Source organism: Mustelus asterias, chromosome 8 (assembly GCF_964213995.1).
Source record: "Mustelus asterias chromosome 8, sMusAst1.hap1.1, whole genome shotgun sequence".
In the NCBI taxonomy this organism is placed as follows: domain Eukaryota; kingdom Metazoa; phylum Chordata; class Chondrichthyes; order Carcharhiniformes; family Triakidae; genus Mustelus; species Mustelus asterias.
The window spans coordinates 43,909,170-44,053,348 of NC_135808.1; the positions used below are offsets into that span (position 1 = coordinate 43,909,170).

The 144,179-nt window shown below is 44.7% G+C and overlaps 1 protein-coding gene across 5 annotated transcripts; it reads left to right on the top strand.

Moving 5' to 3' along the window:
- The first annotated feature begins 3,743 nt into the window (after positions 1 to 3,743).
- LOC144497120 (protein phosphatase 1 regulatory subunit 1C-like) lies at positions 3,744 to 96,156 on the top strand. 5 transcript variants are annotated; one of them, XM_078217912.1, is made up of 6 exons: positions 3,744 to 3,928; positions 15,806 to 15,872; positions 44,385 to 44,416; positions 51,779 to 51,842; positions 60,284 to 60,416; positions 76,863 to 77,005. In XM_078217912.1, exons 1-6 carry the CDS (start codon positions 3,851 to 3,853, stop codon positions 76,864 to 76,866), a joined length of 378 nt encoding a protein of 125 aa, XP_078074038.1. In that variant the 5' UTR covers positions 3,744 to 3,850; the 3' UTR covers positions 76,867 to 77,005. The 5 variants fall into 5 exon arrangements, with proteins under 5 accessions (XP_078074038.1, XP_078074037.1, XP_078074036.1 ...); XM_078217911.1 differs by lacking the exon at positions 76,863 to 77,005 and adding an exon at positions 96,038 to 96,156 and having other exon boundaries at positions 3,787 to 3,928; XM_078217910.1 differs by having other exon boundaries at positions 3,787 to 3,928; positions 60,284 to 60,412.
- The last annotated feature ends 48,023 nt before the right edge of the window (positions 96,157 to 144,179 follow it).

The window sequence follows — 144,179 nt, forward strand, 5'->3', positions numbered from 1 at the left end:
GCTGGGTAGTTTGCTGCGGACAATGGTCTGTTTGAGGTTGTGCAGTTGTTTGAAGGCAAGAAGTGGGGGTGTGGGGATGGCCTTGGCGAGATGTTCATCTTCGTCAATGACATGTTGAAGGCTCCGGAGAAGATGTCGTAGCTTCTCCGCTCCGGGGAAGTACTGGACGACGAAGGTTGCATTCTTGGACACATGCATCTTCATCAAGGACGGTCACCTCAGCACTTCATTGTACCGCAAGCCCACGGATAACCTCACGATGCTCCACTTTTCCAGCTTCCACCCTAAACACGTTAAAGAAGCCATCCCCTATGGACAAGCCCTCCATATACACAGTATATGCTCAGATGAGGAGAATCGCAACAGACACCTCCAGACGCTGAAAGACACCTTCATAAGAACAGGATATGGTGCTCGACTCATCGATCAACAGTTCCGACGTGTCACAGCGAAAAACTGCACCGACTTCCTCAGAAGACAAACACGGGACATGGTGGACAGAGTACCCTTCGTCGTCCAGTACTTCCCCGGAGCGGAGAAGCTACGACATCTTCTCTGGAGCCTTCAACATGTATCGATGAAGATGAACATCTCGCCAAGGCCATCCCCACACCCCCACTTCTTGCCTTCAAACAACCGCACAACCTCAAACAGCCTACTGTCCACAGCAAACTACCCAGCCTTCAGGAGAACAGTGACCACAACACCACACAACCCTGCCACAGCAACCTCTGCAAGACGTGCCGGATCATCGACACGGATGCCATCATCTCACATGAGAACACCATCCACCAGGTACACGGTACACACTCTTGCGACTCGGCCAATGTTGTCTACCTGATGCGCTGCAGGAAAGGATGTCCCGATGCATGGTACATTGGGGAGACCATGCAGACGCTACGACAACAGATGAATGAACACCGCTCAACAATCACCAGGCAGGAGTGTTCTCTTCCTGTTGGGGAGCACTTCAGCGTTCACGGGCATTCAGCCTCTGATTTTTGGGTAAGCGTTCTCCAAGGCAGCCTTCACGACACATGACAACGCAGAATCGCTGAGCAGAAACTGATAGCCAAGTTCCGCACACATTCGGATGGCCTCAACCAGGTTCATGTCACACTATCTGTAACCCCCACAACTTGCCTGGGCTTGCAAAATCTCACTAACTGTCCTGGCTGGAGACAATACACACTTCTTTAACCTGTGCTTAACCCTCTCTCCACTCACATTGTCTGTACCTTTGAGACTTGATTACCTGTCAAGACTTGCATTCCAACCATTATCTTGTAAATGGTTGAGTTTGTGTCTTTATATGCCTTGTTTGTGAACACAACTCCTCACTCACCTGAAGAAGGAGTGACACTCCGAAAGCTTGTGCTACCAAATAAACCTGTTGGACTTTAACCTGGTGTTGTTAGACTTCTTACTGTGCTTACCCCAGTTCAACGCCGGCATCTCCACACCGATGCAAAGTGACAGCAGTGTTTATAGTCTACATGATGCAGTGCAACAGCTCACCAATTTTCCCTGAACAGCCTTTTAAAAGCACGCAACCGCTACCCACTAGAATGACAAATGCAGAAGATGCATAGGGAGACCTCCAGAAGCAAGTGCTACTTGATCACTGACCATCCTCAATTGCACCTACTTCGCCTGTCCTTCACTGTCGCTGGGTCAACATCCTGGAACTCTCTCCTAAAAAAAAGGGTGATCGTACAAAACATGGACTGCAGCGGTTCAAGAAGGAGGGTCACCTCCAATATCGCAGGGACAATTAGAGATCAGCAAGAAATTTTGGCCAAGCCAGGGACTTCCACACCCCATCCGCGGTGAGAATAGAAAGAAGAATCATGATTAAATCTGCGGACGTCCTGTTACCTTGTCAACTGTGTGGGCCGTTTACCAATTGAGACATGAGCTAGCGTAACAATGCCAGAAAGTGTCTTTGTGAAGAATTGGTGATGATCCTCACTTTTGGACACTCATTGTGGAGGGTCATGGAGGTATATTGAAATTGGGGAGCCGGGTTTGAATCGCGCCAGTGAAGAAGGTGAAATCTGAATTTTTTTAAAAAGCTGTCATAAGAGTCTAATGATGACCACAAAACTAATGTTGATTGTTGTAAACCTATCTGGTTCATTAATATATTTGAGACAAGGAAATCTGCCGTCCTTACCTGCTCTGGCCTACTTGTGACTCCAGTTCCACAGCTATGCCCACTGAAATGAAGGGCTATTGATGATGGGCAGTAAAATACTTGTCCAGCTAGCGATGAATACGGCCCATAAAATGAATAAAAAACAATGTGCCTCACAATCAATATCAACTTCTAACTGTCGCTCTCAACCCTGTCAGGGACAGTGGTATAACAGGAGGTGGAGAATGGCAGCACCTTCAGCTTAGGCACTGTATTCCACAGAAAGGAAAACAAAGCATGGTGATTCTGAGATGAGGTGGGATTTCGGCACATGGGGGAGGCGACGTGACAATATATAGAGAGAGATAACTGAGCAAATAATGCACCATATTAATTTCAATTGAATCTTGTGAATTCCCATTCTGTGGTTTCAGTGCTGACTTTTGGAAATTCACAATGATATAGAATTGAAATAATTGCAGATGGGAATCTGAAAGCAACTGTCACTTTCAGATCTGACAGAAATAAGTAATTGACCCGTACGTATATATCATCGGCATTTCATTTTGCAAAGGGAAATGCTTCACTTAGAACATAGAACATAGAACAGTACAGCACAGAACAGGCCCTTTGGCCCACGATGTTGTGCCGAGCTTTATCTGAAACCAAGATCAAGCTATCCCACTCCCTATCATCCTGGTGTGCTCCATGTGCCTATCCAATAACCGCTTAAATGTTCCTAAAGTGTCTGACTCCACTATCACTGCAGGCAGTCCATTCCACACCCCAACCACTCTTATGTGGCTTATTTTGTTTGACAGCCCTTCTCGATATTACGTTAAAGGTGCTATATGAAGGGGAGACGGCGATGTTGTAGTAATTTCACTGGACTAACATTCCAGAGGCTTAGGAAAATGGCCTTTGGTAATTGGATCAAAGCCCACCATGGCAGTTGGTGGAATTCAAATACAATGAATTAATCTGGCATGTATTTTTTTCTCAGTAATGATCTCCGTGAAACTATCACCAGAGGCCTTAAAAACCCATCCCCTCGCCCCCTACCTCCCTAATATCCTTTAGGGAAGAAAATCTGCCATCCTTACCAATCTCACCTACATGTGACTCCTGGCACATATCAAAGTTTTCGACTCTTAACTGGGCTCTGAAATGGACTACTCATTCAAGGGAAATTGAGGATGGACAATAAATATTGCCTTAGCAAGAGATGACCGCATCCGTGAAATAATGAAAACAATCTTCTTTGTATGTAAACCAAGTTGACCATGCCTTGGCATGTTTAATAAGAAAGGAGAGGAAGTTATACTTTATACATGCAATCTGCATTGTGCCTTCGCTGTAAATTGCTAGTGGGTCAACGCAAACTTTATGTCCATGGTGTGATAGTCTTTAGCATTGGAACATTTTCACGAGAATGTGTATAAGGCCTGTGTCCACACTCATCCCCTCCCGGTGTTTTTACCCCCTGGCAGTGTTTGGTGGTACGTGAAGAGGGATTTTATGATCTAACCTTTGCTGAAACTGTTGTTTGGAAACTGGTTTGACTGTTTTTGTGTCCAGCTGGTTATCTGAATCTCCCTGCCTTTGTATGGATGTGGAGGAGGAGGGGCCAGAGCTGTGCTCTGGAGCTGCTGAGAGCGGCGGTGCAGGTAGTGCAGCAAAGTGGTAAGCTGTGAGCAGCACTGTAGAGTTGGAATGGCAAATGATGCTCGGAAGATCCATTTCACCGAGCCTGTACTGGATTTGGGTCTGGACCCACAGATGGCGGAGCAGGTAACCAGATAATTCGTGCTACAAGGATAATGTGTAGAATGTGAACTCACAGCGAGCAAAATGATTTTAATAATGATTAAAACTTACGTTTCAATAGGATCATATGCACTATATCCACTTGGATTCCACTTTGAAATAGATCGAAAGAAATATTTTCTTGACACGTGGGTCAGTAGGAAGATTTATTGGGAGAAGAACCAGGGGTGACATGAGAAGTAGTGTTTTATCTTTTTTGCGTAGCGAGTTGGGATCGAAAATATGTTCTTTAAAGAGTGAAAGCAGATTTAGCAGTAACATCCAACCGGAAATTGAATACATTATTAAATGTTAGTTGCTCGGTCCAGAATTTACAGGATGGTATGGCATAACGTGAGGCCATCTCTGCCTGTTCCGGATCTTTGGTAGTGCCGTTAATGATACAATCATTGAATGAAATGGATGCCATTCGGCCCATCGAACCTGCACGGACAGCAATCCCATCCAGGCCCTATCCCCGTGTAATCCCACTGACACTAAGGGGAAACTTAGCGTGGTCAATCCTCCTACCCTGCACATCTTTGGACTGTGGGTAGAAACCAGAGCACTCGGAGGAAACCCCCAGACACGGGGAGACACATGCAGACTCCACACAGACAATCATCCAAGGCTGGAATTGAACCCGAGTCCTTGGCGCTGTGAGGCAGCAGTGCTAACCACTGTGCCACTGTGCCACCACAATGATTGCAAATTAATATGTAATGTTCATATCTGTGTGCAAATGTAGAAAAGATAATAGGTTCTAATTAAATTCTTCACTGCCTGTCTCGATTAGGTTTCCTAAAACTATCCAATTAGAATTATTCCTATAGCTTTCACAAAACCTGTTAAATATAGAATCCCTACAGTGCAGAAGGGGGCCATTCGTCCCATCGAATTTGCACTGACCACAATCCCACCCAGGCCCCATTCCCGTAACCCCACACGTTTACCCCGTGAATCCCACAGATACTAGGGTCAATTTATCATGGCCAATCAACCTAACCCGCACATGTTTGGACTGTGGGAGGAAACCGGAGCACCCGGAGGAAACCCATGCAGACACGAGGAGAATGTGCAAACTCCACACAGACAGTGACCCAAGGCCGGAATTGAACCTGGGTCCCTGGCGCTGTGAGGCAGCAGTGCTAACCTAATATAGATCCTAATAATTGAGTACAAAGCGGAGAATAAACAGACATGACAGAAAAATATATACATTCAAGTTCCACTTGGTGTCCGTGGATGTACTGGGAAAGTAATTTTCCAAAATCTTGTGATGAAGGCCCCTCAGAAGCATTTGTTTAAATGTAAGCCCTGTTGGTTTTCCATCAAGTACAAATGATCGATGACAATACTGACTGCTGACTGACAGCTGGGAATGAATGCGGGAGCCTGCATTCTATGTCCTATAGAATGACATTGTGACGCAGAAGCATGATTCGGCAATATTATTTTATGTTCTTTCTTATCTTTATTGCACATGCCGCAAGGCGTTTTCTCATAAATTCACTGCCCTCATGACTTTTATGAACTTCCAATATTTTGTGCAGCAGAACTTCACTAGAATTCCTGTTATTGGCAGCAAACTGCAAACTGCCTCCTGTCTAAATACAACAGACTTAATTAACCCTTAAGGTGGCTGCTGGAATGGAACAGCAAGTATTGAAGAAAGGACACGTTGAAAGCATGAAAACTGAATGTAACAGCTCTCTAACACACAGGCACACAAACACACAAAGCAGACACATATAAACACACTCACAAACACACGGACGCATACACAACTGCTCACTCAGAATTTCATCCTCATTTTAAGGTGAGAGGGGAGAGATACAAAAGTGTCTAGAGGGGCAATTTTTTCACACAGAGGGTGGTGAGTGTCTGGAACAAGCTGCCAGAGGTAGTAGTAGAGGCGGGTACAATTTTATCTTTTAAAAAGCATTTAGATAGTTACATGGGTATGGTGGATATAGAGGGATATGGGCCAAATGTGGGCAATTGGGTTTAGCTTAGGGGTTTTAAAAAAAAAGGGCAGCATGGACAAGTTGGGCCGAAGGGCCTGTTTCCATGTTGTAAACCTCTATGACTCTATTTCAGAATGTGTAGGGTGACCCCGTGATCCCCCTACCCCCTTCACAACACACACACACACACACACACACACACACACACACACACACACACAGAATTACTAATCTATCAAGTGTGGAAATGAATAATGTGATCATGTGCACACAAACAGACTAACACGAACAGAAGGACACATATTCACCCCGTGTTCACAGTCATTTTCACATCAGGCAAGAAAAGGAAACGTGTAAAAACACGAACTCATGCTCAGGCACACACATTTACACAAACACACACTTTCACACAAAGGCACACAATGAGACATCCACTGTAAAAATAGTCAGTATGCACATGCACTTACATATCCGAATTCACACATTTGCAGACCCAACATGTTTACATGAAATGTGGCATTTAGTTTGAGAAAGAATCGTGTGAGCACTCATGCACAACAGAGAAGCAAGCAGACACACAAATGGCAGTGTGTGCATACTCACTGTAACATATATGAAAATTTCATGTGCAGACATGTAAGCCTACGTCCACATATGGACACAAGTACACATAATTACACTCACTTTGCTCACTCAGACTTTGGCAACTAGCATGAGAATGTACATGTGGAGTGGAAAATCATGTCTCACAAATTTGACTGAGTTTTTTGAAGGGGTAACCAAGAAGGTAGACGAGGACAGTGCAGTTGGTGTTGTCTACATGGACTTTAGCAAGGCCTTTGGCAAGGTACCACATGGTAGGTTGTTGCATAAGGTTAAATCTCACAGGATCCAGGGTGAGGTAGCAAAATGGATACAAAATTGGCTTGATGACAGAAGCCAGAGGGTAGTTGTAGAGGGTTGCTTTTCAAACTGGAGGCTTGTGACCAGCGGTGTGCCTCAGGGATCAGTGCAGGGTCCACTGTTATTTGTCATTTATATTAATGATTTGGATGAGAATATAGGAGGCATGGTTCGTAAGTTTGCAGATGACACCAAGATTGGTGGCATAGTGGACAGTGAAGAAGGTTATCTCGGATTGCAACGGGATCTTGATCAATTGGGCAAGTGGGCTGATGAATGGCAGATGGAGTTTAATTTAGATAAATGCGAGGTGATGCATTTTGGTAGATTGAACCAGGGCAGGACTTACTCAGTTAATAGTAGGGCATTAGGGAGAGTTAGAGAACAAAGAGATCCAGGGGTACAGGTTCATAGCTGCTTGAAAGTGGAGTCACAGGTGGACAGAGTGGTGAAGAAGGCATTCAGCATGCTTGGTTTCATTGGTCAGAACATTGAATACAGGAGTTGGGACGTCTTGTTGAAGTTGTGCAAGACATTGGTAAGGCCACACTTGGAATACTGTGTACAGTTCTGGTCACCCTATCATAAAAAGAATATTGTTAAACTAGAAAGAATGCAGAAGAGATTTACTAGGATGGTACCGGAACTTGATGGTTTGAGTTATAAGGAGAGGCTGGATAGACTGGGACTTTTTTCTCTGGACCGTAGGAGGCTGAGGGGTGATCTTTTAGAGGTCTATAAAATAATGAGGGGCGAGATCAGCTAGATAGTCAATATCTTTTCCCAAAGGTCGGAGTGTCTAAAACTAGAGGGCACAGGTTTAAGGTGAGGGGGAGAAATACAAAAGGGTCCAAAGGAGCAATTTTTTCACACAGAGGATGGTGAGTGTCTGGAACAAGCTGCCAGAGGTGGTAGTCGATGCGGGTACAATTTTATCTTTTAAAAAGCATTTAGACAGTTACATTGGTACGATGGGTATAGAGGGATATGGCCCAAATGTGGGCAATTGGGACTAGCATAGGGGTTTAAAAAAAAGAGCGGCACGGACAAGTTGGGCCGAAGGGCCCGTTTCTATGCTGCAAACCTCTATGACTCCATGACTCTATTGGGAATAGACAAACACAACACATGCATACACACATCCTGCATATCCACACAAATAAAGGTGAAGTCGCCATACAGTCCCGCCTTTGAAATGTGCCAAATTACAATTACACAGATTTAAACACACAGATAATACACACAATTACACCTTGATTGGAATGTTTGATCACACAAATGCACACACACACATATACACACACACACACGGACTCTTTATATTCTTTTTGAAATACATTTTAGGAATGGGCAGCCATTTACAATTTTCCAGGGCTCACCGTGCCACCCTTGATAAGATCTAAAGCGCACTACCTCCACTGGACAATTTCAATGAGACAATGCAGCGGAATTTTGATACAATCACAGAAGTAGTTGTTCGAGAGTTCCTCTGTATATATAATACAAGTTAGGACTTCCCTGTGATTATTGTATGACACAGTAAGAAGTTTAACAACACCAGGTTAAAGTCCAACAGGTTTATTTGGTAGCAAAAGCCACACAAGCTTTCGGAGCTGCAAGCCCCTTCTTCAGGTGAGTGGGAATTCTGTTCACAAACAGAGCATATAAAGACACAAACTCAATTTACATGAATAATGGTTGGAATGCGAATACTTACAACTAATCAAGTCTTTAAGAAACAAAACAATGTGAGTGGAGAGAGCATCAAGACAGGCTAAAAAGATGTGTATTGTCTCCAGACAAGACAGCCAGTGAAACTCTGTGGGGGTTACAGATAGTGTGACATGAACCCAATATCCCGGTTGAGGCCGTCCTCGTGTGTGCGGAACTTGGCTATCAGTTTCTGCTCAGCGACTCTGCGCCGTCATGTGTCGCGAAGGCCGCCTTGGAGAACGCTTACCCGAATATCAGAGGCCGAATGCCCGTGACCGCTGAAGTGCTCCCCAACAGGAAGAGAACAGTCTTGCCTGGTGATTGTCGAGCGGTGTTCATTCATCACTCAGGATGTGTGTATGCATGTGTTGTGTTTGTCTATTCCCACTCACCTGAAGAAGGGGCTTGCAGCTCCGAAAGCTTGTGTGGCTTTTGCTACCAAATAAACCTGTTGGACTTTAACCTGGTGTTGTTAAACTTCTTACTGTGTTTACCCCAGTCCAACGCCGGCATCTCCACATCATTATTGTATGACACAGTTTAGAATGGCAAGCTTTCAGTTTGATTTTGCTGTGTGGAGAATGTGTCTGTACATGAATATCCATCATGGGAAAACGTGGAAATAAGATACTTACCATATGAAATGGATGCCAGAACAAGTCAAGGTGCCATAGATGATGATGACAGACTCAATGATCATACTTGCTAAATTTTGTCTCACAAGAATTAGAAAGTGTTTGTAATCGTTGTAATCTGACTAACACATTTATCTAATTCTGCTTGACAAAATACAAAGTTTTTATATCATCCAGTCCCTTTTAGGACAGTAATTCAATGTTCAAACAACTCGGAACATTTTAAAATTAAGTGAACCAAAAACTCTGCCTTCCTAGTCCTTGCTGAAAATTGAAATTATTTGTCTCCCATGTGCAAATTCCATTGTCACCCAATTAAGAAATACATAGGTTAAAAGAAACCCTTCTCGTCATTGTTTGCACATGGGGTTACTCAATATGCTTACCTCATCCAGAGATGCACTTTGCATCAAGAGCAGATTTCTGGCGATAAAACCTCATTGGCATTGAGGAAATCATTGGACTCAATTCGAGATTTACTCAAAATGCTTGCCTCATCCAGCTTTGCACTTTGCATCAAGATCAGATTTCTGGCGATAAAAGCTCATTCGCATTCAGGAAATTCCATGATTCTGATTCTCTCTTTCTCTGTAATCTCTTCAAACACAATAAACCTTTTATTCTCAGAAGTGAATGGGTGGAGAAAAGCAAAGAAGAGGGTGCTCAGTTTTCAGAGTTATAAGCTGCTGAATGATGGAGGAGGAAGGAGGGCAAGGGACGTGAAAGGATGGGAGGAGTTTGGAGGGGATGGAGAGGGGAAGCGAGGGGACAAAATAGCATTGGGGCGAAAGTAACTTGGTGTTGAAACGATAAGTGGAAGAGGTAGAAACGAAATGGGAAGTGCATGGGAGGCATAGGAGGGACAAAGGTGTGAAATGAGCAAGGTGGAGAGGGAACACATGCAACTGAGAAGAGCTGGGCAATAGGAAGGCTTCGGGTTGAGAAATGGAAGATGGTGAGCAGAATGGATGGGCGAGCATGATTATGGATGAGGGGAGGGGTAATTGTGAGATAAGACATAAGAGAAAGGAACGATGGAGACCTTTGACAGGATGACATGTAGTGAGGGAGTAAAAGAAGAGAAGAGAGGGTGAATAGAATAATATAAGGAAAGGAAAATGGAGGAAAGGAAAATTATCGAATTAATGGGAGCAAATGAGAGTGGTAGCGAGAGTAGAGCAGGAAAGATGGGCAAGGGAGGTGAAGGGGAAGGGTAGATAGATAGAGGACAGAGAGAAAGAAGCAGGAGAATGGGGATGAGAAAACTATCAGCCATGATTGAATGGCGGAGCAGACTCAATGGGCCAAGTGGCCTAAGTCTGCTCCTATGTCTTATGGTCTTATAGTCATTGAGAGGACAGAGGAACTGACAGCAGTAGTTAGGAAGGGAGATGAAAAGTGGAAGGGAAGGGAAAGGCAGCAGTGCAAGGTTTTGTTGATACGATTTTTAATGATGTGATCATATTTTCTTGCTAATGTTGATTTTACGGTGTGTTTGGAGAATGCCTAATTCCCGGTAAATAACAACACCACCCTTCCAATCTCCTGACGTGTTAATTAAACGTTTTTTCTCATTCTGAGTTGTTCTTACGGATGAATACTGTCAGATTAGAATCACGTTTATTATCGTGTGAAGGAAAAGTTAAGACAATTACAGTGGAGATGACAACATCATTAGTGATGTTGATAATAGATAGTTTTGCATTAGCTTTCTAGATTCATCCACATTGAATCGGCACTGGCTCTGTTTTCATTATTTCATGGGACATGTTCCTCACTGCCAGGTCTTTATGCGCAGCCCTATTTGCCATTGAACTTATGGATTGTTTACTCAATGACATTGTTGTGGATTTGGAGTGGAATGTAGACATGACAGGTTTCCTTCCAAACATGGGTTTTTAAGATCCATAAACATCATTAGAGATTTGATTCCAGAATTGTACTGAATTAAATTGAGGGCTTGTGGCACACCTACCGCTGGATTATAAACTCAGATTTCGAGGCCATCCCTAGGACTTGTTGGCCATGGAAGATGCATTCATAAGGCAATTCAACTGGCTGAAAATCTGCTCGGAAGTATTTCCCCTACTCTTCCACAAAAGAAAACAAAGTGTGTGAGAGTAGGCTTAAAGAAAAATTGAATTCAAATTTCACCATCGATTTTGACACCAAGATGGTAGACTGCAGCAAGATTTTTGACAATGTCTCACATGGGAGACTGATAACGAAGGCAAGAGAGCATGGGATCCAAATAAATTTGGCAAATTGGATTCAAAATGGGCTGAGTAGCAGGAGGGAAGGGTGACGGTAGAGGGGGGGTCAGTAGCAAATAGAATTCAATCCGGATAATTGTGAAGTACTTCACCTGGGCAGGACGAACAAGGCAGTGGAACACATCTGGGGAAGCACCAAGGATCAAACGCTCCCTTGAAGTAGCAGGGCAGGTGGATAAAGTGGTTAAGAAAGCATATGATATATTTGTTTTTATTAGACGAGGTGTAGAGTTTAAGAGCATGGAGCTATAACTATACAAAAAGTTGGTTTGGCCACAATCGGAGAGAGTATTGTGTGCAGTTCTGGAATCCACATTATAGGAGGGATTTGATAGCACGGGGAATGGTTCCGAAGACATTTACTAGGATGTTACCTGGGCAGGGGAGTTTTAGTTTTGAAGGAGATAGAAGAGTGGTTGTTTTCTTTGGTGCACAGGAGACGGGGGTGGGGTGGGGTGGGGGGGGAAGTTACTAAGATGCATAACAATACAAAACGCATAGGTACAGGAGACAAGAAGAAGCTTTTCCACTTGGTGGACGGATCAAAGTCTAGGGGACGTCAATTTATGGTAAAGGGCATCGGGGATTTATTCTTCAACCAAAGTGTGCTGGGAGTCTGGAACTCATTGCCGTAAAGGGTGGTGGAGGCAGACTCTCTTATAACACTTAACACATGTGCATTTAAGATGCTAAATGCCGGAAAATGGAATTAGATAAGTTTAGTGGTTTGCCTTTGACCAGCGCAGACATGATGGGCCGAATGGCTTTTATCAGTGCTGTGGACCTCTATGACCTTATGGGATTCGAACGCGGGTCCCCAGTATTTTGGATTGTTGTATGCCGTTGTACACTGGATTGAGTACAGTCCAGCAACAATATCACTACGGCAAGTGCAACCCACAGCTCCTCCGATATGAACTAATATAGTGAAGGTTAGCGGGGTTGTTGATGTCAACCGAATTGGTATCAGCTGTGATTCAGAATGAAGCACACTCGATTCTGAGTGAGATTTGCCTTCCTTGAGCACAAACTTCAAGCCAAAACGCCGTGATTTGTTGACAGCTCAGCAGGAGGGAGAGTTGCACTTTCAGAGTGTCTGTTCTGATTTTAACAGCATCCGAACGGAGTCAAAACTGCAATATTGAATGGTCCGCACTGAGGCGTCGCAGAACTACAGGAGGAGCAGCAGAAAGAGAACATTATAACTTCAGGGCAACATTAGTCAGAGGGTGCTGCAGTGCCGGCGGGACATAACTGAGGAAATGCTGTACTTTCAGAGCGTCAGTCATTACTAAGGAGAGCTGTACTGTCAGTGAGACAGTGCTGAGCAGACCAGCGGTATTGCGGAAATGTTGCACTGTTGGAGGGGTGGTACTGACAGACTACTGCATTGTAGGGGGTGAGGGAGCAGTACTGTGTGTACACCTTGAGTTGCTAAATTTAACAATCGCCATTAAGCTGAGGCCATGTGGAAACTTTCACCGAGATTAAAGAGATCTCACTTTGGCTGTGCCAAATTAATATATTTTTAACCGTCGCATGAAGGCTTTGAATTTTAAAAGAACATCAACATTAACTGCTGATAGGATGCTCAACCTATGGTATGTGGTATGTGGGAGGAGAAATACGACGTAAGTAAAAAGAACAGGAGATGCAGGAAAAGTTGCTCACACTCGGATCGAGTGTGAGCAACTTGATTTCAAATGGTTTTCCAGCCCACTTTCCAAATCTCTTCATTATCGGAAGCAAAAATAATCGCTGTATCTGTGCATTAAAATATATTAGACCATACGGTTAGCCACCACAGACAGCCTACCAATGTGTTTCCAATTTCGCTATCTGATCATCTAAAACAGCAAAATATCTGCGAATAGGGACAGAGAACATTAACATATTGGCACAGTTTATCCCAAAAATACGTCCTTGCATCAACAGGGGTTAAGCCCGGACAGTGATTAGCAGGAACTTATTTCCTAAACCACATGCTGGTCAAAGTCAGGCCCGCATGCTGTTGATGCATACCGTTCCACACAGAGAAAATCAAAACAATAAACAACCCACTCAATCATTCTGATGGCAGGATCATTTATTATTCATCTGCGTTAACTGTTGGTAAAATGTAATTCAAAACATTTCACGAAAAGTGTCGCATTCATTTAAAAACACAGCCGAATTTCAGATTTCTTTCTGTATCTTACTCCCATATGTCAGCCATTTAATGTACCTTACTCCCAGACATCTAAAACTCGATATCAAAACCACTCAAACTCGGCAAGTACATTCCAGCCAATTATACAGTCCAGGATTTCACTTATTTTATGTAGAAGCCACCGGATCAATCAATTTGACTCTTGACTTCCGAGGTGAACTGCATGCTGTGATGTAAGAGTTTGAGTGTTGAGGGATCCGGTGCAGAGTCAAAAATAGAATAATAGATACGCGAGAGTATATTAAAGTATTGAATGCAATTGAGGCCATAATATTCTTTATTTATCGACCGAATTTATGGGCCGAATAACCTTTCTCTCTGCAGTAAAAAAAACTCTACCGAATGGCTAGAAGTGTGTTATTAATAATCTCGGAACTTTTTAATTAGATTCGGTCTGTAATTCATTTCCTGCGCACTGTAATGTTTTATATCAGTTCCTCCATCACACTCCGGCCTGTACATCACTCCCAGGTTTCTGTAATGCCATATATAAATCATAAAAAGCTTCGATTAAATTCCATTCGATAATGCACTCTCGGGTATCTGTGGCTCCATTAATGAACTACCGAAAATCTTCGAATAGAATTCACCATTTTACTTATTCCCGATCATCCTGAATTCTAAATATAATAAATAGCAAGCTACTAAGTCTGATGAACTCGGCTTAGTTTTATCTCATGAACTAATTTGTATAAATCTTTCTATAAATAATCAGCACGGAATCCTCAATAAGAATACAATAAATTATTTTATGCACCTGTTAAGCAAACGAAAAGCAGAATATTTTAAAAATCGCCCGTGCGTTGGAACATTGGATGGTGGATAGTGAGATTTATTGTTTATCCAAACCGTGACATGCCTGACTTTGGAGAATTTAATGTTCCATTGTAGAATAATATTTGCTCATTATCTATACATTGTTCTCTCTGTCCTGGAAGTTTCAAATGGAGTAAGAAGTTTAACAACACCAGGTTAACAACACCAGTTTCAAATGGGACAGTGTAGAAGGATACCTGCTCTGCTATGTTAGCAGCTGGTATATACATTTGACACTAAAAATCATTTTTGTTTTTAATTTGCCTGAAAGCAATGTTGCTCTCAATTAAAGCAAGAATCCAACCTTGTTTAAAATTTTATTACTTAGGTTTGGCGCCGCAGCATCGATTTATTTGCTATATATGACATTCCAGAATAATAGAACAGTCCAAATTGTACTCATAAAATCATAGCACACATTCAGAATATAAATCGCCAATGGTTGATATAAATTACAAAAATCAAGTCCTCTTTAAGGAAGAATATATTTGAGAATTATTATTAGTTCCTGTTTGATTTTCCACGCATTCTCATGAGCTTGACCAATTTAACTTGCAACAGAAGATTGGCGACATTCTCCGCCACCCTGCCCGCCACAAAATCGGAACGGGCGAGACAACGGAAATCTCCATTGACCTCCATTTCCGACAACGGAAATCCCCGTTGACCTCGGGCGGTAATTACAAAATCCCGCCCGACTGCAAGAGACCCAGAATGTCAGAGACACAACTTGTAAAACTGACAGGAGGTAAGAGTGTAAAATAAACAGGAAACGTGTATTGCAGGATAGAATGGAGATATAGATATTGTAGACACAGGAAGCATTTATAGAACATAGAACAGTACAGCACAGAACAGGCCCTTCGGCCCATGATGTTGTGCCGAGCTTTATCTGAAACCAAGATCAAGCTATCCCACACCCTATCATCCTGGTGTGCTCCATGTGCCTATCCAATAACCGCTTAAATGTTCCTAAAGTGTCTGACTCCACTATCACTGCAGGCAGTCCATTCCACACCCCAAAATTTAATGAAGATAAAGCAAATAGTGTAAAATTGGGTTAATACCTGCAAGCTGTTAATCTGATAAACCGCATATCATGTATCATGATTATTTATTATTGTCTTCTATCCAATGACTGTATCTTAAGTAAGTTCAGACCAAATTCCTAAAATAATTTCACTTGTTAAGATGTGTGTATTATATTTTGTTTTAACTCCCATTAGGCACCGATGCCTTGATCGGGAGTATTCTGCGCTTCATTGTACTTCTGGTGCACAAACAACAGTGTTTCAAACAATTCAAAAATGTGTGGAAATTTGAAGCTTCTTTCTTTGCTCTTTAAGATACGAAGAAGAAGGCCGACTCCAGCAATTCTGATGATCCCCCATCAACATTTCTCTGGCAAATCAGGTAATCACGCCAAACTGACGGACAATCTCAACTAGAAAAAAGTTACAAATCAAGCCGTTTTGTGTTGGGCACAAGTCCAAGTACATTCCTATTATTTATATATATTTGAAGAATCAAATAGTTCCCGTTCAGTGCTTCAGCTTCTGATGATTCTCTGTGTCAAATGTAATCATCTTCATTTTAGAGCATTTGACAATGATTTCGTACCCTGATTGTTCACCAATAAAGTTTCCTCGATGCATTCCATGCCTGGAGCAAGACACGTAGAATGTTCAATTCATGAGCTGCAAAGTGCCTGGTAAAATCAACGCTGCATAGAGGCCACGCAATCAGTATGGGGAGAGCCTAAACAGCTGCCCTTATGTGCAATGGTATAACTATCTCTGAAGCTCCACCATCAGCATTCTGCTCTTATAATTGACCAGAAGTGTACCTGCCACAGTTACAGTTTGAATGGAAGACTGATTATTATTTAAATGAAGCTGAGCCAATATTATTGGTAAAGTAACCAGAGGGTTGATCACAAAATATGTAAATATGGAAACTGTGATATTGTACCAATTGTCTTTAGGACTATGGATGGTACTGTGAAGAATTTCAAGTGTATTATCATTGTTTCATCTGAGGAAGTAGCAGTGCTCCGAAAGCTCCTGATACCAAACAAACCTGTAGGACTTTAACCTGGTGTTGTGAGACTTCTAACTGTGTCCACCCCAGTCCAACACCAGCATCTCCACATCATTATTATTGTTTAATTAATAAGGGTAATGATGCAGGCAGCAAATTCAGGCCAGTTGTATTTAGCTCAGCTTTCCGAAAGCTTTATGAAGCGATAATCTGGGCAAATTTATCAAAATGTGAATTAAATAAGGATAGTCAGAAGGGTCAGAAGTCCAAAGATGTGCGGGTTAGGTTGATTGGCCAGGTTTAAAAAAAAATTGTCCCTGAGATGTGTAGTTAGCGGGTAAATATGTGGGGGTAGGGCCTGGGTGGGGTTGTGGTCGGTGCAGACTCGATGGGCCGAATGGCCTCCTGCACTGTAGGGTTTCTATGTTTCTATGTTTTTATAAGCAAATCATGCTTTATTCACATGATTGAGCGCTAATGTTGGAAGAGAGAATCATAGAATCATAAACTCATAGAGTCATAGAGGTTTACAGCATGGAAACAGGCCCTTCGGCCCAACTTGTCCACGCCGCCCTTTTTTTTTAAAGCCCCTAAGCTAATCCCAATTGCCCACATTTGGCCCATATCCCTCTATACCCATCGTACCCATGTAACTGTCTAAATGCTTTTTAAAAGATAAAATTGTACCCGCCTCTACTACTACCTCTGGCAGCTTGTTCCAGACACCACCCACTGTGTGAAAAAATTGCCCCTCTGGACACTTTTGTATCTCTCCCCTCTCATCTTAAACCTATGCCCTCTAGTTTTAGACTCCCCTAACTTTGGGAAAAGATATTGACTATCTACCTTGTCTCTGCCCCTCATTATTTTATAGACCTCTATAAGGTCACCCTCCTACGCTCCAGAGAAAAAGTCCCAGTCTATTCAGCCTCTCATAACTCAATCCATCAAGTCCCAGTAGCATCCTAGTAAATCTTTTCTGCACTCTTTCTAGTTTAATAATATCCTTTCTATAATAGGGTAACCAGAATTGCACACAGTATTCCAAGTGTGGCCTTACCAATATCTTGTACAACTTCAACAAGACATCCCAACCAAGATGAAACCAAGCATGCCGAATGGCTTCTTCACCACTCTGTCCACCTGTGACTCCACTTTCAAGGAGCTATGAACATGTACCCCGAGATCTCTTTGTTCTGTAACTCTCCCCAACGCTCTACCATTAACTGAGTAAGTCCTGCCCTGGTTCAATCTACCAAAATGCATTACCTCGCATTTGTCTAAATTAAACTCCATCTGCCATTCGTCAGCCCACTGGCCCAATTGATCAAGATCCCGTTGCAGTTGGAGATAATTTTCTTCACTGTCCACTATGTCACCAATCTTGGTGTCATCTGCAAACTTACTAACCATGCCCCCTATATTCTCATCCAAATCATTAATATAAATGACAATTAACAGTGGGCCCAGCACTGATCCCTGAGGCACACCACTGGTCACAGGCCTCCAGTTTGAAAAACAACTCTCTACAACCACCCGACAGAAGCCAATTTTGTATCCATTTAGATACCTCGCCCTGGATCCCGTGAGATTTAACTTTATGCAACAACCTACCATGCGGTACCTTGTCAAAGGCCTTGCTAAAGTCCATGTAGACAACATCAACTGCACTGCCCTCATCTACCTTCTTGGTTACCCCTTCAAAAAACTCAATTAAATTTGTGAGACATGATTTTCCACTCACAAAGCCATGCTGACTGTCCCTAATCAATCCTTGCATCTTTAAATGCCTGTAGATCCTGTCCCTCAAAATACCTTCCAACAATTTACCCACCACAGATGTGAGGCTCACTGGCCTGTAGTTCCCAGGCTTTTCCCTGCCACCCTTTTTAAACAAAGGCACAACATTTGCCACTCTCCAATGTTCAGGCACCTCACCCGTGACTATCGATGATTCAAATATCTCAGCTAGGGGACCCGCAATTTCCTCCCTAGCCTCCCACAACGTCCTGGGATATACTTCATCAGGTCCCGGGGATTTATCTACCTTGATGCACTTTAAGACTTCCAGCACCTCCTTCTCTGTAATAAACAAAGAACAAAGAACAATACAGCACAGGAACAGGCCCTTCGGCCCTCCAAGCCCGCGCCGCTCCCTGGTCCAAACTAGACCATTCTTTTGTATCCCTCCATTCCCACTCCGTTCATGTGGCTATCTAGATAAGTCTTAAACGTTCCCAGTGTGTCCGCCTCCACCACCTTGCCCGGCAGCGCATTCCAGGCCCTCACCACCCTCTGTGTAAAATACATCCTTCTGATATCCGTGTTAAACCTCCCCCCCCCCCCCCCCCGCCCCCTCACCTTGAACCTATGACCCCTCGTGAACGTCACCACCGACCTGGGAAAAAGCTTCCCACTGTTCACCCTATCTATGCCTTTCATAATTTTATACACCTCTATTAGGTCACCCCTCATCCTCCGTCTTTCCAATGAGAACAACCCCAGTTTACCCAATCTCTCCTCATAACTAAGCCCGTCCATACCAGGCAACATCCTGGTAAACCTCCTCTGCACTCTCTCTAAAGCCTACACGTCCTTCTGGTAGTGTGGCGACCAGAACTGGGCGCAGTATTCCAAATATGTACACTCCTCAAGACATCACTATTTATTTCCCCAAGTTCCCTAACATCCATGCTTTTCTCAACAGTGAATACTGATGAGAAATATTCATTTAGGATCTCACCCATCTCTTGTGGATCCGCACTTAGATGTCCTTGTTGGTCCTTAAGAGGCCTTACTCTCTCCCTTGTTACTCTTTTGCCCTTTATGTATTTGTAGAAGTAGAAGCTCTTTGGATTCTCCTTCGCCAAAACAATTTCATGCCCCCTTTTTGCCCTCCTGATTTCTCCCTTAACTCTACTCCTACCCCCCCTATACTCTTCAAGAGATTCACTTGATCCCAGCTGCCTATGCATGTCCTGTGCCCCTTTCTTCTTCTTGACCAGGGCCTCAATATCCCGAGTCATTCAGGGTTCCCGACTTCTGCCAGCCTTGCCCTTCACTCTAATAGGAATGTGTTTACCCCGAACCCTGGTTAACACACTTTTGAAAGCATGCCACTTACCAGACGTCCCTTTGCCTTCCCACAGACTCCCTCATTTAACTTTTGAAAGTTCCTGCCTGATACCATCAAAATTGGCCTTGCCCCAATTTAGAATTTTAACTTTTGGGACAGACCTATCATTCTCCATAGCTATCTTAAAACTAATAGAATTATGGTCACTGGTCCCAAAGTGATCCCTCACTAACACTTCTGTCGCCTGCCCTTCCTTATTTCCCAAGAGGAGGTTAAGTTTTGCCCCCTCTCTGGTCGGGCCATCCACATACTTAAAAGAGAAATTCCTCCTGAATACACTAAACAAATTTCTCTCCATCCAACCCTCTAATACTATGGCTGTCCCAGTCAATGTTGGGAAAATTAAAATCTCCGACTATTACCACCCTATTTTTCTTGGAGCTATCTGTAATCTCCTTACGTATTTGCTCCTCAATTTCCCGCTGACTATTTGGGGGCCTATAGTACAACCCTATCAAAGTATTTTCCCCCTTCTTATTTCTCAGTCCTACCCATATAGACGCAGTGACCGAACCCTCGGATATATCCCCTCTCAGTACGGCCGTGATGCTTTCTCTAATCAAAAGTGCAACTCCCCCTCCTCTCTTACCTCCTGTTCTATCTTTCCTATAGCATCTGTACCCTGGAACATTAAGCTGCCAGTCCTGTCCCTCCCTTAGCCATGTTTCAGTAATTGCTATAATATCCCAGTCCCATGTACCCATCAATGCCCTGAGTTCATCTGCCTTGCCCGCCAGGCCTCTTGCATTGAAATAAATGCAGTTTAATCTGATTTCCCTTGCTCTCTGTCTTGCTTTTTCCTGATCTGTCTGGTACTAGGATTACTGATACTGCCTTTACTAATTAATGTGCGCTCTTTAACTTCTGTGCTGTCCTCAAACTTCTCTTCTGTCGCCCTACTGCTTTGGATCCCCCCCCCTGCCAAACTAGTTTAAACCCTCCTGAGTGGCTCTAGCAAATCTCCCCGCCAGGGTGTTAGTCCCCCCCCAATTCAAATGTAACCCATCCCTCTTGAACAGATCAGCCCTTCCCCAGAAAAGATCCCAATGATCCAAAAATCTAAATCCCTGCCCCCTGCACCAGCTCTCAAACCAGGCATTCATCTGTCTAATCTTCCTATTCCTACTCTCACTGGCACCGGTAGTAGTCCTGAAATTACTACCTTAGAGGTCCTGCACGTTAGCCTTCTGCCTAACTCTCTATATTCACATTTCATGACCTCATCCCTTTTCCTACCTATGTCATTGGTACCAATATGTACAACGACCTCTGGCTGCTCACCGTCCCCCTTAAGAATGTCCTGCAATCGCTCAGAGACGTCCTTGACCCTGGCACCAGGGAGGCAACACACCATCCTGGAGTCTCGATTGCGGCCACCGAAACGCCTGTCTGTGCCTCTAACTAGCGTGTCCCCTATTACTACTGCTTGCTTGCTCTTTGCCCGACCCTGTCCCACAGCAGAACCAGCTGTGGTGTCACAGGCCTGGCTGCTGCAGGTATCTCCCCCTGAGAGAAGATTGAAGAAAATAGTAAATGCGACTTGCAGTGCAAGAACCGTTGAAAGTTCTTTGGTGAAGTGGTTAAATAGGATGGTCGCAAAGGTGGAGCAAATTGAATAAACACAGTAAGAAGTTTAACAACACCAGGTTAAAGTCCAACAGGTTTATTTGGTAGCAAAAGCCACACAAGCTTTCGGAGCTGCAAGCCCCTTCTTCAGGTGAGTGGGAATTCTGTTCACAAACAGAGCATATAAAGACACAAACTCAATTTACACGAATAATGGTTGGAATGCGAATACTTACAACTAATCAAGTCTTTAAGAAACAAAACAGCATGAGTGGAGAGAGCATCAAGACAGGCTAAAAAGATGTGTATTGTCTCCAGACAAGACAGCCAGTGAAACTCTGTGGGGGTTACAAATAGTGGGACATGAACCCAATATCCCGGTTGAGGCCGTCCTCGTGTGTGCGGAACTTGGCTATCAGTTTCTGCTCAGCGACTTTGCGCCGTCGTGTGTCGCGAAGGCCGCCTTGGAGAACGCTTACCCAAATATCAGAGGCCGAATGCTCGTGACCGCTGAAGTGCTCCCCAACAGGAAGAGAACAGTCTTGCCTGGTGATTGTCCAAGGCGGCCTTTGCAACACACGACGGCGCAGAGTCGCTGAGCAGAAACTGATAACCAAGTTCCGCACACACGAGGACGGCCTCAACCGGGATATTGGGTTCATGTCCCACTATTTGTAACCCCTACAGAGTTTCACTGGCTGTCTTGTCTGGAGACAATACACATCTTTTTAGCCTGTCTTGATGCTCTCTCCACTCATGCTGTTTTGTTTCTTAAAGACTTGATTAGTTGTAAGTATTCGCATTCCAACCATTATTCGTGTAAATTGAGTTTGTGTCTTTATATGCTCTGTTTGTGAACAGAATTCCCACTCACCTGAAGAAGGGGCTTGCAGCTCCGAAAGCTTGTGTGGCTTTTGCTACCAAATAAACCTGTTGGACTTTAACCTGGTGTTGTTAAACTTCTTACTGTGTTTACCCCAGTCCAACGCCGGCATCTCCACATCGCAAATTGAATAATGCAGAGAGGGGCACCATGAATACAATATTTGCTGAATAACATATAGTAGAAGGGGATGGTTATTTTTCTTGACAGTAGAAATGAATGCATTGGCTTTCCGCAGAAAACAGTACAAAATTGAATGGAGTTTTTGACGTTAATTATGGTTTATACCCATATGTATACGATACAATCTCAAATCGCCAATCACAACAAAAGGTAAGTTTATTTCAAGGATTGTGCGGAGAATAGTCTAGAAGAGTATTTTTATACTTAAAAAGGACAAACACAGGCTGGTGGAATGGGTCGATATGTGGCAGAAGAAATTTCATGCAGAGGAGTGCGCAGAAAAATATGGCAAGAACTATAGGAGATATAAAAGCAAACTACTGTGGATGCTGGCATCTGAAACCAAAAGAAAAAATGCTGGAAAATCTCAGCAGATCCGGCAGCATCTGTATGGAGAGAAAAGAGCTGACGTTTCGAGTCCAGATTACCCTTTGTGAAAGCTGACAAAAGGAGAGATAATGGAAATAAGGATATAATCTTTAGAGTCATACACAGTGTGGATGGACTAATGTCTTCTTTAATCGTTCAAGGTAGCAAAACAATTGAAAATGAATGAGTGGGTGCTATAAATAGGGGTGTGCAAGCAGCAGCAATTAAGTTAAGATAAGGTGCATATCTCATTTAGGAACAATGTGAAGGCATTAAAATCACAGAATCACAGAATACTATAGTGCATAAGAGCCACTTCGGCCCATTCAATCTGCACCGATGCCTGCCCACCTAATCCCACTTGCCAGCACTTGGCCCATAGTCTTGAATGTTATGGCGTGCCAAGTATTCATCCAGGTACTTTTTAAAGGCTGTGAGGCATCCCGCCTCCACCACCCTCCCAAGGAGTGTATTCCAGATCATCACCTCTAATCTCCCCTAAATCTCCCACCCCTCACTTTTAACTTGTGTTCCCTCGTAACTGACCCCTCAACTAAGGGGAACAGCTGCTCCCTATCCACCCTGTCCATGCCCCTCATAATCTTGAACACCTCAATCAGGTTGCCCCTCAGTCTTCTCTGCTCCAGAGAAAATAACTCAAGCCTATCCAACCTGTCTTAATAACTTAATTGTTCCATCCCAGGAAACATCCAGGTGAATCTTCTGCATCCCTTCCAGAGCATTCACGTCCCTCCTATAATGTGGTGACCAGAACTGCCCACAATACTCCAGCTGTGGCCTCACCAAAGTTCTATACAATTCCATCATGACCTCTCTGCTTTTGTAATCTATACCCTGATTGATAAAGGCAAGTGTGCCATATGTCTTTTTCACCACCCTATTAATCTTTCTTTCTGCCTTCAGTGATCTATGGACAAACACACCAAGGGCCCTTTGTTCTTTGGAACTTCCCAGTGTCAGACCTTTCATCGTATACTTCCTTGTCAAATTATTCCTTCCAAAGTGCATCACCTCACACTTTTTAGGGTTAAATTCCATCTACCACTTATCCGTCCATTTGACCATCTCATCTATGTCTTCCTGTAACCTAAGATACTCAACCTCACTGTTAACCACCTGGCCAATCTTTGTGTCATCGGCAAACTTACTGATCCTAGCCCCCACATAGTCATTTATATAAACGATGAACAATAGGAGGCCCAGCACAGATCCCTGTGGTATGTCACTGGTCATTGGCCTCCAGTCACTAAAGCAGCCATCTGTCATCACCCTCTGTCTCCTACCGCTAAGCCAATTATGGCTTATCAGATCACTCTGTATCCCATGTGCATTAGCCTTCCTAATAAGTCTCCCATGTGGGATTTTGTCAAAGGCTTTGATGAAATCTATATAAACTACATCAACCACACTACCCTCATCCACACACTTGGTTACATGTTCACAAAATTCAATTAAATTTGTTAGGCATGACCTCCCTCTGACAAAACCATGCTGACTATCCCTGATCAAATCTTGCCTTTCCAAATGAAGATAGATTCTCTCCTTCAGAATCGTTTCCAGTAGTTTCCCAACCACAGATGTGAGACTCATTGGTCTGTAGTTCCCTGGCTTGTCTCTACAACCTTTCTTAAATAGTGGGACCACATTAGCTGTTTTCCAGTCCTGTGGCACCTCCTGGGTGGCCAGGGGGGAATTTTAAAAATTGGGTCAGAGCCCCTGCAATTTCCTCCCTTGCCTCCCACAACAACCTGGGACACAATTCATCCAGACCTCGAAATTTGCCCACTTTTAAGCCTGCCAATACCTCCAGTACTTGTCACTCCCTATAATTTTCTCTCGAGCCTCACAGTCTCCCCGAGTTCTATAACTACCTCCTCATTCTCATGGGTGAAGACAGATGTGAAATATTTGTTTAACACCCAACCAATGTCCTCAGCCTCCATCCACAGATTTCCCCCTTGGTCCCGAATGGGCCATACTCTTTCCCTGGTTATCCTCTTCCCATTGATACACTTATAGAATACCTTAAGATTTTCCATACTTTTACCAGCCCGAGCTTTCTCATATCCCCTCTTTGCTCTCCTAATTGATTTCTTAAGCTCCATCCTGTACTTTCCATACTCCACTAATGCCTCCACAGATTTCCCTTAAACTTGTTAAAAGCCTCTTTTCCTTCTTATTGTATCCTGAATGTCTCTGGTCATCCATAGTTCTCAGGGTTTGTTACATAAGAACATAAGAAATAGGAGCAGGAGTAGGCCATCTAGCCCCTCGAGCCTGCCCCGCCATTCAATAAGATCATGGCTGATCTGATGTGGATCAGTACCACTTACCCGCCTGATCCCCATAACCCTTAATTCCCTTACCGATCAGGAATCCATCCATCCGCGCTTTAAACATATTCAGCGAGGCAGCCTCCACCACCTCAGTGGGCAGAGAATTCCAGAGATTCACCACCCTCTGGGAGAAGAAGTTCCTCCTCAACTCTGTCTTAAACCGACCCCCCTTTATTTTGAGGCTGTGTCCTCTAGTTTTAACTTCCTTACTAAGTGGAAAGAATCTCTCCGCCTCCACCCTATCCAGCCCCCGCATTATCTTATAAGTCTCCATAAGATCCCCCCTCATCCTTCTAAACTCCAACGAGTACAAACCCAATCTCCTCAGCCTCTCCTCACAATCCAAACCCCTCATCTCCGGTATCAACCTGGTGAACCTTCTCTGCACTCCCTCCAATGCCAATATATCTTTCCTCATATAAGGGGACCAATACTGCACACAGTATTCCAGTTGCGGCCTCACCAATGCCCTGTACAGGTGCATCAAGACATCCCTGCTTTTATATTCTATCCCCTTCGCAATATAGGCCAACATCCCATTTGCCTTCTTGATCACCTGTTGTACCTGCAGACTGGGCTTTTGCGTCTCATGCACAAGGACCCCCAGGTCCCTTTGCACGGTAGCATGTTTTAATTTGTTTCCATTGAGATAGTAATCCCATTTGTTATTATTTCCTCCAAAGTGTATAACCTCGCATTTCTCAACGTTATACTCCATTTGCCATATCCTCGCCCACTCACTCAGCCTGTCCAAATCTCTCTGCAGATCTTCTCCGTCCTCCACACGATTCACTTTTCCACTTATCTTTGTGTCGTCTGCAAACTTCGTTATCCTACACTCCGTCCCCTCCTCCAGATCATCTATATAAATGGTAAATAGTTGCGGCCCGAGTACCGATCCCTGCGGCACGCCACTAGTTACCTTCCTCCAACCGGAAAAACACCCATTTCTTCCGACTCTTTGCTTCCTGTCGGATAGCCAGTCCCCAATCCACTTTAACACACTACCCCCAACTCCGTGTGCCCTAATCTTCTTCAGTAGCCTTTTATGGGGCACCTTATCAAACGCCTTTTGGAAATCCAAAAACACCGCATCCACCGGTTCTCCTCCATCAACCGCCCTAGTCACATCTTCATAAAAATCCAACATGTTCGTCAAGCACGACTTTCCCCTCATGAATCCATGCTGCGTCTGATTGATCGAACCATTTCTATCCAGATGCCCTGCTATCTCCTCTTTAATAATGGATTCCAGCATTTTCCCTACTACAGACGTTAAGCTGACCGGCCTATAGTTACCCGCCTTTTGTCTCCTTCCTTTTTTAAACAGCGGCGTAACATTAGCCGTTTTCCAATCAACCGGCACTACCCCAGAATGCAACGAGTTTTGATAAATAATCACTAACGCATCCACTATTACCTCTGACATTTCTTTCAATACCCTGGGATGCATTCCATCCGGACCCGGGGACTTATCCACCTTCAGTCCCATTAGTCTACCCAGCACTGCCTCTCTGGTAACATTAATTGTATTAAGTATTTCTCCTGCTGCCAACCCTCTATCGTTAATATTTGGCAAACTATTTGTGTCCTCCACCGTGAAGACCGACACAAAAAACTTATTTAAAGACTCAGCCATATCCTCATTTCCCACTATTAACTCCCCCCTCTCGTCCTCCAAGGGTCCAACATTCACTCTAGCCACTCTATTCCTTTTTATATATTTATAAAAACTTTTACTATCATTTTTTATATTAATTGCTAGCCTAGCTTCATAGTCTATCCTTCCTTTCTTTATCGCTTTCTTAGTCTCTCTTTGTTGTTTCTTAAATTTTTCCCAATCACTTGTTTCTCCACTATTTTTGGCCACTCTGTACGCAGCTGTTTTTATTTTAATACTCTCCTTTATTTCCTTCGTTATCCACGGCTGGTTCTCCCTTTTCTTACAATCCTTGTTTTTTGCTGGAATATATTTTTGCTGAGAACTGAAAAGGATCTCCTTAAAAATCCTCCACTGTTCCTCAGCTATCCTACCTGCCAGCCTGCTCTCCCAGTCTACCTTAGCCAATTCATCCCTCATCTTACACCTTCCTATTACCCTCATATCATGTAGAAAAGCTTATGAATGTTGTTTCTCGAGATGTGGGACTTCTTTAACATGGCTGCATTGCAGAAGTGAATGACAATCTCCTTATAGCAGGGCGGTTGAGAGGAGAATGGACAAATGTGTTAATGTTCCTTGGTCTTGGCAGAAAAGATGTGCAGATGCCGGTGTTGGACTGGGGTAAACATAGTAAGAAGTTTAACAACACCAGGTAAACCTGTTGGACTTTAACCTAGTGTTGTTAAACTTCTTACTTGGCAGAAAAGAGCAGGTTTCCTTTCATAGAAGGGTGGAGAAGGAGACAAAACAAATTTGTGAAAGGGAAAGCTTTCTTAGGAAGTGAGTCATTATATTTGGGAGTGTATTGCCTATTGTGGGGATAATCTCAATGCCGGCTGTCAAGGAGAAAGTGAATTAGTACTGTTGTACAAACCTGTGTGTTTTAACCTCTGCAGCAAATAAAGACATACATTCGACTTTAAATTCTTAAACACAATTTCCTTTATTCTGTAGCTACTTAAACAACAGTAAATACTTGCAATGCACAAACCAGACACATACTATTGGTTACTTTGCTTAAGTTAAGGTTGATTTCCACTTGCAATTAAAACCTGGCAGGATTTTGTCGCATGGAATCAGTCCTTTGTTCTCTTCTTCTTCTAGATGTTGTCTCCCCTTGTGAGCTTGGTCCCTGGGTTCTTCACATTGCCTTCTAAACAAACTCTTTGTGTTCGCATAGTTAAACTCCAAAGGTTCCTTGGTAACCAGCCAATCAATTGATCAGAAACACCAATTGCATCGTTTGATTAGGCCAATCAAATAGAGCCAGAAGTATTGGCCACGCCAGACTTCAACACGTTTCGGCCTTTAAGTGAATATTGTTTACATTCCAATGTCCATATAAGGAACACTGGCTTCAAAGGTCTGTAAGGAACTCCTCCCTGCCTTGGCCAAGCTGTTACATCTGACACCTTGCGTCCCTTGATAAGTGACAGGCCCACTTGGCCACAAGAAATTGCAAACAGTAAAAAAACCAACTTTAAACAAAAATCAGGGTTGCTTAATGGAAGATTTTTCAGCATAGTAAAAGTTAAATTGCTGCATTACCTTTTCGTAATTAAGAACCATGAGTACTGGCTCAGAATCATATAATCCCTACAGTGCAGAAGGAGGGCTTTCGGTCCATCGAGCCTGCACTAACAACAATCCCACCCAAGGCCTATACCTGTAACCCCACATATTAATCCTGCTAATCCCCTTGACACGAAGGGGCAATTTATCATGGCCCATCAACTTAACCCGCACAACTTTGGATTGGGGGAGAGAACTGGAGCACCCAGAGGAAACCCAGTGCAAACTCCATACAGTCGCCCAAGGGCATAATTGAACCCTGGTCCCTTCCACTGTGAGGCAGCAGTGCTAATCATTGTGCCACCGTGCTGCCCTGGTTCAGGAACATTTAACCCCAGCAGATAGTCAGCATCTCTAATAGTCATTAGCATGTGAGGTTTGTTTGATTGAAGATCTTTCAGCATATTAAAAGTTAAATCTCTGCAGACTGGAAACCATGGATGAACAGGAATACAGTAAGAGTTTTAACAACACCAGGTTAAAGTCCAACAGGTTTATTTGGTAGCAAATGCCATTAGCTTTCGGAGCGCTGCTCCTTCATCGGATGGAGTGGATATCTGCTCTCAAACAAGGCACACAGAGACACCTTGTTTGTGCCTTGTTGCCTTGTGTGTGCCTTGTTTGTGAGCAGATATCCGCTCCTTCTGACGAAGGAGCAGCGCTCCGAAAGCTAATGGCATTTGCTACCAAATAAACCTGTTGGACTTTAACCTGGTGTTGTTAAAACTCTTACTGTGTTTACCCCAGTCCAACGCTGCTAATCCCCTTGACACGAAGGGGCAATGTATCATGGCCCATCAACTTAACCCGCACAACTTTGGATTGGGGGAGAGAACTGGAGCACCCAGAGGAAACCCAGTGCAAACTCCATACAGTCGCCCAAGGGCATAATTGAACCCTGGTCCCTTGCACTGTGAGGCAGCTGTGCTAATCATTGTGCCACCGTGCTAACACATGATGCATTACAGGTGTAGGCAGATTGCCTCCTGCACCTAGTGGGACTGAGATAGAATCCTCATAGCTGTGTCCAGAGACACAATTTTTAAAAATATCATCATAACCTGGTGTTGTTAAAACTCTTACTGTGTTTACCCCAGTCCAACGCTGGCATCTCCACATCATGAACAGGAATATCCACTGCTTGCTGAAGTCTAGGTCTAAGGCATTCAAGTCAGGCAACCCTGACCTATACAAGAAATGAGGTTACCTCATTGGGGTTACCATTGACCAGAAATGTCTGTGTGGAGTTTGCACATTCTCCTCGTGTCTGCGTGGGTTTCCTCCGGGTGCTCCGGTTTCCTCCCACAGTCCAAAGATGTGCGGGTTAGGTTGATTGGTCATGCTAAAAATTGCCCTTAGTGTCCTGAGATGCATAGGTTAGAGGGATTAGTAGGTAAATATGTAGGGATATGGGGGTAGGGCCTGGGTGGGATTGTGGTCGGTGCAGACTCGATGGGCCGAATGGCCTCTTTCTGTACTGTAGGGTTTCTATGATTTCTATGAAACTCAACTGGACTCACCACATAAACGCAGTGGCTACAAGAGCAGGTCAGAGGCCAAGAATACTGCGGCGAGTAACTCACTTCCTGACTCCCCAAAGTCTATCCAACATCTACAAGGCACAAGTCAGGAGTGTGATAGAATACTCCCCACTTGCCTGGTTGGCAGCTCCAACAACACTCAAGAAGCCTGACACTATCCTGGACAAAGCAGCCTGCTTGGCATCTACAAACATTCAATTCCTCCACCACCGACACTCAGTAGCAGCAGTGTGCACTATCTACAAGATGCACTACAGCAATTCACCAAAAATCCTTAGAAGCACCTTCCAAACCCATAACCACTTCCATCTAGAAGGACAAGGGCAGCAGATAAATGGGAACACCACCACCTGTCAGTTCCCCTCCAAGCCACTTACCAACCTGACTTGGAAATATATCGCTGTTCCTTCGCAGTCGCTGGGTCAAAATCTTGGAATTCCCTCCCTAATGGCATTGTGGGTCAACCCACAGAACATGGACTGCAGCGAATCAAGAAGGCAGCTCACCACCACCTCCTCAAGGGCAACTAGGGATGGGCAATAAATGCTGGCCAGCCAGCAACGTCCATGTCCCACGAATGAATAAAAAAATTTCAAGGAGATGCATTTTAGTAGATTGAATCGGAGCAGGACCTACTCAGTTCATGATCGGGCATTGGGGAGAGTTATAGAGCAAAGAGATCTAGGAGTAGAGGTTCACAGCTCCTTGAAAATGGAGCCAGGGGTGGACAGGGTGATGATGAAGTCATTCGGCATACTTGGTTTCATTGGTCAGGACATTGAATACAGGAGTTGGGATGTCTTGTTGAAGTTGTACAAGACATTTGTATTGCGAAGTTGGGTAGATTGGTGTTTGTAAAATTGTAAAATACTTGGGAGAAAGCATTGTACGGTCCCTTTCAAAGGAGGTGCTTTTTCTGTGCTGAGAGAGTTAAAGAAATGCAAGTACATAGAGAGCCCAAACTGAAACATTTGTATCAAAAGGCCAAGCAGCAGTTTTTACCAAGACAACAGACTTTTAAATTTAATGGTATTGACAACCTAGGATCAATCCTATTGTGGGAAATATTGATATGTCATCATGGGCTAAAAAGAAGGGCAAGAAGTCTCACAACACCAGGTTAAAGTCCAACGGGTTTATTTGGTAGCACAAGCCACAAGCTTTCAGAGCACTGCTCCTTCATCAGGTGAGTGGGAGTTCTGTTCACAAACAGCATATAAAGACACAAACTCAGTTTACAAAATAATGGTTGGAATGCGAGTTTTTACGGGTAATCAAGTCTTTAAGGTACAGACAATGTGAGTGGACTCATTATTTTGTAAATTGAGTTTGTGTCTTTATATGCCATTTGTGAACAGAACTCCCACTCACCTAATGAAGGGGCAGCGCTCCGAAAGCTAGTGGCTTGTGCTACCGAATAAACCTGTTGGACTTTAACCTGGTGTTGTGAGACTTCTTACTGTGTTTACCCAGTCCAATGCCGGCATCTCCACTTAAAAGAAGGGGGCAGTGGGACAAAACAAGAGAGCAACCACCACTTGCCAGAGATAACGAAGCTCTCCACTCTCAACTTTCAACAGAGAGAGAATCGCTGGCTCTCACAGCTTCATCTATGTTTTAGAGAAAGCACCATCTAGATAACAAAGGTACCAAAGAAGAAAGAAGTTCCAGACAGAAGAATCAACAGAGAAGACCCAGAAGACACGAAACCTGGTTGTAATTTAGAGAGCGACTAAATTCTGTTCTTGTTAATGAGTGGGAATTGTATTTATTGGAACAGTGTACCATTAGAATCTTGTTTTATTCGGGAATAGTTAATAGAAGGGATTTATTCGGTTTCTTAATAGGTTAGTTAAATTTGTTCACTGTTAGTTAGATAAATAAATTGTTACGTATTGATTTTAGAGTGACTGTCAGGGATTTATTTTGTATTTAACCACTAGAAGTTGCTGAAGAGCAGGTCACACCACTTCACACACACTTTTTACAGATTACAACATGAGGCACTCCTCTTTGGGTGTTTTGGTGTTAGTTCTCAGAGGGGGGATACACCTCCACTTTATAACATTAGTAAGACCCCACTTGGAATACTGTGTACAGTTCTGGTCACCCATAAGACCATAAGACATAGGAGCAGAATTAGGCCACGTGGCCCATCGAGTCTGCTCCACCATTCAATCATGGCTGACATGAATGCTAACATTGCATTTGTCTTCCTAACTGCCGACTGAACCTGCACGTTAACCTTAAGAGAATCTTGAACAATGACTCCCAAGTCTCTTTGTGTTGCTGATTTCCTAAGCATTTCCCATTTAGAAAATAGTCTGTGCCTCCATTCCTCCTTCCAAAGTGCATAACCTCTCACTTTTCCACATTGTATTCCATCTGCCACTTCTTTGCCCACTCTCCTAACCTGTCCAAGTCCTTCTGCAGCCCTCCTGCTTCCTCAATACTACCTGTCCCTCTACATATCTTTGTATCATCTGCAAACTTAGCAACAGTACCTTCAGTTCCTTCCTCCAAATCGTTAATGTATATTGTGAAAAGTTGTGGCCCCAGCACCAACCCCAGAGGCACACCACTAGTCACCGGCTGCCATCCTGAAAACGACCCCTTTATCCGCACTCTTCAGGCCAGACTCTGCCAGTCAGCCAATCCTCTATCCATGCCAGGATCTTACCCTTAACACCATGGGCACTTAACTTATTTAATAGTCTCCTATGCGGCACCTTGTCAAAGGCCTTCTGGAAATCTAAATAAATCACCCTATTATAGAAAGGATATTATTAAACTAGAAAGAGTGCAGCAAAGATTTACTAGGATGCTACAGGGACTTGATGGATTGAGTTATAAGGAAAGGCTGGATAGACTGGGACTTTTTACCCTGGAGCATAAGAGGCCTATAAAATAATAGAGGTCTATAAAATAATGAGGGCCATAGATAAGGTAGATAGTAAACATCTTTGCCAACGGTAGGGGAGTCTAAAAATAGAGGGCATAGGTTTAAGGTGAGAAGGGAAAAATACAAATGGACCCAGAGGGGCAATTTTTTTCACACAGAGGGTGGTGAGTGTCTGGAACAAGCTGCCAGAGGCAGTAGTAGAGGCGGGTACAATTTTGTCTTTTCAAAAGAATTTAGACATGGGTAAGATGGGTCTCGAGGGATATGCGCCAAATGTGGGCAATTGGGACTAGTTTAGTAGTAAAAGCTGGGTGGCATGGACAAGTTGGGCCAAAGGGCCTGTTTCCATGCTGTAAACCTCTATGACTAAGAGTATGCCCTCCACTTTCGAAGCCTTGGATGAACCTGTATCTGGGGTCACCATTGTAGACGTCAGAGCAGCTTTCTCGAAGGTCAACCCACAGAAAGCGACTGGCCCGGATGGGGTACCCGGACGTGCAGTCAGATCCTGCACGGATCAGCTGGCGGGGGTATTCACAGACATCTTCAACTTCTCTTTACAACAATCTGAGATCCTATCTGCTTCAAGAAGACAACCATCATCCCAATAGCAAAGACAAGCTAAGCAGCGTGCCTTAAAGACTATCGTCCAGTGGCTCTGACTTCCATCATTATGAAGTACTTCGAAAGGCTAGTTATGGCACAAATCAATTCCAGCCTGGATCCACTACAGTTTGTCTACTGCCACAACGCGTCCACAGCAGACGCCATCTCCCTGGCCCTGTACTCAACCCTGGATAACAAAAAAATCTGTGTCAACCTCCTATTTATTGACTACAGCTCAGCCTTCAACACCATTATCCCTACAAAACTCATCTCCAAACTCCATGGCCTGGGCCTCGGCACCTCCCTCTGCGACTGGATCCTGAACTTCCTAACCCACAGACCACAATCAGTCAGGATAGACAAGAAAACCTCCTCCACGATCATCCTCAACAAGGCTGTGTTCTCACTCCCCTACTATACTCCTTGTACACCTATGACTGTGTGGCCAAATTCCCCTTCAACTCGATTTTCAAGTTTGCTGACGATACCACCGTAGTGAGTCAAACAATGACGAGACAGAGTACAGGAATGAGATAGAGAATCTGGTGAACTGGTGCGGCGACAATAATCTCTCCCTCAATGTCAACAAAACAAAGGAGATTGTCATCGACTTCAGGAAACATAGACGAGAACATGCCCCTGTCTACGTCAACAGGGACAAAGTAGAAAGTGTCGAGGACTTCAAGTTTCCAGGTGTTCAGATCACCAACAGCCTGTCTTGGTCCCCCCATGCCGACACTATAGTTAAGAAAGCCCACCAATGCCTCTACTTTCTCAGAAGTCTAAAGCATGTCAGCTACGACTCTCACCAACTTTTACAGATGCACCATAGAAAGCATTCCTTTCTGGTTGAATCACAGTTTGATATGGCTCCTGCTCTGCCCCTGCCCAAGACCACAGTAAACTACAAAAGGTTGTGAATATCGTCCAATCCATCATGCAAACCAGCCTCCCATCCATTGACTCTGTCTACACTTCCCACTGCCTTGGTAAAGCCACCAGCATAATTAAGGACCCCGGACATTCTCTCTTCTGCCTTCTTCCTTCAGGAAAAAGATACAAAAGTCTGAGATCACGTGCCAACCGACTCAAGAACAGCTTCTTCCCTGCTGCCATCAGACTTTTGAATGGACCTACCTTGCATTAACTTGATCTTTCTCTCGTTATAACTGTAACACTATATTCTGCACTCTCTCATTTCCTTCTCTATGAATGGTATGCTTTGTCTGTATAGCGCGCAAGAAACAATACTTTTCACTGTATGCTAATACATGTGACAATAATAAATCAAATCAAAACCATTCAGCCACAGTACCTAAATGGAAATCATTTACAAGGGAAATGGCTGGTATTTAGGATTGGCTAAATTGCAGGACCCATTTTATTTGCAAGGGGAAACATGGTCTCTATCTGTTTATGGTTCTGTGATTCTGCTGTCCCAAATGCCAGTGAAATCAGAATCAATGTGAATGTCGTAAATGGAACTGATTAAATTATTGAGCATGAAGATATTGACTCAAACAAGGAAAGAGCAGTGCTGACTGTCATTGGGCAAGTATCCCAAAAAGCCTATTCTGTACTGTAGGGTTTCTACGATTTCTATGATTCTATGAAATTGTCACACTCTACACTGACCTATTTGATGCCTCTATGCTCTTATAAAGTCCTAAGTGACAACTAATGGTGTTGTTTGAAATTATATCGCGGAGGTAATGTTTATAAACAGTATTCAATATGTGGACTGCAACTTTTCACAAAGTGCAACTCCTCAGAACATCTGACTTTAGTTGAAACGAGAAAATTGGCCTGACGAATATTCCAGATTTCCTGAAGGATCATTGCCATTCAAATAATAAAAATAATGTGTTAACTTGATCTTTCTCTAGTTCTAACTGTAACACTATATTCTGCACTATCTCGTGTGCAGGGAAGGCCTGCTTGACTTTGCTGATACGAGCTGGGGTTGGGGTTCAGGCTCAATGCTCAGGTCATGTTGTCATGGTCGCAGGGTGGATGTGAGGTCAGTGGGGGATGGGCGGGTTTCTGGCAGGCCATACTCTTTTCAAAGCTCTGTCACATGCACTTCCAGTTAGGGAATAGCAGGATTGAAGCATTTTGCTGGTAGGTAAAGCCGGCAGAAATCAACGTGAACTGAGGTAAGTTGGTTTGTATACATCTGCATCTTGTCTATGGAGTGTTAAAGAATGTTGAACAGAATGTTGAAAACAGTTTAAAAATTATGTCCTTGGGATTTTCAGCACATTTATTAATGAAATGATTGCAATTCCATTGTTTTCTTCCACCAAATCATTTGGCAACTGATGGCGAACACCCTCAAAAGTTTATGTTGCATATTTGATGTGTTTGCATTTGAGGTGCTGATAAAAAGTTGAACTTGGGAGAATAAGGTCTCATTGAGGCCGACAGGTCCATGGCTCATTATCATTTCGCCCTTAGTATAATGTCAGTGTTTTATCATTATGACCTGAAATGCCTGCACGGCATCTCCTAATAACTGGCAATAATGGAAAAGAATGTGTAGTACATTTTTGTCAATTCTCTCGTGCAGCTTAGGTGGCACTAGCTGGGCCAGAATTTATTGCTTATCCCTAGTTGCTCCAGAGAATGTAATGGTAATGAGCCTTCTTGAACCGATGCTCTCTCTGTTGTTTAGGTACACACACAGTGCTGTTAGGGAGGGAGTTCCAAGCTTTTGGCCAAACAACAGTGAAGAAATGGCGATATATTTAAATTATTTTGTTGTGTGGTTTGAAAGAGTGCTGGCAGGTGGAAATGTTTGCATGACCCCTTACAATTCTCGATGATAGAAATAGTAGGTTTCTTTCGTGAGTTGCTGAAGAGCATTGTGCAGATGTTACGCCACCAATGGTGGCATGTAAAATTTTGATGCTCGGAGATTTTCCTGGGTCATGCTAATATAGGTCAACATGAGATTGTTGGACTCTCTCTTGTTGGATGTTGTCATTGCCTGGCAATTCTGCTACACATATGCTCCACTTAGTAGGCTAAACCTTAATATTGTCCAGGCCTTGTTGCATATGGGAAGGAAATCAAGCCATTTATCCCACGTAAATCATGGCTTGAAATGCAGAGTTTTTCCCCAGTGTTATACTCTTAATCAGTGATGATATTATCTACAGGCATTCATGCAATCTGAGCCACATGAACAACTGTAATTTCAGTCAAGAACAGGTGCTCAATTATTAAGCACTATATTATTCAAACAAGTATACATTATTTGCTTAATCATGGAATCATCAGTACAGGAGGTTCGGTTGGGGAACATGTGGCAAATAGTGACCACAATTCTGTTAGCTTTAGGATAGTGATGGAAAAGGATGAGTGGTGTCCCAAGGGTAAGGTGTTGGATTGGGGGAAGGCTAACTTTAGTGGGATTAGGCAGAAATTGGCAGCTCTTGATTGGGAGAGGCTGTTTGTGGGTAAATCCACATCTGACATGTGGGAGTCTTTTAAGGAACAGTTGTTAGGGCTGCAGGATAGGCATGTGCCTGTAAAAAAGAAGGATAGGAAGGGTAGGATTCGAGAACCGTGGATAACCAGGGAAATTGAGGGACTGGTCAAAAAGAAAAGAGAGGCGTACGTTAGGTCCAGGCAGCTAAAAACGGAGGGAGCTCTGGAGGAATACAAAGAAAGTAGGAAAGAACACAAACGGGGAATTAGAAGGGCAAAAAGGGGTCACGAAATGTCCTTAGCAGACAGGATTAAGGAGAATCCCAAGGCATTTTATTCATACGTTAGGAACAAAAGAGTTGTCAGAGAAAAAATCGGACCTCTCAGGGACAGAAGTGGGGAATTATGCTTGGAGCCCAAAGAAGTAGGGGAGATCCTAAATGGACACTTTGCGTCGGTATTCACAAAGCAGAGGGATGTGTTGACTGGGAGTGTCTCGGAGGGGAGTGTTGAACCGTTGGAGAAAATCTCCATTACAAGGGAGGAAGTGTTAGGTTTGTTAGAGAATATAAAGACTGACAAATCCCCAGGGCCTGATGGAATCTATCCAAGGCTGCTCAGGGAGACGAGAGATGAAATCGCTGGGCCTCTGACGCAAATCTTTGTCTCGTCACTGGACGCAGGTGAGGTCCCAGAGGATTGGAGGATAGCTAATGTGGTCCCGTTATTTAAGAAGGGTAGGAAGGATAACCCGGGAAATTATAGACCGGTGAACTTGACGTCCGTGGTGGAGAAGTTGTTGGAGAAGATTCTTAGAGATAGGATGTATGCGCATTTAGAAAGGAATAAACTCATTAACGATAGTCAGCATGGTTTTTGTGAGAGGGAGGTCATGCCTCACTAAGCTGGTGGAGGTTTTGAAGAAGTGACCAGAATGGTTGACGAGGGAAGAGCCGTGGATGTCGTCTATATGGACTTTAGTAAAGCGTTTGACAAAGTCCCTCATGGTAGGCTAGTGAAAAAGGTTGGATCTCATGGGATAAAGGGGGAGGTGGTTAGATGGGTGGAGAACTGGCTTGGTCACAGAAGACAGAGGGTGGTAGTGGAAGGGTCTTTTTCCGGCTGGAGGCCTGTGACTAGTGTTCCGTAGGGCTCTGTATTGGGACCTCTGCTATTTGTGATTTATATAAATGATCTGGAAGAAGGTGTAACTGGGGTGATCAGTAAGTTTGCGGACGACACAAAATTGGCAGGACTTGCAGATAGTGAGGAGCATTGTCAGAAGCTACAGAAGGATATAGATAGGCTGGAAATTTGGGCAAAGAAATGGCAGATGGAGTTCAATCCTGATAAATGTGAAGTGATGCATTTTGGTAGAAATAATGTAGGGAGGAGCTATACGACAAATGGCAGATTTAAAGGGTGTAGATACGCAGAGGGACATGGGTGTGCAAGTCCACAGATCCTTGAAGGTGACGTCACAGGTGGAGAAGGTGGTGAAGAAGGCATCTAGCATGCTTGCCTTTATAGGACGGGGCATAGAGTATAAAAGTTGGGGTCTGATGTTGCAGATGTATAGAACGTTGGTTCGGCGGCATTTGGAATACTGCATCCAGTTCTGGTTGCCACACTACCAGAAGGACGTGGAGGCTTTGGAGAGAGTACAGAGGAGGTTTACCAGGATGTTGCCTGGTATGGAGGGGCTTAGTTATGAGGAGAGATTGGGTAAACTGGGGTTGTTCTCCCTGGAAAGACGGAGGATGAGGGGAGACTTAATAGAGGTGTATAAAATTATGAAAGGCATAGATAGGGTGAACGGTGGGAAGCTTTTCCCCAGGTCGGTGGTGACGTTCACGAGGGGTCATAGGTTCAAGGTGAAGGGGGGAGGTTTAACACAGATATCAGAAGGACATATTTTACACAGAGGGTGGTGGGGGCCTGGAATGCGCTGCCAGGCAAGGTGGTGGAGGCGGACACACTGGGAACGTTTAAGACTTATCTAGATAGCCACATTAACGGAGTGGGAATGGAGGGATACAAAAGAATGGTCTAGTTTGGACCAGGGAGCGGCACGGGCTTGGAGGGCCGAAGGGCCTGTTCCTGTGCTGTATTCATAGAAATTATAGAAACCCTACAGCACAGAAAGAGGCCATTCGGCCCATCGAGTCTGCGCCGACCACAATCCCACCCAGGCCCTACCCCCATATCCCTACATATTTACCCACTAATCCCTCTAACCTACGCATCTCAGGACGCTAAGGGCAATTTTAGCATGGCCTATCAACCTAACCCGCACATCTTTGGACTGTGGGAGGAAACCGGAGCACCCGGAGGAAACCCACGCAGACACGAGGAGAATGTGCAAACTCCACACAGACAGTGACCCAAGCCGGGAATCGAACCTAGGTCCCTGGAGCTGTGAAGCAGCAGTGCTAACCACTGTGCTACCGTGCAATTGTTCTTTGTTCTTTGAGGTAATCCATTCCGTTGTGCCTGATTTATTTTTCCAAAGGCTCCCAACATGGACACCGGCCTATGAATTTTCAATGTTGGCTCTAATTTAATTTAATGCAGATAATCAGCTGGGACCTTTCTAAAGTTAGATTTTGAATTTACCTGAAACTTACTATCATTCTAGATGCTAATCACACATAACGTGTGGATACAAAACTGACTCAGTCAAAGATGACAGTGAAAGGGTGTGTTTCTGAATGGAGGGCTGTGACAAGTGGCGTTCCTCAGGGATCAGTGCTGGGACCTTTGCTGTTTGTAATATACATAAATGATTTGGAGGAAAATGTAACTGGTTTGATTAGTAAGTTTGCGGACGACACAAAGGTTAGTGGATTTGCGGATAGCGATGAGGACCATCAAAGGATACAGCAGGATATAGATCAGTTGGAGACTTGGGAGGAGGGATGGCAGATGGAGTTTAATCCGGACAAATGTGAGGTAATGCATTTTGGAAAGTCTAATACAGATAGGAAATATACAGTAAATGCCAGAACCCTTAAGAGTATTGATAGCAAAGGGATCTGGGTGTACAGGTACACAGGTCACTGAAAGTGGCAATGCAGGTGGAGAAGGTTGTCAAGAAGGCATACGGCATGCTTGCCTTCATCGGCTGGGGCATTGTGTTTAAAAATTAGCAAGTCATGTTGCAGCTTTATCGAACCTTAGTTAGGCCGCACTTGGAATATAGTGTTCAATGCTGTGGAGGCTTTAGAGAGGGTACAGAAAAGATTTACCAGGATGTTGCCTGGTATGGAGGGCATTAGCTATGAGGAGAGATTGGAGAAACTCGGTTTGTTCTCACTGGGGCGACGGAGGTTGAGGGGCGACCTGATAGAAGTTTACAAGATTATGAGAGGCATGGACAGAGTGGATATCAGAAGCTTTTTCCCAGGGTGGAAGAGTCAATTACTAGGGGGTACAGGTTTAAGGTGTGAGGGGCAAGGTTTAAAGGAGATGTACGAGGCAGATTTTTTTACACAGACAGTAGTGGGTGCCTGGAACTCGTTGCCGGGGAAGGTAGTGGAAGCGGATACGGTAGTGACTTTTAAGGGGCGTCTTGACAAATACATGAATAGGATGGGAATAGAGGGATAGGGTCCCCCGAAAGGTAGAGGGTTTTAGTTAAGTCGGGCAGATGGTCGGTGCAGGCTTGGAGGGCTGAAGGGCCTGTTCATGTGCTGTAATTTTCTTTGTGTGATAAAATGCTGATTTATTAACTTTGATTCTTCTGTCATTCGCATTAAATCCGTTCCCTCCGAGTCTCAATTGATCCACCATTGGGACGTCTCACATCGACTCTGCCATGGTATTCGACACCACTATGAAAGCTTCTTTGAAATTTCTTTTCCCGATGGAGAACAACTCCAGCCTCACCAATCCATCGTTAGCCATCTATAATAGAGATATGTCTGTGTCCGAGGTTGGAGAGACTGACACTCCAAGGACCTGATGTAATTGGTTCAATGGTGTTTATTTTTATTGATAGTATATTTTACTGTTATGAAGTTAAATATGTAACGTCTCCCTTGTACTCAGGTCACAGCACTCTGTCCTTCTTATCCTTGATATACAGAAGCATATAATCATTGCGGTGCCAAAGGAGGCCATTTGGCCCATCGTGTTTGCATCGCCTCTCCAAACAAGCATCACTGCATAGTACCATTCGCCTGCCTTTTCCCAGTGCCCTTTATACTGTCTCTATAAAAACAATCATCTAATGCCCCCTTAAATGCCACTTTGTTCTTTGTTTGTTGGACCTGCGTCAACCACAATTCCAGGCATTGTATTCCAAACCATAATCACTCGCAGTGTGAAAGAAAGATTTTGATCACATCACAATAACATCTTTTATAATTCACTTTAAATCTGTTACCCCACGTTCTTGATCATTTTGATGAGCGAGCGCAGTTTCACCCTATCTTCTCTGTCCAACCTCCTCATGATTTTGAACATCGCTAGCAACTGTCAGGAAAGTTCTCTGTTCTTTACACCTCCACATATGCCACCCGCACTCATGCTAAAGTTTATATAATCTTATACTTCCACAGGAAGTGGGCATGAGTGGTTTGATTTAAATTTTTTAGCTCATCTGTAATAGTTCTTGACAAGATGGTGGTGACCCCCTTCTTAAATAGTTGTGATACATGTAGTGCAGGTGCATGTAGAGTCATTTATCGAGGGGCAGTTCCAGGATTTTGACCCAGAGTTACTGAATGAACGCCCACATACTTGGAGAAGAACTTGCAGGTGTTGGTGTCCCCAGCCATCTGTGGCACTTGAATTCTTGTAGGTAAAGGGCGCAGGTGTGGACGATGCTATTGAATGAGCCTTGGTGATTTGCTGCAATGCATCTTTTAAGTGGTGCACACTGCTGCCACTGTTCATTTGTGGTGGAGGGACTTCAAGTTGAAGGTGGTGTATTTGGTACAATTTAGCGAGCTGCTTTGTTCTGGATGGTGTTGGTGTTCTTGAGTGCAGCTGTAGCTTCTCTGATGCAAACTGTGGGATGATTATGTAATGCATTTATCTATGCTTGCCTAAGCATAGATAAATGCATTACATAATCATCCCACAGTTTGCGCTCAGGATTTGTTGAGTTAGGGAGTGAGTTTATTGTTGCCGAATTCCCAGCTTTTGACCTGCTACAGCATTTGTATGGCTCCAGAGCTCAAATCTGATCGGTTTGCTGTGTGGTCGCTTAGCCCTGGCTATCACTTATTTATTCCACTGTTCGACAGGCAGATGATCCTATACTGTAGCTGCAGCAGGTTAACCATTATTTTTAATAAGGCACATTCATCGCATGAAGCAGAGTAGATCCCTAGTTTGATAGAGATAGAATTGGTTGGGACATAAGGTTGTGGGTATATACAATTGTTCTGCCACTTTTCAATCCTAAAACAATCCTCAACCAGAAATGTTTTTGACAACACCATTCAGCAGATACAGAAATGATCAAATCAGGAATGTCCTATCCCTGCCGCAGTTGGATGGCAGGTTGGTGTTCTCCTGCAAGTAGCTCACGTTCTGACTCCACAAAGTGTGTACACCACCTGCAAAGAATACATCACAAATATGATGGAATACTCTTCCCCTTCATATATGGCTACAGACACAAGTTACTAGTAGTCACCCAGTACTATTCACATGCCACTCTTATTGTCACTCAACAGGCAGCTACTGCCAGGCAGCATTTCCTCTGCTGTAGGAAATAGCTTCCAAGTATTTTTTTTTCCCTCCAAATTGTGGAATGTCAGATAATGTATCTGAGTGATACACACATTCCTGACTTGGGCATGTTGCTAAAATTATTTGGATGTTGCGTGAGCATTCTACTGGTGTGAAAGTGGGGAAAGTTTGTGGGAAGTTTGAGAGCAGTTTGCGGTCAATTAATTTTTCAAGAATCATGGGGTGCTTTTGCAACACGAGTTATGTCCCCACACCACAGTTTGTTGGAAATTGACAGAGTATAAGTAATTATCCAAACATCAGTATAATCCCACCTGATCCTGCACTAGAGTCCGAGCAGAAAGTTAAGCCTACAGCACCACAGTAAACGCATCAATCCCACAATAACCCAGCTGACTAATGGTAACCCGAAACCCACAATAAAATTTAACGGCACAGGGGTCACTGCAAACATATATGGAATCAAGTGCCTTATCCCACAGTCACCCCTCTGAACCCATGGTAAACTCTAAATTCAGATGAAGCACCTGACTCACGTTAAAACCCAAGTCCACAGTCAAACCTGACTGCACAGTACTGCAGACCTAACAGTCAAAAACTTACCAAGACATCCACCCACCACACAGAGTCCAGGAATACACAAACCTTCTAAAGCCACCGGAACTCCATTCATCCAGATAACACTACCACTCACATGTCTCTGAAAGAAAAAGTATCACTGTGACCCAACAGTAATCTTTTTCTTATGTTAAACCTTTAAATACACACAAATCCCCACAAAAAAGGAAATTTCTGCACACATTTAGAATCTCAATCAACAGTCCCCCCTGAGCAAAGAGTAATTCCTTACTCCATAGTAGCCAATTTACACTCCAATCCCACTGCAATCCAGTGAATGCCACAATGACCCAATGAATTAATATTAAAGCTACAAACTCCTCAATAGCCACCCAACCCCAGCTAACTCTATCGATTTTGCAGTAATCTGCAATAACTCCTTAAATTTTTAGCTGACCCAGTGTGATGACTGAAAACTTGGTTTCCCTATCACCTATTGGCATGCACTCTCTTTCACAGTGCTTAGGTAGTGAGTTAATGTGCTTGATGTCCCAGCAAAATGACCATATGTCAACAAAGTCGCAAAACACCTAATTCAGCCTCAGGCAGCTCTGGAGTGAAGGATGGAGTCTGTGGCTTTGTAATGGAATTCGGTAGGGAAACATACATAGAATCACGGAATGTTAACAATTAGGAAGGAAGGTTCCTGGCGCAGTGCATAAATATTGATGGCCTCAACCGGGATCTTGGGTTCATGTCACACTATCTGTAACCCCCACAACTTGCCTGGACTTGCAAAGTCTCACTGGCTGTCCTGTCTGGAGACAATGCACATCTCTTTAACCTGTGCCAATGCGCTCTCCACTCACATTGTCTGTACCTTAAGACTTGATTAGCTGTAAAGACTCGCATTCCAATCATTATTCATTATTCTGTAAATTGAGTTTGTGTCTTTATATGCCCTGTTTGCTGTGTATGAGCAGATCTCCCACTTACCTGACGAAGGAGCAGCGCTCCGAAAGCTAGTGACGTTTGCTACCAAATAAACCTGTTGGACTTTAACCTGGTGTTGTTAGACTCCTTGCAGTGCATAAAAGCCAGCTAACTGATACTACCATCTAATGCTACCCTATTGCCTCTTTCTAGGAACTAGTTTTTCTTTCACTGCATGCCTACTTCTGTGGGAAGGTAGAATTAGTATGGAGAAACCATTCAATATATGCTTCCCCACCCCCATTCCCCTGCCACCCATCTCTCTCTCTTCTCCTCTATCTATATTTCTGTCAGGCAATGCAAACACACACACACACTCATATACACTTCAACATCGATATCTACATGTGTAATTTAAATAAATTTCATATTAGATTACGTTAACTGCAGGAAATTCATTGACTTTCTTCTTCTCTGACAGATGAAAAGAATGTCACAGTCTGTCAAGCACAGGTAAGACAACTCCATTCTGCAGTGACCATTTACAAGGACTACAACCGAATTATGTTTTCCATCTGTGAGTGTAAAACCCTTTGGGTGGTCATCGTGAGTATGAATCTCTCATTGAGGTCAGAGTGAGTGTGATTAATCTGTAAGTTCACTGAAAGCAGTTGTTAAGCAGGATCTTTCTTTTGACCATCTTTTGAGCATCTCTTATTATGATCTCTATGCATGCAGTGCCATTCGTGTAGGGCGTTATTGATCATGCATTGGTCAATGTTTATACATTGAGAAATATTCCAATAGTTTGCAACAAACCTGCGGAGATTCATGCTAAACTAGAGCTTCCCTGCTTTAACGCATGCACGTGAGGTACTGGAAAGGTTTGCTTGTTGATAATTACCCTGTTCGGTCACGTTGTGAAACTTGACCTTCAGGTCCCGACGCAGATTTTGAACAAAGTGCTTCCTGTTCAGAAGTAATGACAATATCAGTAATGCACAAGACGTGCTACTTGAACCCTTTACTGCATTCATTGTGTGGGTGCTCGCATAATGAACAATGTAAATGCGAGTCAATCTGCGTGAGCGTTCAGTGTCGCTGTGATCTTTGTTTTAGTCTGTGGACCTCAGTGCAATTAGTTTCTGAGTCTGAATCCCTTGCTAAAATCTGCGTATGATTGTGAGTGCATATTCTGTTTGCACTTCGATTTGGATGAGAATTTACAAGGCAAGATCAGTAAGTTTGCAGGTGACACTAACGTAGGTGGTATTGTAGACAGTGAGAAAGGTTAGCAAAAATTGCAGCAGGATCTTGATCAGCTGGGGAAGTGGGCCGAGAACTGGCAAATGGAGTTCAATACAGATGAGTGTGAGGTGTTGCATTTTGGAAAGTCAAATCAAGGTAGGACTTTCATGGTGAATGGTAGGACCTTCGGGTGTATCGTGGAGCAGAGGGACCTTAGATTTCAGGTGCACGGTTCTCTAAAGATGGAGTCACAGGTAGTGAAGAAGGCTTTTGGCATGCTGGCCTTCATCAGTAAATATGGGGTTAAGTGTAAAGAGAAAAAGAAAGCTTCTGATAGTCAAAAAAGTCTCAATACTGCAGATAGCCTAGAAGAGAATAGAATGCACAGGGATCAAGTGAAATAAAAGAGAGGGCATGAAAAAAAATTAGCATGCAAGATTAAGGAAATCCAAAGATGTTTTACCAGTATATGAAGAGCAACATTACAGTTAAGGAAAGCAAGGGACCTATCAGGCCCCGATTCCAGGGGTGGGCAAGGCTCGGAGAACAGCATTCTCCATTGGCCTAAGATGGGATCACACAAATCTCGGGTGGACTTGCCGGTAAAATTCCTCCCTTTGTCTCGGTTTCACAAAGGAAAGGGATGATGTGCATATACTAATCCAAGAGGAGCAGTGTGAAGTATTGGATAAAATAATCATAAGGAGAGAGGAAGTGTTCGAGGATTTGGAATCCTTGAAATTGGATAAGTCAACAGGGCCGGATGGGTTGTTGCCTAGGATGTTGAATGAGGTCCTGGAGGAAATAACAGAGGATTATTTTCAAAACTTCAATAGACACTTGGGAGATACCAGAAGAATGTGAATGTGGTCTGTCATTTAAAAACGGTACGAAGGAAATGCCAAACAATTATATGCCAATTAGCCTTACTTTGGTGTTGGGCAAATAGTTAGAATGAATCCTGAGAGATCTGAAAGGCATGCACTAGTCAGGGATAGTCAGTATGCCTTTGTTAAGGGAATATCATGCATTAAAAGTTGTTTGAATTACTTGAGAAAGTGACAAGGATGAGTGTAGTGCAGAGGATGTTGTCCATATGGATTTTAGTAAGAGATTTGAGGAGGTCCCACATGGCAGACTTGTCAAAAAAGCAAATGTCCATGGGATACAGGGAAATGTAGCCAATTGGATCCAAAGTTGGCGTAGTAACAAGACACACAGTTTTATGTTCAATGGCTGCCCTTGCGAATGGAAAGCTGTTTCAACCGGTATTCCACAGGGCTCAGAGTCTGGATCCTGCATTTTGTTCCCTATATGAAGAATTTGGACATGATCTTGGGGTGGGAGGGGGTGGGGGTGAAGTGAGGGCACAATTGGGAAATTTGCAGATGTTAGAAAAATGACCATTAACTGAATGGTGTAGAGGATAGCTGTAAGTTCCAAAATGATATAGGTTATTTGGTGTAATAAGAACATAAGAACATAAGAACATAAGAAATAGGAGCAGGAGTAGGCCATCTAGCCCCTCGAGCCTGCCCCGCCATTCAATAAGATCATGGCTGATCTGACGTGGATCAGTACCACTTACCCGCCTGATCCCCATAACCCTTAATTCCCTTACCGATCAGGAATCCATCCATCCGCGCTTTAAACATATTCAGCGAGGTAGCCTCCACCACCTCAGTGGGCAGAGAATTCCAGAGATTCACCACCCTCTGGGAGAAGAAGTTCCTCCTCAACTCTGTCTTAAACCGACCCCCCTTTATTTTGAGGCTGTGTCCTCTAGTTTTAACTTCCTTACTAAGTGGAAAGAATCTCTCCGCCTCCACCCTATCCAGCCCCCGCATTATCTTATAAGTCTCCATAAGATCCCCCCTCATCCTTCTAAACTCCAACGAGTACAAACCCAATCTCCTCAGCCTCTCCTCATAATCCAAACCCCTCATCTCCGGTATCAACCTGGTGAACCTTCTCTGCACTCCCTCCAATGCCAATATATCCTTCCTCATATAAGGGGACCAATACTGCACACAGTATTCCAGCTGCGGCCTCACCAATGCCCTGTACAGGTGCATCAAGACATCCCTGCTTTTATATTCTATCCCCCTCGCAATATAGGCCAACATCCCATTTGCCTTCTTGATCACCTGTTGTACCTGCAGACTGGGCTTTTGCGTCTCATGCACAAGGACCCCCAGGTCCCTTTGCACGGTAGCATGTTTTAATTTGTTTCCATTGAGATAGTAATCCCATTTGTTATTATTTCCTCCAAAGTGTATAACCTCGCATTTCTCAACGTTATACTCCATTTGCCATATCCTCGCCCACTCACTCAGCCTGTCCAAATCTCTCTGCAGATCTTCTCCGTCCTCCACACGATTCACTTTTCCACTTATCTTTGTGTCGTCTGCAAACTTCGTTACCCTACACTCCGTCCCCTCCTCCAGATCATCTATATAAATGGTAAACAGTTGCGGCCCGAGTACCGATCCCTGCGGCACGCCACTAGTTACCTTCCTCCAACCGGAAAAACACCCATTTATTCCGACTCTTTGCTTCCTGTCGGATAGCCAGTCCCCAATCCACTTTAACACACTACCCCCAACTCCGTGTGCCCTAATCTTCTTCAGCAGCCTTTTATGGGGCACCTTATCAAACGCCTTTTGGAAATCCAAAAACACCGCATCCACCGGTTCTCCTCCATCAACCGCCCTAGTCACATCTTCATAAAAATCCAACATGTTCGTCAAGCACGACTTTCCCCTCATGAATCCATGCTGCGTCTGATTGATCGAACCATTTCTATCCAGATGCCCTGCTATCTCCTCCTTAATAATGGATTCCAGCATTTTCCCTACTACAGACGTTAAGCTGACCGGCCTATAGTTACCCGCCTTTTGTCTCCTTCCTTTTTTAAACAGCGGCGTAACATTAGCCGTTTTCCAATCAACCGGCACTACCCCAGAATGCAACGAGTTTTGATAAATAATCACTAACGCATCCACTATTACCTCTGACATTTCTTTCAATACCCTGGGATGCATTCCATCCGGACCCGGGGACTTGTCCACCTTCAGTCCCATTAGTCTACCCAGCACTGCCTCTCTGGTAACATTAATCGTATTAAGTATTTCTCCTGCTGCCAACCCTCTATCGTTAATATTTGGCAAACTATTTGTGTCCTCCACCGTGAAGACCGACACAAAAAACTTATTTAAAGACTCAGCCATATCCTCATTTCCCACTATTAACTCCCCCCTCTCGTCCTCCAAGGGTCCAACATTCACTCTAGCCACTCTATTCCTTTTTATATATTTATAAAAACTTTTACTATCATTTTTTATATTAATTGCTAGCCTAGCTTCATAGTCTATCCTTCCTTTCTTTATCGCTTTCTTAGTCTCTCTTTGTTGTTTCTTAAATTTTTCCCAATCACTTGTTTCTCCACTATTTTTGGCCACTCTGTACGCAGCTGTTTTTATTTTAATACTCTCCTTTATTTCCTTCGTTATCCACGGCTGGTTCTCCCTTTTCTTACAATCCTTGGCAGGTTAGTGCCAGATGGAGTTCAAAACTGATAAAGGTGAGGTACTGCACTTAGGGAGGTAAAAGGGAAAACACAATAAATGGGAAAATATTGAGGTGTAGATGAAGTGAGATGTCTTAGCGTGCAAGTGCACAGGTCCCTAAAAGTAGCTGTACAAATAGATCAGGTTGTAAAGAAGGAATATGGAATGTTCTGCTTCATTGCAAGAGGTTTAGGATACAGAAGTAGGGATATAATGATGGAACTGTATAAGAATCTGTTGACATCACAACTGGAGTGCTGTGTGCAGTTCTGGTCACCACATTAAAGAAAGAACGCAATTGCTTTGGAGAAAGTGTGGAGAAGATTTACTAGAATGTTGCCAGGGCTCGAGAATTGTAGCTACAAGGAGAAATTTGAGAGGATGGGACTGTTTTTCTTGGAACAGAGAAGGCTGAGGGGAGACATGATAGATGGTGTGGAAATAGATTAGACAAGTGGAACCTGTTTCCCAGGGTGAAAAAAGGGGTCATAGATTCAAGCTAAGTGGCAGAAGGATTAGAAGGGACAAAAGGTTACTATTATGCAGAGGGTGGTGGGTGTCTGGAATTCATTCCCTGACTTGGTGCTGGAGGGAGAGACCCTAAACTCATTTAAAAAGTACATGGATCTACCCCTTAAGTGCTGCATGCTGCAGCGCTATGGGCCGTGTTCAGGAAGATAGGTTTACAAAGGGCAGCTGGGTGTCTTTGGGTCAGCATGGGCATGATGGGCCAAATGGACCCCTTCTGTGCTGTATCATTTCTATGTTTCTATAGTATTATTTTAAATTCAGTCTCTTGGTTCTTGTCTTCTCCTCAAGAAGAAATACATTCCTGGTATCCAACCTATTAAATCCCCTTACAAACATGAATGTTTTGATAAACTTCCCTTCCTCTTAAATCATATAGGAGAAGATCCAATTCCCTATCATAATAATATGCAAATTAGGAGCAGCTGAAGGCCATTCTGCCCTTTGTGCCTGATACGTTATATTAAAATTGTTGGATGATTCCATTGTTGTCACAACTCTTCTTGCATTATTACCCACTATACTTATTGACTCCCTTGTCTATCAAGAAGCTATCTGAATTTGCCCTAAACGTATCCAATTATAATGTCTCGGCTGCTCTCCTGGAATGTGAATTTTTCACACTCTTATCTCTCTGAGGGAAAAAAAACAACAATCCCTCAACACGGTCTTCAATGATATTCCCGGTTCTACTCTTTCCTAAAAGTGGAAACGTCCTTTCAGCGGACATCATGTAAATGTGCCTTGGGATCGTGTATGTTTCAATAAGGTTACACATCATTCTCCGAAATTTCAATGGATACAGCCGCAAGCTATCCAGTTTTTCCTTATTGGACCAATCGCTCGTGCCAGGAATCTGTCCACATGAACCGTTCGGTTGAACTGCTTCAAATATAATCATCCACTTACATGAAGAAGGAAACCATAATTCTGCACAGCACTATGGATGTGGTCTCACCATTACACGATAAAAATGTAGCAAAACAGCCATACACTTATATTTTGTTTCCCTTGACAAACACAAGAGCACTCAATGTGCCTTCCTACTCACCTACTATGCCTGTAAATGAGCATTTCTGTGTTTCAGTTCCTAAATTCCTTACTACCGCAGAGTACTGCAATCTTTCACAGATTTTTTTCTTGCCAATGTGGCATTCACATTTTCCCGCAGTTTGGCAATCTCCATCCCTATCCCATTAACTTAGTCAATGGAAAGCACTTTAGAACTCCTTATGTCCTCTTTGTAACTCGCTTTCCAACGGATATTTGCATCATCAGCAAATTTATAAATCATACGTTCAGTCCCCTCATCCAGGTCATTGATATGAACATTAAAGAGTTAAGGCTCCAGCACTGACAACTGTGGAACTCGACTTGTTATATCATACCTATCCAGAAATGGCCCATGTTATGCAGTCCCTCTTCGTCGTGGTATCTAAGCAATGCTCTATCATTGCCAATATGTTACCTCGTATATCATGAGCTCTGATTTTGTGTCACAACAGTTTATGTCGCACCTTGTTAATTTATTCTGATAATCTAAGTATACCACATCCATAGGCGCAAAATTGCTCAACATTTCTTCATAAAGTATTCACCCCAGAGACGATTCAAGTGAAACTTTGCTGCTCCTAACGCATTTCATTGTTCCTAATCAGGAGACAAAAACCGCACAACTTATACACCAAGGCTCATGGAATCTGCAGTAAATATTTCCTACTTCTTTCCCACACGCCTTGCAATAACAGCAAACATTAATGTTACATTGTGTGCATGTGTGTGCGTCTGTGGGGCTGTGTGTATCTGAGTGCGTGTGTGTGAGTATGTGTGTGCATGGGCTTTTATGCGTGCGTGTTTGTCTTTGTGTACATGTGCGTACGTGGGTTCTTTTGTTTGTGTGTTTATTTGTGTGTCACCGCCAATCAGTGTGGATATATGCATCTTATTTCATATTCATCTGTTTCTAATCGTCCTTGAGACTGAACAAAATCATATTTTCTCCTCAACACTCCAGCTGCTCCAGCGATTGCGTTCGATAGCTTTGCTTACTGCCTTTCCCATTTCCAGCGTTCACTGTTTTTGTTTTACTTTTCCATTATGTCAGACTCTGCTTTGGAGGTGACTCAATATGTTGTCAGCTCGCTGAACAATGTATAGAATGTTAACGTGGGAACCAAGAACATGAAGTACTCAGAAAGCGCTGCTCCAGTTGCCGGACATCATTCATTGTGTACATCCATTCAGTGTAATCGTCCCCATTCTGCTATCAGGCTACAAATTTCACCTACCGAATTGGGCTAATCAAAAGGGAAGATAGGCCATCCCTCTGTGGTGGTGGAGAGGAACTCCAGTAGTCAGCCATATCTTCTGATAGACAATGTGATTTCGAAGGCAGCTGGCAAACTGAGATTCTGAATTTAGATCTCTTCAGAGCAATTCCAAATGATTGTTCAACCTGCGAGATTATATTCTGGCTATCGGCATTCTGATTTGAATTTCCCAAACACAATGGTTTCCTCCTTTCTTCCAGGTCTCCAAAATGCTCTCCCATAAAGAAAAACGAAGGAGCTTCCCTCTAACCGCGACTGTGACAGGTATGTGAGAACAGGACCAGGGTTCCAACAGGACACAGCACTGTCAAAAAGTTCCATTACAAACAGAATCTTAATCTTTACTTTACACACTGAAGTTTTGGAATGGAAGTTTGAAACAACTTTAGATGCTGAGAAACACTTTCTTGGGGTGCTAACAGGCTTTGTGATAATGGGAATATTGGTGCTATGTTGTGAAGACTGTGTTAATGAAACTTGGGTGATGATAACGACATTAGGAGGAGTGTGGAAATTTACATGTTATGTAGTTTGTGGGTTTGTAAAGGGCATTTAGTTGCGTGCAGTTTGAAGTGCCACTGTGATTTTGTGGCTTTAAAGGGTTTGGGGCAGGCGCAGATTGTTCGTGTATGTGCGTGTGTGTGCGCTGTGCTTTGTGTGTGTAGTTTTCTGGAACTGTTATATTGTTTCCTGCTGTGTGCAGTTGGATTGTGGGAATGTAAGGTTTTCTTTGGGTGTGGGGGAGGATTGTGGGGGCCTGAAGATGTTTTTGGGAATGTGAAAGCGGTGTCTTGGAATGAAGATGGAGAATGGATGTAACATATTTTTGGGGGTGCGTGAATATTCTTTTTCTGGGGTGAACGAGGTTTGTGGATGGAAATGAAGTTTTTGTGGGTGAACGGGCTTCATAGAACCATAGAACCCCTACAGTGCAGAAAGAGGCCATTCGGCCCATCGAGTCTGCACCGACAACAATCCCACCCAGGCCCTATCTCATATCCCTACATATTTACCTGCTAATCCCTCTAACTCTCATAGTTACCTGCTAATCCCTCGAATCTACGCATCCTGGGACACTAAGGGGCAATTTAGCTTGGCCAATCAACCTAACCCACACATCTTTGGACTGTGGGAGGAAACGGGAGCACGCGGAGGAAACCCACGCAGACACGGGGAGAATGTGCAAACTCCACACAGACAGTGCGGAGTTTAACTTGTTTTATGAGGACTGCAAACTGGTTTCCATATGTTGAGAAAATGTGCGAAGATAAATGAATGGGCGTGCTGTATGTTGGCGATTTCTGTTGACTGTGATAGGAATGAACATATATTTGTGGCTGCGAATGTTACGGTTTTGCAGTCTGAGTGTCTTCTGGGGACATGCAACTTATGTGGGTGGAGCTTAAATGATTTGGGGTATTCAGATTAATTGAGGCTACCTATTTGGAGAATGAAAAACAGTGGGCGATGAAGCGTGAAGTAGACTTTGGGAGTTTAACACTGTATGCTTTAGATGCAGCGTTTGTGAGTTTTCATTGCTTTGGATATGGCAATGTGTGAACACAAAAGAGAGTGTGAAGATACCGGAGCGATTTGAAAGGGTAAAGTGTGGTTTCCGGTATTCGTGTGATGTAAATGAATTTGGGAATTTTGAATGTTACTGCTGGTAATCATGTGTGTTAATTTGGTTAGCAATATGAGATGTGTGTTGTGGAGTTTAGATATGTAAGTGATTTGACAGGAGTATGCATATGCTTTGAGCGAGTATATTATGAGTTCTGCAGTGGATGAGTGGTGGATAAGGGAAAGTGCTATATATGTTTTGTGCGTTTGGAATATTTGACGTGTTCATGAAAACGTTGCTGTGCGTGAATCTCTTTGTGGCTTATGATTTGTGGTGGCGTTGAACAGTATAGATGGGTGCTTTGGAAAGTGTTAAGTGTTTTTCAGAGAAATTGGGATGTGTGGAGATGGGAGCTCTAACTGTGCTTGGACATTTAATCATTTTTAATGATTAGATGTTGATCACGAAGGATTGGCCCACTCAAGGACAGGGGAGGGAATCTATAGGTTGATTGGCCATGCTAAAAATTGCCCCTTAAAGTCCTGCGATGCGTAGGTTAGAGGGATTAGCAGGTAAATATGTAGGGGTATGGGGGTAGGGCCTGGGTGGGATTGTGGTTGGTGCAGACTCGATGGGCCAAATGGCCTCTTTCTGCACTGTAGGGTTTCTATGATTCTATGAAATGGGCGAGGTATTAAATGAGTACTTTGTGTCAGTATTCACCAAAGAGAAGGACTTGGTGAATGATGAGTCTGGAGAAGGGTGTGAGATAGTTTGAGTCATGTTGAGATCAAAAAGGAGATGGTATTGGGAGTCTTAAAAAACATTAAGAGATAAATCTCCAGGGCGAGATGGGATATACCCCAGAATACTGAGAGAGTCAAGGGAGGAAGTTGCTGGGGCCTTGAGAGAAATCTTTGTATCCTCACCGGCTACAGAGGAGGTTCCAGATTGGAGAATAGCCAATATTGTTCCCATGTTTAAGAAGGGTTAGCAAGGATAATCCAGGTAATTACAGGCTGATGAGCTTTACATCAGTGGTAGGGAAATTATTGGAGAGGATTCTTCGAGATGGGATTAACTCCCGCTTGGAAATAAATGGACCTATTAGCGAGAGGCAACATGGTTTTGTGAAGGGGAGGTCATGTCTCACTAACTTGATTGAGTTTTTTGAGGAAGTGATGAAGATGGTTGATGAGGGTAAGGTAGTGGATGTTGTCTACCTGGATTTCAGTACGGCCTTTGACAAGTCATGGCAGACTGGTACAGAAGGTGAAGTCACATGGGATGAAAAGTGAGCTGGCACGATAGATACAGAACTGGCTCGGTCATAGAAGACAAAGGGTAGCAATGAAAGGGTGCATTTCTGAATGGAGGGCTGTGACTAGTAGTGTTCCTCAGGGATCAGTGCTGGGACCTTTACTGTTTGTAATATAAATGATTTGGTGGAAAATGTAACTGGTTTGATTAGTAAGTTTGCGGGTGACACAAAGGTTGGTGATATTGTGGATAGCGATGAGGACTGGAGGACACAGCAGAATATAGATCGGTTGGAGACTTGGGTGGAGAGATGGCAGATGGAGTTTAATCCGGACAAATGTGAGACAATGTATTTTGGAAGGTCTAATACAGATGGGAAATATAAGTAAATGGCAGAACCCTTAAGAGTATTGATAGGCAGGGGGATCTGGGTGTACAAGTAAACAGGCCACTAAAAGTGGCGATAAAGGTGGAGAAGGTAGTCAAGAAAGCACACGGCATGCTTGCCTTCATCGGCCGGGGCATTGAGTTTAAAAATTAGCAAGTTATGTTGCAACTTCACAGAACTTTAGTTAGGTTGCACTTGGAATATAGTGTTCAATTCTGGTCGCCACACGACCAGAAGAACGTGTAGGCTTTGGAGAGGGTACAGAAAAGAGCTACCAGGATGTTGCCTGGTATGGAGGGCATTAGCTATGACAAGAGGTTGGAGAAACATGGTTTATTCTCACTGCAATGACGGAGGTTGTGAGCGACTTGATGGAAATCTACAAGAATGATGGGCATGGAGAGAGTGGATCGTCAGAAGCTTTTTCCCAGGGTGAAAGAGTCAATTATTAATGGGCATAGGTTTAAGGTGCGAGGACCAAGGTTTAAAGGAGATGTACGAGGCAAGTTTTTTACTCAGAGGGTGGTGGGTGCCTGGAACTCACTGCCCAGGGAGCTAGTGGAAGCAGATATGATAGTGACTTTCAAGGGGCGTCTTGACAAATACATGAATAGAATGGGAATAGAGGGATGTGGTCCCTGGAAGGGTCTGGGGTTTTAGTTCAGTTGGGCAGCATGGTCGGTGCAGGCCTGGAGGCTGAAGGGCCTGTTCCTGTGCTGTAATTTTCTTTGTTCTTTATTCTTTGTTAAGTATTTCAGGGAGTTTGGATCTCTGAATGCATTTGGTAGTTTTGAATTGCTTTGGTGTTGATCATTAAGGTTGTGTATTTTGGGATTTTTGCTGGCTGAATGTTTTTGTGTTGAATGTTATAGGTATTGCGTGGTGAAGATGCAATGAGGGAGCTTTCTGCAATGCAGTGATTGCTATGTTATAGCTTCCGTTCTGTCGGAACAATGTACCATAGAAGGAAACTACTGCCATCACCATCAGGATGTGTGTGAATTATTAGGCTGTACCGACTCATAAATGGAGTGTGCAAGTGTTAACTGATCTTCCAGGATTGTGAGGATGACCAGAGAATCATCGCAGCCACAGGATCAAGATTTGAACTGAAATCTTCAAGGAGATTGGGCGAGATACTAAATGAATACTTTGCCTTAGTATTCACCAAAGAAAAGGCCTTGGTGGATGAGGAGTCTAGGGTAGGGTGGGTCGATATTCTGGGTCATCTCGATATCAAAAAGGAGTTGTTGGGCATCTTAAAAAGAATTAAAGTAGATAAGTCCCCAGGGCCTAATGGGATCTACCCCAGAATACTGAGGGAGGCATGGGAGGAAATTGCTGGGGCCTTGACAGAAATCTTTGTATCCTCACTGGCTACAGGTGAAGTCATGATGTGGAGATGCCGGCGTTGGACTGGGGTAAGCACAGTAAGAAGTCTCACAACACCAGGTTAAAGTCCAACAGGTTTATTTGGTAGCAAATACCATAAGCTTTCCATAAGACCATAAGACCATAAGACATAGGAGCGGAAGTAAGGCCATTCGGCCCATCGAGTCCACTCCACCATTCAATCATGGTTGATTTCAACTCCATTTACCCGCTCTCTCCCCATAGCCCTTAATTCCTCGAGAAATCAAGAATTTATCAATTTCTGTCTTGAAGACGCTCAACGTCTCGGCCTCCACAGCCCTCTGTGGCAATGAATTCCACAGACCCACCACTCTCTGGCTGAAGAAATTTCTCCTCATCTCTGTTCTAAAGTGACTCCCTTTTATTCTAAGGCTGTGCCCCCGCGTCCTAGTCTCCCCTGTTAATGGAAACAACTTCCCTACGTCCATCCTATCTAAGCCGTTCATTATCTTGTAAGTTTCTATCAGATCTCCCCTCAACCTCCTAAACTCCAATGAATATAATCCCACGATCCTCAGACGTTCATCGTATGTCAGGCCTACCATTCCTGGGATCATCCGTGTGAATCTCCGCTGGACCCGCTCCAGTGCCAGTATGTCCTTCCTGAGGTGTGGGGCCCAAAATTGCTCACAGTACTCCAAATGGGGCCTAACCAGTGCTTTATAAAGCCTCAGAAGTACATCCCTGCTTTTGTATTCCAAGCCTCTTGAGATAAATGACAACATTACATTTGCTTTCTTAATTACGGACTCAACCTGCAAGTTTACCTTTAGAGAATCCTGGACTAGGACTCCCAAGTCCCTTTGCACTTTAGCATTATGAATTTTGTCACCGTTTAGAAAATAGTCCATGCCTCTATTCTTTTTTCCAAAGTGTACGACCTCGCACTTGCCCACGTTGAATTTCATCAGCCACTTCTTGGACCACTCTCCTAAACTGTCTAAATCTTTCTGCAGCCTCCCCACCTCCTCAATACTACCTGCCCCTCCACCTATCTTTGTATCATCGGCAAACTTGGCCAGAATGCTCCCAGTCCCGTCATCTAGATCGTTAATATATAAAGAGAACAGCTGTGGCCCCAACACTGAACCCTGCGGGACACCACTTGTCACCGGTTGCCATTCTGAGAAAGAACCTTTTATCCCAACTCTCTGCCTTCTGTCTGACAGCCAATCGTCAATCCATGTTAGTACCTTGCCTCGAATACCATGGGCCCTTATTTTACTCAGCAGTCTCCCGTGAGGCACCTTGTCAAAGGCCTTTTGGAAGTCAAGATAGATAACATCCATTGGCTCTCCTTGGTCTAACCTATTTGTTATCTCTTCAAAGAACTCTAACAGGTTTGTCAGGCACGACCTCCCCTTACTAAATCCATGCTGACTTGTCTTAATCCGACCCTGCACTTCCAAGAATTTAGAAATCTCATCCTTAACGATGGATTCTAGAATTTTGCCAACAACTGAGGTTAGGCTAATTGGCCTATAATTTTCCATCTTTTTTCTTGTTCCCTTCTTGAACAGTGGGGTTACAACAGCGATTTTCCAATCCTCTGGGACTTTCCCTGACTCCAGTGACTTTTGAAAGATCATAACTAACGCCTCCACTATTTCTTCAGCTATCTCCTTTAGAACTCTAGGATGTAGCCCATCTGGGCCCGGAGATTTATCAATTTTCAGACCTTTTAGTTTCTCTAGCACTTTCTCCTTTGTGATGAAGTGGATAAGGTCCACTCCATCTCCTTATCCACTCCATCTCCTTCGTCAGATGGAGTGGATAAGGTCCATCTGACGAAGGAGCAGTGCTCCGAAAGCTTATGGCATTTGCTACCAAATAAACCTGTTGGACTTTAACCTGGTGTTGTGAGACTTCTTACTGTACAGGTGAAGTTCCAGAGGACTGGAGAATAGCCAATGTTTTTCCACTGTTGAAGAAGGGCAGCAGGGATAATCCAGGAAATTATAGGCTGGTAAACCTTACGTCAGTGGTAAGGAAATTATTGGAACAGATTCTTCCTGAATCTATGCAGAGTTTGCACATTCTCCCTGTGTCTGCGTGGGTTTCCTCCGGGTGCTCCGGTTTCCTCCCACAGTCCAAAAATGTGTGTGGGTTAGGTTGATTGGCCATGCTAAATTGCCCCTTAGTGTCCCGGGATGCGTAGGTTAGAGGGATTAGCGGGTAAATATGTAGGGATACTGGGATAGGACCTGGGTGGGATTGTTGTCGGTGCAGACTCGATGGGTCGAATGGCCTCTTTCTGCACTGTAGGGTTTCTATGGAATTCTTAGGGACAGGATTTACTCACATTTGGAAACAATTGGACTTATTAGTGATAGACAGCATGGTTTTGTGAAGTGGGAGTCGTGCCTCACTAACTTCATCAAGTTTTTTGAGGAAGTCACTTCCTCAAAAGATGATAGATGGGGGAAAGGCAGTGAATGTTGTATACATGGACTTTGACAAGGTACCTCATGGTAGACTGGGACAAAAGCTGAAGTCACACGGGATCAGAGGAGAGCAGGGAAGATGGATACAGAACTGGCTTGGGTATAGAGTAGCAGTGGTGGGTTACTTTTCTGAATGGAAGCCTGTGACTAGCGGTATTCCATAGGGATCAGTTCTGGGACCTTTGTTGTTCGTAGTATATATTAAATGATTTGGAGGAAAATGTAGCTGGTTTGATTAGTAAATTCGCAGATGACACAAAAATTGGTGGAGTTGCGGATAGTGAAGAGGATTGTCAGAGGATACAGCAAGATATAGATCGTTTGGAGTTTTGGGCGGAGAAATGGCAGATGGAGTTTAATCCAGACAAGTGTGAGGTAATGCATTTTGAAAGGTCCAAAGCATGTAGAAATTATACAATAAATGGTGGAACCCTTCACAGTATTGACAGGCAGAGAGATCTGGGCGTACATGTCCATCGATCACTGAAAGTGGCAACGCAGGTGGATAAGGTAGTCAAAAAGGCATACGGCATACTTACCTTAATCGGTCGAGTATAAAAATTGGCAGGTCATGTTGCAGCTGTACAGAACCTTACTTGGGCCTCATTTGGAATATTGTGTATAATTCTGGTCACCACACTACCAGAAGGATGTGGATGCTTTGCAGAGGGTACAGAAGAGGTATTAGCTATGAGGAAAGTTTGGATAAACTCAGTTTGTTCTCACTAACGAAGAAGGTTGAGAGGCGACCTGATAGAGGTTTACAAGATTATGAGTGGCACGGGCAGAGTGGATAGTCAGGTGCTCTTTCCTAGAGTAGAAAAGTTAAGTACTAGGGGACATAGGTTTAAGGTGTGTGGGGAGAAGTTTAGCGGAGATGTGCGAGGCAAGTTTTTTACAGAGGGAGGAATGTCTGGAATGCTGTGCCTGGGGATGTACAATAGTGACATTTAAGGGGCATGTAGACGAATACATGAATAGGATGGAAAGGATACGAACTCCGTAAGTGCATAAGGTACGGCACGGTAGCACAGTGGTTAGCACTGCTGCTTCACAGCTCCAGGGTCCCAGGTTCGATTCCCAGCTCGGGTCACTGTCTGTGTGGAGTTTGCACATTCTCCTCGTGTCTGCGTGGGTTTCCTCCGGGTGCTCCGGTTTCCTCCCACAGTCCAAAGATATGCAGGTTAGGTTGATTGGCCAGGTTAAAAAAAAAAAATTGCCCCTTAGAGTCCTGGGATGTGTAGGTTAGAGGGATTAGCGGGTAAAATATGTGGGGGTAGGGCCTGGGTGGGATTGTGGTCTGTGCAGACTCGATGGGCCGAATGGCCTCCTTCTGCACTGTAGGGTTTCTATGATGATTCTATGATGATTTCTAGGTTTTAGTTTAGGCAGGCATCATGATCGTTACAGGCTTGGAGGGCAAAGGGCCTGTCCCTGTACTGTACTGTTCTCTGTTCTTTGAGATAGGAAAAGGGGGATCAGTTAGCTGTGCAGTTCAGTCCCCCCCATCTCATCGATTTTAGTTTCCCTTTACTTTTCGTAGACATGACCACCGATGCTGTTGTATGGGATACTATCGGTAATTGTCCTATTGACAGGTTCACTGTGCATTCAGGTCCCTTCTGTATCATTGCAGAAATCCAAGAGACAGAATTTGGAGATGATAGTCCGGACGCTGCATGCTGCAGTGGGTCAGAGGGGATAGATCGTCCCGCGACTGAGCATTCTTTACTGGGTATAGAGAACGAGACTCTGCATGAAGGAAGTAGGTGAGGAGATTTCACAATACCAGTTTCCATGTTCACTATCGAATGATCATTCCACATTATGTTAGCTGGCCTGCTTAACATGGAAAGAGTGTATAAGTATGAAGTATTGTCTCTGCCGCACCTGCACAATTTCGTGCCGAGAGAAGCACACCAGCAACATTCAACTGTGCTTCTTTGCTGCATATAGTAATGATCCTCCCAAAATGTCCAGGCACCTTAAGAAGATGACCAACACATCGGTAATAATGTAGCAGTCATTGTACACTCATTATCTTGACACACACATTCTTCTAACTGCCCAGCGATGTTTTGCCTTGTTATCCTGAGGACAGTCAGGCACTGGTTTTCTGACCCATCATCACATCCTTTCTAAAGTCTGTGCCCAGAAGTGGATGCAATATTACATTTGAGACCATAAGAAAGAAGGACCATAAGAAACCCTGGCAGAATGTGGGGGTAGGGCCTGGGTGGGATTGTGGTCGGTGCAGACTCGATGGGCCGAATGGCCTCCTTCTGCACTGTAAGGTTTCTATGACTTTCTATGATTTAATCCTTAAGAGTATTGATAGGCAGAGGGATCTGGGTGTACAGGTACACAGGTCACTGAAAGTGGCAACACAGGTGGAGAAGGCAGTCAAGAAGGCATACGGCATCCTTGCCTTCATCGGCAGGGGCATTAATTACGAGGGGGCATAGGTTTAAAGTGCCGGGGCAAGGTTTAAAGGAGATGTACGAGGTACGTTTTTTACCCAGAGGGTGGTGGGTGCCTGGAACTCGCTGTCGGGGAAGGGAGTGGAAGCAGATACGATAGTGACTTTTAAGGGGTATCTGGACAAATGCATGAATAGGATGGAAATAGAGGGATATGGTCCCCGGAAGGATAGGGGGTTTTAGTTCAGACAGGCAACATGTTCGGTGGAGGCTTGAAGGGCCTGTTCCTGTGCTGTAATTTTTGTTCTTTGTTGTTCTTTGAAACAGAAATAAGAATTAGGCCACTGAGCCCGACAAAATGTCTCACCATTCAATTATATCATGCTTATCTTCTCCCTCAGTGCCATTTCCCGTATGATCTCAAATCTGTTCTTCTGTGCTGTAACAATCCTAAGGTTTTATCATTCTACCAAAAATATTATCAATCACTGCCTTGACTGACCTCCATAACACTCATCGCTAGAGAATTCCAGACATTTGCCACGCTCTGTGACATGAAATTCCTTCCCATCTTTGTTCAAAGTTGTCTACCCCTTATTTTGAGACCGCTCTCATGTTTGTAGACCCGCGAGCATGGAAATTATTTCTGCATCTATCATGCCAAGCACTATAGGACATGTTTAAATATGATCAACTCTGATTATTCTGAACATGAGCAAATATTGGTCAGGTCACTCAAACACTCATCAGTGGACAATCAATCCAGCTTAGGCATCCTTATAGAGAACATTCATTGCTCGCGCAATCTGAGAAGAATGTCCTCATTGAGCTAATGAGAGCAAAGCAGTATGCAATGTTGCAAGTGCAGTCTCAGCAAAGCACTGTACAATTGCAGCAAGACATCTGTACACGGTGGCACGGCTGCCTCAAAGCGCCAGGGACCCAGGTTCGATTCACGACTTGGGTCACTCTCTGTGTATAGCTTGCACATTCTCCCCATGTCTGCGTGGGTTTCCTCTGGACGCTTCGGTTTCCTCCCACAATCCAAAGATGTGCAGGTTAGGTGGATTGGCTATGCTAAATTGCCCCTTAATGTCAGGGGGACTAGCTAAGGTAAATGCATGGGGTCATGAGGATAGGGCTTGCGTGGGATTGTGGTCAGTGCAGACTCGATGGGCCGAATGGCCTCCTGAACTGTAGGATTCTATTCTACACCTGCGCAATGTCTTGCAGCATATTGGGTAATGTCCCTACCTCTGAGTCAAAACCTTCATGTTCCACGACAAGTCCTGATTAGGTTAGATTGATTGGCCATGCTAAAAATTGCCCTTAGTGTCCTGAGATGCGTAGGTTAGAGGGATTAGCGGGTAAATATGTAGGGATATGGGGGTAGGGTCGGTGCAGACCCGATGGGCCGAATGGCCTCTTTCTGTACTGTAGGGTATCAATGATTCTATGATGGGCCAAGGAAGTTGATTTTATAAGAAAGTCATCATGTTGAGTATCAACATGCAAAAACTCCTTCCAACACGCTACTGACATTAAGAGCGGGAGAGACTCATGCGCAGCCATGCTTGATGTAGAGTGCCACCTCTGAATTTAAAATTATGTGGCAACACTCTAGCTAGCTGATCCAGGAAAATTACAGCATGGAATAAGATGAAGTATTGCCTTATGAAGAGACAACTGCAGCAACAACAGTTGTCCTTGAGTCATCCTGTAAAAAGCCAATATATCATTTGCTTTTGTAATTGTGTGCTGCAAATAGATGCTAACTTTCAGTGATCTATGAGCAAGTTCACCATTTGGACGTTACATTTTCCGATCATGCACCATGTAAAAAGATCAGGAATATTCCTTTTTTTTCATACTAGACTGGAAAATGCTGCATATTTTTGTGTTATATTCCACCTTCCATGTTATGACCGATTTTACTTGGTGCTTCTAAATTCCCTTGAATCCTTTATGCATCCTCCTCCCAATTTACGTGGGTCTTGCGCAATGACACTCATAACAGCCTGCTAATCTGTGAATTACCTGTTTATTTCCACTCGTTCTTTCTGTCCGATAACCAATTCAGCATATACCGGTATAGAGGAACATAGGAACACTGGAACATAGGAGATGGTCATTCTGCCCGCAGAGCCTGCTTCACACTTCAACGTGATCAGGGATTAGAACATAGAAAAAAATACAGCACAAACAGACCCTTCGGCTCACAAGTTGCGCTGGTCATGTCCCTACCTACCTAGGCTTATATATAGGCTTACCTATAACCCTCAATCCTATTAAGTCTCATGTACTCATCCAGAAGTCTCTTAAAAGACCCTATTGAGTTTGCCTCCCCCACCACTGACGGCAGCCGATTCCACTCACCCACCACCCTCTGAGCGAAAAACTTACCCCTGACATCTCCTCTGTACCTACTCCCCAGCACCTTAAACCTGTGTCCTCTCGTAGCAGCCATTTCAGCCCTGGGAAAAAGCCTCCGAGAATCCACCCGATCTATACCTCTCAACATCTTGTACACCTCTATCAGGTCACCTCTCATCCTTCGTCTCTCCAAGGAGAAAAGACCGAGCTCCCTCAACTTATCCTCATAAGGCATGCCAACCAATCCAGGCAACATCCTTGTAAATCTTCTCTGCACCCTTTCAATCATTTCCACATCCCTCCTGTAATGAGGCGACCAGAACTGAGCACAGTAGTCCAAGTGGGGTCCGACGAGGGTCTTATAAAGCTGCATTATTATCCCTGGACTCCGAAACTCAATCCCTCGATTGATGAAGGCCAGCACACCCTACGCCTTCTTAACCACCTCCTCTACCTGCGAGGCCGATTTAAGAGTCCTATGGTCCCGGACCCCAAGGTCCTTCTGATCCTCTACACTGCTAAGAGTCTTACCCCTGATATTATACTCTTTCATCCCATTTGACCTGCCAAAATGGACCACTACACATTTATCCGGGTTGAAGTCCATCTGCCACTTCTCCGCCCAGTCTTGCATCCTATCTATGTCACGCTGCAGCTTCTGCCATCCCTCCAACCTATCCACAACACCACCAACCTTCGTGTCGTCAGCAAACTTACCAACCCATCCCTCCACTTCCTCATCCAGGTCATTTCTGAAAATGACAAACAGCAAGGGTCCCAGAACAGATCCCTGGGGATGTGGAAATGATTGAAAGGGTGGAACTGATTCGCTTCAGATCATGTTAGGGAGCAGGCAGGTAAGTGGAACAGATCTCTATTTGCGGGCTAACCTCCTCGCTCTCAGTCACCTCATCACGATTCCCTCCCCCCAACCTTTCTAGTTTAAAGTCTCCCCAGTAGCCTTAGCCAACCTTCCTGCCAGGATATTCGCCCCCTGGGATTCAAGTGCCACCCGTCTTTTTTGTACAGGTCACACCTGCCCCGAAAGAGGTCCCAATGATTCAGGAACCTGAATCCCTGCCCCCTGCTCCAGTCCCTCAGCCACGTATTCATCCTCCACCTCACTCCATTCTTGTTCTCACTTTCCCGTGGCACAGGCAGCAATCCTGAGATTACTACCTTTGCGTTCCTCCTTCTCAATTGTCTACCTAACTCCCTATGTTCCCTTTTCATGGCCCCTTCCCTCTTCCTACCTATGTCAGCGGTACCAATATGTATCACGACCTCTGGCTCCTCTCCCTCCCACCTCAGGATATCTGGGATGCGATCAGAGACATCCCGGCTCCCGGCACCAGGGAGGCAGACCACCATCTGAGACTCCCGTCTGCCTCCGCAAAAAAGCCTGTCCGATCCCCTTACTGTTGAGTCCCCGATTAATACTGCCTTCCTCCTCCTTTCCTTAGCCCTCGGAGTTACAGGGCCAGACTCTGCTCCAGAGACACGGCCACTGCTGCTTCCCCCAGGTGGGTTGTCCCCCCCCAGCAGCACTCAGACAGGAGTACTTATTGTGAAGGGGCACATCCACCGGGGTGCTCTCTATCACCCGAGCATTCCCCTTCCTGGACGTTACCCACTTGTCTGCCTCCCGTGGCCCCGGTGTGACCACCTGCTGATAGCTCCTGTCTATCACCTCCTCATTTTCCCTAACCAGACGAAGATCCTCGAGCTGCAGTTCCAATTCTGTAACACGGTCCCTTAGGAACCGCAGCTCGACACACCCATCACAGATATGGATGTCCGGGAGGCCAGGAGCCTCCAGGACCTCCCACATCCTACATTGGGAACAACAGACTGGCCTCACACTCATAATTTCCCTTCTTATTTCAAGGAACACAGAGAAACGTACTTAAGAATTAAACTTACCCCGCCTCGCCCTTTCCGTCTAAGCCCTTAGAGCCAAAGCCCTTCAGCTCTCACTCTGCTCCCTTCTCACTCCCACTGCCCACTCTCAACGCTGCCCGCTGGATACTGCGGCCTGCTTTTTAAACCTCCCGCGCGCTTAAAAAAAAAACTAAATGCCTTCCCAGGTTGCCCCGTGGGCGGCCTACTTCTGCTTTTCAAATTTAAACTACTACAACAAGGAACCCCATGAAAAATTAGACGGGTAAATATGTGAGACTACAGGATAGGGCCTCGGTGCAATTGTTGTCAGTGCAGACTCGATGGGCTGAATGGCCTCCTTCTGCACTGTAGGGTTTCTATGATTCTGTGATTCTATCATGCCTAAGCAATGAATCCAATCTCTTTTCCTCACTAACCTTGCATCCCTATTTGATTGGCCTTTAGGTACCTATCTGTCTCTGATTTTAATTTACGAAATGACTGGACTTCCACAACCCCTTCGGGCACAGAGTTCCAAACATGCAGAAACCTCTAAGTAAAAATATTCCACATCTTTGTCATAAATGTCTTATTTTGAAATTGTGGAACTATACTCCACAACCAAGGGAAACATCTTACCTTCATCTACCTATCTATCTTTTTAAATATGTTGTAGGTTTAATTAAGATCACCTCCCATTCTTTGAAACTCTAGAGCACAGAGGCCCACTTTGCCGCATCTTTTTTCAGGGGATACTCCTGCAATCCCAGAGACAATCTGATGTATTGTCATTTATCTCCCTCTATGGCAATAACATTCTTCCTAAGGGAAGGAGAGCAAAACTCCACATGCGATCAAAGCATGATTCCATACAAACTAATGAAGATATCGCTACTTCTGTCTCAGATTCCCTTTAGATAAATGCTAAGACACCTGTAAACATCCGAATAGATTGGTACACCTGAGACTTAGCTTTATTATACCCAATCCAATGTGCTGCAATTTTATTTACTGAGGTCTTGTGTGGAACATTACAGAAAAATTTCTATTACAAGAGATTGAAATGCACCATAGCCACTGATTCTCCCTTAACTGTTCTGAGGTAACATCCTCAAAGCAAACTCCAATAGGTTTGCCAAACCTGAATTCCATTTCACAAATCCATGTTGATTTTGCTTCTTCCCACCATTATACTCTGAGCATTTAATATCTCATTATTTGGAACCTATCCTTTACTTTCCTGCTGCTGAGGCTAGTTTAAACAGGTCGATTCCTCGCCCTTTACTGGCACCTTATTTATAAAGTAGCTGAGTTACGCTTCACGCCATACAGGATACAGGCGCCATTGCAGAATGTATAGAATATTGCAAAGTGGTCAAGAATGCATCCATTATCTCTACAACTACCTCTTTCTAGACTCTTGGTAGTGGATAATCAGATGCACAGGACTTATATTTAATTCACATTAATTTCTAGTATCACTTAATATTTTTTCCAGTTCCTCATCACTGCTTGTCCCTTGCTACTCAACCATTTCTGGAAGCATTGTGTATTTCTTTCCATGAAGACAGCCAAAACCTATTTGTTTTGATTCTCTGGCATTTCCATATTCTCCATTATAAATTATCCACTCTCTGTCTGCGTTGGGCTCACATTTGTCTTTGTCAACATTCACCTACTCAGACAAGTGATTACAATCCCACTCTCTGTTTCTCACCAGTTCACTCTTAAACCCTATTATCTATGGCGGTGTCATTATTTTCGCTATCATGTGATAAATTGTAAAAACAAGTTTGTAAACCTCAAGTTTGCACTTTTAGACATTTACTTTAACCACTAATTTAATCCAATACAATCTGAACTTTTATGTTAGCGAACGTTAGATCAGTCTTCCCTGTTTTGTTTGTTTATGTTTCAAAGCAATGTACACTTGTTGTAAATCACGCATTAACTATTTGAGTGCTAACCATTTCAGGATACTGTCATATCATTTAATGCAGTTTCCAGATCTACCACCACCATCTTACCAATCATACTTCCGTAGATTTCATACTTCAGATTTAAAACCTTGCTTCCAGATTGAACTTCATTAACCTAAGACGTCATGCAATATTCGAAGAATATTGTGATCACCCAACTCTAACGGTAATTTAAAAAGAATATTTTTAGCCCTCAATCATTGCAAATCAAGATGTAAAATAGCTTGTATTATAGTTGGTTCCTCAAGGAACTGTTGCCGAAAAGCATGCAGGGGCGGAGTGGTACTGTCACTGGATTAATGAAGCAGAAACCAGGGATAATTTTCTAGGGACCTGGATTCGAATTCCACCACTGCAAATAATGAAATTTGACATCGGAAAGGAAATCCGTCGCCCTTCCCTGGTATGTGACTCCACATCCACTGCAATTTATTGCCCCTTAGAGATGGGCAATAAATGCTGGCTAAGCCAGTGATGCCCACTTCCTGTGAAAGAATGAAAATAAAATGTCGCATATATTCCAGGAATTCATGCTGCACCACATTTGATCAATTTATATTTGTCCAGTCTGTACGCTTGGCATCCCACATAGCAAGAGTGTTGTCTGTCTTGCATGCGCCTACGTCTGGAGTTCCTGATGGATAGCTTATCCTACATTACCATAAGATTTTGATGCCTAATGAACAATGGTTTATTCCTCTTGCTGCCATCTAGTTGCACCTAAACTTATTGACATCTTGATACCTCAATCAAAGAACATTTAATGGTCATTTACTGAAGTCGGCTATTAATAACAGTTCTCCTTTTTGATTTTGAGTATCCCTCTTAAATGTAAACCGTGGAACATTTAATTCCCTACAGTCTTAGCTCCATTATAAGAACTGTGGCACAGTGGTTAGCGCTGCTGCACCAGAGCTCCAAGGACTCGGATTCAATTCCATCCTTGGATGACTGTGTGGAGTTTGTAAGTCCTCCCGGTGTTTGCATGAGTTTCCTCCAGGTGCTTCAGTTTCCTCCTACACTCCAAAGATGTGCAGGTTAGGTGAATTGCCCTGCTCAATTCTCTCTTCTTGTACCGAGGTTAGGTGGATTAACCATGTTAAATGTGTGGAGTTACATGGAAAGGGCGTCGGAGAGGACCTGGGTAAGATACTCTGTCAGAGAGTCAGTGCAGACTCATGGGCTGAATGGCCTCTTCTGCACTGTAAGGATTCTATTCTATGAGATCATACCCATTTACTTGTATAAATACCACCAATTCATCTACCTTATTGTGACTGCTTCACAACTTCAGATGTAATCATTTTTTTCATTTTAACATGTATATGAAATTACTTGATGCTGTTTGTGTTCTTTCCAGTGTCATTTACTGCTATTCGTTGGATCATTGGCAACATTGTATGTCCCCCTTCAGTATTCCCTCATTGGTGACAATCCCTCTACCAACCTATTTTAAAAACTGCCAAACGATACAAACAAAATTTTCCAAACACGGTATTTGTCTGACCGTCCTAAGATGCCACGTTTACACCTTGTAGAGATGTCATCGGCCCCAAATGCTTGAAAAATCTGAAGTACTCAGTAGAGACGGCCTGCACTATTGAGCGGGTCTGCCGCTGTCTTCATTCTTATAAACACTTCATTAATCTAGCTTTTGACACCGGCAACAGCTCCTACACTTAATTTCCTTACTCAGAAAATTTCCACGCACAAACTCTTTGTAGAGCTGCACACAATGACCAGCTGCTGTCTTTGTGCATGCTTACCTCGTGCTCAGCAAGAAAGCGCACAGCAGGTAATAAGGAAGATGAATGGAATTTTGGCATTCCTTGCCAAGTATAAAAGTAGGGAATTGATGTTGCAACTTTATAAGGCATTGACAGGACTGAACCTGGAGTACTGCACACAGTTTTGCTTGTTGCAGGAAGAATGGAAATGCATTGGAGGAGTTTCAGAGAAGGTTCACTAGATTGATTCCAGGGATGATTCCAGGACTTGACTTATGAAGAGAGATTGAGTAGTTCATGCCTATAGTCGCTTCAGTTCAAAAGAATGAGAAGAGATCTAATTTAGGTATAAATATGCTAGGTATAAATATGAAATTGGAGACGTAAGGCAGACGTTTCCTCTTGTTGGACATTCTAGAATGAGATGCCATAATTTTAGGCTAACTGGTGTCAAATCTGAACCAGAAATGCGGAGGAATTACTTCACTCAAAGGGTCGTGAATCTTTGGTATTTTCTGCCCTAGAATGCAATGGACACCAAAACACTAAACAAATTTAAGGAGGCCGGCTCTTATGAAGGGAGCTTGTCTTTTCCCCCCGAATAAGATTGAAAGAAGCTCACCTTGAGCAGTGAAATATGACTAAACTCTAAATGCAAATGTCATTAGCTTTAAGAAAAACGAATGCTTAAAATAACAGTTAAAATTCTGTCCCTCAACACATTTCCAAGCTCGCACGCTCATATCTTCACTCAGAGACAAGTTGCTGTCTTTCTCCATACTTGATTTTACCACAGCAATATTTCCTAACTTCCTTCGACTGTACTCTTTTTTTTTAATACACACCATGCTCTTAATTTAATCAACGACTGAATCAAACTGTATGGCCACCATTACGGAAAGTGTGTACAATATACACATGTTCCCTTCTAGCGATCCACATTTGCCACCACCATTCTTCCGTTCCGCTCTATTAGGCTCCCCATATACAGCTGCACTTTCTCCTGGTTTTTACCACTCTGCTTCTTTTCTTCTGCTGTCCTTCCTACATTGTTGTGAACCTGTCGAACTGGTCACTCTTTGGACCTTTCTAAACCATCCCATTGTGCGAGTGTTCATATTCACTCTCAACATGTGAGTGTCAGAGGACTCTCAATGCTTTTGTATCCGTAGATCTGTCATTATGCCCATGTCCAAAGAACCTGTTGTCATATGTGAATCTAACATTGTGCTTAGGTTTATGGATCCTGAAATTGCTCTTGAGTCTGTAGTACCTATCATTGTGTGTTAGACTCTAGACTCATCATGTCTAATTCTGGAGAACCTGCCCCTTTGTGTGTTTATGTAAACTTTTAAGATCCTAACCGAGGGCAGTATATTTTTCAGAAAAAGAATAAATACAAAATCGCCATTTTTTACTGAAAGTACAAAGCCACAAGCATGAGTTATAACACAATAAGGCTTTCCAATATAAATGTCAAAGCACACAGTAAACATTACATTGAGTGACAACCTATTGAGCAAACATTAATATCAATGTACATTAAAACATGATATAACAGGTGAAGTGTGTCCATTATAACACATAAATTTCATAGAAAGTGGCAGATCCAACTCAGGCACATCTTATGAATTGGCTCAGCAATGCACACCGCATAGATATCCTAACTCTCAGTCATAAAGTGCTTCACAACACGGGCTTTTTCACAAAGAATTTCAGCTCCACTCCTTCTACCACTTGAACACATCCCCAGTCAGCAGTGTATAACCAACCACTGGCAAGATCTTAAGCAAAATGGTACAGAGCTGTAAAGAATCTACTCAGCTCTGCTTATGACTACCTGGAAATGCATAGATCCAAGAGCAATATCTTGAAGAAACAGAAGCAGGCGAAGTAACTGAGTGCACATTTGCCAATTCTGAGCATCTTTTTTTAGCCTATCTGCACTACACCATTGGTATGATTAACATCGTAAGAAGTTTAACAACACCAGGTTAAAGTCCAACAGGTTTATTTGGTAGCAAAAGCCTCACAAGCTTTCGGAGCTCCAAGCCCCTTCTTCAGGTGAGTGGGAATTCTGTTCACAAACAGGGCATATAAAGACACAAACTCAATTTACATGAATAATGGTTGGAATGCGAATACTTACAGCTAATCAAGTCTTTAAGAAACAAAACAACGTCTTTTTTAAAGACTTGATTAGCTGTAAGTATTCGCATTCCAACCATTATTCATGTAAATTGAGTCTGTGTCTTTATAAGCTCTGTTTGTGAACAGAATTCCCACTCACCTGAAGAAGGGGCTTAGAGCTCCGAAAGCTTGTGTGGCTTTTGCTACCAAATAAACCTGTTGGACTTTAACCTGGTGTTGTTAAACTTCTTACTGTGTTTACCCCAGTCCAACGCCGGCATCGCCACATCATGATTAACATCACCATCTCTGTGTTATTCATAAGGTGTTAACAAATTCTGTTTCCTCAGTCGTATTGGTTCCAAAACTTACATTCAGCAGATGTTCCTGCAAAACTGTAAAGGCCAGCTTCCTACCTCATTCTCTTTCTTTGTTTCTATTTTCAATTAGGCTCGGTCCCAAAATACCATCAGTGATACTATTGATTCCATCAGGACACTGTCACTGTATGAGTGTCAATTACGCCTTCATTGTGAGTGACTATAGTTCTGATTTTTATATGAGTGGCAGTAGAGCCGGCCACTCTGAGTGTCGCTGCATTGTCCATATCCACACCACTGTGTCAATTCCTTTAAAGCTTTCATGTTTGTATTTCCCCACACAGACACAGTGTGAGTGTGTGCAGAACTTTTCACTGTATCTAACTTTCAACAATAATTGTTTGAACATAGAACATAGAAAGCCACAGCACAAACAGGCCCTTCGGCCCACAAGTTGCGCTGATCATATCCCTACCTCTAGGCCTATCTATAGCCCTCAATCCCATTAAATCCCATGTACTCATCCAGAAGTCTCTTAAAAGACCCCAACGAGTTTACCTCCACCACCACCGACGTCAGCCGATTCCACTCACCCACCACCCTCTGAGTGAAAAACTTACCCCTGACATCTCCTCTGTACCTACCCCCCAGCACCTTAAACCTGTGTCTTCTCGTAGCAACCATTTCAGCCCTTGGAAATAGCCTCTGAGAGTCTACCCTATCCAGACCTCTCAACATCTTGTAAACCTCTATCAGGTCACCTCTCATCCTTCGTCTCTCCAGGGAGAAGAGACCAAGCTCCCTCAACCTATCCTCATAAGGCATGCCCCCCAATCCAGGCAACATCCTTGTAAATCTCCTCTGCACCCTTTCAATGGCTTCAACATCTTTCCTGTAATGAGGTGACCAGAACTGCGCGCAGTACTCCAAGTGGGGTCTAACCAGGGTCCTATAAAGCTGCAGCATTATCTCCCGACTCCTAAACTCAATCCCTCGATTAATGAAGGCTAGTACGCCGTACGCCTTCTTGACCGCATCCTCCACCTGCGAGGCCGATTTAAGAGTCCTATGGACCTGGACCCCAAGGTCCTTCTGATCCTCTACACTGCTAAGAATGGTACCCTTCATATTATACTGCTGCTTCATCCCATTGGATCTGCCAAAATGGATCACTACACACTTATCCGGGTTGAAGTCCATCTGCCACTTCTCCGCCCAGTCTTGCATTCTATCTATGTCTCGCTGCAACTTCTGACATCCCTCCAAACTATCCACAACACCACCTACCTTGGTGTCATCAGCAAACTTACCAACCCATCCCTCCACTTCCTCATCCAGGTCATTTATGAAAATGACAAACAGCTTGTCTTTGCATGAGGGTCTGCAGTGTCTGGTACTGCCTGTGGGCCCTTTCACCCATGTCTGCGTGGGTTTCTTCCGGGTGCTCTGGTTTCCTCCCACACCCCAAAGATGTGCAAGTTAAGTGGACTGGCCATGCCCTTAGTGTCCCAAGATGTGTAGGTTAGGGGATTAACGGGGTAAATACTTGGGGTTATGGGAAACAGGTCGGGATGGGATTTCCCCTTAGTGTCGGGGATTACATGGGGTGACAAGGATAGGGCCTGGGTGGGATTGTTGTCAGTGCAGAATCGATGGGCCAAATGGCCTCCTTCTGCACTGTCGGTATTCTATGATTCTATGAATCAAAAACTGTGGATCATTGTGTGAGTACATGTGCAGCATTTCGTTGTGCATTTGTGTGTCGAATTTGGCACTGTCTCAATGACATTATGCACTGCCACCTTTCTTTGAATCTGTAGATACAGTGATGTTGTGTCTTTCCTATCTTTATCTTTCTGACTGACTGTAGACACTGACCCTGTGCATGTCTACAAATCATATTATTTTATCACTCTGTGGTTATGCCGCTTCTGAGCGCCTACATACCGAATTATAATGTTAGAGGCTTGGGACCTTGTCAATAACAAAGAACAAAGAACAATACAGCACAGGAACAGGCCCTTCGGCCCTCCAAGCCCGCGCCGCTCCCCGGTCCAGGATTGAATCCTGAATCCAGGATCCCTGCCCAATTTTCCAGCCTATCTACATACCAATATCCTATCCACCGAGCTGTCCCTCACAGCTACGATGCTTTGTTCATCACAACCTATTAACTCACCCCCACCCCCCCATTCCAGACCATGTGATCTCCAGGGAGAGGCGAAAACCCAGAGTGAAAACCCCAGGGCCAATATGGGGAAAAAAAATCTGGGAAATTCCTCTCCGACCCCCTGAGGCGATCGAAACGAGTCCAGGAGATCACACTGGCCCTGATCGGAAAATGCTTCCCAACCCTAGTCATTTCCACTTCCACGAACACCATCTGAATTCCCTGCCCCCGAGACAGGTTCCCAACTATCCGCAGTCTCGCTCTGTACTGGCACCAGCAAGATGATCATAGAATGAAGCCTTGAAACGAGAAACAAGGAACAATTAGCCCGCGCCGCTCCCTGGTCCAAACTAGACCACTCTTTTGTATCCCTCCATTCCCACTCCGTTCATATAGCTGTCTAGATAAGTCTTAAACGTTCCCAGTGTGTCCGCCTCCACCACCTTGCCCGGCAACACATTCCAGGCCCCCACGACCCTCTGTGTAAAATATGTCCTTCTGATATCTGTGTTAAACCTCCCCCCCTTCACCTTGAACCTATGACCCCTCGTGAACGTCACCACCGACCCGGGGAAAAGCTTCCCACCGTTCACCCTATCTATGCCTTTCATAATTTTATACACCTCTATTAAGTCTCCCCTCATCCTCCGTCTTTCCAAGGAGAACAACCCCAGTTTCCCCAATCTCTCCTCATAACCAAGCCCCTCCATACCAGGCAACATCCTGGTAAACCTCCTCTGTACTCTCTCCAAAGCCTCCACGTCCTTCTGGTAGTGTGGCGACCAGAACTGGACGCAGTATTCCAAATGCGGCCGAACCAATGTTCTATACATCTGCAACATCAGACCCCAACTCTTATACTCTATGCCCCGTCCTATAAAGGCAAGCATGCCATATGCCTTCTTCACCACCTTCTCCACCTGTGACGTCACCTTCAAAGATCTGTGGACTTGCACACCCAGGTCCCTCTGCGTCTCTACACCCTTTATGGTTCTTCCATTTATCGTGTAGCTCCTCCCTACATTATTCCCACCAAAATGCATCACTTCGCATTTATCAGGATTGAACTCCATCTGCCATTTCCTTGCCCAAATTTCCAGCCTATCTATATCCTTCTGTAGCCTCTGACAATGTTCCTCACTATCTGCAAGTCCTGCCAGTTTTGTGTCGTCCGCAAACTTACTGATCACCCCAGTTACTCCTTCTTCCAGATCATTTATATAAATCACAAACAGTAGAGGTCCCAATAGAGAGCCCTGCGGAACACCACTAGTCACAGGCCTCCAGCCGGAAAAAGACCCTTCCACTACCACCCTCTGTCTTCTATGACCAAGCCAGTTCTCCACCCATCTAGCCACCTCCCCCTTTATCCCATGAGATCCAACCTTTTTCACTTGCCTACCATGAGGGACTTTGTCAAACGCTTTACTAAAGTCCATATAGACAACATCCACAGCCCTTCCTTCGTCAACCATTTTGGTCACTTCTTCAAAAAACACCACCAGGTTAGTGAGGCATGACCTCCCTCTCACAAAACCATGCTGACTATCGTTAATGAGTTTATTCCTTTCTAAATGCGCATACATCCTATCTCTAAGAGTCTTCTCCAACAACTTCCCCACCACGGACGTCAAGCTCACCGGCCTATAATTACCCGGGTTATCCTTCCTACCCTTCTTAAATAACGGGACCACATTGGCTATCCTCCAATCCTCTGGGACCTCACCTGTGTCCAGTGACGAGACAAAGATTTGCGTCAGAGGCCCAACGATTTCACCTCTCGTCTCCCTGAGCAGCCTTGGATAGATTCCATCAGGCCCTGGGGATTTGTCAGTCTTTATATTCTCTAACAAACCTAACACTTCCTCCTTTGTAATGGAGATTTTCTCCAACGGTTCAACACTTCCCTCAGAGACACTCCCAGTCAACACATCCCTCTCCTTTGTGAATACCGACACAAAGTATTCATTTAGGATCTCCCCTACTTCTTTGGGCTCCAAGCATAAGTCCCCACTTTTGTCCCTGAGAGGTCCGATTTTTTCCCTAACAACCCTTTTGTTCCTAATGTATGAATAAAATGCCTTGGGATTCTCCTTAATCCTGTCTGCCAAGAACATTTCGTGACCCCTTTTTGCTCTTCTAATTCCCCGTTTGAGTACTTTCCTACTTTCATTGTACTCCTCCAGAGCTCCCTCCGTTTTTAGCTGCTTGGACCTAACATACGCCTCTCTTTTCTTTTTGACCAGTCCCTCAATTTCCCTGGTTATCCACGGTTCTCTAATCCTACCCTTCCTATCCTTTTTTACAGGCACGTGCTTGTCCTGTAGCCCTAACAACCGTTCCTTAAAAGACTGCCACATACCAGATGTGGATTTACCCTCAAACAGCCTCTCCCAATCAAGAGCTGCCAATTTCTGCCTGATCCCAATAAAGTTAGCCTTCCCCCAATCCAACACCTTACCCTTGGGACACCACTCATCCTTTGTCCGAACGTCTGTCCTAAATGCAACATAATTCAAATTCTGGAGATTGTTCATGCAGACGAATCATGCCAGAAAATCTCTCAAGGTCTGGTGGTATGTGTGGGAAGAGAAACACAGTTAAAATTTTGAGTCCAAAATGACTCCTCTTCAGAACCAAAAAAAGTCCAACATTTATGATGTATTTGGTTGTGAATGGAAGGGAAATCTAGGTGATTTCAATTATTGATGATCTGCCTTGCCAGATAATGATTTCCCGGTTTGTGGCTAAAAATATTTGACAGCAGTTCGAAATGTCACATTCCATAATGTACAGATCCAAACTCAGCAGTGGAAATAATGATCTCCCACATTGAGCTGACCATAACTCAAAAGGGAAATAGAGCAAGCTCCATATTATAAAGGCCACAACATAGGAAGTTCCTCATCTCTAGGATTGCTACTCCAAGATAAGGGATCACCTGTGTGCCTGTAAAGCCAAAGTAATCCAGGAAAAACATGCGCTTTGAGAAACCTCCGATATTAACAATTTACTGATAGTTATAATTGTTCCCATACCCTCCTCTCATATTTTGCTTCGATGATGCTGGTAAGGAGTAAACATTACTTTAAGCCATATTGATTTTTAGAGCTGGAAGACAGATATCACCATATTTCCATCAGTGACTTCAAATAGTTTGATTACATTTTTCTGGGGAAGACTTAACATTTTTTGTTCTTTTCTGTTTCTAACAGTTAACTTGTCGGCGATTGCAAACTTCTTCCAACGAAAGTAAATTCGTCACTCGCTATCTGGTAGCATTGGCAGCAGCAGATCTAATGGTGGTAATTGGCCATGTTGCATTACACAGGATTAAAAACATATATTTTCCAACTTGTTGCCAGTTTCTCACTCTTGTGTACATCATAGAAATCATAGAAACCCGACAGTACAGAAAGAGGCCATTCAGCCCATCGAGTCTGCACTGACCACAATCCCACCCAGGCCCTACCCCCATATCCCTATATATTTACCCACTAATCCCTGTAACCTACACATCTCAGGACACTAAGGGCAATTTTTAGCATGGCCAATCAACCTAACCCGCACATCTTTGGACTGTGGGAGGAAACCGGAGCACCCGGAGGAAACCCACACAGGCACGAGGAGAATGTGCAAACTCCACACAGACAGTGACCCAAGCTGGGAATTGAACCCAGGTCCCTGGAGCTGTGAAGCAGCAGTGCTAACCACTGTGCTACCATGCCGCCCTTCAACCTTTGTTTCATAAATAGCAGGCTAGTTGGTCTGGTTTACTGTTGGCATTTTCTTGGATCATTTTATTGACATGCTAGAATCGAATAGTCCCAGTATTGGCACTTTCTCAGAAGCACCGTTTTAACTATTTAAATTCACTTTTGATTATAATTTACAACATTTTTTGTTATTGTATTCCCACTGCTCATTTTATAATGTCTATATTATAGACCTTGAGCCAGCATTACCCATTTATCATTAATCATTTCAATTATGCTGTTCAAAGCTCTGACAGCCAACCATATTACAATGGGAGGTAAAGTTAGCAGGTGATTCTCGGGAGCATTGAATACCAAATTGAAGCAGAAATGTTAAATCGGAGAAAATCCATGTCTTCGTTCTTCACTATCTCGGTCAAACTCATCGTATTGCCAGTGATGAGGCTGCACAGTGGTTAGCACTGCTGCCTCAGAGCGCCAGGGACCCAGGTTCAATTCTAGCCTTGGGTGACTATCTGTGTGGAGATTGCAGGTTCTTCCTGTGTCTATGTGCGTTTCCACTGTGTACTCCAGTTGCCTCCCATTGTCCAAAGATGTCCAGCTTAGATGGATTGATAGTTAAATTGCCCCTTAATGTCCTAAGATGTGTAATTTAAGGGGGTTAGCAAGGCAAAATCATGGGATAGGGCCTGGGTAAAATGCTTTGGGGGAGAGTGGGTGTAAACCCAATGGGCCGAATGGCCTCCTTCTGCATTGTCGGGATTCTGCGACCCACATATTGTCCATTCTGTAAATTGGTCAGTTAGAAATTTTAATTGTGCGCATAAATATTACACTGACCAGATATATATTGCCCAGCAAGCTGGGTTCATTCTACAATGATTAAGTGGCTGATTCAGCAAAAAATAAGGGAGTACCTCAAGAATTGTATGGAATATGTGTTCACACTTCATGAAAAAAAATGCAAACAACAAGCAATGACTTGGAAATGGAAATATTTTTGGTCAGGTGAAGGGAAATGAGAAGATGGGATATATGTAGGAAGATTTATAGAATACATAAAACCACAATATAGCGCATAAATTATAATGTTCAACAACGTACTTGCATAGCATGAGATATCCTGATGTAAATGTAATTCAGACGTTTAAAATACTGAAAGGGATGAGCAGACTGGCCGCAGGGATGTTGCTTCATCTGGCTGGACCGTCTTGAAAATGGGGTCACATTCTCAGAACATTGGATAAGCCATGAAGAACTGAGATGTGGAGAAACTTCTTTACACAGAGGGTGGGGAACCTGTGGAATTCTCTGCAACAAATGTTATGGAGCCCAAGTCACTGAATATATTTAACAAGGAAATATACAGATTTCTAGATCTAAAGGTGTTGAGGTGAATGGGGAAAGCGAGCGAGCATGCCTTTGAGATAGAGGAGGAGCTATGGCCATATTTAGTGGTGGTGCAGTCTCGAAGGGCCAAATGAATGACTGCTCCTATTTTCCATGTTTCTATGTAATATCATTGTTGCTTTTTTGGATTGACAGTAATTATACATCGACAAATAACAGCAAGCTAATTCCCTATAAAACAAATTTAGAATGTACTCTGAGAGATAGGATTTACAGGCATTTAGACAGGCAGAGACTGATTAGGGACTGTCAGCATGGCTTTGTGAGTGGAAGATCATGACTCACGAATTTGATTGAATTTTTTGAAGGGGTAACCAAGAAGGTAGATGAGGGCAGTACAGTCGACATTGTCTACATGGACTTTAGCAAGGCCTTTGGCAGTGTACCGCATGGTAGGTTAAATCTCGTGGGATGTGGGGTGAGGTAGCCAATTGGATACAAAATTGACTTGATGACAGAAGACAGAGGGTGGTTTTAGAGGGTTGTTTTTCAAACAGAGGCCTGTGACCAGTGGTGCGTCTCAGGGATCAGTGCTGGGCCCATTGTTATTTGTCATTTATATTAATGATTTGGATGGGAATTTAGGAGGCATGGTTAGTAAGTTTGCAGATGACACCAAGATTGGTGGCATAGTTGACAGTGAAGAAGGTTATCTAGGATTACAACGGGAGCTTGATAAATTGGGCCAGTGGGCTGATGAATTGCAGATGGAGTTTAATTTCGATAAATGCAAGGTGATGCATTTTGGTAGATTGAACCAGGGCAGGACTTACTCAGTTAATGATAGCGCATTGGGGTGAGTTATCGAACAAAGAGATCTAGAGGTACAGGCTCATAGCTCTTTGAAAGTGGAATCACAAGTGGACAGGTTGGTGAAGAAGACATTCAGCATACTTAGTTTCATGATCAGAACAGTTGGAACATCTTGTTGGAGTTGTGCAAGACATTGGTAAGGCTACACTTGGAATACTGTGTACAGTTCTGGTCACACTATTATAGAAAGGATATTATTAAACTAGAAAGAGTGCAGAAAAGATTTCCTAGAATGCTACCAGGACTTGATGGTTTGAGTTATAAGGATAGGCTGGATAGACTGGAACTTTTCTCCCAGGAGTGGAGGAGACTTAGGGGTGATCTTACAGTGTCTATAAAATAATGGGAGGCATAGATGACATAGATAGTCAACACCTTTTCCCAAATGTAGGAGAGTATAAAACTAGAGGGCATATGTTTGAGGGGAGAGATGCAAAAAGGGTCCAAGGGGCAATTTTTTAATAGAGGGTAGTGAGTGTCTGGAATGAGTTCCCAGAGGTAGTAGTAGAGGTTGGTGCAATTTTAAAGTAAAGTTTATTTATTAGTCACAAGTAGGCTGACATTAACACTGCAGTGAAGTAACTGTGAAATTCCCCTAGTCGCCACATTCCGGCAATTGTTCGGGTCAATGCACCTAACTAGCACGTCTTTCAGACTGTGGGAGGAAACCGGAGCACTCGGAGGAAACCCACGTAGACATGGGGAGAACGTGCAAACTCCACACACTCAGTGACCCAAGCCAGGAATCAAACCCAGGACCATGGCGCTGTGAGGCAGCAGTGCTAACCACTGCGGCACCATGCCGCCCCAAGGTCTTTTAAAAGCATTTAGACAGTTACATGGGTAAGATTGGTATAGAGGAATATGGGCCAAATGCAGGCAATTGGGACGAACAAAGAATAGTACAGCACAGTAACAGGCCCTTCGGCCCTCCAATCTTGTGCCGATCATGATGCCTGCCTAAACTAAAACCGTATGCACTTACGGAGTCTGTATCCTTCCATTCCTATCCTAATCATGTATTCGTCTAGATGGCCCCTTAACTGCCGCTATTGTACTTGCTCCCATCACCTCACCGGGCAGCAAAATGAAGGAGATAGTCATCGACTGCAGGAACATGCCCATCTACATCAATGGGACAAAGTAGAAATGGTCGAGAGCTTCAGGTTTTTAGGTGTCCAGATGACCAACAACCTGTCCTGGTTCCCCCCCATGTTGACACTATAGTTAAGAAAGCCCATCAACGCCTCTATTTTCTCAGAAGACTAAAGAAATTTTGCATGTCAGGTATGACTCTCACCAACATTTACCATAGAAAGCATTCTTTCTGGTTGTATCACAGCTTGGTATGGTTCCTGCTCTGCCCAAGACTGCAGGTAACTGCAAAGGGTCCTGAATGTAGCCCAGTCCATCACGCAAACCAGCCTCCCATCCATTGACTCTGTCTACACTTCCCGCTGCCTCGGAAAAGCAGCCGTCATAATTAAGGACCATGCACTCCGGATGTACTGTCTTCCACCTTCCTCCATCGGGAAAATAATATGCAAGTCTGAAGTCATGTACCAACCAACTCGAGAAGAGCTTCTTCCCTGCTGCCATCAGACTTTTGAATGGACCCGACCTTGCACTAAGTTGATCTTTCTCTAGCTATGACTGTAACACCACATTCTGTAGTCTCTCCTTTCCTTCTCTGTGAACAGTTAGAAATCTCTCAACACCAGGTTAAAGTCCAACAGGTTTATTTGGAATCACGAGCTTTTGGAGTGCTACTTCTTCATCAGGTGATGAACGGTATGCTTTGTATAACATGCAAGAAACAATACTTTTCACTGTATACTCATATATGTGACAATAATAAAATCAAATAGAAACAGTGTTTTCCAGACATTCACCAACCTCAAACTTTAATGGTAAAAACTGGGCAGCACGGACAAGTTGTGCCGAAGGGCCTGTTTCGGAAACATCTATGACTCTATGACAAGAAATCTTGACATTCCAGTGAATGTCAATATATTGAAAGAGGAAGTGTCGAGTATCCTAAATTACATTAGATAGAGACGTCCCTGGGGCAGGGTGGGATCTATCCCAGGCCACTGTGGGAGGCAAAGGGAGAAATAGCTGGACCTTTACAGATATCTTCATATCCCCTTTGACCACAGACAAGGTTCCAGAGGACTAGAGAAGAGCCAATGTTGTTCCCTTGTTTAAGAAAGGAAGCATGGATAATCCAGGAAATTATAGGCCGATGAGTTTGACATCAGTGGTGTGGAAGCTTTTGGAGAAGATACTTAGTGACAGGGTATATGTGCATTTGGAATAAAGTGGACTAATTAGTGTCAGGCAGCATAGTTTTGTACGGGAAGGTCATGTCTCACCAACATCATTGAATTTTTTTGAAGAGGTGATGAAGATAATTCTTGACAGAAGGGCTGTAGATCTAGTATATATGGACTTTGGTAAGGCATTTGACAAGGTCTCACATGGCAGACTGGTACAAAAAATAAAATCACATGGGATTCAGGGTGGGCTGGTTCGATCGATACTGAACTGGCTTGGTTATACAAGATGTGGAGATGCCGGCATTGGACTGGGGTAAACACAGTAAGAAGTCTCACAACACCAGGTTAAAGTCCAACAGGTTTATTTGGTAGCAAAAGCCACTAGCTTTCGGAGCGTTGCTCCTTCGTCAGGTAACTGGGAGTTCTGTTCACAAACAGGGCATATAAAGACACAAACTCAATTTACAAAATAATGGTTGGAATATGAGTCTTTACAGGTAATCAAGTCTTAAAGGTACAGACAATGTGAGTGGAGAGAGCGTTAAGCACAGGTTAAAGAGATGTGTTGTCTCCAGACAGGACAGTTAGTGAGATTTCTCAACCCAGGCAAGTTGTGGGGGTTACAGATAGTGTGACATGAACCCAAGATCCCGGTTAAGGCCGTCCTCATGTGTGTGGAACTTGGCTATCAGTCTCTCCTCAGCGACTCTGCGTTGTCGTGTGTCGTGAAGGCTGCCTTGGAGAATGCTTAACCGAATATCAGAGGCCGAATGCCCGTGACCGCTGAAGTGTTCCCCAACAGAAAGAGAACACTCTTGCCTGGTGATTGTCGAGCGGTGTTCATTCATCCATTGTCGTAGCGTCTGCATGGTCTCCCCGATGTACCATGCATCGGGACATCCTTTCCTGCAGCGTATCAGGTAGACAACGTTGGCCAAGTTGCAAGAGTATGTACCGTGTACCTGGTGGATGGTGTTCTCACGTGAGATGATGACATCCGTGTCGATGATCCGGCACGTCTTGCAGAGGTTGCTGTGGCAGGGTTGTGTGGTGTCGTGGTCACTGTTCTCCTGAAGGCTGGGTAGTTTTCTGCGGACAATGGTCTGTTTGAGGTTGTGTAGTTGTTTGAAGACAAGAAGTCGGGGTGTGGGGATGGCCTTGGCGAGATGTTCGTCTTTATCAATGACATGTTGAAGGCTCCGGAGAAGATGATGTAGCTTCTCTGCTCCGGGGAAGTACTGGACGACAAAGGGTACTCTGTCCACCGTGTCCGGTGTTTGTCTTCTGAGGAGGTCGGTGCAGTCTTTTGCTGTGGCGCATCGAAACTGCCGATCGATGAGTTGAGCGCCATATCCTGTTCTTATGAGGGCATCTTTCAGCATCTGGAGGTGTCTGTTGCGATCCTCCTCATCTGAGCAGATCCTGTGTATACGGAGGGCTTGTCCGTAGGGGATGGCTTCTTTAACGTGTTTAGGGTGGAAGCTGGAAAAGTGGAGCATCGTGAGGTTATCCGTGGGCTTGCGGTACAATGAAGTGCTGAGGTGACCGTCCTTGATGGAGATGCGTGTGTCCAAGAATGCAACCGATTCCGGAGGGTAGTCCATGGTGAGTCTGATGGTGGGATGGAACTTGTTGATGTCATCATAGAGTTGTTTCAGTGATTGTTCACCATGAGTCACAAGGAAGAAAATGTCATCGATGTATCTAGTGTATGCCATCGGTTGAAGGTCCTGTGCAGCAAAGAGGTCTTGTTCGAACCTGTGCATGAAGATGGTGGCATATTGAGGTGCGAATTTGGTCCTCATGGCTGTTCCGTGTGTCTGGATGAAGAATTGGTTGTTGAAGGTGAAGACATTGTGGTCCAGAGTGAAGCGGATGAGTTGTAAAATTGCATCTGGAAACTGGCAGTTGTCGGCGTTGAGTACTGAGGCAGTTGCAGCAATGCCATCATCGTGGGGGATGCTGGTGTAGAGTGCCGAGACATCCATTGTGACGAGGAGTGCTCCTGGTTCAACTGTTCCATGCGTGTTGAGTTTATGTAGGAAGTCTGTAGTGTCGCGACAAAAGCTGGGGGTTCTTTGTACAATGGGTTTCAAGATGCCCTTGATGTAGCCGGAGTCAGCCATGGAGACCAAATTCGCACCTCAATATTCCAACACCTTCATGCACAGCTTCGAACAAGACCTCTCCACTGCACAGGACCTTCAACCGATGCTATACACTAGATACATCGATGACATTTTCTTCCTTTGGACTCATGGTGAACAATCACTGAAACAACTATATGATGACATCAACAAGTTCCATCCCACCATCAGACTCACCATGGACTACTCTCTGGAATCAGTTGCATTCTTGGACACATGCATCTCCATCAAGGACGGTCACCTCAGCACCTCACTGTACCGCAAGCCCACGGATAACCTCACGATGCTCCACTTCTCCAGCTTCCACCCTAAACACGTTAAAGAAGCCATCCCCTACAGACAAGCCCTCCGTATACACAGGATCTGCTCGGATGAGGAGGATCGCAACAGACACCTCCAGATGCTGAAAGAAGCCCTCATAAGAACAGGATAAGGCGCTCAACTCATTGATCGACAGTTCCAACACGCCACAGCGAAAAACTGCACCGACCTCCTCAGAAGACAAACACGGGACACGGCGGACAGAGTACACTTCGTCGTCCAGTACTTCCCCAGAGCGGAGAAACTACGAAATCTTCTCCGGAGCCTTCAACATGTCATTGATGAAGACGAACATCTCGCCAAGGCTATCCCCACACCCCCACTTCTTGCCTTCAAACAACTGCATAACCTCAAACAGACCATTGTCCGCAGCAAACTACCCAGCCTTCAGGAGAACAGTGACCACGACACCACACAACCTTGCCACAGCAACCTCTGCAAGACATGCCGGATCATTGACACGGATGCCATCATCTCATGTGAGAACACCATCCACCAGGTACACGGTACCTACTCTTGCAACTTGGCCAACGTTGTCTATCTGATACGCTGCAGGAAAGGATGTCCCGAGGCATGGTACATTGGGGAAACCATGCAGACGCTACGACAACGGATGAATGAACACCGCTCGACAATCACCAGGCAATAGTGTTCTCTTTCTGTTGGGGATCACTTCAGCAGTCACCGGCATTCGGCCTCTGATCTTCGGGTAAGTGTTCTCCAAGGCAGCCTTCACGACACACGACAACGCAGCGTCCCTGAGCAGAAACTGATAGCCAAGTTCCGCAAACATGAGGACGGCCTTAACTGGGATCTTGGGTTCATGTCACACTATCTGTAACACCCACGACTTGCCTGGGTTTGAAAAATCTCACTAACTGTCCTGTCTGGAGACAATACACATCTCTTTAACCTGTTCTTAACGCTCTCTCCAGTCACATTGTCTGTACCTTTAAGATTCACATTCCAACCATTATTTTGTAAATTGAGTTTGTGTCTTTATTTGCCCTGTTTGTGAACAGAACTCCCACCTGACGAAGGAGCAGCGCTCTGCAAGCTAGTGGCTTTTGCTGCCAAATAAACCTGTTGGACTTTAACCTGGTGTTGTGAGACTTCTTTCTATGATCGAGCCAGTTCTGTAGCCACCTTGCCAGTTCACCTCTGATTCCATGCAACTTCACCTTCTGCATCAGTCTGCTATGAGAGACCTTCATCAATCATCATCACTTCCTCGAAAAACTCGATCAAGTTCGTAAGACACAACTTCCCCTTCACAAAACCATGTTGTCTCTTGCTAATACATGCACTTATTTTCAAGTGGGAGTAAATCCTGTCTTGAAGAATCCTTTTGAATAATTTCCCTACCACTGACGTAAGGCTCACTGGCCTGTAATTACCTGGATTATTCTTGCTACCCTTCTTAAACAAAGGAACAATATTGGCTATTCTCCAATCATCTGGGACCTCCCCTGTAAGAAGTTTAACAACACCAGGTTAAAGTCCAACAGGTTTATTTGGTCGCAAATGCAACTAGCTTTCGGAGCGCTGCCCCTTCGTCAGGTTTATGCTGTTTCGTTGTGCTGTTCGTGCTGTTTGTGAGCAGATATCCACTCCACCTGACGAAGGGGCAGCGCTCCGAAATCTAGTTGCATTTGCGACCAAATAAACCTGTTGGACTTTAACCTGGTGTTGTTAAACTTCTTACTGTGTTTACCCCAGTCCAACACCGCCATCTCCACATCATGACCTCCCCTGTAGCCAGTGAGGATACAAAGATTTCTCTCACGGTCCCAGCAATTTCCTCCCTTGTTTCTCTCAGTATTCTGGGGTATATCCCATCAGGCCCTGGGGACTTGTCTACCTTAATGTTTCTCAAGAACCCCAATACCTCCTTTTTTGTCTCAGCATGACTCAAACTATCTGCAATCCTTTCCCAGACTCATCATGCACCAAGGTCCTTCTCTTTGGTGAATACTGACGCAAAGTGCTCATTTAATAATGCGCCCATTTCCTCTAGCTCCACGCATGGATTCCCTCCCCTGTCCTTGAGTGGGCCAACCCTCTCCCTGGCTACCCTCTTGCTCTTTATATATGTATAAAAAAGCTTGGGATTTTCCTTAATCCTGCTGGCCAATGACTTTTCGTGACCCCTTTGAGCCCTCCTTATTCCTTGCTTAAGTTTCTTTCTACTTTCCTTGTATTCCACACTTGCTCTGTGTGTTCCCTGCCTCCTAGCCTTGGCAAATGCTTCCTTTTTCTCTTTGACTAGGCTCACAATATCTCTTGTTTTCCAAGACTTGCCATACTTATCCTTCATCCTTACGGGAATGTGCTGGTCCTGGATCCCTGTCAACTTACACTTGAAAGCCTCCCACATGCCAAATGTTGATTTGCCCTCAAACATCTGCCCCCAATCCATATTCTTCAGTTCCTGCCTAATATCGTTGTAATTAGCCTTCCCCCAATTTAGCACCTTAACTTGAGGACTACACTCATCTTTATCCATCAGTGTTATTTAATGCTCTGACTGACATTTTATACTGGCAAATAATGTCCTGAAATGGATGTGGACAAACATCATAGGTCAGAAAGACCCATAGATTAAGATTCAGAGATATTCCATCAGTTTGCTTTGCACAATATCAGTCAATTTCATACCATTGTGGTTGATAGATGTTGCGCATCCACTAAACTGGCCATGGCAAAACATGTATTATGAAGATAAATATTTCAGTTATCTTTTTTTAGCGAATGCAATGTCCCTAAGCCAAGCAGATCTTCCAGTCCTGCCAGATTGAATGCGAAGAGGCCTCAGTTCCTAAGGGTTCGGTTAAATGGATCCTCCTTTGGTTGGCAAACTCTAACTAGTGGGAGACTTCAACTATTACCAATCTATATAAATGATTTGCAAGCAAGATACAGTGTGTAACATAGCAAACACGGATGATAATAAAATAGATGGGAAAGCAGACTCTGATGAGGAGATTAACGAGTTTACAGATGAATATTGATAGGCTAGGAGAACAGGCAAAAATCTGTCAGATGAAGTTTAATGTTATTAAATGTTATACATTTAATAACATTAATGTTATACATTTTCCCAGAAAAATAAAAGGGCAAATTATTATTTAAGTGGGAAGCAGATTCAAAGTGCGCCAGTGCAGAGGAATCTGGGTGTCCTTGTGCAAGAATCACAGAAGGTGGACATGTAGGTGCTGCATATAATAAGAAAGGCAAATGGAATCTTGACAGTTATTGTAACAGGATTGGATTTTAAAAATGAAGAAGTGTTGTTACAATCATATTAGTCATTGGTGAGACTAAACCTAGAGTATTGCATCCAGTTTCGGTTTCCTCACTTGAGAAAGGATATGGTGGCTCTGGAGGCAATTCATAAGAACATAAGAAATAGGAGCAGGAGTAGGCCATCTAGCCCCTCGAGCCTGCCCCGCCATTCAATAAGATCATGGCTGATCTGAAGTGGATCAGTACCACTTACCTGCCTGATCCCCATAACCCCTAATTCCTTTACAGATCAGGAATCCATCTATCCGTGATTTAAACATATTCAACGAGGTAGCCTCCACCACTTCAGTGGGCAGAGAATTCCAGAGATTCACCACCCTCTGAGAGAAGAAGTTCCTCCTCAACTCTGTCCTAAACTGACCCCCCTTTATTTTGAGGCTGTGCCCTCTAGTTCTGGTTTCCTTTCTAAGTGGAAAGAATCTCTCCACTTCTACCCTATCCAGCCCCTTCATTATGTTATAGGTCTCTATAAGATCACCCCTCAGCCTTCTAAACTCCAACGAGTACAGACCCAATCTGTTCAATCTCTCCTCATAATCTACACCCCTCATCTCCGGTATCAACCTGGTGAACTTTCTCTGCACTCCCTCCAAGGCCAATATATCCTTTTGCAAGTAAGGGGACCAAAACTGCACACAGTATTCCAGCTGCGGCCTCACCAATGCCTCACAGATGCAGCAAGACTTCTCTGCTTTTATATTCTATCCCCCTCGCGATAAATGCCAACATCCCATTTGCCTTCTTGATCACCTGTTGTACTTGCAGACTGAGTTTTTGTGACTCATGCACAAGGACCCCCAGGTCCCTTTGCACAGTAGCATGTTGTAATTTTTTTCCATTTAATTAATAATTCAATTTACTATTATTTCTTCCAAAGTGAATAACCTCGCATTTGCCAACGTTATACTCCATCTGCCAGATCCTCGCCCACTCGCTCAGCCTATTCAAATCTCTCTGCAGACCTTCCGCTTCCTCCACGCAATTTACTTTCCCACTTATCTTCGTGTCGTCAGCAAACTTTGTTACCCTACACTCAGTCCCCTCCTCCAGATCATCTATGTAAATAGTAAACAGTTGAGGCCCCAGTACCAATCCCTGCGGCACGCCACTAGTCACCATCTGCCAACCAGAAAAGCACCCATTTATTCCAACTCTCTGCTTCCTGTTGGATAGCCAATCCCCAATCCACGCTACCCCCAACTCCGTGTGCCCCAATCCTCTGCAGCAACCTTTTGTGAGGCACCTTATCGAATGCCTTTTGGAAATCCAAAAACACCACATCTACCGGTTCCCCTCCATCAACCGCACTCGTCATATCTTCATAAAAATCCAGTAAGTTCATCAAACACGACTTTCCTCTCATGAATCCATGCTGCGTCTGCTTGATCGAACCATTCTTATCCAGATGGCCTGCTATTTCTTCTTTAATTCACAGGAGGTTCACCAGATTGATTCCAATAATGAAAGGGCTGTCGGATATGAGGAGTGGCTGAATAGCTTGGGCTTGTACTTGCTGGAGTTTATAAGAATGCAGGGGAATCTGATTGATGTATATTAAATGATAAAGGAGATTGATCAGTTAGACGTTGAACAGATGTTCCCCCCTGCGGGACACTCAGAACAAGAGGTCACAGAGTTGGGGTGCGAAGAGGTCGGTTCAAAACTGAGATGAGGATAAACTACTTCTCTCAGGTTGTGAATCTGCAGAACTCACTACCCCAGTGTGAAGTGGAGGCAGGATCGATCAACAGATTCAAGGAAGAAATAGGTATGTTTCTGATGAAAAGTGGGATAAAGGACGATGGGGATCACTCAGGAAACCTTAGTTAGGCCGCACTTGGAATATAGTGTTCAATTCTGGTCACCACACTACCAGAAGGATGTGGAGGCTTTGGAGAGGGTACAAAAAAGATTTACCAGGATGCTGCCTGGTATGGAGGGCATTAGCTATGAGGAGAGGTTGGAGAAACTTGGTTTGTCCTAACTGGAACAATGGAGGTTGAGGGGCGACCTGATAGAAGTCTACAGGATTATGAGAGGCATGGACAGAGTGGATAGTCAGAAACTATTTCCCAGGATGGAAGAGTCAATTACTAGGGGGCACAGGTTTAAGGGGCAAGGTTTAAAGGAGATATACAAGGCAGATATTTTACACAGAGAGTGGTGGGTACCTGGAACTCATTGCCGGGGGAGGTAGTGGAAGCGGATACGGCAGTGACTTTTAAGGGGCGTCTTGACAAATACATGAATAGGATGGGAATAGAGGAATATGGCCCCTGGAAGGGTAGTGGGTTTTAGTTCAGTCGGGCAGCATGGTCGGTGCAGGCTTGGAGGGCCGAAGGGCCTGTTCCTGTGCTGTAATTTTCTTTGTTCTTTGAAAATAGAGTTGAGACCAGGATGAGATCAGCCACGATCATGTTAAATGGCGGAGCAGGCTCAAAGAACAAAGAAAATTACAGCACAGGAACAGGCCCTTCGGCCCTCCAAGCCTGCATTGACCATGCTGCCCGACTGAACTAAAACCCCCTACCCTTCCGGGTATTCCCATCCTATTCATGTATTTATCCAGATACCCCTTAAAAGTCACTATCGTATCCGCTTCCATTACCTCCCCTGGCAGCGAGTCCCAGGCACCCACCACCTTCTGTGTAAAAAACTTGCTCAAAGGGCTGAATTGCCTGCTCCCACTCCTAATTCCTATGTTCCTATTGTTATAAAGTGGAGGTTGATCCCCCACTCTGAGAACTAAAACCGAAACACCCAAAGAGGAGTACCTCACCTCATAATCTGTGAAAAGTGTGCGTGAAGTGATGCGACCCGCTTTTCAGCAACTTCTAGTGGTTTCGTACAAAATAAATCCCTGACACTCACTCTAAAATCAACACATAACAATTTATTTATCGAACTAACAGTGAACAAATTTACTAAACTATTAAAGAAATGAATAAATCCATTCTGACTATTAACTATTCCTGAATAAAGCAAGATTCTAATGATATGCTGTTCCAATAAATAAAATTCCCACTCACTAATAAAAAGTAGAATTTAGTTACTCTCTAAAGTACAACCAGGTTTTGTGTCTTCTGGAATAGCCTGGGCCTCCTCTGTTCATTCTTCTGTCTGGAACTTCTTTCTTCTTATTTGGTACATTTGGAGCTTTCTCGAAGACATAAATCATCATAGAAATCATAGAAACCCTACAGTGCAGAAGGAGGCCATTCGGCCCATCGAGTCTGCACCGACCACAATCCCACCCAGGCCCTACCCCTACATATTTTTACCCACTAATCCCTCTAACCTACGCATCCCAGGACTCTAAGGGGCAATTTTTAACCTGGCCAATCAACCTAACCCGCACATCTTTGGACTGTGGGAGGAAACCGGAGCACCCGGAGGAAACCCACGCAGACACGAGGAGAACGTGCAAACTCCACACAGACAGTGACCCGAGCCGGGAATCGAAACCAGGACCCTGGAGCTGTGAAGCAGCAGTGCTAACCACTGTGCTACCGTGCCGCCCTATGAGAGGCTGTTTGAGGGTAAATCCACATCTGGCATGTGGGAGTCTTTTAAGGATCAGTTATTAGGGCTGCAGGATAGGCATGTGCCTGTAAAAAGGAAGGATAGGAATGGTAGGATTCGAGAACCGTGGATAACCAGGGAAATTGAGGGATTGGTCAAAAAGAAAAGAGAGGGGTACGTTAGGTCCAGGCAGGTAAAAACGGAGGGAGCTCTGGAGGAGTACAAAGAAAGTAGGAAAGAGCTCAAACGAGGAATTAGAAGGGCAAAGAGGGGTCACAAAATGTTCTTGGCAGACAGGATTAAGGAGAATCCCAAGGCATTTTATTCATACGTTAGGAACAAAAGGGTTGTCAGGGAAAAAATCGGAGCTCTCAGGGACAAAAGTGGGGAATTATGCTTGGAGCACAAAGAAGTAGGGGAGATCCTAAATGAATACTTTGCGTCGGTATTCACAAAAGAGAGGGATATGTTGACTGGGAGTGTCTCGGAGGGGAGTGTTGACCCGTTAGAGAAAATCTCCATTACAAAGGAGGAAATGTTAGGTTTTTTAGGGAATATAAAGACTGACAAATCCCCAGGGCCTGATGGAATCCATCCAAGGCTGCTCAGGGAGACGAGAGATGAAATCGCTGGGCCTCTGACGCAAATCTTTGTCTCGTCACTGGATGCAGGTGAGGTCCCAGAGGATTGGAGGATAGCTAATGTGGTCCCATTATTTAAGAAGGGTAGGAAGGATAACCCGGGTAATTATAGGCCGGTGAGCTTGACGTCCGTGGTGGGGAAGTTGTTGGAGAAGATTCTTAGAGATAGGATGTATGCGCATTTAGAAAGGAATAAACTCATTAGCGATAGTCAGCATGGTTTTGTGAGAGGGAGGTCATGCCTCACTAACCTGGTGGAGTTTTTTGAAGAAGTGACTAGAATGGTTGACGAGGGAAGGGCCGTGGATGTTGTCTATATGGACTTTAGTAAAGCGTTTGATGAAGTCCCTCATGGTAGGTTGGTGCAAAAGGTGGATCTCATGGGATAAAGGGGGAGGTGGCTAGATGGGTGGAGAACTGGCTTGGTCACAGAAGACAGAAGGTGATAGTGGAAGGGTATTTTTCCGGCTGGATGCCTGTGACTAGTGGTGTTCCGCAGGGCTCTGTGTTGGGACCTCTGCTGTTTGTGATTTATATAAACGATCTGGAAGAAGGTGTAACTGGGGTGATCAGTAAGTTTGCGGACGACACGAAAATGGCTGGACTTGCAGATAGTGAGGAACATTGTCAGAGGCTACAGAAGGATATAGATAGGCTGGAAATTTGGGCAAAGAAATGGCAGATGGAGTTCAATCCAGATAAATGCGAAGTGATGCATTTTGGTAGAACTAACGTACGGGGGAGCTATACGATAAATGGCAGAACCATAAGGGGTGTAGATACGCAGAGGGACCTGGGTGTGCAAGTCCACAGATCCTTGAAGGTGACGTCACAGGTGGAGAAGGTAGTGAATAAGGCATATGGCATGCTTGCCTTTATAGGACGGGGCATAGAGTATAAAAGTTGGGGTCTGATGTTGCGGTTGTATAGAACGTTGGTTTGGCCGCATTTGGAATACTGTGCCCAGTTCTGGTCGCCACACTACCGGAAGGACGTGGAGACTTTGGAGAGAGTACAGAGGAGGTTTACCAGGATGTTGCCTGGTATGGAAGGGCTTAGCTATGAGGCGAGATTGGGTAAACTGGGGTTGTTCCCACTGGAAAGACGGAGGATGAGGGGTGACCTAATAGAGGTGTATAAAATTATGAAAGGCATAGATAGAGTGAACGCTGTGAAGCTTTTTCCCAGGTCGGTGGTGACGTTCACGAGGGGTCACAGGTTCAAGGTGAAGGGGGGGAGGTTTAACACGGATATCAGAAGAACGTATTTTCTGCAGAGGGTGGTGGGGGCCTGGAATGCGCTGCCGGGCAAGGTGGTGGAGGCGGACACACTGGGAACGTTTAAGACTTATCTAGATAGCCACATGAACGGAGTGGGAATGTAGGGATACAAAGGTTTGGACCAGGGAGCGGCGCGGGCTTGGAGGGCCGAAGGGCCTGTTCCTGTGCTGTATTGTTCTTTGTTCTTTGAGAGCCAGCAATTCTCTCTCTCTGAGAGCTGTTATCTCTGGCAGGTGGCAGTTGCTCTCTCTTTTTGTCCTACTGTCCTTCTTTTACACCTGTGATAACATATCAATATTTCCCACAATAGGTCTTAGGTTGACAAAACCATCAGATTTAAATTTAATAGGTTCTTTGTATCAAAGTGCCTGATTCAAACTGATTGGCTGAATTCAAAAAAATTCAAAAGCCTATTGTGTTGGTAACACTGCTGCTTGGCCTTTCAATCCAAATATTTCAGTTTGGGCTCTCTATGTACCTGCATTTTGTAACTCTCTACGCACAGAAAAAGGACCACCTTTTAATGGGACCATAAAATGCTTTCTCCCTAGTATTTTACAATTTTACAAATACCAATCTACAATTTCACAATACTATGTTCAGTTCAGTCTGTGGATTGGACACATCTATGATGTGGTGCATGTTTGCTCTCTCCCACTGGCACATAGGGGGCTGTCACTAATGCTTCATCAGTGGAGGTTGGTCAAGCAGGGACCATGGCTGGGCCTGAACCTGTTGAGGGTTGACAGTTGTCTCCTGGGAAGTTTGAAACCAGGCAGCTGCTCGGGTGGGTTTGAGACTGGCTAATTGTTTGTCATGTCCAGTGATTGACATTCATTTATTCGGGTGAAGTTTGCATCGAATTTCTGTGTGGGAGGGTGTTTCTAGATTAGTTTTCTTGAAGGGAGTTATACCATGGATGGCCTGAAATATTAACATGAAGCGGCAGCTGGGGGGGATTTGCGAACATTTTATGTCATTTTGTGGGCTTCTGCAAGTCGGTGGATATGTGAAAGAATGATGTTTGCAACACGGGGTGCCAAGGGAATAGTGTCGAGCAGAGCTTTCCAGTAATGACATGCATGGCAGCATTCAGCTGGATGTCAACTGTGTGTGTGTGATGATCTTAACCATCATTAACCGACTGAATACGAGAGCACAGTGTTGAGGTTCGCACGATGCTGGTGGCAGCACCCCACATTGAGCCAGCTAGTTCAGCAATTACATTTTTTATACACTTGACCTTGAAAATCTCAGGAGCAAAATAACCTTTTTCATGCACATGACACCAACTGGAAGGAAACAACAGCAGAGCTAAACTTCATGCACTCCTGCAGGAAGTGCTGAAGCCTAATTCGTCACATTGGGACCTTTCAAAAGCCACACATCACAAGAAACAAAGAACATCAATGTTCAGAACAGTGTATAGGTTCTGAGGCTACTTATGGTCAAGTTACAATATATCGAGAAAAATAGCATTTTCTACCTTGTGGAGAGTGGTGTTGAATTTGCATAATACTGGTTGTTAATTTTAACGTACATATTTCAGAGATGAAATGTATAGAACGAAATACTTCAGTATAACAGCGAATATTTTCGAGAAACAAGGAAAAAAATATTCATTTTTGGATGCTGTATGCCATAGGCTGCATTGCAGGTACTGGAAAAAATGCAAAGGAATGATTTGCGAAGAATTTACAGTGAGATGCAATAAGCATATAGTAGGTATAGTGATGACTTTAATTTTCTGAACAAACACAGGGACAATGGCGGTATAAATGATGGAGAGAGACAACAGTCCTAGAAATGTGTCAAATAATTTTCTAAAGCAGTATATTTAGAAAACTGCAAGAGACCCGAATATACCTGATTGTTCGGAATAAGGTGGGCCAAATAGTTCAAGAGCTGACAGAAGGGAATTTAGTGGAAATGGAACATTGCATCATAATGTTTAGTTTGGCAGCAGAACAGGACAAATGACAATTAAGAAGAAAAAAAATTATATGATGGAAATCCAACTTTTATGTAGTAAGAATAAATATGATACTGGTAGGTTGGCATCTAAGGTTGTATTGAAAAACAGCAAATAAAAAGTGGCCTGAAGTTTGAGAAGAATTAGTTGTGGAACATTCAAGGTATATTCCCAGGAAGAAGAAAGTTAGAGCAAAGAAATACAAAGCTCAATGGATGACAACAGATATGACAATTCAGACAAAATGTGTGCTTACGGCAGATGCCTTGCGAATAATACAAATAACTCAGATGCAATTGGAAAAAAAATCAAATAATGGAAGGAAAGAAATAGCATGAAAATTTACTGGTAGCTAACAGAAATGGAATTTCAAAATTCTTCTATAAATATATACATTGTAAAAGGATGTTATTTATTGAAAGAAGATGTTCTAAAGGCATATATTGAATGAACATTTTGAATATGTGCTCACCAACCAGTGATGCTGTGCAGCTCACAGTGAAAGCTGGTAATTTGACACATGTATAGACTGTACTTAAAGTTGATCAGATTAAAGGACCGAATAAGCTGCTTCAAAGAATAGAGAAATAAGTGAGAATTCAAAATATTGTGGCACTGAGCCTAACTTCTCATTGCATCTAATACACAGAGGTGGTGCAACAGGCCTGAACAATGATAAATGTTACACATTTGTTCAAACAAGAGTCTAATATTACACCAGACTTCCACAGGCCAGTCAGTTTAACGTCAATGATGTAGCGATAATTGAGTACAATTAATTGAGTACAATTATTGACAAGTAAAAAGAAATAGAATTGACACGTAAGAATTATTGACAAGCATAAGACAAAACAGCTAAAGCAAACATGGTTTTGTTTAGTTGAATTGGTGTAATGACAACTTGCTGGAGTGTTTTTAATAAGGTGACAGAGAGGGATGATGACCGTAATGGCGTCAATGTGATGTACATGAACTTCTAACAGATATATGAAAACGTGCTGCAAAACCAACTTGTGAAGAAGGTGAGATCAAAGAGACAGCAGCAACATGAATAATAAATATTGTGGTGCAATGGGTAGCATCTCTACCTATGGATTAGAAGTTCAATCACAATCCGAAAAAAAATGACAGGAGTGCATGCTTTGTTTGTCTCTTGCTCAAATAGGAGTGAAAATAGCAGAGATAATGCCAAGCACCATGGACACCAGATTGATCTTGTAACAATTAATACACAGGAGTGCTCAATGGATATGAGGAAGTTTTGTAATTTACTTACCTAATGCTTAGAGCCATGCTTTTCCTTATTGTACATTAATGGTGTACAATAACCACGATTTTGTTGGTGGGCGTTTAAGAGACTCTTTATTTTCCTTTGTTCCTATGTTGCATAGCAATTGTAAATTCTTGGTTAGAAGAAGGGCAGATGTTCAACAGACTGAATAAGAAGCAACTGGAAGGCATTAGATATATTCATCTCACAATCATGTTTCAATTCAAGGCAGATTTGAGTTCATTTTGGGTTGAAACGCAAGAAAAATAAAATAATATGGCAGTATAGTGGCACATCCAATGAGTTTACATCAAGAACGAGAGCGATGATTGGTGAGAGGGACTAAGAGTGAGAATAGAATAAGTGTTTTGGTCCAACAAGTGCTAGATGGAATGTGTTCCAAGGATCCATTGATCAAGGCGATTTTAAATATGATAAATGTATGGACATGAATTTCAATTGGCAGAAGCGAGATTGGAACTGTGATGTGGAAGTGGATGATCTCTGTTAATAATGAGTGAGGAGAGTGGCCCAGAGATGGAATGGCGAGGTCATATGATTCATGTAAAAACTGATACATATTTACAGATATGGGCTCCAATGCCTGGCATCGGTATGATAGGAGAACTAAATTGAATATTTAGAACATTACAATGCAGTACAGACCCTTCGGCCCTCGATGTTGCGCCGACCTGTGAAACCAACCTAAAGCCCATCTAACCTACACTATTCCAATATCATCCATATCTTTATCCAATGACCATTTAAATGCCCTTAATGTTGGCGAGTCCACTACTGTCGCAGGCAGGACATTCCACGCCCTTACTACTCTCTGAGTAAAGAACCTACCTCTGACGTCTGTCCTATATCTATCACCCCTCAATTTAAAGCCATGTCCCCTCGTGCTAGCCATCACCAGGCGAGGAAAAAAGCTCTCACTGTCCACCCTATCTAATCCTCTGATCATCTTGTATGCCTCTATTAAGTTACCTCTTAACCTTCTTCTCTCTAACGAAAACAGCCTCAAGTCCCTCAGCCTTTCCTCATAAGACCTTCCCACCATACCAGGCAACATCCTGGTAAATCTCCTCTGCACCCTTTCCAATGCTTCCACATCCTTCCTATAATGCGGTGACCAGAACTGTACGCAGTACTCCAAGTGCGGCCGCACCAGAGTTATGTACAGCTGCAACATGACCTCATGGCTCCGAAACAGAATCCCTCTACCAATAAAAGCTATCACACCGTACGCCTTCTTAACAACCCTATCAAACAGGGTGCCAACTTTCGGGGATCTATGCACATGGACGCCGAGATCTCTCTGCTCATCCACACTACCAAGTATCTTACCATTAGTCCAGTACTCTGTATTCCTGTTACTCCTTCCAAAGTAAATCACCTCACACTTTTCCACATTAAACTCCATTTGCCACCTCTCAGCCCAGCTCTGCAGCTTATCTATGTCCCTCTGTAACCTGCAACATCCTTCCGCACTGTCCACGACTCCACCGACTTTAGTGTCATCAGCAAATTTACTAACCCATCCTTCTACACACTCATCCAGGTCATTTATAAAAATGACACACAGCACAAAGAACAAAGAACAATACAGCACAGGAACAGGCCCTTCGGCCCTCCAAGCCCGTGCTGCTCCCTGGTCCAAACTAGACCATTCTTTTGTATCCCTCCATTCCCACTCCGTTCATATGGCTGTCTAGATAAGTCTTAAACGTTCCCAGTGTGTCCGCCTCCACCACCTTGCCTGGCAGCGCATTCCAGGCCCCCACCACCCTCTGTGTAAAATATGTCCTTCTGATATCTGTGTTAAACCTCCCCCCCTTCACCTTGAACCTATGACCCCTCGTGAACGTCACCACCGACCTGGGGAAAAGCTTCCCACCGTTCACCCTATCTATGCCTTTCATAATTTTATACACCTCTATTAAGTCTCCCCTCATCCTCCGTCTTTCCAGGGAGAACAACTCCAGTTTACCCAATCTCTCCTCATAACTAAGCCCCTCCATACCAGGCAACATCCTGGTAAACCTCCTCTGTACTCTCTCCAAAGCCTCCACGTCCTTCTGGTAGTGTGGCGACCAGAACTGGACGCAGTATTCCAAATGCGGCCGAACCAACATTCTATACATCTGCAACATCAGACCCCAACTTTTATACTCTATGCCCCGTCCTATAAAGGCAAGCATGCCATATGCCTTCTTCACCACCTTCAAAGATCTGTGGACTTGCACACCCAGGTCCCTCTGCGTATCGACACCCTTTATGGTTCTGCCATTTATCATATAGCTCCTCCCTGCATTATTTCTACCAAAATGCATCACTTCGCATTCATCAGGATTGAACTCCATCTGCCATTTCTTTGCCCAAATTTCCAGCCTATCTATATCCTTTTGGAGCTTCTGACAATGCTCCTCACTATCTGCAAGTCCTGCCAATTTTTGTCGTCCGCAAACTTACTGATCACCCCAGTTACACCTTCTTCCAGATCATTTATATAAATCACAAACAGCAGAGGTCCCAATACAGAGCCCTGCGGAACACCACTAGTCACAGGCCTCCAGCCGGAAAAAGACCCTTCCACTACCACCCTCTGTCTTCTGTGACCAAGCCAGTTCTCCATCCATCTAGCCACCTCCCCCTTTATCCCATGAGATCCAACCTTTTTCACCAGCCTACCATGAGGGACTTTGTCAAACGCTTTACTAAAGTCCATATAGACGACATCCACGGCCCTTCCCTCGTCAACCATTTTGGTCACTTCTTCAAAAAACTCCACCAGGTTAGTGAGGCATGACCTCCCCCTCACAAAACCATGCTGACTACCGTTAATGAGTTTATTCCTTTCTAAATGCGCATACATCCTATCTCTAAGAATCTTCTCCAACAACTTCCCCACCACGGACGTCAAGCTCACCGGCCTATAATTACCCGGGTTATCCTTCCTACCCTTCTTAAATAACGGGACCACATTAGCTATCCTCCAATCCTCTGGGACCTCACCTGCGTCCAGTGACGAGACAAAGATTTGCATCAGAGGCCCAGCGATTTCATCTCTCGTCTCCCTGAGCAGCCTTGGATAGATTCCATCAGGCCCTGGGCATTTGTCAGTCTTTATATTCTCTAACAAACCTAACACTTCCTCCTTTGTAATGGAGATTTTCTCCAACGGTTCAACACTCCCCTCCGAGACACTCCCAGTCAACACATCCCTCTCCTTTGTGAATACCGACGCAAAGTATTCATTTAGGATCTCCCCTACTTCTTTGGGCTCCAAGCATAATTCCCCACTTTTGTCCCTGAGAGCTCCGATTTTTTCCCTGACAACCCTTTTGTTCCTAACGTATGAATAAAATGCCTTGGGATTCTCCTTAATCCTGTCTGCCAAGAACATTTCGTGACCCCTTTTTGCTCTTCTAATTGCCCGTTTGAGTTCTTTCCTACTTTCTTTGTACTCCTCCAGAGCTCCCTCCGTTTTTAGCTGCCTGGACCTAACATACGCCTCTCTTTTCTTTTTGACCAGTCCCTCAATTTCCCTTGCCCCAGCAGTGGCCCCAAAACAGATCCTTGCAGTACACCACTTGTAACAGAACTCCAGGATGAACATTTCCCATCAACCACCACCCTCTGTCTTCTTACAGCTAGCCAATTCCTGATCCAAACCACTAAATCACCCTCAATCCCATGCGAACGTATTTTCTACCATGGGGAACCTTATCAAATGCTTTACTGAAATCCATATACACCATATCAACTGCTTTACCCTCATCCACCTCTTTGGTCATCTTCTCAAAGAACTCAATAAGGTTTGTGAGGCACGACCTACCCTTCACAAAACCGTGTTGACTATCCCTAATCAAATTATTCCTTTCTAGATTATTATAAATCCTATCTCTTATAATCCTTTCCAAAACTTTGCCCACAACGGAAGTAAGGCTCACCAGTCTATAATTACCAGGGTTGTCTCTACTCCCCTTCTTGAACAAGGAGACAACATTTGCTATCCTCCAGTCTTCTGGCACTATTCCTGTAGACAATGACGACATAAAGATCAGAGCCAAAGGCTCTGCAATCTCCTCCCTAGCCTCCCAGAGAATCCGAGGATAAATCCCATCCGGCCCAGGAGACTTACCTATTTTCACACTTTCCAGAATTGCTAACACCTCCTCCGATGAACCTCAATCCCGTCTAGTCCAATAGCCTGTATCTCAGTATTCTCCTCGACAACATTGTCTTTTTCCTGCGTGAATAGAACATAGAACATAAAAAAAATACAGCACAAACAGGCCCTTCGGCCCACAAGTTGCGCCAGTCATGTCCCTACCTACCTAGGCTTATATATAGGCTTACCAAAAAAATATTCATTTAGCGCCTCTCCTATCTCTTTGGACTCCACGCACTACTTCCCACTACTGTCCTTGACTGGCCCTAATCTTACCCGAGTCATTCTTTTATTCCTGACATACCTATAGAAAGCTTTAGGGTTTTCCTTGATCCTACCTGCCAAAGACTTCTCATGTCCCCTCCTGGATCTTCTTAGCTCTCTCTTTAGGTCCTTCCTGGCTAACTTGTAATTCTCAAGCGATCTAGCTGACCCTTCACGTCTCATCTTTACATAAGTCTCCTTCTTCCTCTTCACAAGAGATTCAACTTCTTTAGTAAACCACGGTTCCCTTGTTCGACCACTTCCTCCCTGCCTGACAGGTACATACTTATCAGGGACACGCAGTAGCTGTTCCTTGAACAAGCTCCACATTTCAATTGTGCCCATCCCCTGCAGTTTCCTTCCCCATCCTTTGCATCCTAAATCTCGCCTAATCGCATCATAATTTCCTTTCCCCCAGCTATAACTCTTGCCCTGCGGTATATACCTATCCTTTTCCATCGCTAAAGTAAACGTAACCGAATTGTGGTCACTATCACCAAAGTGCTCACCTACCTCCAAATCTAACATTTGGCCTGGTTCATTACCCAGTACCAAATCTAATGTGGCCTTGCATCTTGTTGGCCCATCTACATACTGTGTCAGGAAACCCTCCTGCACACATTGGACAAAAACTGACCCCTCTAAAGTACTCGAACTATAGTGTTTCCAGTCAATATTTGTAAAGTTAAAGTCCCCCATAACTACTACCCTGTTACTTTTGCTCCTAATGTGGAAATGCCGTCCACATTTTGCTCCTATCCAGAATCATCTTTGCAATCCTTTCCTCTATATCTCTGGAACTTTTCGGAGGCCTATAGAAAACTCCCAACAGAGTGACCTCTCCTTTCCTGTTTCTAACCTCAGCCCATACCACTTCAGTAGACGAGTCCTCATCAAACGTCCTTTCTGCCACCGTAATACTGTCCTTGACTAACAATGATGTGGAGATGCTGGCATTGGACTGGGGTAAACACAGTAAGAGTTTTAACAACACCAGGTTAAAGTCCAACAGGTTTATTTGGTGGCAAATGCCATTAGCTTTTGGAGGAATGAGCAGCTCTCCGAAAGCTAATGGCATTTGCCACCAAATAAACCTGTTGGACTTTAACCTGGTGTTGTTTAAAATCTTACTGTGCTGACTAACAATGCCACACCTCCCCCTCTTTTACCACCTTCCCTGATATTACTGAAACATCTAAACCCCTGAACCATAGAACCATAGAAAATTACAGCTCAGAAACAGGCCTTTTGGCCCTTCTTGTCTGTGCCGAACCATTTTATGCCTAGTCCCACTGACCTGCACTTGGACCATATCCCTCCACACCCTTCTCATCCATGAACCCGTCCAAGTTTTTCTTAAATGTTAACCACTTTATCCGGCAGCTCATTCCACACTCCCACCACTCTCTGCGTGAAGAAGCCCCCCCTAATATTCCCTTTAAACTTTTCTCCTTTCACCCTTAACCCATGCCCTCTGGTTTTTTTCTCCCCTAGCCTCAGCGGAAAAAGCCTGCTTGCATTCACTCTATCTATACCCATCAAACTCTTATACACCTCTATCAAATCTCCCCTCAATCTTCTACGCTCCAGGGAATAAAGTCCCAACCTATTCAATCTGTCTCTGTAACTCAGCTTCTCAAGTCCCGGCAACATCCTTGTGAACCTTCTCTGCACTCTTTCAATCTTATTTACATCCTTCCTGTAACTAGGTGACCAAAACTGTACACAATACTCCAACTTCGGCCTCACCAATGCCTTATATAACCTTGTAAGAAGTTTAACAACACCAGGTTAAAGTCCAACAGGTTTATTTGGTAGCAAAAGCCACACAAGCTTTCAGAGCTCTTAGCCCCTTCTTCAGGTGAGTGGGAATTCTGTTCACAAACAGAGCTCACGTGAGAACACCATCCACCAGGTACACGGTACATACTCTTGCAATTCGGCCAACGTTGTCTACCTGATACGCTGCAAGAAAGGATGTCCCGAGGCATGGTACATTGGGGAAACTATGCAGACACTGCGACAACGGATGAATGAACACCGCTCGACAATCACCAGGCAAGACTGTTCTCTTCCTGTTGGGGAGCACTTCAGCGGTCACGGGCATTCGGCCTCTGATATTCGGGTAAGCGTTCTCCAAGGCGGCCTTCGCGACACACGACAGCGCAGAGTCGCTGAGCAGAAACTGATAGCCAAGTTCCGCACACACGAGGACGGCCTCAACCGGGATATTGGGTTCATGTCACACTATTTGTAACTCCCACAGTTGCGTGGACCTGCAGAGTTTCACTGGCTGTCTTGTCTGGAGACAATACACATCTTTTTAGCCTGTCTTGATGCTCTCTCCACTCACATTGTTTCGTTTCTTAAAGACTTGATTAGTTGTAAGTATTCACATTCCAACCATTATTCATGTAATTTGAGTCTGTGTCTTTATAAGCTCTGTTTGTGAACAGAATTCCCACTCACCTGACGAAGGGGCTAAGAGCTCCGAAAGCTTGTGTGGCTTTTGCTACCAAATAAACCTGTTGGACTTTAACCTGGTGTTGTTAAACTTCTTACTGTGTTTACCCCAGTCCAACGCCGGCATCTCCACATTATATAACCTTACCATAACACTCCAACTTTTATACTCGATACTCCGATTTATAAAGGCCAATGTACCAAAGGCACTCTTTACGACCCTATCCACCTGTGACGTCACTTTTAGGGAATTCTGGACCTGTATTCCCAGATCCCTCTGTTCAACTGCACTCTTCAGAGTCCTACCATTTACCCTGTACGTTCTTCTTTGGTTTGTCCCTCCAAAGTGCAATATCTCACACTTGTCCGCGTTAACCTGCAACAACCATTCCTGTCCCTGCTCTATCCATGTCTCCGAAATGACCACAACATCGAAGTCCCAGGTACCAACCCATGCTGCAAGTTCACCTTATTCCGGATGCTCCTGGCGTTGAAGTAGTCACATTTCAAACCACCTTCCTGCCTGCCGGTACACTCCTGCGACCTTGAAACCTTATTCCTGACCTCACTACTCTCAACCTCCTGTACACTGGAGCAACAATTCAGGTTCCCACCCCCCTGCTGAATTAGTTTAAACCCTCCCGAAGAGCATTAGCAAATTTCCCCCCCCACAGGATATTGGTACCCCTCTGGTTCAGGTGCAGATCATCCCGTTTGTCGAGGTCCCACCTACCCCAGAATGAGCCCTAATTATCCAGGTACCTGAATCCCTCCCTCCTGCACCATCCCTGTAGCCACGTGTTCAACTGCTCTCTCTCCCTATTCCTCTCCTCGCTAGCACGTGGCACAGGTAACAAACCAGAGATAACAACTCTGTTTGTTCTAGCTCTGAGCTTCCATCCTAACTCCCTGAATTTCTGCCTTACATCCCCATCCCTTTTACTACCTATGTCCTGAGTGCCTATGTGAACTACGACTTGGAGCTGGTCCCCTTCCCCCTTAAGGATCCCGAAAACACGATCCGAGACATCACGGACTCTGGCACCTGGGAGGCAACACACCAACCGCGAGTCCCTCTCGTTCCCACAGAATCTCCTATCTGTCCCCCTGACAATGGAGTCCCCAATAACTAATGCTCTACTCCTCTCCCCCCTTCCCTTCTGAGCAACAGGGACAGACTCTGTGCCAGAGACCTGTGCCTCATGGCTTACCCCTGTTAAGTCCCCCCCCCAACAGTATCCAAAACGGTATACTTGTTATACAGAGGAACGGCCACAGGGGATTGCTGCTCTGACTGCTTCTTACCCCTTCTAACAGTCACCCACGTCTCTTCATTTCTAGGAGTCCCTACCTCCCTGTAGCTTTTACCTATAACTGTCTCTGCCTCCCGAATGATCCTGAGTTCATCCAGTTCCAGCTCCAGATCCCTAACACGGTCTTCGAGGAGCTGGAATTGGGTATACTTCAATTCAATTCAACTTTATTGTCATTGTATAGTGCACAAATACAAAGACAATGAAAAGTGAACTTGCAGACTCCCAAGATACAAAGAAAGAAAGCAAATGCAGTTGTCGTTATAACATAGTGCCAAGAGTCATTAAGTGTATACATGCCCATCGCCTGGAAATATATTGTTATACAGCTTTAATTTAAAAACCTTCCAAGCATTCCAGTTTAATGAGACAAACAAGGACAATAATTCAATTATTTCTTTATTTTACATTTCTAGTACCAACTCAAACATAAACAGTTGCAACTCTACTTCTGAAATTTAACTCTAACTGAACTTTAACTCGTAAACTGCATATCAACTTTAACTGAACATCAACTTTAACTAAACATAAACTTTAACTGAATATATACACGATGGGCCTGATTTTACCAAAATTTCACACCCGTTTTTGGGCGCGAAATCGCGGTAAAGTTGGGCGTCGGGCCTAAAATGCGATCTGCACCCGACTCATGGCAGATCGTGTCTTTACCAAGCCCTGATCCGGGCGTGGGTCTGGCGCGTGCCCGAATTGGCCAGCGCGACGATTTAAATACATTTGCATGCATTTAAATCGACGTAATGAAGCTCGTGCCCAACTTTACCGACGAATCCGACTTTACCAGGTTGCGTCCGCGCATTAAACAACCTGCTAAATAAAAGTCCGAATGGGACTCCAATTCAGCAGGGGAACCGCCGAAGCCAATCCCCCCCCCCACCCCGCCGCGAACCATCCCGGCAGCTCCCACCCCCCACCCCCGGATCGGACCCCCCTGGGAGGCAGGCCCCGCCGGCAGACCCCTCCCACCCCGGGATCGGACCCCCCTGGGAAGCACACCCCCGACCGAGCTTGATCGCTGGTCTCCCTCCACCACCCTTCCGATCTGCAGTCCGTCGACAGCCTCCTGCACGTTCCTGGCCTTGCTCTACCTTTCCCTGGGGGGAGGGGTGCGGGGATGGAGAAGGGGAGTGACGTGTCTGCGCCTGGGGGGGGCGGAATGGAGAAGGGGAGTGGCATGTCTGCCCCTGGAGGGCGGGGGGGGGCGCTGCCGGTCTGCGGCCGATCCCTCCTCCCCACCGGCGGAGGGATCGGAGGAGGGATCCCCCCCCCGGGGCAGACACGTCACTCCCCTTCTCCATCCCCCCCCTCCCCCCAGGGCAGACACGCCACTCCCCTTCTCCATCCCCCCCCCCCCCCCCCAGGGAAAGGCAAAGCAGCACAGACAGCAGAGAGGATGAAAGGAATTCCCTTTGGAGGATAATATCCAAATCACAGGAACTAAAAACCTGACAGTCCAAAATCTGGGATAATATTTCAAAATGTATATCCCCCCATCCCTGTCCTGTAATATTATCCCAGATTTTGGACTGTCAGGTTTTTAGTTCCTGTGATTTGGACATTATCCTCCAAGGGGATTTCCTTTCATCCTCTCTGCTGTCTGAGCTGCTTTGCCTTTCGCGCCCGGGCGCGCTGCCTGCGGTCTGTTCTGAACTGCGCATGTGCAGTTGGAGCTCCGGCCGCTCCAACAGCGCTAAGCCCCGCCCAATAGACCGGCGCCGAAAAAAGGCGTATGGGCGCACTGGAGCGCGGCTGCAGGGCGCGGATCCGTTTGACGAACGGACCCGGCACTTAGTCCCGATTTGGTAAAATCGGCCCCTATATTTAGAAAAGCCTTGGCCAAGAAATATCTTCTGTAGAATCTATCTTCTCCTCTCTGAAGCATCCTTCAGGGTACAGGTCTTGTTCTTGCAATAGTTGGTCTCTTCGAGTTAACGCTGCCAAAAAAAGGACCACATGTCTTTTTATCCACAATTCTCCACTCGCTTCCAGAAGATTCTCTGTCATCCAACCTACTGTGTAACCAGAACCGATCACATGGTTCAAACATCCAATGAAATTACTTTTGAAGGACATCATGATGCTTAGCTCATTTGACATGTCCCATGCATGGCAGCCATAAAAACTGAGGCCGCATTGTCTTGGTTAATGTAAACAACTTCCTTTATCTGGGAAGCTGCAGATCACAACTCCAAGACCAGAGCCTCTTTACAACCTGCATCTGGTTTTAATCTATATGTTGACCAAAATTCCCAGCATGCTTAGCTCTCAGCAGAATAGCCATTTTAAAGCCACTATTGCCATTATTATTGTAGCCGTTCTTTCTCTGTCCACAATGTTAAAGGACAGAGTTCAGCTGGGTAACAGCTCTGGGGAAGAAGCTGTTCCTGAGTCTGGTCATATGGGCTTGAATGCATCTGTAGCACCTCCGAGATGGCAGAGGGGGCATGGCATCATCAATGGTAATGATACTGGATGGTGCTGGGAAGAAGCAATTTCTAGATTTTTCCCTGGCTCTGACCAGATAATTAATCGTGGAAAGATATATGGGAAGCCGTAACGAAAAGGGAACAGTGTAATATGGGGAAGGCGATGGCGTAGTGTTATTATCACCAGACTGTTGATCCAGAAACTAAACTAATGCTCTGGGGTACTCTGATTCGAATCCTGCCACGGCAGATGGTGGAAATCGAATTCAATAAGAAAACGTCTAAAATTAAGAATCTACTGATGACCGTGAAACCATTGTTGATTGTCAGAAAAACTCACCTGGTTCACTAATGTCCTTTAGGAAAGGAAATCTGCCGTCCTTACCCGGCGTGGCCTACATGTGACTCCAGAGCCACAGCAATGTGGTTGACTCTCAATTGCCCTCCAAGGGGAACTAGGGATGGGCAATAAATGCTGGTCAGCCAGCAATGCCCATTGTGCCACGAATGAAAAGAAAATGAATGAAGTGACAATGGATTGGAGAACATCTTGAGAGTCTGGAACTTACGGCTTTATGATTGTGAATTCCAGTTCCAATTGGGCTGTGATGGGAGCAAAGGCCACTGCTGCTGTGAGACAGAATTAGCATCATTTTTCAAAAAGGGTAGAGGCAAAATTAAAAACTAACATCAAGAGATAAAAGGCATAGCAGTTCCAATTGAAACAACATCCAGGAATTTGGATAGAATATATTCCTGAAATCTTGGAATAGTTACGACTATGTATGATTGAAAATAGGCTGTTGGGTCCATTGTGTCGGTGTTGGTACTGAAAAAAAACAATGCACCTTGCTCCACTTTTTGAACTTTACACATAGCCTCGACATATTTTTTGTTAGATACCCTACAGTGCAGAAAGAGGCCCTTCGGCCCATCGAGTCTGCACCGACCACAATCCCACCCAGGCCTTATCCCCATATCCCTACATATTTTACCCACTAATCCCTCTAACCTACACATCTCAGGACTCTAAGGGGCAATTTTAGCATGGCCAATCAACCTAACCCGCACATCTTTGGACTGTGGGAGGAAACCGGAGCACCCGGAGGAAACCCACGCAGACACGAGGAGAATGTGCAAACTCCACACAGACAGTGACCCAAGCTGGGAATCGAACCCAGGTCCCTGGAGCTGTGAAGCAGCAGTGCTAACCACTGTGCTACCGTGCCGCCCATTACTGCCTACCGTTACTTTGATAAACAGCCACTTCCACTTTGTAAGCCAAGACAAGAAGATTGCAATCGTGTTGGGACTAAAAGTGGAGCATTTTTAGTCTTTCCTGTATTCAGTTGATCATGCAGAGCAGAGAGTTGTTATCCGGTAACACAAAAGGCAGTGTTTGTGGAGTGCTAGGGCTGGAAACATTCAGCTTACGTGTGAGAATCTGACACTGTTTCGCGAGATGATCTGCCAATGTGAAGTATGGAGAAAAAAAAAGGAAAGAGCCACAATGGAAACTTCAGGGACCATAAAAAAGATATGCCTATGATGGGACTGCAGTCCATTATGGTAAATACTCTGGCCTTATTCAGAATGGGAAATCTCTTGCGATTGGTGTAAATGTAAATTGGCGTAAATTATACTAATTTATCGTGAATAGTATGAGAATCAAAGGCAACTTTATGAAAATGTGTTATGCAGCCTGTAAGTAGCATATGATGTCATGGAGTGAGATTCTATCATGGATTTCAAAAGGAACTTAGATAATTAATTGAAGACAAAACAAAATCTGCAGGATAACAGTGGAGTATTTGGTTTGATCTGAGTTTCTCTTCCAGTGATCTGGTGTGGGCAAAGTGGATGTGATGATGTCCTGTTTGGATTTCATGCCCTATCATTTCATGATAAAAATGGGAACATTATAAAAATAAAAATCATAGGTTACTTTTCTACAGGAGAGAATTAGCAGTCCAGGGTTGAATGTCCTCGAATTAAACGTTAATGTAATCTTTTTTTAGGAATCGAGGAAAATTAATGGAAATAGCAATTTAGATTAGATAAACTGATCATTTTAAACTGAGATTCGTAGATGTTTGATTAGTCAATGGTATAAAAAGATTCTGGCAAATGGTTGGTGCATGAATGGCAGACATGTCTCAAAGTTTGAATTGCCTTCTCCACTTCCTATGTGCTAAAATCTGAACATTCATTTTGGGTTTCGATGCACTATCAATCAAGCATAGACTAGTTTGTATGCAAGAACAAATAGGCTTTTATTCGCAAAAGACTTGGACCACACCCATGCTGATGAACTGGTCCAGAGACTGAGGCAGGGGGGTGGGGAGCAGTCACCTTTATACCTGGACCAGCGGGGGAGGAGTCCCAGGCAGGGCCGGCATGGGCATGCCCAGGCATGTCACACACACACAGGCAATAAGCTTAACAGTGGTTTACCACATTCACCCCTGGCTTTTAAAAAAGAGTCCGGCGGGGGTGAGGTGGGTGGAACGATATTTACAGAATTACAAATTTACAAATTCAGTCTCTCTGGGGGCTTGATTTGCCGCTGCGACCTCCGTAGTGCCGGTTGTGGTGTCGGTTCCGGTGGCCGCGATGTTGGTTCAGGCGCCAGGCCGTAGTCGCTCGAGTCGTCTGTAGTCCCTTCCGATTGTCGGGTGCGTGGTGGCGGCTCCTGGGGCTCAGGCGTGCTGTATACAGGGTTGGGGGTGTGGGGTTGTGGGTCGTCGTGGTCCCGGGGGCACCTGCGGGTGCCAGGTCTCGAAGGGAGACCGTGTCCTCCCGCCCGTCGGGGTACGCCACATAGGCGTATTGGGGGTTGGCGTGGAGGAGCTGGACCCATTCGACCAGGGGTTCCGACTTATGGGTCCTCACATGCTTCCGGAGCAGGACAGGGCCTGGGGATGTCAGCCACGGCGGTAGTGAGGTCCCCAATGAGGACTTCCTGGGGAAAACAAACATTCTTTCATGAGGGGTAGCATTGGTAGCTGTGCAAAGGAGTGCTCTAATCGAGTGTAGTGCATCAGGGAGGACCTCTTGCCAGCGGGTGACTGGAAGGCCTTTAGACCTCAGAGCTAGTAAAACGGCCTTCCAGACTGTCGCGTTCTCCCTCTCTACCTACAAGTCTACAAGCGTGGAGGCTGGGGACGAGCTTGGGGCTGGGACAAGGCTGGCAAAGAAGAAGAGCACTCTGGGGGAGGACGACCTCACTGGGCCTGGAGGTCTGGAGTGCTTATACTTCAATGCAAGGAGCGTAGCAGGTAAGACAGATGAACTTAGGCCCTTAATGCGCACGAGGAATTTGGATGTGGTTGCGGTGACAGAGACTTGGTTGAAAGAGGGACAGGACTGGCAGCTGAATATTCCAGGGTACAAGTGTTTTAGGCGAGACAGAGGAGGGGCCAAAAGAGGTGGGGAGTAGCGGTATTAGTTGGAGAGCATATTACAACGGTGCAGAGGGAGGACAATTCAGAGGGGTCGTGTAACGAGTCACTCTGGGTGGAGCTTAGAAACAGGAAAGGCGCAGTCACTATGTTGGGGGTGTACTACAGGCCCCCCAACAGCCCAAGGGAAGTGGAAGAATGGATATGTCAGGAGATACTGGATAGGTGCAGGAAAAATAGGGTTGTTGTAGTGGGAGACTTCAATTTCCCTGGTATAGACTGGAAATCGCTGAGGGCAGGGACTCTGGATGGGGAGGAATTTGTAAAATGTGTACAGGAGGGTTCGTTGGAACAATATGTAGACAGCCCGACTAGAGAGGGGGCTATATTGGACCTGGTACTGGGGAATGAGCCCGGTCAGGTCTTCAAAGTTTTGGTAGGGGGAACATGTGGCAAATAGTGACCACAATTCTGTTAGCTTTAGGATAGTGATGGAAAAGGATGAGTGGTGTCCCAAGGGTAAGGTGTTGGATTGGGGGAAGGCTAACTTTAGTGGGATCAGGCAGAAATTGGCAGCTCTTGATTGGGAGAGGCTGTTTGAGGGTAAATCCACATATGGTATGTGGCAGTCTTTTAAGGAACAGTTGTTAGGGATACAGGACAAGCATGTGCCTGTAAAAAAGGATAGGAAGGGTAGGATTAGAGAACCGTGGATAACCAGGGAAATTGAGGGACTGGTCAAAAAGAAAAGAGAGGCGTATGTTAGGTCCAAGCAGCTAAAAACGGAGGGAGCTCTGGAGGAGTACAAAGAAAGTAGGAAAGTACTCAAACGGGGAATTAGAAGAGCAAAAAGGGGTCACGAAATGTTCTTGGCAGACAGGATTAAGGAGAATCCCAAGGCATTTTATTCATACGTTAGGAACAAAAGGGTTGTTAGGGAAAAAATCGGACCTCTCAGGGACAAAAGTGGGGACTTATGCTTGGAGCCCAAAGAAGTAGGGGAGATCCTAAATGAATACTTTGCGTCGGTATTCACAAAGGAGAGGGATGTGTTGACTGAGAGTGTCTCGGAGGGGAGTGTTGAACCGTTGGAGAAAAATCTCCATTACAAAGGAGGAAGTGTTAGGTTTGTTAGAGAATATAAAGACTGACAAATCCCCAGGGCCTGATGGAATCTATCCAAGGCTGCTCAGGGAGACGAGAGGTGAAATCGTTGGGCCTCTGACGCAAATCTTTGTCTCGTCACTGGACGCAGGTGAGGTCCCAGAGGATTGGAGGATAGCTAATGTGGTCCCGTTATTTAAGAAGGGTAGGAAGGATAACCCGGGTAATTATAGGCCGGTGAGCTTGACGTCCGTGGTGGGGAAGTTGTTGGAGAAGATTCTTAGAGATAGGATGTATGCGCATTTAGAAAGGAATAAACTCATTAACGATAGTCAGCATGGTTTTGTGAGAGGGAGGTCATGCCTCACTAACCTGGTGGTGTTTTTTGAAGAAGTGACCAGAATGGTTGACGAAGGAAGGGCCGTGGATGTTGTCTATATGGACTTTAGTAAAGCGTTTGACAAAGTCCCTCATGGTAGGCTAGTGAAAAAGGTTGGATCTCATGGGATAAAGGGGGAGGTGGCTAGATGGGTGGAGAACTGGCTTGGTCATAGAAGACAGAGGGTGGTAGTGGAAGGGTCTTTTTCCGGCTGGAGGCCTGTGACTAGTGGTGTTCCGCAGGGCTCTCTATTGGGACCTCTGCTGTTTGTGATTTATATAAATGATCTGGAAGAAGGAGTAACTGGGGTGATCAGTAAGTTTGCGGACGACACAAAAATGGCAGGACTTGCAGATAGTGAGGAACATTGTCAGAGGCTACAGAAGGATATAGATAGGCTGGAAATTTGGGCAAAGAAATGGCAGATGGAGTTCAATCCTGATAAATGCGAAGTGATGCATTTTGGTGGGAATAATGTAGGGAGGAGCTACACGATAAATGGAAGAACCATAAAGGGTGTAGAGACGCAGAGGGACCTGGGTGTGCAAGTCCACAGATCTTTGAAGGTGACGTCACAGGTGGAGAAGGTGGTGAAGAAGGCATATGGCATGCTTGCCTTTATAGGACGGGGCATAGAGTATAAAAGTTGGGGTCTGATGTTGCAGATGTATAGAACATTGGTTCGGCCGCATTTGGAATACTGCGTCCAGTTCTGGTCGCCACACTACCAGAAGGACGTGGAGGCTTTGGAGAGAGTACAGAGGAGGTTTACCAGGATGTTGCCTGGTATGGAGGGGCTTGGTTATGAGGAGAGATTGGGGAAACTGGGGTTGTTCTCCTTGGAAAGACGGAGGATGAGGGGAGACTTAATAGAGGTGTATAAAATTATGAAAGGCATAGATAGGGTGAACGGTGGGAAGCTTTTCCCCGGGTCGGTGGTGACGTTCACGAGGGGTCATAGGTTCAAGGTGAAGGGGGGGAGGTTTAACACAGATATCAGAAGGACATATTTTACACAGAGGGTCGTGGGGGCCTGGAATGTGTTGCTGGGCAAGGTGGTGGAGGCGGACACACTGGGAACATTAAGACTTATCTAGACAGCTATATGAACGGAGTGGGAATGGAGGGATACAAAAGAGTGGTCTCGTTTGGACCAGGGAGTGGCGCGGGCTAATTGTTCTTTGTTTCTCGTTTCAAGGCTTCATTCTATGATCATCTTGCTGGTGCCAGTACAGAGCGAGACTGCGGATAGTTGGGAACCTGTCTCGGGGGCAGGGAATTCAGATGGTGTTCGTAAAGCAGAAGTGGAAATGAATAGGGTTGGGAAGCATTTTCTGATCAGGGCCAGTGTGATCTCCTGGACTCGTTTCGATCGCCTCAGGGGGTCGGAGAGGAATTTCCCAGATTTTTTTTTCCCCATATTGGCCCTGGGGTTTTCACTCTGGGTTTTCGCCTCTCCCTGGAGATCACATGGTCTGGAATGGGGGGGTGGGGGTGAGTTAATAGGTTGTGATGAACAAAGCATCGTAGCTGTGAGGGACAGCTCGGTGGATAGGATATTAGGATGTAGATAGGCTGGAAAGTTGGGCGGGGATCCTGGATTCAGGATTCAATCCTGGACCGGGGAGCGGCGCGGGCTTGGAGGGCCGAAGGGCCTGTTCCTGTGCTGTATTGTTCTTTGTTCTTTGTACCTGTCCGTTCCCCCTGGGGTTGTAGCTGGTGGTCCTACTCGAGGCTATGCCTTTGGAGAGCAGGTATTGTCGCAGCTCATCACTCATAAAGGAGGATCCCCAGTCGCTATGGATATAGCTAGGGAAACCGAACAGGATGAAGAGGCTGTGCAGGGCCCTGACGACCGTGGCCAAGGTCATATCCGGGCAGGGAATAGCGAAGGGGAAACGTGGATATTTGTCAATGACGAAGTATATGTTGCGGTCAGAAGAGGGGAGGGGGCCTTTGAAGTCGACGCTTAGGCGTTCGAAAGGGCGGGTGGCCTTTATGAGGTGTGCTCTGTCAGGCCGATAGAAGTGCGGCTTGCACTCTGCGCAGACCTGGCAGTGTCTGGTTATAGACCTGACTTCCTCAATGGAGTAGGGCAGGTTACGGGCTTTAATGAAGTGAAAATATCTGGTGACCCCCGGGTGGCAGAGGTCATTGTGGAGAGTCTGCAATTGGTCTATTTGTGCGCTGGCACATATTCCCCGGGACAGGGCGTCAGGGGGCTCATTGAGCTTCCCAGGTCGGTATAAGATGTCGTAATTGTAGGTGGAAAGCTCGATTCTCCACCTCAATATTTTATCATTTTTGATCTTGCCCCGCTGCGTGTTGTTAAACATGAATGCAATTGACCGTTGGTCCGTGAGTAGGGTGAATCGTTTACCAGCTAAGTAGTGGCGCCAGTGCCGTACAGCTTTCCACTATGGCTTGGGCCTCCTTCTCGACAGAGGAGTGTCGAATTTCAGGGTCTTGGAGGGTTCGTGAGAAGAAGGCCACAGGTCTGCCCGCCTGGTTAAGGGTGGCGGCTAGGGCGAAGTCAGGCGCATCGCTCTCCACCTGGAATGGGATGGATTCATCTCCAGCGTGCATCGTGGCCTTCGCGATGTCTGCTTTGATGCGGTCGAAGGCCAGGCGGGCCTCTGCCGTCAGGGGAAAAGAAGTGGATTTGATGAGCGGACGGGCTTTATCCGCATAATTGGGGACCCACTGGGCGTAATATGAGAAGAAGCCCAGGCATCTCCTCAGTGCTTTGAGGCTGGTGGGGAGGGGGAGTTCCAGGAGGGGACGCATGCGGTCGGGATCGGGACCGATGACCCCGTTTTCCACAACACAACCAAGGCTGGTGAGGTGGCGTGTGCGGAATACGCACTTCTCCTTATTATAGGTCAGATTTAGGAGTGTGGCGGTGTGGAGGAATTTGTGGAGGTTGGCGTCGTGGCCCTGCTGATCATGGCCGCAGATGATGACGTTATCCAGGTACGGGAAGGTGGCCCGCAGCCCGTTCTGGTCTACCATTCGGTCCATCTCATGCTGGAAAACCGAGACCCCGTTGGTGACGCCGAAGGGGACCCGAAGGAAGTGATAGAGGCGGCCATCTGCCTCGAAAGCAGTATATTGGCGGCCTTCCGGGCGGATAGGGAGCTGGTGGTATGCAGATTTTAAGTCGACGGTGGAGAACACCCGATATTGCACAATCTGATTCGCCATGTCAGATATGTGGGGAAGCTGCGTGTAGCGGTTAATGGTCTGACTGTAGTCAATGACCATGCAATGTTTCTCCCCAGTCTTAACTACTACTTGGGCTCTCCAGGGGCTAGTACTGGCCTCGATGATCCCCTCCCCTAGGAGCCGTTGTACTTCGGACCTGATAAAAGCCCCGTCTCCAGCACTGTACCGTCTGCTCTTGGTGGCGATGGGCTTGCAGTCGGGGTGAGATTTTCAAACAGTGAGGGAGGGGCGACTTTAAGGGTCGAGAGGCTGCAGGTGGTGCGCGATGGGCGATCTAAGAACTGGGGATTGCAAACGGAGAGCGGGGGAAAAGGCCCATTATACTCCATGGTGACACTCTTAAGGTGACACAGGAAATCTAGCCCCAGGAGTTCGGCAGCGCAGAGTTGTGGCAGCACGAGGAGCCTGAAGTTTTTGTACACTGTGCCCCGTACAGTCAGGGTCGCCACACAGTACCCGAGGACATCCACCGAGTGGGACTTTGAAGCCATGGAGATCGTTTGCTTCACTGGCCGTACTGAAAGGGCGTGGCAACTCACTGTGTTAGGGTGAATAAAGCTCTCCATAATCCCACAGTCAAATAAACAGTTTGCAGTGCGACCGTTTACCTCGATGTCCATCATGGACCTGGCGAGTTGGTGAGGCCTGGGTTGGTCCAGCGTAACCGAAGCCACCGTTGGATTTTGCGACGCGGCTGACGGCCTCCAAGATGGCGGCCCGCACGGCTCACACGCGGCTGAAGGCGTCCAAGATGGCAGCCCGCACGGCTCACACGCAGCTGAACGCGTCCAAGATGGCGGCCCGCACAGCTCACACGCGGCTACCGGCGCCCAAAATGGCGGCCCCCGCGGGACGCACGCGGCACTACTGGGCTTGGAGGTCGACTTCGCCCTGCATAGCTTTGCGTAATGGCCCTTCTTTCCACACCCGGAGCAGATCGCATCCTTCGCCGGGCAGCGTTGTCGGGAGTGCTTCCCCAGGCCGCAGAAGTAGCACTTCGGGCCTCCAGAGTACAGGGTCATTGGTGGGACGTGGCGTGACGTAGGCCTGCGGCCCTCCCGAGTACAGAGGTGGCGGCGACTGCGGCGTCCACGATGCGCCCCCGTGGTCGGGGGTGTAGGCCTCGAGATTACGGAAGGCCACCTCTAACAAGTCGGCAAGTGCTACAGTCTTTTGTAGATCCAGCCCACCCTGTTCCAGCAGTCGTTGTCGGATATAGTTTGACCTGATACCCGTGACATAGGCATCTCTGATTAAGTCCTCAGTGTTTTGGGCGGCTGTTACGGCCTTGCAGTTGCAGGCCCTGCCAAGTGCTCGCAACGCACGCAGGAATTGATCGCCCGATTCTCCTGGCTGCTGTCTGCGAGTAGCCAGAAGATGTCTGGCGTAGATTTCATTAGACTGTTTGTTGTACTGGCCTTTTAAAAGTTTGATCGCATCCTCGTAAGTTTCAGCGTCTCTAATCATCGAGAATACTTGATCGCTTACCCGGGCGTGGAGCACGTGTAGCTTGTCAGTTTCGGTCCGGACGACGGAGGCGGAGAGGAAAGTTTCGAAACATCGCAGCCAGTGATCGAAGCTGTTAGAGGCTCCTACGGCTTGAGGATCCAATTCTAATCTGTCGGGTTTTCGTATCTGCTCCATCCCAAAACTTTTTTTTGTGAATAAAATTGATGCACTATCAATCAAGCATAGACGAGTTTGTATGCAAGAACAAATAGGCTTTTATTCGCAAAAGACTTGGAGCACACCCATGCTGATGAACTGGTCCAGAGACTGAGGCAGGGGGGTTGGGAGCAGTCACCTTTATACCTGGACCAGGGGGGGGAGGAGTCTCAGGCAGGGCCGGCAGGGGCATGTCCAGGCATGTCACACACACATACAAGCAATAAGCTTCACAGTGATTTACCACAGGTTTGAATGCCACGGCAGAAATCGGCAGGAGTGAGGACCTGGGTGGATAGAAATCCAAGGATAAGAATGACACCGAGGAACTGTGTGATAATGGCATTCAGTAAACTGAAGGGTGATGGCCGAGACTATCTTGATGGGGGTTGGATATTCTGAATGTTGACTCTGTGTCAGGATGATATTTTACCATTTTTTGTCCAAGTGCTGTGTGGACTTCAAATTGGGAGTTTCAGATCCGATTTTTGGGTGTGTTTTCAGGACCCCCCATATGCACTCTGCCTGCAAAACTCTGAGCAAGCCTGTTGTTTGCTGCAGAAGCCTGTGGGCAGGGCTTAACACACCCGAAAGCCTGCAGAGTGACATAATTCATGTGTGCAGGCCCCTGATGCTGCTCATTAGCAGGAGCAGGGGTCTGACAAACAAAGAAAGAGCTGTCAGGCCCCTCCTCGTGTAGGCAGCCTGAAGCAGCCCACCTCTCCTGCAATTGCGGGGTTCCACGGCCTGAGATACAGCCTCCACCGACCCCCTACGCCGCCCAGACCAATCGCAGATCCCCTCCCCCACCAATCATGGCCCTGCTCCCATCAATTGCTGCAGAGTGGCGGCGGGCTCCCTCTCCCACCAATCGCTGCAGAGTGGCAGTGGGCCCCCTCCCCCCATTGGCCCATCCCACACTGGCACTCCCACGCACTGACCCCCTCCCCATTAGCACTGCCCGATGGGCATTGCGCAGGTGGTTTGCCCAAGGGGCAACCCCCTTTGCTCTCGGCCTCCTTGGGAGGCCTCAATGGCCTCCGGTTCCACTGGTGAGGCGAAGTCGACTGCTCCTCGTTCACGGAGAGCATGTCTATTCCTCGCCGGCGAGAACCTTTCCCGGCGAGGTCATAAAGGCAGGTGAGCTCGGACGATTGAGCGCTAGGCTCGCTAATGACACATAAATGCTTCTTTAAATAAATTTCAATTAAAAAACCCGCCTCTCACCCATTTTTGGTGAGGAAAATGGCGCCAGTTGTGAAAACCGACATTAATTTTACTAATTGGATTATGCCCTACTTTACAACCACTTCCTGCTGGAAAACGGGTGCAACGCAATGGTAAAATCCCAGCCTCTATCTCTGGGGCAGCACAGTGATACAGTGGTTAGCACTGCTGTCTCATAGTGCCAGGGACCCGAGTTCGATTCTTGGCTTGGGTCACTGATTGTGAGGATTCTGCACGGGTTTGCCCCAGTTTCCTCCCAAAAGACGTGCTGGTTGGGAGCATTGGCCATGCTAAATTGTCCCTCTGTGTGCCCGAATAGGTGCCGAAGTGTGCCAACTGGGCGATTTTCACAGTAACTTCATTGTAGTGTTAATGTAAGCCTACTTGTGACAGTAATAAATAAATGTAAAAAATACAATGTTGAGATTTTAGTAGGGAATCCAAATAAATAGGGTGAAATGGTTGTGTCAGGCTGCATTGTTGAATACAAACCTCAGGAAAACTAGTTTAATTAAAAAAAATGGTTGTGCAGGAAGGAACGAGGACAGCTGGAAGCTGTAAATGCAGGTTCCCAGTATTTTTGAATTTATCCTGTGTGATTACAGTTTCAACTTTATTCCTGAGAGAGGCCAGATTAAAATAATGTGCTGGACTTACGTTTTATCCAACCAAGTATTTTCATCGGAGAGAAAGCTGCTGATGAAATGTGTTTGTTCAAGTGACTGTAGCTAATAGCTATGATCAAGGGTATAACTGTCAGTGGATTTTTTTTCCCTATATAAATCAGAGCCCAATAGAAAGGATCAGCTCAGAGTGTCTGGAAAATCTGTAGCTTGCAGACAGACGTTTTACAGATATGGGAAAACCAGTGATCCTTCAGTTAGAACGCATTTACTATCCTGTTCTTTCAGCAGTTGGAGTTCCTGGTAAGTGTTTATTGCATTTGTTTGCCGTGAACAATCAGTATTAACTGCAATGTTCTGTGCAGGGGATTACTTATTTCCCGACCTTTTACAGAATTGGCATATTGCATTCTTGTTCTTTAGAATGGTGAAATGTTCTCAATATATTTTGTTTTAGTCTTGTAGTAGCTGTATTTTATTCAAAATGACTGCTATTCATCTGAACCTACCATTAATATTAGACTTTTCTTTGGATTGAATGGACTGGAATACTGTGCATGGACTAAGAACCAACCAAGAACAGCAAAGATTTTTGTGTGTAACTTGCATCTCTTGAAACATATTTATTGTTTTCATTAATGCTTTCAATGGTTGGTCAACAGGCAGGTCACGATTTCAGCATTACAAGGAAGCCAGCACAATATCTGTCCTCCTCAGTCAACACTGTGAAATATTATCACATTATCAATGGTTCTCACTGTTCACAAATCTTGTCACATTATCACTGTTCCTCATGCAGCTGTAGGGTCCAGCTGATGAATTGAGTTTGCTATTGACAATTTCCCAATTTCTTCTCTGATTCACCATAAATTAATTAATATTACTGGAATTTATTTTTAAAATGGTCATTTTAAAGTATCATTGTGTGCAGCATCTGTGGGAATTACGAGCCCTTTCACTGATTTCAAAATTATGAAACAATTGCAATGATCATCTTTTGTTCATTGAAAGCCATTTAATGCTACATTTTATAATTACAGCAGAACTAATTTCAATGATTGTGCGTTCTGTTTGGAAGAAGCACACCATTCTGTTTATGTCATGCATTATGTGTGAAAGGAGCAGTGTAGATGAATAGTGACGAGTTGAGTGAGCTGTTGGAACATTGAACAAAGCACAAGAAGTTCGCCATCTAAGAAACTGGCTCAGAACAGGATCTGCGTGGTGAAAAAATGCAGGATGTAATGATTGAAACAGCTGGAGAATGAGCATTGGGAAAGAGTACAGAGAGAATGCAAATCAATGTGAAATGAGTAATGCAGTAATAGATAAATCGAAAGTAACATTCAGAATTAAAGTGAGGGAACCGTGGGAGTGAGAGGGCAGCACGGTGGCAAGCACTGCTGCCTCACAGCACCAAGAACTCAGGTTCAAATCCGGACTCAGGTCACTGTCTATATGGAGTTTGCATGTTCTACCTGCGTCTGCGTGGGTTTCCTCCGGGTGCTCTGGTTTCCTCCCACACTCCAAAGATGTGCAGGTTAGGCTGACTGGCCATGCAAAATTGCCCCTTAATGGCAGCAGGACTAACAGGATAATTCCGTGGGTTTACGGGGACAAGGCCTAGGTGGGATTGTTGCCAGTGCAGGCTCGATGGCCTCCTTCTGCAGTGTAGGGATCCTAGGATTCTATTAACTGGATACTAAAAGTAAGACTACAGGCTCAAAACCAAAGAGACATCTTGAATTATTAGGATGCTGTTGGTCTTGCACTCATATATTTTCCATATCAGAATCCATGTCACTGTTTCAGCGACTGGAACTTTAATCTCTGATTTTTCAGCTAATAATTTGGATAATGTAAACAATATGTTTTTTTCCTTTCTTTTATTTCATGAGATATGACGTCTCTGGTAATGATAACATGTCTTGCCAACCACTAATATATTAATTCCAAGCAATATCTGGATATTAGATTTTAAAAAGGAGATGTCAGTGAATCCAACAAAGAGTGAGGCTGATGTAAGTGAAAAGAAGGCAAAAGACGATGAACACTCGAGATAAATGAATATACTGTGAAAATATGTCAAGCACATACTATACATATTTTCAATGACCCATTCTACAACACGAATAGCCAGACATTAATAGTTGCATTTGTTAATTGACTTCAGTTATTGGCACTCAGAAATTAACACTTGGCTGAACCCTCATCCTCTAGAGGATTTTCACAGTAACTTCATTGCAGTGTTAATGTAAGCCTACTAGTGACACTAATGAATAAACTTAAACTTAACATTTAATAGTTCAAAATATATTGTTGGGTTGTGCACTGCTCATCAAGCATGATCAGTACAGTCTTGCTTCCTTTGAGGGAAATCTGGGCTGGCGGGGTGGTGTCCAGATAATTCTTTGGAATTAATATATTAGTGGTTGGCAAAATATACCATCATTACCAGAGATGTCCATATCCCATGAAACAAAAGAAAGGAAAAAACTATGTATTTTTTACGTTATCCAAATTAACAGCTGAAAAATCAGAGATAAAAGTTCCAGTCGCTGAAACAGTGACATGGATTCTGATATGGAAAATATATGAGTGCAAGACCAACAGCACCCTAATAATTCAAGATGTCTCTTCGGTTTTAAGCTTGCCGTCTTACTTTCAGTGCACATGTCCCAAAATGAAAACTCCCTGGATTCAATGGCAGCAGTTGGCAAGTGAAGGAGGATATCAGCGTCTGGGTCCAAGGGTCAGGGAAACGTAGAGGAGATTTGATAGAGGTGTATAAGATTTTGATGGGTATAGATAGAGTGAATGCAAGCAGGCTTTTTCCGCTGAGGCTCGGGGAGAAAAAAACCAGAGGGCATGGGTTAAGGGTGAAAGGAGAAAAGTTTAAAGGGAATATTACGGGGGGCTTCTTCACGCAGAGAGTGGTGGGAGTGTGGAATGAGCTGCCGGATAAAGTGGTAAATGCTTTTAACATTTAAGAAAAACTTGGATGGGTTCATGGATGAGAGGGGTGTGGAGGGATATGGTCCAAATGCAGGTCAATGGGACTAGGCAAAAAATGGTTCGGCACAGACAAGAAGGGCTAAAAGGCCTGTTTCTGAGCTGTAATTTTCTATGGTTCTAAGAAGTGAAATCATAGAAACCCTACAGTGCAGAAGGAGGCCATTCGGCACATCGAGTCTGCACCGACCACAATCCCACCCAGGCCCTACCCCCACATATTTACCCACTAATCCCTCTAACCTACACATCCCAGGACTCTAAGGGGCAATTTTTAACCTGGCCAATCAACCTAACCCGCACATCTTTGGACTGTGGGAGGAAACCGGAGCACCCGGAGGAAACCCACGCAGACACGAGGAGAATGTGCAAACTCCACACAGACAGTGACCCGAGCCGGGAATCGAACCCGGGACCCTGGAGCTGTGAAGCAGCAGTGCTAACCACTGTGCTACCGTGCCACCCTAGATCCTCCTCTCATTTGTTTTGAATCATTAACTTCTCAGTGTCTCAGGTTTCACACAGAGAAAGGACATTAGCAGAAACTCTTTCTTCCACAGAGCACAATGGTTCTCGCCTACATAGTACCAGCTGAAACAGCAGTGGCATTTGGCAACGCGAGCATAATCCAGGATAATGGCATATTACTTCACTTCTTCCCTAAACCTGCTGTCTTGCTTAATGTTCATGCTGCCATAATGTGGAGATGCCAGTGTTGGACTGGGGTGGGAAGAGTAAGGAGTCTCAGAACACCAGGTTAAAGTCCAACAAGTTTATTTTGAATCACTTCTTGGTACAGCTAATGTACCAAAGGGACTCTTGTTTCCCTCTGCATGTCTTCTCTGACCCACTCTGTGATTTTATGTTTTCAGATAGTCAACAATTCCACTCTGTCTTTTATTCTTGTGTAGGACAAGGACAAAATGTTCTCGCCATTACTGATTATCCTTTAACAATGACCTTCTAGATCATTTCAGAGGGTCGCTTAGAGCCAGGCACGTTACTGTGTGACTGGAATTACATGTAGGCCAGGCCAGGTAAAGATGGTAGATTTATACCCCTGTAGTAATTCAAAAGTTTCTTTTATTGCTTTCCTTCTGATATCTGATGGTCAATATTGCAGATTAGCCCAGATTTATTTATTAACTTAGTGAATTAAAATTCCATCAGCTACAGTGTTGGACTTTGAATGACTATTCACATGGGCTTTTGGACGACTAGTGCCACAACATAAATAGAACATAGAACATAGAACAGTACAGCACAGAACAGGCCCTTCGGCCCACGATGTTGTGCCGAGCTTTATCTGAAACCAAGATCAAGCTATCCCACTCCCTATCATCCTGGTGTGCTCCATGTGCCTATCCAATAACTGCTTAAATGTTCCTAAAGTGTCTGACTCCACTATCACTGCAGGCAGTCCATTCCACACCCCAATCACTCTCTGCGTAAAGAACCTACCTCTGATATCCTTCCTATATCTCCCACCACGAACCCTATAGTTATGCCCCCTTGTAATAGCTCCATCCACCCGAGGAAATAGTCTTTGAACATTCACTCTATCTATCCCCTTCATCATTTTATAAACCTCTATTAAGTCTCCCCTCAGCCTCCTCCGCTCCAGAGAGAACAGCCCTAGCTCCCTCAGCCTCTCCTCATAAGACCTACCCTCCAAACCAGGCAGCATCCTGGTAAATCTCCTCTGCACTCTTTCCAGCGCTTCCACATCCTTCTTATAGTGAGGTGACCAGAACTGCACACAATATTCCAAATGTGGTCTCACCAAGGTCCTGTACAGTTGCAGCATAACCCCATGGCTCTTAAACTCCAACCCCCTGTGAATAAAAGCTAAATACAAAATACAATCCAATAATACAATACAATAATACAATACAATAAATACAATCATAGTCTCCCAATCTGCAGCCTGCTCGGACATAGGACACTCAGAAAGCAATAGAAAGAAATAACAACCTCGCACCAGTATTTCAGAAGCAGCTACTCAATCTTACTCACAGCCACCAGCTCGGTATCTAGTACTGTGCAAAACTTCGGGTTGACTAATTTAGAGCAGTGACCTCTACAAGATGGGTGCCCCAGGGGCGAATGGGCTACACCAGGACAGGGAACAGGACTCATGGGCAATCCTGAATGGCATGTTCACAGCTGAGTCCTGCTGCAGGATTCATCAATGCGGACATTCAAATGGTGGCCAACTGATGGCTGTTCACATGACCCTGCTCGGTGCTTTGGAAATTATTCAATTATCCTTCAGTTTCAAGGGTAACAGTCAATTCTGGCATCAACATCACATGGAATTTGGCACCCATCCTTGGAAATGTCCATGTGAGCACATATTAAACGACGCAGGATGAAGTGTCTAGTCACCACGCTATCAGGTATATTGCCGAACAGTTAGAAATGAACCAATGAAGTGAAGGTTCATGATGAGATCATGAAATCGATACATGTTAGGATTCAAGTGCTGCTTGTTACCACGCAAGTGCAAACTACTGCCAAAATATGTTTGCCAAATCTAGGGTTCAAATCAGCATGAAGGTTTTCGCAATGGTCCAGGAAGTCATGTTCAGCAGAGCAATAGGATGACTGAGAGAGGATGGCAGTGAGAGACAATGGCTGTGGCACACAGTCTTGTTGCCCTCCATCGGTATGACTGCAGAAACATATTTCCATCACAACCACTCTGTTAGTGTCTTCACTGTACCTCTCAGTTAATCAACTGAAACTGCCGCTACCCTCACTGTAATGGACCACAACTAGAAATGCAATATCAAGAACATCCTTAAAAGCAACCTCTATTTTTCACTGGCTAGAGTCTTCCATGTTTCAACAGCCATGCAGAAACTATAGTGGTAACATTGCTGACACATGAAGACATCTTCAGTAAGTAAATGCCAAACGGTGAATAGTTAATCTTTACTTTTCCAATTCATAGCGCTGTACAACATAAATTGCAATCCGAAGGTATCTCATCACTGGATGGCGGCAGTGGGGTTTTGGAGCACCCCAGTGGGATGCAGCTTGGGATAAAGTTGTGCAAGTGACAGGGACAAAGGAAATGTAAGATAGATTGTGGATAGTCAGGTGCTCTTTCCTAGGGTAGAAAAGTCAAGTACTGGGGACATAGGTTTAAGATGTGTGGGGAAAGGTTTAGAGGAGATGTGTGAGTCAAGGTTTTTACACAGAGGGTGGTGAATGTCTGGAATGTGCTGCCTGGGGAGGTGGTGGGAGCAGGTACGGTAGCGACATTTAAGGATGGGAATGGAAGGATACGGACTCCATAAGAGCATACAGTTTTCGTTTAGGCAGGCATCATGATCGGCGCAGGCTTGGAGGGCCAAAGGTCCTGTTCCTGTGCTGTAGTGTTCTTTGTGAGCCTGAGTCTACTCATCCAGTCTCCCTATTTGGAGCAAAGTAAGGCATGATGAATTCCATCTCCTCACATCTCTTCCTGCTTCCACAGTGCCAGGTAATGTTAGGTTATCGTTTAATGTCCCGGCAGGCTCTTTGTAAAGCCTGGCATTTGTTGCCCAAACAGATTTTCCCTTCAAGTCATCTGCGATTTCCTTGTACTGTTGTTGTCCAAGTAGTGTCCATACAACAACATTGGTATTAACAAGGGTGTGCCATGGAGGAATGAAGGTTGTTGATCTAGTGACTGTGAAGAAAAGGCAGTCTATTTCCATATCAGGGTGTTGACAGTCTATCAAGGAAATTTACAAGTGATGCTCCTCACATGCATCTGTTGTCTGGTACTTTTAGGGTAAAGAGGCCGCGAGTTTGGAAACTGCTGTTGAAGGAAGCAATGAGAATTCCTGAATGGCATGTTCTATATGGTACACATTAAGGGACACATTACTGTCAATTGGCACCAGTGATGGGCGGTATGCATTCTAAATTTGGTGAGTATGGGGCTGATAGTGGTCTTTTTTATCCTCTGTGGCATCAAGCTTCAATCATCCAAGCAATTTCAGCACAAATCTGACATATGCATTGGAGATATGAATAATCTTTGGGGAAGAAGGAATGAATAGCCTACCACAGACTTGTCAATGTGGGAGGTAGCACCAGTAAGGTCGCCAATGACAGGAAAATGGGTGGTGTGGTAATTAGCGAGGAAAAAAGCCTTAGATTACAGGACAATGACAGGCTGGTCAGATGGGCAGAACCAATGGCAGATGGAACTTAAGCCCGAGAAGTGTGAGATTATGAATTTTGGGAGGTCTAACATGGCAAGAGAAAAGACAATGAAGGATCAGACAGAGTGATCCTGGAGTGCATGTCAAAGATCCCTGAAGGCAGTAAAACAGATAGATAAGGTGGTTAAGAAGGCATATGGTTTACTTGCCTCCATTAGCCGAGGCATAAAATATGAGTGCAGGGAGGTTTGATGGAGCAGCATGAAATGTTGCTTAAGCCACAGCTAGGGCCCGATTTTACCATTTTGAGTCTAAGTGCCGAATCCGGGCGTCAAATAGATCCGAGCCTGGAATCCTCTTTCCAGCGCGCCCATACGTGTTTTGCCGGCTCCGGTCCAATTCGCGCTGTGGGCGGGGCTTAGCGCTGCCGGACCGATCGGAGCTCTGAACTGCGCATGCGCAGTTCGAAAAAAAATCCAAAGCAGCGCGCCCAGGCGGGGAGAAAAAAGCAGAGAGAGCGGCTCTCTGACCCAGATTATCTCGGGGGGAGGGGGGGTGGGTGGCATGTGGGAGGAGGAGAGTGGGTGTGACGGGTCCATCTGGCTCACCAAGTCAGTTACAATACTGCGTTCAGCATCTACTGAACCATCTTGGATACAAAGGATAATGGCATTAGGGTTCTGCATGTAAGCCTTGCTTATGCTAAAAATTATATCCTTGGTGTTGGCAGCCATTCCTGATGTCACAGTACTGATAGCACCAGGAAGATTGACCAGTGCCATTCATTATCCTTTGTATCCAAGATGGTTCAGTAGATGCTGAACGCAGTATTGTAACTGACTTGGTGAGCCAGATGGACCCACAAGGCAGAAGAACCATCTTTGTGTTGACCAAAGTGGATCTAGCTGACGAACATACAGCTTATCTTGCTAACGGAAGGATGGTGGAGGGAGACCTGCGATTGAGGTAGGTTGGGGGTGTGCTCTGCCGAGGTGGGCCTGCCTCCTGGGGGGTCCGATCCCGGGGGGGGCTGTGATCTGCCGGGAGGGCCTGCCTCCCAGGGGGGTCCATTCCCAGGGGGGGGGGGGTCTGCCCGGGACGGCCTGCCTCCCAGGGGTTCTGGTCCCAGGGGTGGGGGGGGGGGGGGGTCCTGTCGGGGTGGTTAGCGGGGGGGCGTTCGCGAAGGATGGTTGAGGAGGATGGGCTTCGGAGGTTCCCCTGCAGAATAGAAATCCGCTTCAGACTTTTATTCTGCAGGTCACTAAAAGCGCGGATTCGGAACGGGCCAGAAGACGGCAAAGTGGGATTTGGTGGTAGAGTTGGGCACACGGTTCATTAAGTTGATTTAATTAAATCATCGGGCCACCCGATTCGGGCGCGGGCGATCTGCTCGGAATCGGGCACAGATCGCGGTATAGGCCCGACGCCCAACTTTACCGGGATTTCGCGCTTGAAAGCGGGCGCGAAGTTTTGGTAAAATCGGGCCCCTGAAGTAGAAACATCGAAAAACTACAGCACAAACAGGCCCTTTGGCCCACAAATTGTGCCGAACACGTCCCTACCTTCTGGACCTACCTATAACCCTCCATCCTATTAAGCTCCATGTACTCATCCAGGAGTCTCTTAAAAGACCCTATTGAGTTCGCCTCCACCACCACTGACGGCAGCCGATTCCACTCGCCCACCACCCACCGTGTGAAAAACTTACCCCTGACATCTCCCCTGTACCTACCCCCCAGCACCTTAAACCTGTGTCCTCTCGTAGCAGACATTTCCACCCTGGGAAAAAGCCTCTGAGAGTCCACCCGATCTATGCCTCTCAACATCTTATATACCTCTATCAGGTCTCCTCTCATCCTTCGTCTCTCCAAGGAGAAAAGACCGAGCTCCCTCAGCCTATCCTCATAAGGCATGCCACTCAATCCAGGCAACATCCTTGTAAATCTCCTCTGCACCCTTTCAATCTTTTCCACATCCTTCCTATAGTGAGGCGACCAGAACTGAGCACAGTACTCCAAGTGGGGTCTGACGAGGGTCTTATATAGCTGCATCATTATCCCCGGACTCCTAAACTCAATCCCTCGATTGATAAAGGCCAGCACACCATACGCCTTCTTAATCACCTCCTCCACCTGCGGGGCCGATTTTAGAGTCCTATGGACCCGGACCCCAAGGTCCTTCTGATCCTCTACAGTACTAAGAGTCTTTCCCTTTATATTGTACTCCTTCATCCAATTTGACCTACCAAAATGGACAACGACGCATTTGTCTGGGTTGAAGTCCATCTGCCACTTGTCCGCCCAGTCTTGCATCCTATCTATGTCCCTCTGTAACTTCTGACATCCCTCCAGACTATCCACAACCCCACCAACCTTCGTGTCGTCAGCAACCTTACCAACCCATCCCTCCACTTCCTCATCCAGGTCATTTATGAAAATGACAAACAGCAAGGGTCCCAGAACAGATCCCTGGGGCACACCACTGGTGACTGACCTCCATTTAGAAAAAGACCCATCTATACCCACTCTCTGCCTCCTTTGGGCAATCATGATGTGGAGATGCCGGCATTGGACTGGGGTAAACACAGTAAGAAGTTTAACAACACCAGGTTAAAGTCCAACAGGTTTATTTGGTAGCAAAAGCCACACAAGCTTTCGGAGCTGCAAGCCCCTTCTTCATGAAGAAGGGGCTTGCAGCTCCGAAAGCTTGTGTGGCTTTTGCTACCAAATAAACCTGTTGGACTTTAACCTGGTGTTGTTAAACTTCTTACTGTCCTTTGGGCAAGCCAGTTCTGGATCCACAGGGCAGCAGCCCCTTGGATCCCATGCCCTCTCACTTTTTCCAGAAGCCTTGCATGGGGGACCTTATCGAACGCCTTGCTAAAATCCATATAAACCACATCTACCGCCTTCCCTTCGTCAATGTGTTTAGTCACATTTTCGAAGAACTCCAACCAGGCTCGTAAGGCACGATCTGCCCTTGACAAAGCCATGCTGAGTATTCTTGAGCATACTAAACCTCTCTAAATGCTCATATATCCTGTCCCTCAGGGTCTTCTCCATCAGTTTACCAACCACTGAGGTTAGACTCACCGGTCGGTAATTACCTGGGCTATCCCTATTCCCCTTCTTGAAAATAGGAACCACATCCGCAATCCTCTGGCACCTGTCCCATCTCCTACGACGATGCAAAGATCATCGCCAGAGGGTCTGCAATCTCTTCCCTCGCCTCCCACAGTAACCTAGGGTACATCCCATCAGGACCCAGCGACTTATCTATCTTGATGCCATTCAAAGATTCCAGCACAACCTCTTTCTTAAAGTCCACATACTCAATCCTTTCAGTCCACCGCACGCCCGCAGTACATCCACCCAGGTCCTTCTCCTCTGTGAAAACCGAGGCAAAATACTCATTGAGCACCTCTGCCATTTCTACTGTGTGCAGTTCTGCTCACCACACCAAAGGGATGTGATTGCATTGGACAGCTGCAGAGGAGATTCATCAGGTTGTTGCTGGGGTTGGAACATTTGAGCTATGAGGAGAGGCTGGGGTCATTTTCCTTAGAGTGGAGAAAGCTGAGCAGAGACATGATGATGGATGATTATTAATGACCTGGATATCAAGATGGTGTCTGCTTTGTTGAGGGATCAATAAATACGAGGCTTATATTTAAGGTAAAGAGCAGGAGATTTAGAGGAAGTATGAGGGATAAACCCTTTGACCATTGGGTGATAGGAACCTGAACCTCACTGCCTCAAAGTTTGGTAGAGGCAGGAAACCTCATAACATTTCAGAAACATTTAGATGAACATTTTAAGCGGCAGTGCATATAAGTGCAAATAAGGCTACAGACCAAGTGCTGGAAAAATGTGATTAGAATAGGTAGTTGATTGATAGCAGCACAGGCATAATGGGCTGAGGGGCCTCTTTCTTTGCTGGAAAGTTCGATGAAAAAAATTAAATAATTCAGAGCGTCTGATCTCCTTGTGTTAATCCAGTATTTATATTATTATTCCAGTTATATTTCTGAAAACAGTAACCTCCAAAATATTGATGGGTGTGATTTCAATTTTGATAATTCTGTTGCTTGTAAGGGACAGAAGATTAGCTTCTCTGTTGATAACAATGGTCATTTCCAGGCATTGTTGTGACACAAAGACCACATGCCCCTCATTTCTCCAAGCCTGACTGTCATAATTGACCTAATATCTGTGTTGTGACTAAAGTTGAGCTGTTTGCAATCTTTGGAGAACATTCCCACTTCAGACATTATGATTGGAAGGTCATTAATGGTGCAGCTAAAAATGCCTTGCCCTAAGAAACCACCCTGAGGGAAGAAGAAAACAATGTCCACATCCTTAGGTAACTACAAACATATTGCTTTGTTCAAGTTATGGCAGCAACTATTGGAGTGTTTTCCTCATGAGACCCATGCTTTCCAGTTTGGCTCCAGCTCCTTGATACCACAGTTGGATAAATACTGTGATGTGGAAGGCAATAACCAGCACCTGGCATCTTATTATAGCACTGTTGCCCATGTTTGGACCAATGTTTCAGTTGCTTCAGGTTGCCTTTGTGGAACACAGAACACAAGTGTGAGTGAACAGGAGATGACTCTGTGAGTGCCACTTTATATATACCCTTCTCTGAGAACAAAGAACAAAGAACAATACAGCACAGGAACAGGCCCTTCGGCCCTCCAAGCCCGCGCCGCTCCCCGGTCCAGGATTGAATCCGGAATCCAGGATCCCCGCCCAATTTTCCAGCCTATCTACATCCTAATATCCTATCCACCGAGCTGTCCCTCACAGCTACGATGCTTTGTTCATCACAACCTATTAACTCACCCCCACCCCCCATTTTAGACCATGTGGTCTCCAGGGAGAGGCGAAAACCCAGAGTGAAAACCCCAGGGCCAATATGGGGAAAAAAAAATCTGGGAAATTCCTCTCCGACCCCCTGTGGCGATCGAAACGAGTCCAGGAGATCACACTGGCCCTGATCAGAAAAATGCTTCCCAACCCTATTTTTTGAGAGTTGAGATTGCACAGGAGGGCAGTAATTGGCTGGGCTTAATCTGTCCTGCTTGTTGTGGACAGGAGATTCTTGCCCAGTGCTCCACATGGATGGGCACCTGCCAATGTTATAACCATGCTGGAACAGTTTTGTCCATGCCAGGCAGTTCGGGAACACAGGATTTCAGTACTCTTCCCAGAATGTTGTCAAGGTACTTTGCAGTATTCAGTGCCTTCAGTGCTTGTTTTTAATATCACATAGTTTTTTTTGTATAAGAAGAAAAGTTGTATTTGTGTTAATTAAAGCCTCAGGACTAGAGTAGATTCATAGAATCCCTCCAGTGCAGAAGAAGGCCATTCAATCCATCGAGTCTGCACCGATCACAATCCCGCCCAGGTCCTAACCCCATAACCCTACGTATTAATCCTACTAGTTCCCCTGATACTAAGGGGCAATTTACCATGACCAATTAACATAACTCGCACATCTTTGCGCTGTGGGAGGAAACCGGAGCATATTGAAGAAATCCATGCAGACACGGGGAGAATGTGCAAACTCCACACAGACAATGGCCCAAGCCGGGAATTGAACCCCTGGGTCCTTAATGCTGTGAGGCAGCAGTGCTAAGCACTGTGCCACCATGCTGAGATGCATCTTCCATTCGGAATTTCTAGCTGAAAACAGTTGAATTTTTCATCCTTGTAATTTATACTGGTGTGACTCAGTTCCTCACCAATGTGGATGGAAACATTGTGAAGCATTCTCTTCCTGTTATTTGCTGAATTGTGTATCACCATTAATCACTGAACGTGGCCTGGATCTTAAGTGTGATGTTTTGATCGTGGAATCGTTTAGCTCTGTTAATCGCATGGTAGTTCCACTGTTCAACATGCAAGCAGTCTTGTGTTGTAGCCTTCAATCATTTATACGCATGATGTTGGACCACCTGTACCTTCCTGTAATCTTCATTGAACCAGAATTTTTCCCCATTCGTGATGCTGACTGTGGAGTGGGGGGATTTGCTGGACCATGAATTTGCAGTTTGTGCTTGAATCAAATTCTACTGCTGCTGATCACCCACACAGCCTCGTGCATGCTCATTTCAAAGTGTTTGGACCTGCTGTGAGCCTATCCAAGTTAACACACCATCAGCAGACAGCAGCATGCGAAGAGATGGGCTACAATATTTCCAGAAAATGGTCACCTCCAAAAGAAGAGAATTCAACCATTGACCCTGACCATTCAATGGCATCATATTCTGAATCTCTCACTATCAGCAGTCTGGGCGTTACCATTGAGCAAAAACAGAATTGCAATACTCATGTCAATATCACGGCTCGAGAAGGAGGTAAGAAGTTAGGAACAAGGAAACTTAGAAATCTAGAACACAAACGCCAAAGGAGGCCTTTGTGTCCATTCATCTTGCTCCGCTATTCAGTGTGATCATGGTTGATCTTCTACCTTAGCGCCATACTCCCACTTTCTCCCCACTCTGTATGTCTTAGTATATCTATTTATTTCTTAAGTACACTTTGTCACTTGGCCTCTACATCTTTATGTGATAGGCACCTCTACAAGTCACCATTCTCTTGCGTGCACAAATTTGCCATAATCTCTCTCTTAAATGGCTAACCTTGTATCCTGAACCCACAACCCTTTGCTCCAGAGACAAAGAAAATTACAGCATAGGAATAGGCCCTTCGGCCCTCCAAGCCTGCACCCACCATAATGGCCATGTGAACTAAATCTCCCTACCCTTCCGGGTATTTGTCAAGATACCCCTTAAAAGTCAGGATTGTATCTGAACAAAGAACAAAGAAAATTACAGCACAGGAACAGGCCCCTCAGCCTTCCAAGCCTGCACCGACCATGCTGCCCGACTTAACTAAAACCCTCTACCCTTCCGGGGACCATATCCCTCTATTCCCATCCTATTCATGTACTTCTAGTGTAAGGGGGAGCTATACAATAAATGGTAGAACCATCAGGAGTATAGACACACAGAGGGACCTAGGTGTACAAGTCCACAGATCCTTAAAGGTGGCAGCACAGGTGGAGAGGGTGGTCAAGAAGGCATATGGCATGCTTGCCTTTATTGGACGGGCATAGAATATAAAAGTTGGCATATGATGTTGCAGCTGTATAGAACGATGGTTAGGCCACATTTGGAATACTGCGTCCAGTTCTGGTCGCCACATTACCAGAAGGACGTGGAGGCTTTGGAGAGAGTACAGAGAAGGTTTACCAGGATGTTGCCTGGTATGGAGGGTCTTAGCTATGAGGAGAGATTAGGTAAACTGGGGTTGTTCTCCCTGGAAAGACGGAGGATGAAGGGCGACCTAATAGAGGTGTATAAAATTATGAAGGGTATAGATAGAGTGAACAGTGGGAAGCTTTTTCCCAGGTCGGAGGTGACGAACACAAGGGGTCCCGGGTTCAAGGTGAGGGGGGCAAGGTTCAACACAGATGTCAGGGGGACGTATTTTACACAGAGGGTGGTGGGGGCCTGGAATGCACTGCCAAGCAAGGTGATTGAGGTGGACACGCTGGGAACGTTTAAGACTTATCTAGATAACCACATGAACAGACTGGGAATAGAGGGATACAAAAGAATGGTCCAGTGGGCACATGAGCGGCGCAGGCTTGGAGGGCCGAAGGGCCTGTTCCTGTGCTGTATTGTTCTTTGTTCTTTGTTGTCAAGACGCCCCTTAAAAGTCACTACCGTATCCACTTCCACGACCTCCCCTGGCAACGAGTTCCAGGCACCCACTATTCTCTGTGTAAAAAATCTGCCTCGTACATGTCCTTTAAACCTTGCCCCTCGCACCTTAAATCTATGCCCCCTAGTAATTGACTCTTCCACCCTGGGAAAAAGCTTCTGACTATCCACTCTGTCCATGCCTCTCATAATCTTGTAGACTTCTATCAGATCTCCCCTCAACCTCTGTCCCCCCGGTGAGAACAAACTCCAGTTTGTGTCTTTATATGCTCTGTTTGTGAACAGAATTCCCACTCACCTGAAGAAGGGGCTTGCAGCTCCGAAAGCTTGTGTGGCTTTTGCTACCAAATAAACCTGTTGGACTTTAACCTGGTGTTGTTAAACTTCTTACGGTGTTTACCCCAGTCCAACGCCGGCATCTCCACATCATGACTTCTATGACTGAGTCAGTTCTGTATCCATCTTGCCAGCTCACCTCTGATCCCATACGACTTCACCTTCTGTACCAGTCTGCCATGAGGGACCTTGTCAAAGGCCGTACTGAAATACATATAGACAACATCCACTGCCTCATTAATCATCTTCGTCATTTCCTCAAAACACTTGATCAAGTTAGTGAGACATGACCTCCTCTTCACAAAACCATCTTGCCTCACACTAATACGTCCACTTATTTCCAAGTAGGAGTAAATCCTGCCTCAAAGAATCCTCTCCAGATTGCTCTCCAGACCCAGTGGAATGCTCTGGGCATGGGTAAGAATCCCACTACGACAGGTGGTGAAATATGAATTCAATTAAATAACTGGATGACCATGAAATCATTTTTGATTGACCTGGCCCACTAATGCCCTATAGGGAAATAAATATGGAATGTGTGTGTCGCTGGCTGGGTCAGCATTTGTTACCCATCCCTACTTCCCCTGGAACTGAATGGTTTGCTAGACCCTTCAAAGGGTATTTAAGAGTCAAATACATTGTTGTGTCTGGAGTCAAATGTAGATGAGACCAGATAAGGATGGCAGATGTGGGTGGTCACAGTGTTACCACAGTCCAACACCGGCATCTCCACATCAGATGTGGGTGGCACAGTGGCACAGTGATTAGCACTGCTGGCTCACAGTGCCAGGGACCCGGGTTCAATTCTGGCCTCGGGGCACTGTCTGTGTGGAGTTTCCACATTCTCCCTGTGTCTGTATGGGTTTCCTCCGGATGCTCCGGTTTTCTCTCACACGCCAAAGATGTGTGCGTTAGGTGGGTTTTCTATACTAAATTTCCTTTAGTATCAGGGGTATTAATGGGGTAAATAGGTGGGGTTAAGGGGTATGGCCTGGGTGGGATTGTTGTCAGTGCAGGCTCAATGGGCCAAATGGCCTTCTTCGGTACTGTAGAGATTCTATGATTCCCTAAAGGACATGCATGAACCATTAGGGTTTTTACAACAATTGACAATGGTTGCAAGGCCGTTATTACTCTTAAAATTTCATATGTTTTTCATTGAATTCAACTTCCTCCACATGTAGCAATTAGAATTCAATGCATTACCCTAGGCATCTGATTACTAGTCCAGTAACAACAGCATTATGCCATCACCACCTTACACATCTCGTCTACATCTAACTGGAAACTCGCTGCAATGTGGTTTAATCTGAAATCTCCTAGCAAATCAGTTGTGTCAAACCATTGAAAAGTCACAAAGTAATGAAACCGAATGATCACCCGACATCAACTTAGGCATTGGAAATAACGCCATAGCTCAGTCAACCTTGTAAAGTCCTCTTCACTAACACCTGGAGGCATGTGCCAAAATACACAGATCAGTCTCAAAGGTTAGGCAAACAAAAATCTGGCATTGACATGGTGAGGGAATCTTATCATACACATGAAGTCCCAGGCACCAGCAGCAACATCTCTGTGTATGCTCAGACACAAGGGAACGGCAGGCTCAGCAGAGGTGGTGGCACAGTGATATAGCATCGTCAGAGAATTACTCGGATGTTCTGGCTTCAGGTCAAACATGGGCAAGGGAAAGCCCGTGAGATCATTTGGGTCACTGTCTGTGTGGAATTTCCACATTCTTCCCGTATCTGTGTGGCTTTCCTCCGGGTGCTCCGGTTTCCTCCCACAGTCCAAAGATGTGCGGGTTAGGTGGATTAGCCATGCTAAATTGCCCTTTACTGTCAGGGGGGCTAGCGAGGGTAAATGCACGGGGCTATGGGGATAAGGCCTGGGTGGGATCATGGTTGGTGCAGACTCTATGGGCCAAATGGCCTCCTTTGGCACTGTAGGATTCTATGATTCTATCACCACAGCCGATGCATCTCCTCGCACTCCCCATCACCCCCATTGCAATCAATTGGAGTATCTCAATGTTTAAATCATTTGGAGGAATCAATGCTGGTGGCAAGGGTGCAGAATGCACTCTGTGTGGGGTGTGCAATGTCCGTCATCAAGATTGGCTTGGTAACACAACTAGGGACCCAGCTAATAGAGTCCTAAATGACAAAGCTGCTAGATTGGGTCTGTGGATGGTGGTGACAGAACCTGAAAAAGGGGGAAAAGAACAAATTAATATAATGTTACCATGTATTGCGAGGGGAATTGGATAGAAAGAACAAACAACAAAGAAAATTACAGCACAGTAACAGGCCCTTCAGCCCTCCTAGCCTGCACCGACCATGCTGCCCGACTGAACTAAAACCCCCTATCCTTCCGGGGGCCATATCCTTCTATTCCCATCCTATTCATGTATTTGTCAAGACGCCCCTTAAAAGTCACTACTGTATCCGCTTCCACTACTTCCCCTGGCAACGAGTTCCAGTCACACACTATCCTCTGTGTAAAAAACTTGACTCGTACATCTCCTTTAAACCTTGCCCCCCGCACCTGAAACCTATGCCCCCTAGTAATTGACTCTTCCACCCTGGGAAAAAGCTAACTATCCACTCTGTCCATGCCTCTTATAATCTTATAGATTTCTATCAGGTCGCCCCTCAACCTCCGTCGTTCCAGTGAGAACAAGCCAAGTTTCGCCAAACTCTCCTCATAGCTAATGCCCTCCATACCAGGCAACATCCTGGTAAATCTTTTCTGTACCCTCTCCAAAGCCTCCACATCCTTCTGGTAGTGTGGCGACCAGAACTGAACAAATGTGGCCTAACTAAGGTTCTATAAAGCTGCAACATGACTTGCCAATTTTTAAACTCAATGCCCCGGCCAATGAAGGCAAGCACGCCGTATGCCTTCTTGACTACCTTCTCCACCTGCATTGCCACTTTCAGTGACCTGTGTACCTGTACACCCAGATCCCTTTGCCTACCAATACTCTTAAGGGTTCTACCATTTACTGTATATTTCCTATCTGTGTTAGACCTTCCAAAATGCATTACCTCACATTTGTCCGGATTAAACTCCATCTGCCATCTCTCCGCCCAAGTCTCCAACTGATCTATATCCTGCTGTATCCTCTGATTGTCTTCATCGCTATCCGCAAATCCACCAATCTTTGCGTCGTCCGCAAACTTACTAATCAAACCAGTTACATCTTCCTCCAAATCATTTATATATATTACAAACAAAGGTATGAGGTTATGCTTCACCTGTTCAAAGCACTCATGAGACAACATTGCAGTATTGACCACCTTCTTTAAGAAAGGATGTAAAGGCATTGGAAGCAGTTCAGAGATGGATTACCAGAGTAATACCTGGAATGGGGTGGGTTGTGGTATGGGGAAAAGTTGCAGAGGCTAGGCTTGCATCCTTTAGAGCTTAAAGGGTCAAGAGATGACTATGAAAGAAACAAGGACCGTAGCATCTTTCTAGTGTGAACGTGGGCAGGATGTACCCCTCGTGGGAAAATATAGAATTTGGGGTCACTATTAAAAATAAGGGGGTGCCCTTTTAACATGGAGATAAGTCAGAATTTCTTTCTGTTAGAGGGTCGTGAGACTTGGAACTCTATTCCTAAAAATGTGATGGACACAGGGTCTTTGAATACATCTGTGCAAAGTGGACCTGTATGGACTATCAGCATGCAAGGGAGTGATAGGTTATCAGGAGCAGGCAGGATGCACATTTGAAGTTCCTGTCAGGTCAACCATGCTCTTATTAAAATGCTCACCGGGCTCGAGATGCTGTATGGCTTACTTCTGATCTTTGTTCCTTTGTTCATGCATTGACATCATCCTCGCCAAGCTAGTCTTCACGGATGTATCTGCCCATAACTGGATGAATAGGCATAACAAATGAACAATACTTGTGGCAATGATGTCCCTTATTCACACTAAGGATATCCTACATCCTGCTGTGTAGCACTTCAATATTAGCAAATGCACAAATGCATTCAAACACAACCTGTAATCTCCTCGCCCTGCATACCACCAACACACACCCCCACCGCCCACTCTACAGTTCACACCAAAGAAGGCTGAACTCTCGTTTCATGAAGAGTGCAGGAGGGCATGCCAGAGATAACAGAAGACATAACTAAAAATCAAGTGTCAACCGATTTGGTCAATCTGGCCAGCGAAGCCCACATCCTTTAATGAATGGAAATATATATCTTCAGTGTGAACTCGACTTTGTCTCTACAAGGCAAGTGGGATTGTCACTCACACAAATGCAGTTATAGACTCAGTCATTTGGGTTAGGAAATTTGGAGAGGATGAGTTCATGTAGGTCCAGCCGTCTTTCTGATCCTTGCACCACCTTCTGCATGCTAAAGCTGGCAAATATGCCAGCTGTATATTACGGCCAAGTATACTGATGGACATTGTCATTTGCAGGCTCTGAGTACTGTCTGTGCCATTGTTGTATTCAGTGGTTGATGCAATTTGGAGGAATACTGGTTCACCAGACAAGTGATGATGATAGGTGCAAATCAGGACATGGTTACATTGTCCATGTCTGAAATAATGCATTGGACTGCATGAAATCTGGAATCAGTGTCATGTGCTCTCAAGACAACTCCCTCCTAACTTTATGTCACTATACTGCCTGGTGGACTGACTTTTTGGTGAGGCAGAACGTATGCTTGGATGTCCCACCAATTTAGTATATCTACATTGTATGATGGGATAGGAAGCCACATAAGCAAAGTTAGGCATGATCGGTGGTATAGTAAACATTTTAAAAGGAAGTGTAAAATTAAGAAGGCAGCTGATAGTTTTAATGAATGGGGAAAAATCGAGTGACCAATGAATTTCGAGGTGTGAGATCATCAAAATGTGACATAGGATGAACAGGGTACTTAATGGTGAGAAAGTTAGACATAATGATGCTTCTAGGGACCAGGTGGATAAATCATTACTAGTTTCAGACAGTGTAAAGTAACTATAAATATTGTCATTTGATATTGTTCTTCTGGGTGTCTATAAGAGGCCTGGAATACAAGGAGGGTAGAAGATATTTAAGATCTATTTAAAAAAAACAAATGCTAGTAACACCAGACGTGGAGTATTATGAGAAAATCTGGATAAGATGGAAAAGAGTATTGTATTTGTTTGGGGAGGGAATGTGTGGTCGATTACATCAGATGAAAATTGGAATTTAAGGGATAAATTAAGAAGAGGGGCTATCAAAGCTGTTGTTGATCCAGGAATGGAAAATGATAGAAATTACTGAATGGGGCAGATAGGGTGGATTTGGTGTGTGAGTGTGGCCGGGGAGGTTGGGGTATCTAATCCTGCTATTATGAAGTTTAATACCAGGAATCACAGTGTAAAAATGAGTCAAACATTCCTGGATTTATTTTTTAAAGCTTCTACGCACACAGAATGAGAGATAATTGGAATTCTATTCTGCAAAACACAATCGATGCTACAATAACTTTTGGTTTCAAATGGGTGCTTGATAAATTTGAGGTCGAAAATCTTATTTTGAGGTATACTAGAAATCAGTCTCTTATCCTAGAAACAAATCAAGTACCACTCGTTGCAGTATCTCAAATGTATGTAAAGCCTTACTTAAAAATGGAAACCAATTTAAAAAACTACTCGAGGTAATTTCTCATCAAAGCTGTGACATTTTCAGCTACGTTTTTTTACTCAGATCCCCACTCATTAAAGAGCAACATTTGTTTTGCCGTCCCATTTGCTTGCTGGTTTCATAGAATCATAGAAACCCTACAGCACAGAAAGAGGCCATTCGGCCCATCGAGTCTGCACCGACCACAATCCCACCCAGGCCCTACCCCCATACCCCTACATATTTTACCCACTAATCCCTCTAACCTACGCATCTCAGGACACTAAGGGCAATTTTAGCATGGCCAATCAACCTAGCCCGCACATCTTTGGACTGTGGGAGGAAACTGGAGCACCCGGAGGAAACCCACGCAGACACGAGGAGAATGTGCAAACTCCACACAGACAGTGACCCAAGCCAAGAATTAAACCCAGGTCCCTGGAGCTGTGAAGCAGCAGTGCTAACCACTGTGCTACCGTGCCACCCCATATGTTTCATATGTTGACATGTTGATATACAAATGCACACAAGTCCATGTAGGCACAGTGGTTAGCACTGCTGCCTCACAGCACCAGTTCGATTCCCGGCTTGGGTCACTGTCTGTCCGGAGTCTGCATGTTCTCCCCATGTCTGTGTGGGTTTCCTCCGGGTGCTCCTTTTCTTCCCGCAGTCCAAAAGACGTGCTGGTTAGATGGCCGTGCTAAATTTTCCCTCAATGTACTTGAATAGGCACCAGAGTGTGGCAACCAGGGGATTTTCACAGTAACTTAGTTGCAGTGTTAATGTAAGCCTATTTGTGACACCAATAAATGAACTTTAAAAAACATCCCTCTGAACACGGAAAATTTTCAAGTCTTTCCTGAAAAAATATTCTGTCATGGCTTTCCAGTTTGGATGCCCAAGGACAGATGCCAGAATTCAAAATTTTAAACAGGGCAACAACTTGCATTGCATATAAAATAGCTGCTATTTGGCTGGCAGCTCAACTCTGGTTCAGGCAGTGTCACTGGGGGAGGCGATGGCCTATTGGTATTATTGCTAGATTATTAATTCAGAAATTCAGCTAATAATCTGGGGACCAGGTTTCAAATCCTGCCATGGCAGATAGTGGAATTTGAATTGAGTAAAAATATCTGGAATTAAGAATCTACTGATGACCATGAAACCATTGTACATTGTCAGAAAAACCCATCTGGTTCACTAATTTCCTTTAGGGAAGGAAATCTGTCATGCCTACCTGGTTTGGTCTATAGGTGAATCCAGAGCCACATCAATGTGATTGACTCTCAACTGCCCTCAGACAATTAGGGATAGGCAATAAATGCTGGCCAGCCAGCGACACCATGCCCCACAAATGAATACACAATGCGCCAAGGAACCTTTGTCCATGATTCCTTTGATCAATTTAAGATGTGCAATGTCTGAACATGGTCCTTTTTTCTGCAAATACCATGCCCTTTGCATAGTATATGTAGCTTTTAGCCAGTGTAGGTGAATGTCATTGAAGAGATGACTGATAATCTTAAAGTGACCATTAGCTTAATTCTTCGCACAGTAGATACTGTTTATCAAATGCGAGATACAATTGCAGAATCACATTAAACACTTGTTATGTTGTTTTGAGTTCAGCCAGTACCAGCTTGTTGAGTACAGTCAGGACTCTGCTCATTGAGAACATCTGAATGGAAATGCAGTTTATTACAGCTCATCAGTTATTGGGACGTGGAACCTATAGACTTGATGTTGCACCATGTTTGCAAATGCATTACTTTTGAAAAAAGTGACTTTATAATCCTTACTACCAAAGTAAATATGTTTTTATTCATTCATGGGACATGGGCATCACTGGCTGGTCCGCATTTATTGCCCATTCCCAAAAAAACCATGATGTCCTGCAATATACCCATAATTACAGCTTGCTGCCCATTCAATTCACCTGTCTATATAGTTTTGCAGTCTATTTCTACCCTCCTCACAATTTACATTCCCACTTCAGCATTGTATATTCAGCAAACACAGATATCTGTTTACTCACTGATATAGGTTGGACATGTCTGTGGCCCAACACAGATCATAGTGAAGCTGCAATAGTTTCAGGCAGCCAACTTAATCCATATTCACTACTCCCTCTCGCTTAATCAACCATCCATCTATGTTTACATATTATATCCAACATTTATCATATTGAAATTTTTCTATGTATTCAATCATGGGGGGGTGGGGGGTTGCTAATTAGACCAGCATTCATAGCCCAATCCTAATTATCCTTGAATAGAGGGTAATGAGTTGGCTGCTTTCTGTAGTAAAAAATCTTGCAGTGCTGTTTCGGATGGGATTTCCAAGATTTGGACATTATAAATAAACAGAAATACGGTTCCAAATCACAGTGATACTTGCAGGGAAGCTTTTGTGTGGCAACTTGTTCATTCACATTTTTCCCATTGGAAACCCAAAAATACCAGTTCTCCTTGTCCCCCTTTTTACAAACTTAGGATTTACACACCCAACTGGGAAATTCTGCTTTACTTAAAATATATTGACTGTGTTATTTCATGCTATGATATTTAATTGTATAATTAACACTCCCTTACAATTACATGCCAAGACTTTTGAGATGATGAAAGTCATGCTTACTAAACCATAACGTTTTGTAATCACCCTCCATCCTTTCTTAAATAGCAATGTTACTTACGCAATTTTTTCATTTGATTTGAATGTTCCAAAAACTAGGGAATTTTGAAAAATGACATGCGCTTCTCTATGCAATCAATCCTTTTACAACTCTATGCTGTAGACCTTCAGCTTCGAGGGATTGTCAGTTATTTTCCATTTTGCGCTCGCTCCTACCAGCTCTCGTAATACACCACAAGAAAATATCCTCTCCATAGGCAACATGCAGCTCAACACGTTTCTCGTGTACTCATTTCCCTTACGGCATCTCGCATTCATTGCTGACAATCAGGTTTATATCATTTGCTCTGCCGACAACACAGCATCGACCATTGAATCAGGTTGTGCCATTTCATGCAGACACAGTAATAAGAATTTCCCAGTGCTGTCAGTTGTTGATTTGGCGACGTATGGTCAGTAATACTTTTATTCCTTTTCTCGCTCTCTTGTAGTTAACTTGTTGGCGATTGTGATTCTGTCTCGAGGAAATTGTGGTCTCTCGAAATGTATTACTTATTACTTGGTGGGAATGTCAGCAGCCGATCTCCTTGTCGTTATCACTGATCCAATATTAAGGTGGAACGCTCAAATTTATTACCCCAATTCATTCCTGAATATTACTCCTGTTTGCAGTCTTATTTACTTTTTGAGGTTTGCAACCACAATGATTTCTGTCTGGCTCACCGTCGTATTCACCTTTGATCGATTTGTCGCAATTTGTTGTGAGAAGCTGAAAGCAAAATACTGCACAGCAAAAGCAGCGGCTATAGTCATAGGAACTGTGAGTATGGTGGGCTGTTTAGTATCTGTCCCTTGGTACTTCATCTATGAACCGTATTATATAATTGATAATGTTCCCTGGGATTGTATCGCTAAAAAGAGCTTCTTTAGTTCGTCTATTTGGGGTGCATTTGACATGTTTCATCGTGTTTTAACGCCTTGTGTCCCATTCATTTTGATTCTGCTGCTCAATGTTCTGACGGTCCGGCGTATTTTAGCAGCTAGTAGAGTCCGCAAGGGCCTCCGGGGCCAGAGCAATGGAGAGAATAAAAAGGACCTAGAGATGGAGAACCGAAGGAAATCCATAATTTTACTCTTCAGCATTTCCGGCAGCTTTATTCTGTTATGGATGACCCGGGTTGTGTATCAAATTTACGCACGAGTTACAAATATCCAATATTACTACTCTTACTCTGACCCTCGCTATATCACTGAATCTACATCAATGATGCTTCAGCTTCTTAGTACTTGTACCAACACTTGCATTTACGTCTTGACCCAAGCGAAATTCAGAGAGGAACTGAAGAATGCATTGAAATGTCCATTCGTCCTGATCAATAAATTAAATTAAGCATAGCTATGGCTGAATGTTTTGAGGCACTGGAACGAAATGTCTCCAATCCAAGCAAGCTACAGTGATTGAAATATATATGATACATTATTAGTATATGCCATGTCATTACAATAAACTCTTTGAAATTTTCTGACTTTTTATTCGAAACTTGCATTTAAAGGCACATAAATTGCTTCTTAAAAAGTCCAATACAAGTGATCATGTAAATTGTATGCCTCACACAGTGCAAAGCCTAGGAATGATTTAGCTTGTGCAACAAATGTTCAGCTACATACTGTGTTTTCTTTGTACCCAATGAAGTGCAGGACTCCATACCAGCGTCACTGTGTAAAATTTCAGAAGTGCAACAAATTTCCCTTGTACAATATGCTTCTCTCCTTATGCATACTATATAAGAACTCTATAATAATTTCACTTTTTGTTTTTCAGTATGCCTTACTGTGGATAAATTCTCTGTAACATTACTGAATGTATATTGTACGTGACTTTCAGTCAGGAGTCAATCTCTGTAGCAAGTGTTCCTTCAGCAAGAGTCTCACACTGATTAATAAGAATCCGCAGAAAGTGTCTGAGCATTCATTAGTTTGCATGCTTGTGCATGTATATTTGTATGTGTTTGTACATTGTGTGCCTATTTGCGCAGTACGTCTGAGTCAGGGCATGTGTGTGTGTGCACCC

Excerpts from the sequence above, each read along its gene's own strand:
- LOC144497120 (XM_078217909.1), top strand. The coding sequence starts at position 3,851 with ATGGCAAATGATGCTCGGAAGATCCATTTCACCGAGCCTGTACTGGAT. Across the intron at positions 3,929-15,805 it reads ACCCACAGATGGCGGAGCAG|ATACGAAGAAGAAGGCCGAC; the intron begins GTAACCAGATAA and ends TTGCTCTTTAAG. Across the intron at positions 51,843-60,283 it reads TCTAACCGCGACTGTGACAG|AAATCCAAGAGACAGAATTT; the intron begins GTATGTGAGAAC and ends GTATCATTGCAG.